A 129,758-nucleotide genomic window follows, 5' to 3' on the forward strand; every position below is an offset into this window, starting at 1 on the left:
AAAGGGTTCTTCGGCTGTCCCTATAGGAGAACCCTTTTTGGTTCCAGGTAGAACCCTTTTGGGTTCTATGTAGAACCCCATGTGGAAAGGGTTTTATACTAAACAAAAATGTGAACGCAACATGTAAAGTATTGGTCCCATGTTTCACAAGCTGAAATAAAAGATCCCAGAAATGTTCCATACGCACAAAAAGCTTATTTCTCAAAAAGGTTGTGCACAAATTTGTTTACATTCCTGTTAGTGAACATTTCTCCTTTGCCAAGATAATCCATTTACCTGACAGGTGGGGCATATCAAGAAGCTGATTAAACAGCATGATCATTACACAGGCGCACCTTGTGCTGGGGACAATAAAAGGCCACTCTAAAATGTGCAGTTTTGTCAAACAACACAATGCCAAAGATGTCTCAAGTTTTGAGGGAGCGTGCAATTGGCATGCTGACTGCAGGAATGTCCACCAGAGCTGTTGCTAGAGAATGTAATGTTCATTTCTCTACCATAAGCCGCCTCCAATGTCGTTTTAGAGAATTTGGCAGTACGTCCAACCGGCCTCACAACTGCAGACCACGTGTAACTACGCCAGCCCATGACCTCCACATCCGGCTTCTTCATCTGCGGGATCGTCTGAGACCAGCCATCCGGACAGCTGATGAAACTGAGGAGTATTTCTGTCTGTAATAAAAACCTTTTGTGGGGAAAAACTCATTCTGATTGGCTGGGCCTGGCTCCCCAGTGGGTGGGCCTGGCTCCCAAGTGAGTGGGCCTATGCCCTCCCAGGCCAACCCGTGGCTTCGCCCCAGTCATGTGAAATCCATAGATTAGGACCTAATTCATTTATTTCAATTCACTGATTTCCTTATATGAACTCTAACTCAATAAAATCGTTGAAATTATTGCATGTTGCGTTTATATTTTTGTTCAATATACATTAATCCCAAAAGGGTTCTACCTGGAACTAAAAAGGGTTATTCAAAGGGTTCTGTGATGCGTGTGATAGAAGTCAGGCGCAGGAGAGTAATACCCATCCAAAAAGTTTATTCCGTCGATAAACAGTTGCGCAAGCATGCGACAACTCAGGCACAGGGGAAATATCTACCCTGGCAACAACAAGGTAAGGGTAGCTCAACCGAGCTACACACAGCTCACTACAAACAGTCACCCACACAGACAAGGAAGCAGAGGGAACACTTATACAATGACTAATTGGGGATAAGAACCAGGTGTGTGTGATTAATTAGAGAAGACAAGTGGAGTGATGATAAATGGATCGGCAGCAGCTAGTAAGCCGGTGACGACCAACGCCGAAACCTGCCCGAACAAGGAGGGGAGGCAGCCTCGGCGGAAGTCCTGACAGGTTCTCATATGGGGACAGCTGAAGAACCCTTTTAGGTTCTAGATAGTACCTTTTTCTAAAACCTGGGAATTTTAGTAAGTTTACTAGAATCTTGCAGCACTAATCCTTCTCTCCAACTGTCATGTGATACTCATCTATCTATCTATCTATCTATCTATCTATCTGTCCTCTGTGGTCTTTGTATTGGAGGGAACTGCTGTACCTGTTTGCTACGTATGTTTGTACTATGATCTGACCCACTGCCATACTCTTACTATTAGTACATATTCAAATACAAACCGTTTGTCGATTGAAAATAAGTAAGGGGATGTATGGAAATACTGAAAACTGCTTTTCATGAATAACATTCCAATCAATATAAATAGATATATTTCAATCCAATGTACATTGTCTTTAATGAGTGTTAGTATTAATTTGATTTTGCTCAGGGAAGCTGTATTGGTATTAACTCATTTACACCTTTATGAAGCATTACCTATTAGGGATATTACGTAAAAGCATTTATGTTGTTATATCTTATCTAATGCCATAAAGACTGTCATCAGTGTCCACAAATAGAGGTGAGATCACACTGTAGGCTATGTCTTGTTGTTTATGAATCTACCTATTGATCATGTACTTCTGTAGAGGACTTTGTGTATGGCAAGCTCCATGTAGAAGTTAGCCATAGGCACAGATCTAGCATCAGCTTACCAAAATCATAACCATGAGGTGAGAACGCAAAACTGACCTTGGATCAGCATCTTGAGAAAATGTCATGCCCTTATGTGTTGGAAAACTAAAGCCTTGTTCACATTGGCAGTTTGAAGTGACTACTCGAATCTGTTCTTTTTTCCTGCAGTCTGAACAGCCAGAAATCACATGGAATCAGATATTTCAAGCCACATTTCAAACCACCTCCATAGTGTAAGAGTGTCTACGCTGTAAGTCTGTAAGTCGCTCTGGTTAAGAGCGTCTGCTAAATGACTAAAATGTAAATGTAAATGTAAGAATGCTTTAAGTGTTCTTAAACTATGATTTAGAACATTCAAAACAACTGGGGAACATCCATGGCAGGCATTGCTGTCACTTTAACTTGCTACATAACTACTGAGTGATAGAAAGTACGAGCACCACCACCAATCAGCCTACACCACACCACACACACACATTGTTACTATGACAACTAGCGTAGCCATGTCAGCAAATGACTTCTGTCTGAACACACACAAATCTGATTTGGTAACTTGCTGTGGACAGTCAATATTCCAAAACGGATTTGAAAACAAAATTGGTTTGAGCATTAAGGCCTGCGGTGTGAACAAGGCTTAAAAGGCCCCTATTCAGAGTCAACTTGTCACAAATAGGTTTGACGCTAAACCTTCCTTTAAATTGGATCTTCTGTGTAGCACAGCACACAACCTTCTTCCCACAAACGCCACATTGTTCATGGTGTTCAGTTCCCCCTCACATTGAGCTAATGAGGCAGGCTTGATAGGCCTGTAATGCTCCATTCTGTGGCAGCACGAAAGGCATTAAGACATTACGAGCATCCACAGGATGTGAATGAAGGGAATCAACATCAAGTCACTTCAAGCATGAGTCTACTAACAGACTCCAATATCTCTCCTCTCTTTCCCAACTGGAGACCTTGGAAGGGAATTGGGTAATAGGCCTATTACATCACCGGTGTTCATTTAGAGCTCACATGACCCTTCATTGGATCCTAGTGTTAGATTCACGGTTGTTCTTCTCGTGTTTATTTTTAGCGGCCATTTTGATTGATTTAATTAGGTGACTCTTTGTGACTCCGTCATTTCGTGCGACAAGACTATGTTTAAATCATCAGGGTTGGTTGCATGGTTCTGCTGCTTCCTTTGCTAGTTGTCACTCACGACTTGTGGAGATGTCTTTGTTACGCAATAATGGTCCACTGAACATACTTCCTGTTCTGTTCATCAGCCATGAATTTGAACAATTCTCCCCCCTCACCACCGATAGTGTCATCCATGATAAAGCTGAGCTTGTTCTCCAGTGATTTTCCTCCCCCTGTAATTGAGACAGAAATTACAGGATTGTGTGTTCCATGTGGCCAAGGACTTAGCTGTTAGTTAGCTAGCTACTGTGTGACAGCACCTCTGCACTATCTATGTTGAACGATTGGTCTGGGTCTGTCAGTCATAACAATTGAGGATAACATGACCGACAAAACAGTGAATGGCAGTCCTCTTAGGAACACATTTAATCATTAACCTTTTCCATGTAGGTTTTTAATTTGAATTTCACACAGCTTCATTAGATTTTTTATCATGAACTTTCAATCATTATTTACTTTAACCATGGTCCATGGCTATCACCATAACATGCTTTGCACTGTATATTTTTTATTTATTTCTTAACAGCTTCACGCTAACGATTTTGGTATGCTTCAACAATAGAGAAGAGAGCTCTTCCCAACGATGCAGAGTAAAAAAAGTATAAAACAAATAATAATGATATAAAATAATACAAATAAAAATAGTAACACAAAAGGAATAAAATACACAAGAATGAAGCTATATACAGGCAGTACCAGTACCATATCACTGTGCAGGGGTACGAGGTATTTGAGGCAGATACACTATATATACACAAGTATGTGGACACCCCTTCAAATTAGTGAATTCGGCTATTTCAGCCACACCCGTTGCAGACAGGTGTATAAAATCGAGAACACCGCCATGCAATCTCCATAGACAAACGTATGTGTGTGTATGTGAATGTGTGTGGTTTTGTGTGAGTGTCAGTGTAGTGTGTGTGAGTGTATATATAGTGTATATACTGTATAGTCTTGTGAGTGTGCATAGCGTCAGTGCAAGATAGGGTCAATGCAGATAGAATGGGTAACCATTTAATTAACTATTTAGAAGTCTTATTGCTATTTAGCAGTCTTCTGACTTGGGGGTAGAAGCTGTCTCGGAGCCTGTTGGTCTGAGAGCCAATGCTCCGGTACCGTTTGCCGGACGGCAGCAGAGTGAACAGTCTATGGCTTGGGTGGCTGAAGTCATTGGCAATGTTTCGGGCCTTCCTCTGACACCGCCTGATATAGAGGTCCTGGATGGCAGGGAGCTCGGCCCCAGTGATGTACTGGTTCGTCCACACCACCCTCTGTAGCACTTTGTGGTCGAGGGCGGTGCCAAGTCTCTCATCGCCGTCGGTGATCAGGCCTAACACATTACATTTACATTTACGTCATTTAGCAGACGCTCTTATCCAGAGCGACTTACAAATTGGACACTGTCGTGTCATCAGCAAACTTGATGGTGTTGGAGTCGTATGTGGCCACACAGTCGTGGGAAAACAGGCAGTAGTCGTGGGTGAACAGGGAGGAAAGAGTATCCATCCACTTGATGTTTTTTCTCTCTCAATATAGGTATTGATGTCTGCCATCGTCTTGGTAACAGCCAGTGCTACTTTAATGTAATGTTATTCCGGGAAGATAATATTAGGCTACAGGCCTTATTTTGGCTAATCTCTGAAAATTATATTGGGGCACATGAAAGTGAGAATATGCTGGCTTGGTAAACCATTTACGCCAATGATGAGGGTACTGTGTGTGAATGAGATTTTACATTTTAGTCATTTAGCAGACGCTCTTATCCAGAGCGACTTACAGTTAGTGAGTGCATACATTTTTCATACTGGACCCCCGTGGGAATTGAACCCATAACCCTGGCGTTGCAAGCGCCATGCTCTACCAACTGAGCTACACGGGGCCCAGATAGAGAATGAATGAGAGTAGCTCCATCATCTGGCGACGAATATGTAGTTAGGACCAGCCAACAAGAGCGTACAGGTCACAGTGGTGGGTAGTATATGGGGCTTTGGTGACAAAACGGATGGCACTGTGATAGACTACATCCAATTTGCTGAGTAGAGTGTTGGAGGCTATTTGGTAGGTAGTCAGTTTAACGAGGGCATGTTTGGCAGCATGAGTGAAGGAGGCTTTGTTGCGAAATAGGAAGCCGATTCTAGATTTAACTTTGGATTGGAGATGCTTAATGTGAGTCTGGAAGGATAGTTTACAGTCTAACCAGGCACCTAGGTATTTGTAGTTGTCCACATACTCTAGGTCAGACCCGCCGAGAGTAGTGATTCTAGTCGGGTGGGCGGGTGCCAGCAGTGTTCGATTGAAGAGCATACATTTAGTTTTACTAGTGTTTAAGAGCAGTTGGAGGCTACGGAAGGAGTGTTGTATGGCATTGAAGCTCATTTGGAGGTTTGTTAACACAGTGTCCAATGAAGGGCCAGATGTATACAAAATGGTGTCGTCTGCGTAGAGGTGGATCTGAGAGTCACCAGCAGCAAGAGCGACATCATTGATATACACAGAGAAAAAGAGTCGGCCCGAGAACCCTGTGGCACCCCCATAGAGACTGCCATAGGTCCAGACAACAGGCCCTCCGATTTGATACATTGAACTCTATCTGAGAAGTAGTTGAACAAGGCGAGGCAGTCATTTGAGAAACCAAGGCTATTTAGTCTGCCAATAAGAATGTGGTTGTTGACAGAGTCGACAGCCTTGGCCAGGTCGATGAAGACGGCTGCACAGTACTGTCTTTTATCGATCGCGGTTATAATATCGTTTAGGACCTTGAGCGTGGCTGAGGTGCACCCATGACCAGCTCGGAAACCCGATTGCATATCGGAGAAGGTACAGTGGGATTCGAAATGGTCGGTGATCTGTTTGTTAACTTGGCTTTCAAAAACTTTCGAAGGGCAGGGCAGGATGGATATAGGTCTGTAACAGTTTGGATCTAGAGTGTCACCCCCTTTGAAGAGGGGGATGACAGCGGCAGCTTTCCAATCTCTGGGGATTTCAGACGTTACGAAAGAGAGGTTGAACAGGCTAGTAATAGGGGTTGCGACAATTTCGGCTGCTAATTTTAGAAAGAAAGGGTCCAGATTGTCTAGCCCAGATGATTTGTAGGGGTCCAGATTTTGCAGCTCTTTCAGAACATCAGCTGTCTGAATTTGTGTGAAGGAGAAGCGGGGGGGGGGGGGGGGGGGGGGGGCATGGGCAAGTTGCAAAGGGGTGCAGAGCTGGTGGCCGGGGTAGTGGTAGCCAGGTGGAAAGAATGGCCAGCCGTAGCAAAATGCTTGTTGAAATTCTCGATTATTGTAGATTTATCGGTGGTGATAGTGTTTCCTAGCCTCAGTGCAGTGGGCAGCTGGGAGGAGGTGCTCTTATTATCCATGGACTTTACAGTGTCCCAAAACTTTTTGGAGTTAGTGCTACAGGATGCAAATTTCTGTTTGAAAAAGCTAGCCTTTGCTTTCCTAACTGCTTGTGTATATTGGTTCTTAACTTCCCTGAAAAGTTGCATATCGCAGGGGCTATTCGATGCTAATGCAGTACGCCACAGGATGTTTTTGTGCTGGTCAAGGGAAGTCAAGTCTGAGGAGAACCAGGGGCTATATCTGTTCTTAGTTCTGAATTTTTTGAATGGGGCATGCTTATTTAAGATTGAGAGGAAAGCACTTTTAAAGAACAACCAGGCATCCTCTACTGACGGAATGAGATCGATATCCATCCAGGATACCTGGGCCATGTCAATTAGGAAGGCCTGCTCGCTAAAGTGTTTTAGAGAGCGTTTGACAGTGATGAGGGGTGGTCGTATGACCGCGGACCCGTTACGGATGCAGGCAATAAGGCAGTGATCGCTGAGATCCTGGTTGAAGACAGCGGAGGTGTATTTAGAGGGTAAATTAGTCAGGATGATGTCTATGAGGGTGCCCATGTATACGGATTTAGGGTTGTACCTGGTAGGTTCCTTGATAATTTGTGTGAGATTGAGGGCATCTAGTTTGGATTGTAGGATGGCCGGGGTGTTAAGCATATCCCAGTTTAGGTCACCAAGCAGTACGAACTCTGAGGATAGATGGGGGGCAATCAATTCACATATGGTGTCCAGGGCACAGCTGGGGGCTGAGGGGGGTCTGTAGCAAGCGGGAACAGTGAGAGACTAATTTCTGGAAAGGTGGATTTTTAGAAGTAGGAGCTCAAACTGTTTGGGCACAGACCTGGATAGTATGATAGAGCTCTGCAGGCTATCTCTACAGTAGATTGCAACTCCACCCCCATTGGCAGTTTTATCTAGATCGAAAATGTTGTAGTTGGGGATGGACATTTCTGAATTTTTGGTGGCTTCCTATGCAATAAAATGCAAATTAATTACTTTAAAATCATACAATGTGATTTTCTGGATTTTTGTTTTAGATTCCGTCTCTCACAGTTGAAGTGTACCTATGATAAAAAATTACAGACCTCTACATGCTTTGTAAGTAGGAAAACCTGCAAAATCGGCAGTGTATCAAATACTTGTTCTCCCCACTGTAGTAGAAGGATGAAAAGTGTGATAGGGGAGATATATACAAAAAAAGACAAAAAAATAAAAAACAGGCTATTTACACGGACACACAACAGAGTACACGACCGCACTGCTACGCCATCTTGGATCAGGTAGTCTATTTCAGCCACAGCTGTTGCTGACAGGTGTATAAAATTAAGCACACAGTCATGCAATCTCCATAGACAAATATTGACAGTAGAATGGCCTGTACTGAAAAGCTTAGTGACTTTCAACGTGGCACAGTCACAGGATGCCACCTTTCCAACAAGTCGGTATGTCAAATTTCTGCCCTGCTAGAGCTGCCCTGATCAACTGTAAGTTCTGTTATTGTGAAGTGGAAACGTCTAGAAGCAACAACGGCTCAGCCGCGGTGGTAGGCCACACAAGCTCACAGAAGGGGATCACCGAATGCTGAAGCGCGTAAAAATCGTTTGTGATCGGTTGCTGTTCGTCGGGAGCTCCATGAAATTGGTTTCCATGGCCGAGCAGCCGCACACAAGCCTAAGATCACCATGTGCAATACCAAGCGTCAGCTGTAGTGGTGTAAATCTCTGGAGCAGTGGAAACGCGTTCTCTGGAGTGATGAATCACGCTTCACCATCTGGCAGTCCGACGGACGAATCTGGGTTTGGTGGATGCCAGGAGAATGTTACCTGCCCCAATGCATAGTGTCAACTGCAGGAGGAATAATGGTCTGGGGCTGTTTTTCATGGTTCGGGCTAGGCCCCTTAGTTCCAGTGAAGGGAAATCTTAACGCTACAGCATACAATGACATTCTAGACGATTCTGTGCTTCCAACTTTGTGGCAACAGTTTGGGGAAGGCCCTTTCCTGTTTCAGCATGACAATGCCCCATGCACAAAGCGAGGTCCATACAGAAATGGTTTGTCGAGATCGGTGTGGAAGAACTTGACTGGCCTGCACAGAGCCCTGACCTCAACCCCATCGCACACCTTTGGGATGAATTGGAACGCCGACTGCGAGCCAGGCCAAATCGCCCAACATCAGTGACTGACCTCACTAATGCAATGTTCCGGCCTCCCGAGTGGCGTAGTGGTCTAAGGCACTGGACAGAGGAAGATTGGGGAAAAAAATTATGGACAGACTAATCGAAGTTTGAGGTGTTCAGATCACAAAGAATAACATTTGTGAGATGCAGACCAAATGAAAAGATGCTGGAGGAGTGCTTGATGCCATCTGTCAAGCATGGTGGAGGCAATGTGAGGGTCTGGGGGTGCTTTGGTGGTGGTAAAGTGGGAGATTTGTACAGGGTAAAGGGGATCTTGAAGAAGGAAGGCTATCACTCCATTTTGCAACGCCATGCCATACCCTGTGGATGGTGCTTGATTGGAGCCAATTTCCTCCTACAACAGGACAGTGACCCAAAGCACAGCTCCAAACTATGCAAGAACTATTTAAGGAAGAAGCAGTCAGCTGGTATTCTGTCTATAATGGAGTGGCCAGCACAGTCACCGGATCTCAACCCTATTGAGCTGTTGTGGGAGCAGCTTGACCGTATGGTACGTAAGAAGTGCCCATCAAGCCAATCCAACTTGTGGGAGGTGCTTCAGGAAGCATGGGGTGAAATCTCTTCAGATTACCTCAACAAATTGACAACTAGAATGCCAAAGGTCTGAAAGGCTGTAATTGCTACAAATGGAGGATTCTTTGACGAAAGCAAAGTTTGAAGGACACAATTATTATTTCAATTAAAAATCATTATTTCTAACCTTGTCAATGACTACATTCCCTATTCATTTTGCTATATTTCCTATTCAAACTAATTTAATGTATGTTTTCATGGAAAACAAGGACATTTCTAAGTGACCCCAAACTTTTGAACGGTAGTGTATATTTCTAATAAATTAGAAGTATACTAAAATTCTAATTCAGTGTAAATGTTGTATGTTTGATGTAGTTGACCAACAACGTCATTGTATTATTAGTATACTAGCATGATCAATTAAATGGTATTTGAATTAGAATTCCTCTATTTTCTTTACAAATAAAGTGTATTTATAATCTTTTTCAAGTATACTTTTACAAATAGACTTCTACTCATTAACCACATTGGCTATTGTAATTATGTAAAGGTTAACTTGATTGACCACGCATCCTCTCAGCCAATGTTACAACAGGCTACTTACAAAGCACTTGTTGTGGGAGCAGCACTTTAGATGTAAAATTGTTGATAACTGTGCACCAGTAGCATTTCACACTTTAGTTGTTCACATTACAGTGATAAATTAACAATGAAAAACATTTGCAATGTGTAACAGGTAATTAAAAGTACAACATTATTACATTGGAAAACATCAAAAAATGTGAATAAGCTAAATATGAGGAAAAGCATCCGTACTTGAGTAAAAGTAAAAATTAAAAGTAAATCAAATTCCTTATATTAAGCATATCATAGCATACAGTGGTGTGAAAAAGTGTTTGCCCCCTTCCTGATTTGTTATTTGTTTGCATGTGTGTCACACTTAAATGTTTCAGATCATCAAACAAATTTAAATATTAGTCAAAGATAATAATAATAATATGCCATTTAGCAGACGCTTTTATCCAAAGCAAAGATAACAAGTAAACACAAAATGCAGTTTTGAAATAAAGGTTGTTATTATTAAAGGAAAACAAAATCCAAACCTACATGGCCCTGTGTGAAAAAGTGTTTGCCCCCCCTGTTATAACACAACTCAACTGTGGTTTATCACACCTGAGTTCAATTCCTCTAGCCACACCCAGGCCTGATTACTGCCACACCTGTTCTCAATCAAGGAATCACTTAAATAGGACCTGCCTGACAAAGTGAAGTAGACCAAAAGATCCTCAAAAGCTAGACATCATGCCGAGATCCAAAGAAATTCAGGAACAAATGAGAAAGAAAGTAATTGAGATCCATCAGTCTGGAAAAGGATATAAAGCCATTTCTAAAGCTTTGGGACTCCAGTGAACCACAGTGAGAGCCATTATCCACAAATGGCGAAAACATGGAACAGTGGTGAACCTTCCCAGGAGTGGCCGTCCGACCAAAATTACCCCAAGAGCGCAGCGACGACTCATCCAAGAGGTCACAAAAGACCCCACAACAACATCCAAAGAGCTGCAGGCCTCACTTGCCTCAGTTAAGGTCAGTGTTTATGACTCCACCATAAGAAAGAGACTGGGCAAAAATGGCCTGCATGGCAGAGTTCCAAGACGAAAACCACTGCTGAGCAAAAGTAACATTAAGGCTTGTCTCATTTTTGCCAGAAAACATCTTGATGATCCCCAAGACCTTTGGGAAAATACTCTGTGGACTGACGAGACAAAAGTTGAACTTTTTGGAAGGTGTGTGTCCCATTACATCTGGCGTAATAGTAACACCGCATTTCAGAAAAAGAACATCATACCAACAGTAAAATATGGTGGTGGTAGTGTGAAGGTCTGGGCCTGTTTTGCTGCTTCAGGACCTGGAAGACTTGCTGTGATAAATGGAACCATGAATTCTGCTGTCTACCAAAAAATCCTGAAGGAGAATGTCCGGCCATCTGTTCGTGACCTCAAGCTGAAGCGAACTTGGGTTCTGCAGCAGGACAATGATCCAAAACACACCAGCAAGTCCACCTCTGAATGGCTGAAGAAAAACAAAATGAAGACTTTGGAGTGGCCTAGTCAAAGTCCTGACCTGAATCCTATTGAGATGCTGTGGCATGACCTTAAAAAGGCAGTTCATGCTCAAAAACCCTCCAATGTGGCTGAATTACAACAATTCTGCAAAGATGAGTGGGCCAAAATTCCTCCACAGCACTGTAAAAGACTCATTGCAAGTTATCGCAAATGCTTGATTGCAGTTGTTGCTGCTAAGGGTGGCCCAACCAGTTATTAGGTTGTAGGGGGCAATCACTTTTTCACACAGGGCCATGTGGGTTTGGATTTTTAGCAGAAGCTCATATCCAAAGCGACTTACAGTTAGTGAGTGCATACATTTTCCATACTGCCTAATAACGGGCTTGTTTGACAAGGGAAATTCGTGGTGTTTCTTGGTCACATTTATCTTGTGTTATGTGTTAAATGATGCAAAATGCACAAATTTTCACTTACTATGTCGGGGTGTTTTTAGTGGAAAATGTTGGCCCATCTCCAGTCACTTTTACTCAGGCCCAGACACACGGCAATTTCTGCCTATGCCTCTGACGGACAGACAGGGGCACACACTCCAACATAATTTACAAACGCAGTATTTGTGTTTAGTGAGTCCGCCAGATCAGAGGCAGTAGCGATGACAACGCGTTATATTGATAGGTACGTGAATTGGACCATATTGCTGTCCTACCTGAGCATTTGAAATGAAACAAGTACTTTTTGTTTCAGGGAAAATGAATGGGAGTAAAAAGTACAGATACCCCAAAAAACTGCTTCAGTAAGTCTTTGAAGTGTTATATTTTTTGGGGACGTTGGTGAAGCTCACTACCATGTATTTTCAATCTGAAATGTGCCTGAGTTTGGCATAGAGTCAGTAATGGCAGTAAAGGTAATACCTCTGAGTCTGGTTCCTTGAGGGGAATTTCAAAGCCACTCTCAGGCCTGTAGTGAGACAGCTGCTGTTTACAAACACATTTAGTCTTTATAAATAGTTTACAGATACATAGAAACTCAGACCAAGCAGTTTGAGGATAGTAACAACACAAATCCTTTTAAAACAGCATCCACTAATTGCCATAGCATGAACATGAGCGGTCAGTACTTCAATGCAGTTGTAAATGAACTGGTAAAAATGACTAGACTTACTCTATGACAGCACATGTATAGTTCACTGAGATGTTTGCCAAATAAAGTGTGTTGAATATATTGCGGTAAGTACCAGGAGATACAAATCATTTACGTGACTAAGTCCCCTATCATGGCACTTTACACATTCCCATCCACTCGGATGTAACCCGATAAAGACAGCCTGACATCTTGAATCACTGCACACATTTATAGCAGCAGACACCCCCCCCCATACCCCACCATGGCAGTCGGTCATCAACTTTCCTGATCCACCTTAACAGCTGTAGTCTGAGGCACACAGGCCCCCCTCAGTCAACACATAGTCAGAGAAAGGAGAGGGCCGTGAAAACTAGGGCACAGCAAAACTGACCCCTTTCCCTCAAACCAGAGGCACAGATCCAACAGAGAGACAGAGAGACAGAGAGTGAGAGGGTATAGGCTGGGGAAGAGAGAGACAGAGAGTGAGAGGGTATAGGCTGGGGAAGAGAGAGACAGAGAGTGAGAGGGTATAGGCTGGGGAAGAGAGACATTTGTGGAAGGCTGTGTGGCTGTTAAGGAGTGAAGCCCGCGAAAATCCACCATCGACATCCCCACAAGTCCGAAGTCCCCACAAGTTTGACGTCCCTTCAAGTCTGAGCCAAGTGAGGACCTCGGTGCTACCCATTTCTTCTTCTTTGGACATCTTCTTGTCAGTGTTTCCACGTACAAACTGCACCATGCACAAGCGTACGAAGGTGAAGATCACGTTCTTTGTGATCCTGGTGGGCATGGCGTCCATGTTTACGGCGGTGGTGACGGACCATTGGGCCGTGCTCAGCCCGCAGGTGGAGCAAGTGAACGCGACGTGTGAGGCGGCCCACTTTGGCCTCTGGAGGCTGTGTAAGAAGGTCATCTACATCAGTGAGGCGGACTACAATGGAAAGGGTTGTGGCCCCATCAGCCTACCTGGAGGTAAGACAAGATACAGGGAGATGGCTTATAGCTTGGACCTGAAAATCTGCACTGTCTGTGCCTATCCTAACCCTGAACCTTTCTATCCTATGTCTGAAGCTACCTAATGTTAACTAATGTAACACAGACCAATGTGGCACTTTAAAACATTGTATGTGTCTATAACTATTGTTAAAACAGATATACACTAACTGCTGATCAAGAAATATGTGATTTGATTTACATATAAAAGGTCATTTCTGATTTAACCGACTTCTGCAGCGTTTTCTTTCAATGTGATCTCCACGACTGTGGTAACATTGCCTTTAAATGGTGCATAGCCAAAAAGGGCCGATCGGATTGAATGACAACTAATGCTTTGATCCCGCTACACTAACTTGTGATGACTCTAACTTGTGAGTCAATATCACATTGAGTGAGAAAGAAACGCATAGACAGGAAGGGGACTAATTGAGTGAAAAGCAATACACAACACATTGTAGCTTTAGTAATGGTCTGATACAAAGCAGAATGAAGGAAACACACTTTCTGATAATTTATGCTATGTTCAGCCTTGCGTTTCTTGAAGTCTTTCTGACTGCTCCGCCATTTTAAAAGCTTCAATCAGCAAAGGTCCCTTGCGTGAACACACACACCCTTAGGACAATCTTGGCTGGATTCAAGTGAAGCAAATGTGCCCACCTCATACAGTAGATAGCTCTGCTATGGGCTTCTGGGAATTCCATATGTCGACTGGTGCAGGCACTTTCATGAACAGATGCAAATGTCTGGTTGGGACTCATTTTGTAAACATTCTTGGCTGACCCCTCCTAGCTATAAAGAATCAAGGGATTTACGATGTTAAGCTTGGGGCATTCCCGAACCAACAGCACAGTAGTGTGTTTAATGTAAGGGTCACTGTTGGCCAGGCTACTTAGAGATACCCAAACTTGCAATGTCTTATTAGATACATGGTGTTATGTACCATCAGACGTAGGCCTATCATGGATACATTTGGTGGTCAATGTGGGTGAGATACTCTTGGTATCTCTCCAAGTAGGGCTGGCTTTGACATTTTTGAATGATAACTCATTGGCGGAACTACAGACAACTCGCACTCCTTAACTCTGATCACAAATGAAAAAACCTAAATTTATTTTCAAATAGTCTTTATGGGAAAAACTCAATGAATATCATGTTGCTAAAACTCCTAGTGGCATTACGTGTGAGAAGCAATGCAGTGGATTGGTGCCAAGATTAATATAACCTTTTGTAGGATGTGCAATGCCAGACGCCAGGGTTTCATTTGGTATCTATATCTCTATTTGGGAATGAATAGCAATATTTATTATAGCCCCACATCTTAATGAGAGAAATACCAACCACTAGGACAGTTCATGCCACTCTGTCGTCTTTAGGATGATGGCACTGTCGAAGTGACCCTCCATGTGCTTTGCCATCTGAGTTGGATTTTTAAAAAAAATATATATATATATATTTTAGCTGGTAGTCTACAAAGATTGAATTCTGTGAGCCGAAATGGGGAACTCTGTATATATGTACATAAATGTTGCTTCCCACTTGTTGATCACCTTATTTGCCTTCCCAAATAATCATAACAGATGGTTAGAAAATAATAATGACTGTAAAACAGGATGTTGATATAATTGATTTCATATGAATACTTTCCAGAACAGCAAACATATAATCTAGGTTAGGGATGTGGCGAAATGATCAGCCGAAGCCAATATTGTCACACCCTGACTCAGAGGACGCTTATATGTTGAGTCAGGGTGTGTATATTCTATGTTGTGTTGTTCTATGTTATAGGTTCTAGTATGGGTATTTCTATGTTGGCCGGTGTGGTCCCCAATCAGAGGCAGCTGTCGCTCGTTGTCTCTGATTGGGGACCATACTTAGGCAGCCTATTGGCACTAGTGGGTTGTGGGATCTTGTTCCGTGTTAGGTATGTTGTTTGTGTACCTTGGACTTCACGTTTCGTTTGTTGTTTTGTCGTTGTGTATTCGGTTAAAATAAACATGTATGCATATCACGCTGCGCCTTGGTCTGACCCGTCTATGAACGAACGTGACAGAAGATCCCACCAAACAAGGACCAAGCAGCGTGCCCAGGAAGAGCGAATAGCCATGTCACAGGTGGGCAAATGGTGGTCTTGGGAGGAGATATTTGCGGGGAAAGGGCCATGGGCGAAGGTAGATGCCCAGGCAGGAGAGGTGAAACGGCGCCAACCGTGCCGACGACGGAGACCCGAGAGACAACCCCAATAAAATGTTGGGGGGGGGCACACGGGGTGGATGACGAGGCTACAGGAGGCTAAAAAGGATGAGAGGAAAGTGTAGAGGCACGGCGAGAGGAGCTGGTTAGGCAGCAGAAGGAGCAGGAACAGCCTGTTCCTGCCCCTCGCACCAAGACAGTGGTGCGCGTCGCCAGCCCGGTCCGGCCTGTTCCTGCCCCTCGCACCAAGTTGTGGTGCGCGTCGCCAGCCCGGCCTGTTCCTGCCCCTCGCACCAAGCTAGTGGTGCGTGTGTCCAGTCCGGCACGGCCCGTGCCTCTTCCACCGGTGCCTCCACCGGTCAGCTGCTCTACTCCGGAGCCAGAGCAGTCCGCTCCACCGGTGCCCAGTCCAGCTCTGGTCAGCTGCTCCATTCTGGGGCCAGAGCAATCCGCTTCACCGGGGTCCAGTCCAGCTCCGGTCAGCGGCTCCACTCCGGAGCCAGAGCAGTCCACTCCACCGGTGCCTGATCCAGCTCCGGTCAGCTGCTCCACTCCGGAGCCAGAGTAGTCCGCTCCACCGGGGTCCAGTCCAGATCCGGTCAGCGGCTCCACTCCGGAGCCAGAGCAGTCCGCTCCACCGGTGCCTGATCCAGCTCCGGTCAGCGGCTCCACTCCGGAGCCAGAGCAGTCCACTCCACCGGTGCCCAGTCCAGCTCCGGTCAGCGGCTCCAGTCCGGAGCCTGAGCAGTCCGCTCCACCGGTGCCCGGTCCAGCTCCGGTCAGCGGCTCCAGTCCAGACCCAGACATCAGCCCCTCTCCAGGTTCGGGGTCTCCCATACCAGGGTCCAGACAGGGCTTGGAGTATAGTGGGAGGAAGGAGAGGGGAAGCAACGCGCCGAGGTCTAGACCAGACCAGGGGCGCAACAGGGAGGCGAAGAGTGAGAGGTCGTCACGCCCTGAGCCGGATCCGCCTCCGAGGCGGAATGCCCACCCGGCCCCTACCCTGTTATGTGTATGTTGTGTGGTCAGAGTCCGCACCTTTGGGGGGGGGGGGGGGGGGGGGGGGGGTACTGTCACGCCCTGACTCAGAGGACGCTTATATGTTGAGTCAGGGTGTGTATATTCTATGTTGTGTTGTTCTATGTTATAGGTTCTAGTATGGGTATTTCTATGTTGGCCGGTGTGGTTCCCAATCAGAGGCAGCTGTCGCTCGTTGTCTCTGATTGGGGACCATACTTAGGCAGCCTATTGGCACTAGTGGGTTGTGGGATCTTGTTCCGTGTTAGGTATGTTGTTTGTGTACCTTGGACTTCACGTTTCGTTTGTTGTTTTGTCATTGTGTATTCGGTTCAAATAAACATGTATGCATATCACGCTGCGCCTTGGTCTGACCCGTCTATGAACGAACGTGACAAATATAGCAACTATTACAGGAACAAAGATATTGGTGGGATTTTCTGTTGTGCGCAGCACTATGCAGCCGGCCAATGGAGGATAAATATAGGTTGTGTAAATACCCAGCTGTCCTGGGGTAAGAGCCGTGAGGGAGTCAAGTGTGTGCACACCTTCAGAGCCCAACTGAGTGACAAGGCCACCTGCACAAGCCAGGCATAGCCCATCAACCCCTAACCCCCGCCCTGGCGCTGCCCCGCTACCCACCGTCCAAAATCATTTCTCATCCCCTGGGGGTGGGCTACAAGGGTCCTGGGGTGGGCTAGTGAAAGCCCTGGCATTTAGGCAACCAGAACTTCAACCACATACCAGTGATGGGAGGGGCACTCCGGCTGTGGAAGTGCCAATGATGACTTGCTCCCAATGTTGCATGTTGGTCTTTCTGGTTTTGCTTTTCTGTATAGAACGATCTCGATGGGTAGACTATTTAATGGTTATTTATATTTCCTTATTTCGATTTTAGACGTGAGCTTAAATGTGTGTATTTAACGTGTGTCTCGTATTCATCCTAGCTGGCACCATCGGATACAAGCTAGAGTCGTCTGGGGGGATTTTTCAGGGTGGGTTATTTTCACCTACATTTCGACACATGCTGCTAGCTATAGCCTATGCATCAGGCAAAGAGAATGAATACATGGGGCTCAGAGAAATGCCTGACTTAGCACCTTATGTTGATGAAATGGTTGTTAATAGACAGGCAGACAAACTCACTGTGAAGCACCTCAGTACAACACGAGAGTGAAGGCTTATTTTGATCTCCTCACTTTCTTAAAGACAGATTAAGGATTGTTTAGTAGTGCGTAGTGTTTCTGTTTTGAGCAGGTCAGCTGATTGAGACGCTGTTGACTTGCCAGTTGAGTTCCATTGGGTGCTATTACTTATCGTCTCCTTGAGATGTTGACGTCGACAAAGTGGCTCCTAGTTAGCGTGCAGTTTGGACTCCTCCACTCCCACTGAAATATATATACCCTGTTCGTGTGGAGAGGCCTTGGGTGTCACTGGGGTGTTACACAGTGGGACCACCCTGGCATTACTGTTACAGGAGTGGGTCACAGTTCCGGAGCGACCCACTAGGTGTCATCCTCCGACAACCTTAGGCACCTCCTCACTCACAGTCGGGACTAATTATCTGCCTATTGGTGTCACCTGTGGCTATCTGATTCACCTGTGTATTTATACCCTCACTTCCCTGTGTTCCCCTGCTCATTTTCTCTGCTAGTTCCTTGATGTCAAGCAGTATGTATCAGTGTCGGATCACGTGACGGAGTTACAGGTACTCGAGAAGTGTTCTCCCTGTGTCACTGTTTTTCCAGTCACGAGTTAGTATTTCGTATTGTTTGTTGTCAGCCTGTTTTTTTTTAGACCTCATTTGTTTTCGTGTATAGTCCGTTGTTTTGTATCCTGGCTTTTGGACCACCAGTAAAGATCCTTGTTTCACCATCCTTGCCTACTGCCTACTGCCTATCCTGCACCGCACCTGGGTCACACCTCACACCAACCCTTACACATTACTAATCTACTCACTGATAGACAGAGCATTGTCTTGACATGTGCGAGTGATAAGGTTCCAGGGTGGAATTAATACAACACAAAGGGAGCCATGGCATCTAGTCGTGTGGGGCTATATTCATGGATATGGATAGACACGAGGGGGAGCCTTACAAGCCCTTATAGAGACCTGGGTTTGAATTCCAAGCACATATACTGTAAGCCAGTTTCTGGAAGGCCTGAGTCTCTTCTACCCATCATTAGAGAGACTTTATGAGTGTCCTCCAATGCCACTAGAGAGCACAAAGGCACAGACCGTGTGTGTGTGTGTGTGTGTGAGTGAACGTGCATGTGTGCTTGCCTGCCTGTGTTCATAGTGTTTGTGTATTTGTGCCAACCTGACTGACTGCCTTCATATTGTGTGTGTGTGTGTCTCTAAAGGTGAGGATGGGAGTGCGTAATGAGGACATCAAAAGCTAATGAGGCGAGCGATGCCTCCGCATATTTTGGCATAATCCCTGGATTTAGTGTTTCAATTAACAAACACAGAAGGACAATGACACAGCCCCAATGCCTGTCCAAGTGTCTCACTTTAGATAATGCAGCGTGGGCTATCTCTCCTCTCAGCGCAAAGAAAGGGCACTTGGTCATCAGCATGATGACAAGAATTACTTCTGGTCCATTATAGTTATTAACACAGGAGTTTGTGGTGCGGAGAGATACTACCGAAGCTAGAGCTAAGGCTTTTGTTTAAGGGGTGAAGGACTCAAAATGGCTGGGTTGAGCTGAGGTGACTCAGCAATTGACCTTTTAAGGACCGAATCTACATTTACATTTTAGTCATTTAGCAGACGCTCTTATCCAGAGCGACTTACAGTTAGTGCATTCATTATTTTTTTCATACCCCCTGTGGGAATCGAACCCACAACCCATGCTCAATCAACTGAGCTACATCCCTGCCGGCCATTCCCTCCCCTACCCTGGACGATGCTGGGCCAATTGCGCGCCGCCCCATGGGTCTCCCGGTCGCGGCCGGCTACGACAGAGCCTGGATTCGAACCAGGATCTCTAGTGGCACAGCTAGCACTGTGATGCAGTGCCTTAGACCACTGCGCTACTCGGGAAGACCACTACTCTGACTCTATAAACTAGCGCTCTATCTCTAAACCAAAACTTTGAATTCTGTGGCTAGCCACCTCCTTTTCATTCCCCTGCCCGCCTTACACAATAGAGAAAGAGTAGAAAAGCCAGTTGCTAAGTAACCACCTCTGGGTTTTCCCTTGATGGCCAGTCTCTGTCCTCATTCATAAAAACATCCTCTATGTGTGACAGTCAAAACTTCATGGTCCTTTACCTTACCAAAACTAAGGTTTTTCCCAGCGGGCAATATTGGTTGCAATTATGTTTTTATGACATCATTGTCAGGTTGTATACTAGTTGTATAAGGATGTTTTGTGAACATCTTTTAAGTAACCAGAAAAATACATCTTTATCTGGTTGAAATCTGGTGATCTGACTAGATAACAAACAAAATATGACATATTTCCCTTTAGGTTTTTATCCTGTCCTGAAAAAGACATCTTTACCTGGTTGTAACACAGACCAGTTGGTTGTAATCTGGTTATATGATGTCTTCAACAAGAAAACCAGTTTACACCGAGAGAATTAAGTAATTAAGACATCATGTGCCACATTTGGGCTGCTGGGTTCTACTCAATAGAGTGCTTTGCTGGTGGCATGTATGGGCGCCAAATCCAGCTAATTGAACCTACACATACTTTGTGTATCTTTCTTTATTAGCCTTCTCTGAGTAATGCATCCAAACTGGCAACCCCACCCACCTCTAACTCTATATTCCTGGGTGTCCTGGGAGAAGGGGAATTATCTCCAGCCCATGTCTATGTGTGGATATGAGGAACGCTGGAGCCGATGTGATAACATGCTTAGCTCACATAATTCTACATGAAAGCCTGTCACTTACTCCCCCGTGGTCGGCCCAGAACATTAGATGCCACGTATGAGGCAGAGCAGGCCTCTCCGGTGACAGAACAAAGTTGAGCGACTCTGAAGTTTCCCCTAAAATCTGAGAGACGAGAGACACAGTGGTCCCGCCGCCGCCGTGTACAAATATAATGTAGTTTCCCTGGCGAATGGATGTTTTGACGTTCTGGTTTAGCATCAAAGCGTAGGGCGATACTCCTAGCCCTCTGCAATCGCTGTTATCGTATTCTACGGGTCAGCTTTTACTTGTGCTTAGCACGGATACCCAGGGGTTAGCACCTTGTCTGGGACAAGCAAAGTGAATGGGATGCCCCACAGGTTGCGCGTGCGTTTCAAATTAGGGGAAGCTAAAAAAGAAATCACACAAAAAATTGCCTTTCTTTATAATAAAGTATTGCATGCATCTATCTATTTGCAGACTAATGTAAGATAGCCTTATATTCCTAATGTGATGAGTAGATTGGGTTGTCATAAATTAGGCTAATAATATAACTGATTCACTGTGCGCAAAAAAATACCCTTCTGCTTTTCTTTTCCTTTCTTTGCAAACATCCAGAGCTCAGCCCCAGCTAGATGGACATTTTTATGAGGATCCGAAAAAATCTGAGAAAAAATGTGGCCATTTATAAACATATTTCATGCAATTCTACAACACTTTAGTCTCCATAGCTGGAGACAATAGCATAATCTTTAATGCCACAAAAATGACAGGGTAGGCTACTCTGACAAACTGAGATGAATAAAAACGACCTTGAACGAAACCATCGTTGGCTGGCCCTCACTACATATTCGTCGCCAAATCCACTGGCTCCAGGTCATCTATAAATCCCTTCTAGGCAAATCCCCGCCTTATTTTAGCTCATTGGTCACCATAGCAACACCCACCCGTAGTATGCGTTCCAGCAGGTATATCTCACTGGTCATCCCCAAAGCCAACACCTCCTTCGGTCTGCTGCAAATGACTGGAACGAACTGCAAAAATCTCTGAAGCTGGAGACACTTATCTCCCTCACTATCTTTAAGCATCAGTTGTCAGAGCAGTTTACCGATCACTGCACCTGTACACAGCCCATCTGTAATTAGCCCACCCACCTCATCCCCATATTGTTATATACATTGTTATTTATTTTGCTCATTTGCACCCCAGTATCTCTATTTGCACATCATCTTCTACACATCTATCACTCCAGTGTTAATACTAAATTATAATTGTAATTATTTTGCACTATGGCCTATTTATTGCCTTACCTCCATAACTTACTACATTTGCACACACTGTATATAGATTTTCTATTGTGTTATTGACTGTACGTTTTGTTTATTCCATATGTAACTCTGTTGTTGTTTTTTCCGCACTGCTTTGCTTTATCTTGGCCAGGTCGCAATTGTAAATGAGAACTTGTTCTCAACTGGCTTACCTGGTTAAATAAAGGTCAATATATATATATATATATATATATATATATATATATATATATATATTCTTGTACTATGAAAAGGGGAGACACATGCTATGACGTTCAACTAGCCTGGAGGAGGAAATTATTGTCCTAAACTTTCCAGGAGCAGGGACCGAAAGAATAAGACAGTGAATATGCGCACTCACCGGGGATATGGCCGATGCTCTCCGCTATAGTGGCAATAAAATAGGCTACTGTTCGCTCAATAGCATTTTGATAGCCTAACTTCACTGACAGCCGCAAATCAACAATCAGCTATTTGATATGCTGCGCAGGCTGCCCAAATTGCGCGCTTCCTAGCTGTAGGTTATGCCCTGGCCTTGTGATTTAAAACAATCCACAGCTATTTTTTAAAAGAACCGAATCATCCTCTGTGGCTAAATGATGTTCTCTGGTGTAGTGTTTTGAAGGAATGTATTTATTTTTGTATACAAAGGAGTAATTATATAATTTTAGCAAGTTCAATTACATTTACTTCCTATTGGATGCGCCGCCTATGGACGCCCCACATAACCTATGCTAACAAAAAAACAGACACTGTCAATCAACATTGTGCAGAGAGATAAGGGTTTTATGTCAACTCAGGCAAACCATCAGATGAAAGTGGCGCGACTATATGTTTATCCGTGTGGATTAACAACTGTTACACCGGAACCACAGAATGCTTATTCATCGGTACCGTATAAAAGTAGTTCAAAGCTAGTCCAGGGAAAAAGCATCAAAATCCTTTTATCTGTTTTTAGAAGTTAGCGTCTTTACATTTGTGGAAGACTCGTGAAACAGTTTTTGGTAAACACATTACTCTATTATGCTACTGTATTTCCGAAGTGTTGTTGCATCTATTATAAAGTAAATATAGCTATTTTCACAATGGTTTAGTAACTTCTGTTCAGTGTATTGACGAGAAACTGCACATTGCCTGAAGTGCTACGATCTGAACCTTCAGCTAACTGTGTGTTTTCATGTCTCCCACAGTGGAGAACTGCACCTACTTCAAACACTTCACTCCAGGGGATGAGTCTGAGATTTTTGAAGTCAAAACCCAGAAAGGTAAGGTTTATTTTGTGCCTCCTCCATCCTAACAAACACACCATGATTCTGTTTGGTAACTTTCATTTACACTGAGTGTACAAAACAGTAGGAACACCTTCCTAATATTGCGTTGCACCCCCTTCACCCTCAAAACAGCCTCAATTCGTCGGGGCATGGACTCTACTAGGTATCGAAAGCGTTTCACAGGGATGCTGGCCCATGGTGACTCCAATGCTTCCCACAGTTGTGTCAAGTTGGCTGGATGTCCTTTGGGTGATGGACCATTCTTGATACACACGGGAAACTGTTGAGTGTGAAAAACCCAGCAGCATTGCAGTTCTTGACACATTCAAATCAGTGCGCCTGGCACCTACTACCATACCCCGTTCAAATGGCACACATACACAATCTATGTCTCACTTGTCTCACTAAAAATCCTTCTTTAACCTGTCTCCTCCCCTTCATCTGCATTCTCCATAGACAAACATTGGCAGTAGAATGGTCGTACTGAAGAGCTCAGTGACTTTCAACGTGGCACCGTCATAGATTGCCACCTTTCCAACAAGTCAGTTCATAAAATTTCTGTCCTGCTAGAGCGGCCCCGGTCAACTGTAAGTACTGTTATTGTGAAGTGGAAATGTCTAGGAGCAACAACTGCTCAGCCTCGAAGTGGTAGGCCACACAAGCTCACAGAACGGGACCGCCGAGCGCTGAAGCGCGTAGTGCGTAAAAATCGTCTCTCCTCGGTTTGAACGCTCACTACCGAGGTCCAAACTGCCTCTGGAAGCAACGTCAACACAAGAACTGTTCGTCGGGAGCTTCATGAAATGGGTTGCCATGGCCGAGCAGCCACACACAAGCCTAAGATCACCATGCGCAATGCCAATTGTCGGCTGGAGTGGTGTAAAGCTCGCCGCCATTGGACTCTGGAGCAGTGGAAACGCGTTCTCTGGCATGATGAATCACGCTTCACCACTTAGCAGTCTGACAGACGAATCTGGGTTTGGTAGATGCCAGGAGAACACTACCTACCCCAATGCATAGTGCCAACTGTAAAGTTTGGTGGAGGAGGAATACTGGTCTGGGGCTGTTTTTCATGGTTCGGCTAGGCCCCTTAGTTCCAGTGAAGGGAAATTGTAAGGCTACAGCATGACAATGACATTCTAGACGATTCTGTGCTTCCAACTTTGTGGCAACAGTTTACAGAAGGCCCTTTCCTGTTTCAGTATGACAATACCCCCTGTTCACAAAGCAAGGTCCATACAGAACCCCATCGAACACCTTTGGGATGAATTGGAACGCCGACTGCGAACCAGGCCTAATTGCCCAACATCAGTGCCCGACCTCACTAATGCTCTTGTGGCTGAATGGAAGCAAGTCCCCGCAGCAATGTTCCAACATCTAGTGGAAAGCCTTCCCAGAAGAGTGGAGGCTGTTCTAGCAGCAAAGGGGGGACCAACTCCATATTAATGCCCATGATTTTGGAATGAGATGAGCCAGTGTCCACATACTATTGGTCATGTAGTGTATCTTCAAGAACAGAAGAAGTGTATTCTTTGATGTCCTTCTGACAGAATGTTTCATAAGAGAAGATTCAAAGGGAAGAGTTATAAAAAGAAATAGGTAACTCGGGATATGAAACATGGGTGGGGAATAATACAAATCTAATTGGATACATCTCAACTCAAACAGTCCATGTTAGGCTCTGTAGCTCAATTGGTAGAGCATGGTGCTTGTAACACCAGGGTAGTGGGTTCGATCCCCGGGACCACCCATACGTAAAAATGTATGCACACATGACTGTAAGTCGCTTTGGATAAAAGCGTCTGCTAAATGGCATATTATTATTATTAATATTATTATTATTGTTATTAGGCACAAGGCAGGGCTGCCCTTTGCCTCCTTCTAAGTTTCATGGACAAATGCTAACAAAAACAAACGCACAAAGAACCAGACATACCCCTTCATTCTAAGCTTTGCACACATAACCAATGGTGCTTTGGACATTCTTAGAATTTGTCCATCAGCCTTGAATTAATTTCAACACAACCAGAAACATTTAAGTATATAGAGTTTTCCCAGGATATTAAGGGTTGCGGCCAAGTCAACTGAGTAGATATAAGCTCCGGCAGGTAGCGTCTACAGAACTCCATGTGACAGAGCTAATCCCTGTCACCGCCCATTCCCTTCTCTCCTGGATATTTTCCTTCTCCCATCTCCCCACTAGCCCCCTTGGTGACCCTGCCTGTGCACATGCTTGGCCCATTAGACACATGTACGCTCACATATGACAGGGCTTTAATGTGATGCACATAAGGGCGCCAAGCACAGGCAGGGCCTTGTCAGACACAGGGTGTAAATCAGAATAGATTTACATTTACACACACACACACACACACACACACACACACACACACACACACACACACACACACACACACACACACACACACACACACATATCTATGTCTTTCTATACTTGTGAGGACTTTTTGGGGACGAACAATTGATTCCCATTCAAAATCCAATTTTCCCTAACTTCTAAACTAACCTTAAACCTAACCTCAACCCTAACCCCTAACCTTAAACATAACCCCAACTCCTAACCCTATCCCCTAATTCTAACCCTAAACCTAAGCCTAAAATAGCCTTTTTTACAAGTGAGGACCGGCAAAATGTCCTCACTTCTCTGACTTTTAGTTGGTTTACTATTCTTGTGAGGACTTGGTACTTTAGTATAGTAAAACATGTACACACACACACACACACACACACACACACACACACACACACACACACACACACACACACACACACACACACACACACACACACACTTTAAACCCCCTATGCTCCTTTGAGACCCCTCTTTCAAAGTCACTGAGATCTCTTCTTCTAGCCATGGTAGCCAAAATAATGGGCAACTGGACATTTTTATACATGACCCCTAAGCATGATGGGATGTTTTAATGGCTTAATTAACTCAGGAACCACACCTGTGTGGAAGCACCTGCTTTCAATTCACGTTATATCATTCATTTACACAAGTGTTTCCTTTATTTTGGCATTTACCTGTATATTGGTTTATACTGTATATCTTCAAGAACAAAATAACTGTATTCTTTGATGTCCTTTTGACAGAATGTTTCCTAAGACAAGATTCAAAGGGAGAGTCATAAAAACAAATAAGCAACCTGGGATATGAAACATGTGTGGTGAATAGTACAAGCCAAATTGGATACAGCTCAACTCGATGCTAAGCGCAAGGCAGAGCTTCCCATTGTCTACTTCTAAGTTTTATGGACAAACGCTAACAAAGACCAAAGAGCCAGACATACCAATTCATTCTAAGCTTTGCACACATAACCAATGGTGCCTTGGGGCTGGATTCAATCTGCATTGCCAAAGTTCAGCGGTATAGCGCGATTGAAATGTAAAAGTAATTTCCGATTGAGCCGACATATGGAGTCTTAACTGTCAATGCAGTCTCCGCTGACGCGGGAGGATTGCCTTTACATTTCTAACCCGCTGTAGCGCAGCTCTTCAGCGCTACGGATTGAATGGGGCCCTTGGTCTTTGTTAGCATTTGTCCATCAGCCTTGGTTTCAACACAAGCAGAAAGATTGAAGTATATGGAGTTTTCCCAGCATACCAAGGGATGTGGCCAAGTCAACTGAATGGATAGCCAGCTAGCACATTTAGTTCCTTGGAAGTTGTGCGAACAAAGCCATACGTTTCATGACCGGTAGAACTGATTTTTTTTTAAATGTTCTGAGAACAGTATGAAAAATGTATGCACTCACTAACTGTAAGTCGCTCTGGATAAGAGTGTCTGCTAAATGACTAAAATGTAAATGTAAATGTAACAGAAGTGAAACCTATGATTTTCTGTTCTCTATCCATGGAATTAGTCCACTGCGTCACTAGGACGGAGCTAGCTTGCCATGTTTTTTTTTTACTCAGATGTTTACAAAGCTGTTCATTTTAGTCTATTCAGACCCCATTTCAAAGGAAACAAGCACTCATTAACATCAGATGTGGCCAATTAGTGGGCGCGGACAACACACTTGAACACACTTAGCAAGATAGAGGCTAGAGACAGTTTTGCTGACGCTGAGAACAAAATGTATATGTTTTAAAAAATATATTCTTAGAACGTTCTTTGAACTAGTGTTGTCATGATAACAGTATCGCGATACTACGATACCAGATTTTCCATGGCAAAAAATAAAACAAGAAGCAGACTCAACTCTATGGTCCTTTTAATACCTAAGTTTGTTAAATATTGTGTGCTATAGCTTGGAAAATAAACAAATGTGACTCTGGGTGACAATATAAGGCTTCTTGTTTCCAACATTAGGACGGTTTCCCTCAAGAAATTGAGTCTGCTTCATAATTTGTTTCTTTTTCTTCCTTAGTTCCGAGTATCGCGATACTGGTATTGTGACAACACTACTTTTCTTGTGGTTTTTATGGAACATTTTCTTAATGTTCTGAGAACATTACTTTAAATAGAACCATGAGGAAACCTGCAGAAAACGTTATGCTGAAGTGCTGAAATTCCCACGGAAGAACAATGTTTCTTAACGTTCTCTGAACGTTCATGAGAACATGACTTTAAATAGAACCATGAGCAAACCTGCAGAAAACGTTATGCTGAAGTGCTGAAATTCCCACCAAAAAACATATATTTCTCAGAATGTTATGTGATAGCTGGGTATACGATCCGGCAGGTAGCTTCAATGGAACTCCATGTGACAGAGCTAATCCCGCTCAAGCCCATTCCCTTCTCTCTTGGATATTTTCCTTCCCCCATCTCTCCACTAGCACCCTCTGTGACCCTGCCAGTACTGTGCACGTTTGGCCCATTCAACGTATGTACTCTCAAATATGACAGGACTGCTAAGCACATGCAGGGCCTTGTCAGACCCAATCAGTAGGGTGTAAATCAGAATATATTTACACACACACACACACACACACACACACTTGTTTTTATAGTTTATGATGCCAGTCAGTTTATAACATGGTTTATGTGGACCCACCTTTCCCATGGTCCTATCAATGAAATGAACACGTCACATTTTTTTATTTTGTATGTAGAAGATACATCTGACTTCAGATTTGTTCATTGGATCATATTGAAATAATATACCTGTAAATTCACAGGCTTGTAAGGACATATGGTTAATAAGGACACTCGTTCATATAGTGGTTTATAAGGACATTGTGTATATGAGTACATATAAGGAGAGATGTAATGTATATTTGCTCAAATGAGCAATAGGAAGCAGCATAATGTCTCAGAGTAATTGCCTCTTGTGCCTCTGAACGATCATTGCTGGTGTGAGACTGGCTACTGTCAATCTGTGATGTAATATTTTCAATATTTTCTGTAAAGAAACGTAAAAACAGTTTGCATAGATCAGGAGATACGAGCATGTCACTGTTTTGACGTCCAGGTGACCATGACAAAACCTTTTGACGTTCCGAGGACGTCCTAACGACTCATTTTTGTTTGCAGGGGTCACTGGGGAGGTGATTTCTCACAGTCAAAGTCCTGCAATATGATGTTAATATTTGTGTAAACTCTTCCGAATTGTAATCTGTGGGTGTCACTGAGTAGGCTGATGCTCCATTTCATGGGTGCACACACTATAGGTAAAGCTATATAAATGTTCAATACGTACAATAGGCTGAATAGTGAGGTGATGTCACACAGTTAAAGAGCCACTGAACACACCGATTGGCACGTCTGTTTTTCTGTTGCTCATTAGAACATTTTGATTTCAGTCTTAGAGGTGTGTTTCCTGACCGATTCCGCATTTGGTTAATGATGTTTGTCCGCCATGAGACACTGTAGACGCGGAAGCCTATTTCACTTCCTCAAAATCCCCAGAATGAATCTAAGATAACTCAAGAAATCTGTAATTAATTTTGACGTTTTTGCCGCGGATGTTTTAGTTGTGCAATTTTACACCTAACTAAGGTGTTTGGTGCAGTATTTCTCAAGTAAAAAAATGCATGACCTGTTGTCTTATGTAAACAAAGTCGGTGTGCTGGGCAGGTCTGTCTAACTTTCTATGCTATTGGATAGAGAGCAATCACTGCATCTGTTCACCCCATGTTAGTGGGCAAATGGACATCATCAAATCAAAACCCAACCTTAATTTACCCGTTGTGACGCACGGATGTTTCAAACTCCGTTTTAGACCTTTATTATCCTATCTACACTTTGCAGTACATTTTGACACTAGAATAACTGTTTATGACTCAAATCCATGCCACATAGGCTGTTTTCAAAGGGATTCGTTGCTTTTTTAAGGCAGTCGCTCTTTAAAGTCCCGCAATAAGCATAGTTTGAGGACTAACTACATGGTGTTTGTTGAATTACATGAGTGTCTAAAACACGGTTTATGATGAAATACACAAACCTGTTTAAAGCAACAAGCAGAGTGTGGGTGCAGCAGGTCGGGAGAGAGGTGCACATTTCAGAGGGAGAAGGATGCAGTGTATTGTGGGATGAGCAGTGGGCTCTCTCTTATTGCAGGACTTTGACTGTGAGAAATCCCCTTCCCAGTCAGTCTATTGTGTGTATTGGAAATTCATATTGCAATGTACAGCCTTACCTAGTATCATAGCTCTTATTGCAGGACTTTGACTGTGAGAAATCACCTGCCCAGTCAATCTATTGTGCGTATTGAACATTCGTAATGGACTGTAAAGTCCTGCAATAATACACTGCTCAAAAAAATAAAGGGAACACTTAAACAACACAATGTAACTCCAAGTCAATCACACTTCTGTGAAATCAAACTGTCCACTTAGGAAGCAACACTGATTGAGAATAAATGTCACATGCTGTTGTGCAAATGGAATAGACAACAGGTGGAAATTATAGGCAATTAGCAAGACACCCCCAATAAAGGAGTGGTTCTGCAGGTGGTGACCACAGACCACTTCTCAGTTCCTATGCTTCCTGGCTGATGTTTTGGTCACTTTTGAATGCTGGTGGTGCTTTCACTCTAGTGGTAGCATGAGACGGAGTCTACAACCCACACAAGTGGCTCAGGTAGTGCAGCTCATCCAGGATGGCACATCAATGCGAGCTGTGGCAAGAAGGTTTGCTGTGTCTGTCAGCGTAGTGTCCAGAGCATGGAGGCGCTACCAGGAGACAGGCCAGTACATCAGGAGACGTGGAGGAGGCCGTAGGAGGGCAACAAACCAGCAGCAGGACCGCTACCTCTGCCTTTGTGCAAGGAGGAGCAGGAGGAGCACTGCCAGAGCCCTGCAAAATGACCTCCAGCAGGCCACAAATGTGCATGTGTCTGCTCAAACGGTCAGAAACAGACTCCATGAGGGTGGTATGAGGGCCCGATGTCCACAGGTGGGGGTTGTGCTTACAGCCCAACACCGTGCAGGATGTTTGGCATTTGCCAGAGAACACCAAGATTGGCAAATTCACCACTGGCACCCTGTGCTCTTCACAGATGAAAGCAGGTTCACACTGAGCACAGGTGACAGACGTGACAGAGTCTGGAGACGCCGTGGAGAACGTTCTGCTGCCTGCAACATCCTCCAGCATGACCGGTTTGGCGGTGGGTCAGTCATGGTGTGGGGTGGCATTTCTTTGGGGGGCCACACAGCCCTCCATGTGCTCGCCAGAGGTAGCCTGACTGCCATTAGGTACCGAGATGAGATCCTCAGACCCCTTGTGAGACCATATGCTAGTGCGGTTGGCCCTGGGTTCCTCCTAATGCAAGACAATGCTAGACCTCATGTGGCTGGAGTGTGTCAGCAGTTCCTGCAAGAGGAAGGCATTGATGCTATGGACTGGCCCGCCCGTTTCCCAGACCTGAATCCAATTGAGCACATCTGGGACATCATGTCTCGCTCCATCCACCAACAGACTGTCCAGGAGTTGGCGGATGCTTTAGTCCAGGTCTGGGAGGAGATCCCTCAGGAGACCATCCGCCACCTCATCAGGAGCATGCCCAGGCATTGTAGGGAGGTCATACAGGCACGTGGAGGCCACACACACTACTGAGCCTCATTTTCACTTGTTTTAAGGACATTACATCAAAGTTGGATTGGCCTGTAGTGTGGTTTTCCACTTTAATTTTGAGTGTGACTCCAAATCCAGACCTCCATGGGTTGATACATTTGATTTCCATTGATAATTTTTGTGTGATTTTGTTGTCAGCACATTCAACTATGTAAAGAAAAAAGTATTTCATAAGATTATTTCATTCATTCAGATCTAGGATGTGTTATTTTAGTGTTCCCTTTATTTTTTTGAGCAGTGTAGCTATGACGCTAATATTTGTTTAAACTCTATGGAATTGTAATCTATGGGTGTCACTGAGTAGGCTGATACCCCATTTCATGGTTGCACACACTACAGGTAAGGCTGTACATTCCAATATTAATATTTAATACACAATAGGTTGACTGTGGAGGTAATTTTTCACAGTCAAAGTCCTACAATAAAAGCTCTGACACTAATATTTGTGTAAACTCATCATATATTTACACACACACACACACACACACAAATGCTAATGAGTAGTCCCAGAGACAGAAATATCCCTTACTTGAAATGTAGCACTGACCCATTCCAAATGCCCATTGGTATTCTTCACTCCTCAATAAACCAATGGTTACCATTTATATGGAACATGGCCATAGAGCTACGATCCAGTGCTGTCAGTACGACTCGCCACAGGCAGATCCAGCCGAGCAACGTACACAGAGCTAAACTGGAAGTGCCACTGGAATAACAATCACTAAAGCACCAATAGAGCGCAAAAGAGATCTTTCAGCCCATACTTGAGACATTAAACCACTGATCCAGCCTACTCTGAAACCACTCACCCCTCTCTTTGGGGTTGCAAGGGCAAGAGAGCTAGCACTCCATGCAGGATATAGCATGATTCCAGAACTACTCAAGGGGTGAGAGCCAGCATTGGCCCATCCTCCCCCAGCATGAGATGAAGGGGAGCCCCTGAGGAGAGGCTCTTCCCTGGGCACCGATTCTAGGCGAGCAGGTGTCAGATCAAAGCCTAGCTCCTCCATCCACATCACAACACCAACATAACTGGAATGGCTAGTTAAAGCAGCTTGGAATAACAAGTCACTCTTCCCTACCACAGATTTCTCTGTACCAGTAAACAACACAGTAATGCCAAGCTTAGTTCTCTCCTTTGGTTGAATAAAGGTGGCTGCCTTCCTGCAAGAGGAACTTTTTCACTGGGTAACATGTCTCTCATTTCACACGACAATTTTTACTTAAAGCGCAGTGTCATTTAAAATGTAGCCTAGTTATTCCATTCTGTTAGTTAGTTTGATTGATTTAGGTAGTTTGTTAGTTTGACGTATGGCAGATTCCACCAACCAAGTGAAATTCTGTCTTCCTTATCACGCTTCACACTCCTGTTTAGAGAGAGCTGATAAAAAATGTGTATCTTTAATTGTCCATTCTGTGACTGTACACCACCTCATGTACGGTACAATGAGGTGACAAACTAAATTGGTCTGCACACGACAACTATTTCCTCAGGCAGAAATTAAAGCCTAATTACAAAATCCACATAAGCGTTTGCACATCCAGTTATGCCAAGCGCTGCAATGTAATGAAATATAATTTATATAATTCAGCTGGAGACATAAGGACTCATGTTGCTCTGGAATAAAACAATCTTTCTTGGTAAGCCTCCTATCGGCTTATGGCTGATTTATATACAAATACCCAACAATGTACCCCCAAAACCCACCATAATGACTATTGCTTACCTTTTCACCTTTTCATGTACTGTAATGTAAAAATAGAACAAATTAGAGTATTGAAAAGCTAAAGTTAATATATGCAGATCCAGTTTAGAGAGTTATTTGGTGTTACAGGAGGAAAGGAGCACTCTACAAGTCTACAGCATGTGCAATTGCTTAAAATAGAAGTTGCCCTTAACCACAGATCTAGGATCAGATTAGCCTTCCCTCAATCCTAACCTAAACCCAGGACCATCCATATGTCAAATGTATGCACGCATGACTGTAAGTCGCTTTGGATAAAAGCGTCTGCTAAATGGCATACTATATTTTATATACAGTGGGGAAAAAAAGTATTTAGTCATCCACCAATTGTGCAAGTTCTCCCACTTAAAAAGATGAGAGAGGCCTGTAATTTTCATCATAGGTACACGTCAACTTTGACAGACAAAATGAGGAAAAAAAATCCAGAAGATCACATTGTAGGATTTTTAATGAATTGATTTGCAAATTATGGTGGAAAATAAGTATTTGGTCACCTACAAACAAGCAAGATTTCTGGCTCTCACAGACCTGTAACTTCTTCTTTAAGAGGCTCCTCTGTCCTCCAGTCGTTACCTGTATTAATGGCACCTGTTTGAACTTGTTATCAGTATAAAAGACACCTGTCCACAACCTCAAACAGTCACACTCCAAACTCCACTATGGCCAAGACCAAAGAGCTGTCAAATGACACCAGGAACAAAATTGTAGACCTGCACCACGCTGGGAAGACAGAATCTGCAATAGGTAAGCAGCTTGGTTTGAAGAAATCAACTGTGGGAGCAAATATTAGGAAATGGAAGACATACAAGACCACTGATAATCTCCCTCGATCTGGGGCTCCACGCAAAATCTCACCCCGTGGGGTCAAAATGATCACAAGAACGGTGAGCAAAAATCCCAGAACCACACGGGGGGACCTAGTGAATGACCTGCAGAGAGCTGGGACCAAAGTAACAAAGCCTACCATCAGTAACACACTACGCCGCCAGGGACTCAAATCCTGCAATGCAAGACGTGTCCCCCTGCTTAAGCCAGTACATGTCCAGGCCCGTCTGAAGTTTGCTAGAGTACATCCAGAAGAGGATTGGGAGAATGTCATATGGTCAGATGAAACCAAAATATAACTTTTTGGTAAAAACTCAACTCGTCGTGTTTGGAGGACATAGAATGCTGAGTTGCATCCAAAGAACACCATACCTACTGTGAAGCATGGGGGTGGAAACATCATGCTTTGGGGCTGTTTTTCTGCAAAGGGACCAGGACGACTGATCCGTGTAAAGGAAAGAATGAATGGGGCCATGTATCGTGAGATTTTGAGTGAAAACCTCCTTCCATCAGCAAGGGTATTGAAGATGAAACGTGGCTGGGTCTTTCAGCATGACAATGATCCCAAACACACCGCCCGGGCAACGAAGGAGTGGCTTCGTAAGAAGCATTTCAAGGTCCTGGAGTGGCCTAGCCAGTCTCCAGATCTCAACCCCATAGAAAATCTTTGGAGGGAGTTGAAAGTCCGTGTTGCCCAGCGACAGCCCCAAAACATCACTGCTCTAGAGGAGATCTGCATGGAGGAATGGGCCAAAATACCAGCAACAGTGTGTGAAAACCTTGTGAAGACTTACAGAAAACGTTTGACCTGTGTCATTGCCAACAAAGGGTATATAACAAAGTATTGAGAAACTTTTGTTATTGACCAAATACTTATTTTCCACCATAATATGCAAATAAATTCATTAAAAATCCTACAATGTGATTTTCTGGATTTTTTTTCCTGATTTTGTCTGTCATATTTGACGTGTACCTATGATGAAAATTACAGGCCTCTCTCATCTTTTTAAGTGGGAGAACTTGCACAATTGGTGGCTGACTAAATACTTTTTTTCCCCACTGTATATATATATTATATTCATAGGTCAGGGGTCATGTTGAAGTAACCTCTATTTGCTCTCTTTTCAGAGTACAATATCTCGGCAGCGGCCATCGCCATCTTCAGCCTGGCCTTTATGATCCTGGGCACCTTGTGTCTCCTGTGCTCCTTCAAGAAGGGGAATGACTACATCCTCAAACCTGCCGGAATGTTCTTCGCTTTCGCAGGTAAGACCAGACAAGCAGATAACACATTACCTTTGTAATATTTTGGTTGTACTGTTATCAATGGGTTAAGGGAACAGATACAGTACTAAAATCGTAATATAGTATAACAAATTAAAAACAAATAATATCTGATTCACCTGCTTACCTGTGATTGGAGGTCATGATCGTTAACCCATCCTCCTCTCTCCCTCGCCGCCCAATCGCAGGCCTGTGCGCCATCATCTCAGTGGAGGTGATGCGTCAGTCGGTGAAGCGGATGATCGAGAGCGAGGACACCATCTGGATCGACTACTCCTATGCCTGGTCCTTCGCCTGCGCCTGCGCTGGCTTCTGCCTCCTCTTCCTCAGTGGCCTCGGCCTCCTCCTGCTCTCCATGCCCCGCATGCCCCAAAACCCCTGGGAGTCCTGCATGGACGCTGAACACGAAGTGGAGTAATAGACGGAGAGGGAAGAGAGGAGGAAGAGAGTGACACTTTCTTTAAAAGCAATAAGATCACGATCAAGATCAACTTCGTGCCGTTATATAGTAGAACCAGAGGGTTCTTTCACACAGTGCTTGGGAGCAGTCGAGGTCGTCGACCCCCCCCCATCCCCCATCCCCCCATCCATCCATCCATCAAACGGATTTATTGCTGATAAAAGGCTGTGCGTGATGAAGTTGTGCACATAAAAATAACTTTTGTGGTTCAATTCCAATGTACCGAATGAAAAATACCGTCATTGTACCGGCATTTCCTGTTTCCATCTGCCCAGTCGTGATATTTTCAAGTGTCAGGTAATTCATCAGCATGAAATGGTTGGATGGAAGCCTGGTTAATTATACATTTTGCCATGTTATTTAATGGCATAAATAGTAATGGATTGACATTTGACCTATGAATTCACCTTTTCTGCACTCTGTGTTTTGTATGATAATTCTGTACATAACGCAATCAATTTGTAACTGAGATGGTTCTTCTGTTATTTTCAGTGCATCAAGCACTTGCAATGAATTTATGTCAAATGTATTCAGGCAGATTTCAAGATAACCCAGGAAATTGTTAGAATCAGATGCCAAATGATTACTTAATGATTAAGTATTTAATATTATTACAACTCCTTAAAAAATATATATTCACAGCATACATAACACTAATTGTGATGTAAAGAAGTGATATCAAAATGATCCGTTTGATTTCTAGAATTTCGGTCATGCTAGATTTATAGTGACAATTATTTATTTTCAGTATTCAAATGGACTTACTTTTATAAGAATAATACATGGACGCCACAGCAAATTAGAGAGGTTGAAGCTACAACTAATGCTGTCTGGTGGGTTTAGTGTGCATACCATGCCGAATGATAAACATCAACAGTCTCTGAACCAGAATGATAAACATCAACAGTCTCTGAACCAGAATGATAAACATCAACAGTCTCTGAACCAGAATGATAAACATCAACAGTCTCTGAACCAGAATGATAAACATCAACAGTCTCTGAACCAGAATAGTAAACACCAACAGTCTCTGAACCAGAATGCTAAACACCAACAGTCTCTGAACCATTGATTGCTTGGGTTGCCATGTTGGAAAAGGTTCAGTTCTAGCAGGTGCACACCAAACACTAACCCCCCCCCCCCCCCCCCCAGCTTTTTAGAGCTGAACACATGGCAGCCCAATTTCTTGGACTATTTGATCCCATTCAATTTAGGAGCACTCTATTTTTAATCAAGGTTAGGTATCAATTTCTTCTCTTTCTTATTTTAGTTAGTGTCTGATGCATTTAATTTAAAACTCTCAAGGTACTCAGTAGCCAACACTTTCAGGGGCTTTCAGTTCAAATGATTAGGGAAAAACTCAGAACCTTAATATGTACCATCTAGATCCAGTATATGGCTTTAATATATATTTTATCCTAATGTCCAGTCTTCAGCCAAACTAAACTGGACTGCTCTCCCTGGCTTGCTACCATTCATCTTTGGCTTCTATGAACAGGCAGGAAATAGGTGTACTGTAAAAACCCAGTGGGTACATTCTTTTTGTTATGGATGATACTGCTTTTGTATTTACTCAGTGGAAGTGTTAAACTAGGATTCTTTTTGATACAGAAATGTACATTACTAATGTCTCAAAACAAGCTTGTTGATAAAGGTATTGGCAGTTTGGTACTTAAACGCTACATAAGACTTCATGAATGTAGCAGATAAAAACTTGCTTAGCCATCTTATCTGTCCTTGTCTGTTAGAACTAGCTTTTTGTATGCAATGATGAATTACAGTACAGTGGTTGTCTTTAGTGGTGTGTACATGTTATGATAACCACAAAACCATACATTTCTAATGAAAATAAAAACACTGATATCTAGCTTTGATGAAAGCCAGCTTCCTGCATCTATTTCATCCTTCTCTCCTGTATACAAGACACCTGGGTCATGTTCATTTAGGCACCAAACGGAAGAAACGGGATGGACTACCTGGATTTGCACAATAAGAAAAGCTAATTTTGTTTACTGTTGCAAAAAGGTGTCCTTTGCGTGTCCCAATGAACACAAACCTGTTTTGAGAATAAAGCCTTGCAGCATGGTCATAGAGGGGAATATCCAGAAAACTCGGGTCTCGAACAGTGAGTGTGTCGATAGAGCGAAGCCATGTTAACTGGTAATTTCCCAGGGGATGATGAAAGGAGTCGTCTGTGGAGGCATCCCCTCACTAGGTGTGTGTATGTGTGTGGGGCGGATGAAAGAAGGAATCTGTGGAAGCGTCCCCTCACTGTGTGTGTGTGTGTGTGTGTGTAGGGGGGGTGATGAAAGGAGTCGTCTGTGGAGGCATCCCCTCACTAGGTGTGTGTGTGTGTGTGTGGGGGGGGGGGGGGGGATTGATGAAAGAAGGAGTCTGTGGAAGCGTCCCCTCACTGTGTGTGTAGGGGGGTGATGAAAGATGAGCAAGAGCACCCTCCCTGTCCTTTGACACATCAGAGAGTCCAGCCTTTTGATCCGGATCTTTTCAGTCTACGCTCCCTTGATGGGTTAATTTAGATTCCAAACTCACAGCCGGGGTTAGTTTGGTGGCAGAGAGAGAGTAACTGCATGATGGAGAATGGATCAGAAACATTGAGAGAGAAAAAAACGTCAGAGCTGCCTCGGTTGATTCTAAGCCAATAGTAACATCAAATGCCAAAGACGCAAGTCTATTGGCCTTGGGTCTTGAGTTGAGCGTCTTGAGTGCAAACTGTTGGGGTACTGTACACCACTAGGGTAGGGGTTCTATGCACCTGTGGAGAAAATGGTTGAGACTGCTAGGGATAAACCGGTCCTAAGACAGATACAGTGTGTTGGGGGTAAGTGTTCCTCAGGGGCCACATTACTTCTGAGTGAGATAATGACAAGTTCTATAACTTCAATGGCAAACACAAGACACCCAGCGACTTAATGAGAGTAAAGTAAATTGCGTAACCCTTCGGTCCCTTTGGGGACATTGAGCCACATGGTGTGCACTTCATTTCCACACAGGGAAATCACTCAGAGCAATAAACCTCTCCCTCATCCAATCCAACAATTGAAGTATGTCTCTGCAATAAAAACAAGAGAGTAACTGATTCAATAAAAACACTTTAATAGAGAAACAAATTTTAAAAAACAAAACAAAAAGAAAATAAAACCTTTGAAACAAAGTCTAAATCCTTTATCATAACCACCACCAATTGAATTGAAAAGAGTGAAATGGAAATATTCATCATTATGTAGCCCACTCGTGTGGATCCAGTGGAGGGTAACAGTTAACAGGTGTGCCATTGATTTACTGTAAGAGGGGAATAAACAGAGGAGACTGGAGACAAGATGGATGACAACAGGAGATGTGGTTTTACAAAAGGCTGAACACAGTGCTCTCTACTGGCTGGGCAAAAGGCTGCTCCCACAACAAAACCGTCCGTTCAAGTTAGGGTTGTTTTAGTTGTTTTACGAAGGCAACGTGAGGAACTTTCGGAAGCCATTTACACAATGATATGTGACTGGGTCTGGGTGGAGGCTAACTGACATTCAAACTCTGTTGACAACAAACAAATTAAAAGCTCCCGTCTCGATGCAAAGTCAGTCAGTTCACGAGTCATGACACGGCACAAAATTGAGATTTCGATAGTGACTAAGCAATAATAAAGGTCTGAATAGGCGCGGTATGGACAGAAACACAGACCTACTATTACTTACTCTTGGACAAGATTATTAAGAACAAACACTTAGAATGGCTCAATCTCTTATGGTTTGGATTTCACGCAAATACAGATCTGAGACTGCAGAAATTGTGAGGAATAAGTATTGCACAATTTAGAGATTAACCAACAACTAATTTGTGGAAAACTGATTCAAATTTGATATCCACTTCTTTGCAAAGATATGTGCCCCGTAAGTCTGGGAGCAACTTTCACCCAGCAAAATAATTTGGAGGAAAAACAACTCTTACATGAGCATTACATAATTCATTGACATGTTAATAAAATATCATACTTTTTTGTTTATAATGTCACAAGTCATTGTACACATCAAATAATATGCCAAAATGTTACTTTGTAGGGATAGAACAAAAAACATGATATTTGTATTGTTGTTGCACAAATCAATACAAACTTTTTGATAAAACTGGGGATATAAACAAGCCAGGTCATCTTGGCATGCACAGAATTAATGTACAGTTTTACGTGAAAAATAATTGTCGAACCACAAAGCACAGCTGAAATGAAAATATATTTTAAACTGATTTCGCGAAAAAAAACTTCAACAAGGACAAATAATTCCTGCAACATTGATTTTAAAAATAAGTATTCTACAGTAAAATAACATGTTTTATATGCCTGCAACAAAAAAACGTAAAAGCAGCCAGACACCATCTTATAAAAATGAATTTAAAAAGTTATATTACTATAAGATGCTGTGACTGCCAACACGGTCCATGTCAATTTCTGTGAGTTGATTTTGTGAATTTGCATAATTAAAAAGGGCATACCTCTTCTTTTAAACAGCTTCTACAAAATTGAGGCACTCCCTAAACCTTGTTTGTAAATACCTAGAAAATGCATATTTACAAGTATGTTTTTTTTGTGATGAATCAAAAATTCACAACCTCTTGAATCTGGACCTTGGAAAGTTAACAATGACCAAAAATTCGAATGAACTGATGTCCCCGTAAATGTTTTTAATGATAGTTTCAACTATGTTTAAGGGATGTTTTTAATTCCGACTAGATTTGCTTCTTGAATAGGTGACAGCATGTTTGACTCAAAAAAAAATAGTAATAATAATCTGATTGACGGGCTCATACATTAAAATGAATGACAAAATAGTTACATAAATGTACCAGTTAGAATCGAAGGGTCTTTTATTACAATATAGTGAAACAAACCATTAACATATTTTTATTTTATTTATTTTAGATTGGGGAGAAAAGGCTGCAACACAAATGAATCATGAAAAGTTGAGATAAAATGGTTTCCAGTAAATGTGACAACTGTGGCTTTTACACTAAAAATAAATCTACCAAGTCAATCAAAATCAGTCACAAATGTGCATTTGATAATCATTGTCAATAATTTATGATAATTTTATCCTACTGGAAATTTATTTTTGGAGTGTGCACACTATACAAATGTATAAAGATTGGACAGCTTGATGAAGGTTGTTAGCTAATTCTTTTACAAAAATGCAAATAGATTTCACTCACAAGATATGTGTATGTCACCCTAAAAACTAAATACCTCAATGATTGGAATGCATGTCAGAAAAGTCATACAAACGGCTGAACATTTTTTTTTATTTTGTGGTTAAAATAACCCACACTGATTGCATTTATTTGTTAACAAAACATTTTGAGATGTCAAAATAAAAGCAGATTTTTTTTCTGTCTACATTTCCTGGGAAATTGCCTGGGCAAACAGACAGAATGAGTTACCTCAGTCATCTAAGCAACTATTTAATCAGAGCAAGAGGTTGGTAGCTAAAAGTGATGTCCACTGATGACACAAAGAGTACATGGAATATCGGTGAAAAAGAATGTGGGAAACTCAGATGATAAGACCGAACCAAAAAGTTACTGATGGTTCTGGTCTAAACCAGACGGTTTTCTTTCGGGCCGAAGTCCTACATAAGTCCAAAAATAGTCTAGGGTTGCAAAATTCCCAAAATTCCCAGGTTTTTCGGGAATCCTGGTTGAAGAATTCCAACTCGGACGATTCCCTCGTTGCTTACTCCCTTGCTGATTCCAGAAAACATCCAACCGGGATTTCAGAAAAACCAGGGAATGTTGGGAAAGTTTGTGACAAGATCTTTCTCAAGCCTTTCTAAATGACCTTAAAGCTCTGAAGTGGGTCAAAGAAAAGCAAGGAGAAAATCGACATAAACCCAACATCTTCTAAATCTTCACTCACTCAACATAAAAAAAATATTTTCAACTTAGCCGTGATCCCTCTCTAAACCATGCCTTAGTTATGCCTTTTCAATAGACTTCACATTACCCATCCACTCACATATGCACTTTGTCTCAAGTTTCACCACATACCATTTTTTGTATATGCAGTTTTGCTTGACTGATTAGATGTTTGGTCGACGTGATTTGACATGTAACACGTTGGAATTTAACCCCATCACGCAATAAACCTACTGCAAAGACAGTGGTTAACAGACTAAAGGGAAAGCCATTCGCCCAACAGGAGGACAACTATCTTTGGGCCTCAGATGAAACTGCAGAGGAAGCATACCATGGTTCTTTCTGAAACTAGTTTTTCCAAGTTGGAATCAGACAACAGTAGACCTCACTTCGATGTGGCCCTTCATGCTTATCATTATCTATCCTATATTTTAGAGGGCCAGTGAAATGGGGGTTTACATGCAACCAACACATTTGTATAAATTTATCATAAAGTAATTTTAAAGTAATTGTTTTTTTCTGAACGGTGTGTGTTTGTGTGTGCATTATTTTATGCATGTAAGAATCCCATTTACTGCACTAATCTGTCACTGAAGATGATTTTCAGGTGAGAATGTCTAAGATTAAGGATCAAAAGCAAACCAAATGAAGTCTAATGTAAATGCTAACATGATACAGGAATTTAGATACATGTCTGTGGCATACAACTCAGTCATTTATTTTCTTCATATGTACAGATTAGAGGAAAATGTATCTACTTCTATACAATGTTCCATATATTTTATATGAAATTAGTTGACCACTTAGCTTTTTCCCTGTTACTATGATGAAAATCAAGACATAGAAAGTCCACTCAAAATTAAAAAACGAATGAAAACAAAAAAAACTTCAACATAAAGTGGCCAACATAACCAACTCCAATAAGGGAAAACAGACAGGCAGCCAAGTGGTCAACCAAATCTTGTAATTAATTGTAAATAATTTTTTTTGACTTTTCTTTGCATTACGTACATATACAAGTGTACATAATATAAGTATATATTCATATATACATAATGTGTATGTATATATACCAGTAATGCAATCCATTATATATACTTATGTTTTACATATTTTTTTTATTTTTTTTTGTCAGATATGTGAAACAGAAGAAAGATTTGACTGTTACAAATAAAAGTTTAAAACCAAACAAAAAGCGGAAAACAAAAACTATCAATAGAAACGATTTGTAAAAGCACTTGTACCGTTTTTTTTTCTTATTTTTCACAAAAGTTTTGCTATTATTTGCTTTTTTTTTATTTATATTTTACATGTTTTTTTTTATTTTATATTTTTCTAGGGGGTATTTCTAAGGGGTGAAACTCATTTAAAATAGGAATAGTATCCGTTGCTACCGTTTGAACTTCCTATGCTGAGCTCTTGGAGTAGGGAAAGTGGGTCGCTGTGCTTTTTGACCTGTTCGGGGCGAGCTCTGGGTTTGGGTGGGGCGCGGAGGGCACTGGCGTAGGACATGGTGGGGGGTTTTCCAGGGTTTTGGGGGCCCCCCGGGCCCTGGCCGGGCTCTGGGGGGCCCTGCTGCTGCTGCTGCTTGCTGTTGGGCATGAGAGGGGGGAACTGTCCGAGGTGCTGGAGGGAGTGGGCGGGAGGCTGGGCCACAGCTACTGCTGCTTCAGCCTTCATCTGCTCCTCTGCTGCCTGCCGCAGGGCCTTGGAAGCTACTGGAGAGAGGGAGGAGAAGGAGGAAGGAGAGTGAGGAAGAAGGATGAGGATGAGGGGAAAGAGGAGGAAGAAGGACAAGAGGGAGAAGGAAGGGAAAGAGGAGAAATTAGGGTTGAGAGAATACTTTCAACTTCCAAAATATACAATACATTGGGGGTTACTTGTCAATGTCAGGAGAACAAATGGACACTTAGGAAGAAAACTGACACTTTTGTTTTTGTCACGCTTGCATTGTTGGAATCATTGACAATGACAGCCACACGACAGGCATTTCAACTTGCGGATTCGTCAACCTTACAGTGGCCAACAAGCCAACAGCCTTCAAATTGTATTCACCAGGTCAATCCCTGATGACAACCGTCAGAAATTGAACACCTGACCGGCTCCCACCTGAGTGTCACCGGTCACTACTCTGCCACTGCTAGAGTTATCACAGGCACTGCCAAGTACAATTTGAGTGCAGTAGGCTACACTTGAACCATTATATATTTTTATTTTAAAATGCAGTGATCTGCACTGTACCTCGCTCAGGTACATAGTCAATAAAATACGGAATAATTAGCGTAACAGTTTGATAATGGTTTAAAAAGTCATTTGTGGTGCTTCTGATGCGTACCTAGGAGGTCCCGGTGTTGGTGTTGAACGAGTGTGCTGGCTCCGTTGCATGGAATGTTCTGGAACGGGCCGGGGCCACCCCCGTTACCGGGCCACAGCTCGGGCGGGGGGTAGCCGTAGGGGTGTTGGTGGGGGTGAGGGTGTTGGTGTGTGTGGGGTTGCTCCTGGGGGTCTGCCGGGCAGGGCTGTGGCTGCTGCGGGACCAAGGCGGCGGCGTTGGCGGGGGATCCCTCGTCTGGGTAGCTGGAGGAGATCCGCCGCTGGTAGAGGGGCCGCCCGGGACCCCTGGGTTCATACTGAGAGAGGGAGACAGAGGGAGAGAGAGAAAAAAAATCAAAATCACCCATGGTACATTGAGAGATCATCCCCATTCCTTTCCTCACAGTGCCATGTCATAGCTGTAGGAATCACAACACGCTCCTCTTATTTGTCAACTAGTAACAGCAGGTGTGAGTGAATCCATTCCACAAAATTCTAATTTCACAACTCATTCACTCTTCTGCCAGAGCGCCTATTACACGTCCCGGGGGGGGGGGGGGGGGGGTGTTCGGGGGCATACACCCCCATCCCCCCCTCTGACACATTTTTTTTTTAAGAACGACTGAAACGATCAGCTCTGGTGATTTTCCAAAAGGACATTCTTCCCATTTGTTTTTATTAAGCCATGGGAATATGCAAAATGTTTAGAATTACAGTAAATTAGCTTTAAAACTGCAAAATGTGCTTGCAGCCTCATGGCATAATGTGTTGAATAGCATGAGATTAGCTATAAAACTGCACATTTTCCTCTCTTCCCAATGTGTAGAACTGTGCAGTGTTGAGACTTGACTAGGTGAGGAGTGAGGTGGTGTGCTGTCTCTCCAGGTCTGACTAGCGCGCTGTCTCCAGGACGGTGCACTGTGTTTTGTGCTCAGGCAGGTTTGACTATTAAAAGCAGCACAAAGAGCTAAATAACCTTTAGAACGGTGTTGTACCTGGACAAATTATCTTAAGTATGTTTGGTAGAAATACTATGTACATTTTGTATATATACACACACACCTGTATATATTTTTTGCAGTGCCACAGCTAAATGAATGCAGCGAAAACACTGGAGAGTCCTAACACGTCAACTGGATAAACAGTGGGCGAATATCCTTTTCAGACCGGATATTGGCATCCGAATAGAGCAATGTCTTCCAATAACGTTAATTTCCTGTTAAAATCCAATAAAGGAAAATGAGGTCAACTGCGCTGCCACGTTATCGAACAGGCTAGACAATAACACAAAGTAAGATGGAGAGGGCTGCTTATTCACTCTGTGGTCTGACCAGCTGGGTAGGACCAAAGGTCTGGGTCATGTTCATTAGATCACACAACAGAAAATGTTTTAAAACGTTTTCCACTGGGAAATGAAAATGAGTGTTGGACAAGTCCATGTAGCCCCTGCCCGTTTGTAAGTTTTCTTCCGTTTTTGTGCCTAATGAACAACCCTGCACACACACTGTAGTTCTCCAGGACCAGGGTCGCCCAAACCCTGGACCACACATTTTTACATTTTAGTCATTTAGCAGACGCTCTTATCCAGAGCGACTTACAGTTAGTGAGTACATACATATTTGTATTAATTTTTCATAATGGCCCCCGCGGGAATCGAACCCACAACCCTGGCGTTGCAAACACCATGCTCTACCAACATCCCTGCCGGCCATTCCCTCCCCTACCCTGGACGACGCTGGGCCAATTGTGCGCCGCCCCATGGGTCTCCCGGTCACGGCCGGCTACGACAGAGCCTGGATTCGAACCAGGATCTCTAGTGGCACAGCTAGCACTGCGATGCAGTGCCTTAGACCACTGCGCCACACCTTCACCCATAGGAATCCTTAATGATATGCCCTAGCTTCTCCTGTCCTCATAGTCACCTGGCTTTAACTTTCTACTCAGACAAAGTTAGCAATGTTGAGGCAACGGTTAGGAAATTATTTTCCCAGCGTTAGGCCCCCCCCGAGAGCTTTATAGCAATATGCTGTGCTTTAACTGATTCATTTCTCTCCTTTTCTCACAGTTATTTTTAGGTCAGACAATTACAGAAGGTGAGAAAGTCACAGCTTCCATTTCCTGTGATGTTGTCATGGTGAGAAAAATGTTTTTTGTATGCAAATCTTTAAATATATTTGCATGTACCCGTCCGTGCTAATATGTAGCATTGGAAGTGAGGTGAAAAGACAGTTTACTTTAACATGAAACGGTGACAGACAGGGCACACTAGTATAATAGTCACAGCAATTCTATTCTTCACACACATGGATGGAGCATGGTCCTTACCTCTTCTACATTGTGAAGGGCGGTGGCACCTGCTGTTCTGGGGGAGAGGGGGTGGTAGGGCTCCTGGCTTGGGCCTTGACCCTGCTGCTGCTGCTGTTGTTGGTGCTGCTGGTGCTGGTGGTGGAGCTGCATGAGGTGGACCTGCTCCTGTCTACTGGGGTGGGCCATGACGGGCAGCCCGTAGGGGAAGCCCTGGCCCTGGGCCAGCATGTGGGTCTGGGCCACGCCAGCTCCGCCGTGAGGCCACTGGGCCTCCTGGAGGAGGTACTTGACCTGCGGGGGCGGGGTGGTGGAGTGGCCCAGCTGGTGGGGGTAGGCGTTGGGGTTGTAGAGCGGGTTCCCCGGGTGCTGCTGGAGACCCGGGTTATTGAGGAGCTCCAGCTCGTGGCTGGTGGGGTCTCGGCCGGGATAGGGGCCAGGTTGGAAGGGGCCGGTGTGGTTGGAGGTTGCGGCCGAGGGGGAGGAAGGGTCGCCCGGGGAGCGGGACTGGACCTGGCGATACTGGAGCAGGCGGGACTGGGGAGGGGGCTGCATCTCAGCCGGGTCCCTGGGATCGGGCTGATCCTGGGGGGGCATCTCTCGCAGGAGGCCTGGGAACCTACGGAGGAGAGAAGACGGATACGTACCCTTAATATCCAAAGGCAATCAAATCAGTAGAAAAAGAGGGAGTGTGAGCGGTATAGAGAGAGGAAAAGCAGCCAGAGATCGAGCGCGTAGGAGAACAAGACAATGGGAAAGCCGTTCTCGGCCCTGAAGGTTACCTGGTGAAAGGCGGTCCGCCAGCCTCGTCCTCCATGCCGGCACTCATCCTCCAGTTGGCCCGTGCCAGCAGCTGAGGGGGGAAGCGGGCTAGGCCGGGCTGGGCCAGATGGGCCAGCTGCTGGGGCAGAGGGAAGGCCACACCGCCCTGGAGGAAGGGCCCGGGCTCACCCCACTGGCCCAGCCGCGCCTGCTGGCTCAGGGCCTCCAGAGCTAGAGGGTCTGTTGTAGGTAAAGGAAAAGAGGGAGACGAGAGAGCAAGATTGTACGATTATTATGGTTGGGTACAAAACAACTTTCAAAATACAGAAAGTGTCACATCATATGATACAAAAAGCATCATACTGTGACACTTGCTGTATATCTTGAAAACGTAATTGCTGACTGTATCAACAGTGGACTAATGAAACAAATACCAAAAGATAGTTTGAGTGGTATTTTCTCTCAAGTGTTTGCCTAGGTAGTAGAAGCATTGGAAGACTAGGAGTCATCACCAGATTGCTAGAACCTAAGCCTGTCCGAGTGTCTTTAGGTATGCAAATATCGAAGTGGTAGTGACAAGGGGTTGTTTCTGGACCCGGTCAAAGTCTCAGATTAAAAACAAGGCATAGCCTACTGTCGCTACCTTACAGCCCAACCAAGGTGTGTGAAACAAAGAGCAAACTGGAACTACAAAATATGTTTATAGGCTCTTTTGGAGAATAATTTCAATAAAAGGTGTTTTATTATTAAAAACATATGTCTGCGTAATTAAACCCAGATGAATGCTGTAGTGTCACAATGTCTTGTGTTTTATTAATAAAGAAACACCTTTTATTCAACTTTCCCTTTCCTCAAAAAAAACTTGGAAGTTTGTCTAAGGTCGGTAGCTGTTTCGTTTTTCTGAAATATTTCGCAAACTGTACTGAAATTCAGCCACTCGAAGGCAAAGTACAAATAAACGGTTTTATTCTTACCCTGATGCAAGCCTTCATGCATTGCATTTTATCAACAGGAACACCCTTTACTGAAATTCCCCTTTCAGAGAGTGGTTGAATACATTTTTATTTTTTAAGTCTCAGTCGACAGTGTAGCACTATTTCAATATTTGTATTGTTGTACTCAATTAGTGGATAATCTGTGAGTTGTTTTCAGAAAGCCATTTCAAATAAAGAATTTCAGTCGAACGCTATTTTCTCTGGATTAACCGTGACTTGAACCCTTCAAAGTTCAAAAACGTTGTTTCCCTATAGCTAATTACCTGACCTTTTGCATAATTATGTGAAAGTGATACCTGCCTCAACTTCAAACAAAAAGTGAGGTGCAACACTGATTACTGGATCTCCCACAACAACAGGAGGCACTCACTAAAGAGCCCAGAACCATCAGTTAATGCAAACGTGACCTCAGACTGTTGCATGTCAAAGATACAGACCACACACCCACTACTACTACCAACTCTCAGGGATTCTGAAGAAAAGGACGTTGAAAAGAAGTGACTAATAATAACTGTGCCCCAATAATATCTGTGCCCTACAGCCTCTCGGCCCAAGCCATATAAAAACAGACTAGGAAGAGATTGCAGAGATGCAGCAAAAGCTATACATGTATACAGTAAATATATCAAGAGGATATATACACAGGTACAACACAGCAGTGAAATAACTCCAGGTCTTCATTCCACTGGACAAGTCATCTCATCAATGTCTCGTCCCGTTGGAAAGAGGCAATTCCTTCTATGTACACAGGCCTTTATTTGTCACTGAATGTCAAGAAATGTTTCTGGCCAAGAAATGTATTTCCTTGGACAAACTATAGAGTGACCACCACCTCATTCTATTGAACCAGTGTCTCCTTCACAAGAAAGATGAGGCTGATCTGTGTTCAGTTTGGACTATTTGCTGCTTGGATTGTTGGTTCCTGGGGTTGGTTAAGTAACAAAATGTATCCTCTATGAGAAGACTATTGATTATTGGGAGTTCTTTCACCCTAACTGCCCATATGGCAACCTCAGTGCCACGTGCCGTGATGTATGCGACCTCAACATAATTCCGTCAAACTACCATGTCCTCTGTCTTGAGATAAGAGAAGGTTCTGTCCTGCAGTCTGGCGCTCGGTCTCTGCCTCAAGAGCTTTTACATACATGGCTGTCTGCCCATGCTTCTTCCTGAGACCTTCAGGGGGCTGTCCAGGGTGAAGAAACGTATAATTCATCACTTCTATCCAACACCTTTACTGACCTGACTAACCTGGAGGAACTGTCTATTAATAACTACAGTCTTTCGGTGATGGCACCGGACACATTGGGAGGGATCCCTCTTCTGAAGCAACTCACAGTCAACACCTGTACACAGGAGCTCTCTGATTTGCTATGTAGGATTGTCAATATGTCACAGTCATTGACGAGCCTAGACTTTACATCAGACGGGATAGTCATTTTGAGACACCAGAACTGCTTTGAAACAAAAAGGAGCTGTTCTTGAGCTTCCTTATTTCTACCTTCTTCAAGAGGTGTTTTTTACATTCCCTAATGCACGTCGTTTAGAAAAAGGAGCATTCCAATTCTTTGAAAACATCTCATCTCTGTATTTGCCCCCTATCGATGAGGTACAGACACAGCTTCTGCAGGCTGGTATCAGCAGATTAGGTTATTTTCCCTTTGACGAGAAAAGCATTTCCTTCGAGTCAGTTTGTGAGACGGTATTCAAACTCTCAATCACACAACTTGAATTAGATCACTGTAAATTCGGGAACTATACCACATCTGCAGTCAGATACTGCTTAGGTATAAAGCCGATCATTCTTGTTGGCTTTGGATTTCATGCCAGCATAAACTTGAGCTTGATACATTATTTGAAGAATGTCACCGACATGAGTTTCCCTTTTTGACAAAGCTGAGCTTGGTGTCTCAGAGCAGTTCTGTTGTTTCCCACATCTGGAGCAGCTGGATTTAGCACTCAATCAAATCACCACTATTGTCGACTTTACATTTAATGGACATGGTCAATTGAGGTTCCTAGACCTAAATCGTAACAGATTACCAAGCATGTTTTCTATGGCCTGCGAAGCTTGGAAGATAACCCAGTAGTTTATTTTTATTTCACCTTTATTTAACCAGGTAAGCCAGTTGAGAACAAGTTCTCATTTACAACTGCGACATGGCCAAGATAAAGCAAAGCAGTGCGATAAAAACAACACAGTGTTACATATGGGGTAAACAAAACGTACAGTCAATAACACAGTAGAAAATCTATATACAGTGTGTGCAAATGTAGTAAGTTATGGAGGTAAGGCAATAAATAGGCCATAGTGCAATTTAGTATTAACACTGGAGTGATAGATGTGCAGGAGATGATGTGCAAATAGAGATACTGGGGTGCAAATGAGCAAAATAAATAACAATATGGGGATGAGGTGGTTGGGTAGGCTAATTACAGATGGGCTGTGTACAGGTGCAGTGATCGGTAAGCTGCTCAGACAACTGATGCTTAAAGATAGTGAGGGAGATAAGTGTCTCCAGCTTCAGAGATTTTTGCAGTTCGATCCAGTCATTTGCAGCAGAGAACTGGAAGGAATGGCAGCCAAAGGAGGTGTTGGCTTTGGGGATGACCAGTGAGATATACCTGCTGGAACGCATACTATGGGTGGGTGTTGCTATGGTGACCAATGAGCTAAGATAAGGCAGGGATTTGCCTAGAAGTGATTTATAGATGACCTGGAGCCAGTGGGTTTGGCGACGAATATGTAGTGAGGGCCAGCCAACGAGAGCGTACAGGTCACAATGGTGGGTAGTATATGGGGCTTTGGAGACAAAACGGATGGCACTGTGATAGACTACATCCAATTTGCTGAGTAGAGTGTTGGAAGCTATTTTGTAAATGACATTGCCGAAGTCAAGGATCGGTAGGATAGTCAGTTTTACGAGGGCATGTTTAGCAGCATGAGTGAAGGAGGCTTTGTTGCGAAGTAGGAAGCTGATTCTAGATTTAACTTTGGATTGGAGATACTTAATGTGAGTCTGGACGGAGAGTTTACGGTCTAACCAGACACCTAGGTATTGTAGTTGTCCACATATTTTAAGTCAGACACGCCGAGAGTAGTGATTCTAGTCGGGCGGGCGGGTGCAAGCAGCGTTCGATTGAAGAGCATGCATTTAGTTTTACTAGTGTTTAAGAGCAGTTGGAGGCCACGGAAGGAGTGTTGTATGGCACTGAAGCTTGTTTGGAGGTTTGTTAACACAGTGTCCAATGAAGGGCCAGGGGCCTCATGTATCAATCTTGCGTACGCACGAAAACACGGCGTACGCCAGCTTTCACGTTCACGGTCAGATGTACTAACAGTGAAATTAACGTAAGAATGTGCGTTCTTCCACGTAAACTTCAGGCCTGGCGTACGTACATTTTTGTGATGTTTGTCCGTTGGCGACTCATAGAGGCAATAAAGTGAAGTGGCAAACATTACACTACGAACTGTTCTATCGCACCTGCCAGATATTGCTTATAATTTGTAATTGATAAATGATTTGCCATATTATTGTCACACGAGTCTTATTAGAATATTCTATTAATTATGCAATTAAGTAAGAACATATATAAAGGATGTGAAAATTGATACAACCCGTCTAGCAATGGCAGCTTTGGCTTTATTAGAAGACATTTTCAATGGACAAATCCGGAGAGAACGAGTTTTTAGGGACCACGGTGATTTTCTGGCCCACGACGATGACTGGCTCATCAGCCGTTTCAGATTTCCAAGGGCTATACTCTTGGAGCTCTGCGCTGAGTTGGGTCCGAATTTGGAAAGAGAGACAGTGAGGAGCCACGCATTACCCGTTCCTTTACAGGTGCTTACTACACTTGGTTTCCTAGCAACCGGTTCTTTCCAAAGAGAACTGGCAGACCGCTCAGGAATAAGCCAGTCGTGTTTGAGCCGTGCAATGCCACCTGTATGGGACGGCATCATCCGCTTGTCTACCAGGTATATAACGTTCCCATACGATGCAGGTGACCAGCCAAACATCAAAGCGCAATTTGCAGCGATAGCCGGTTTTCCTAATGTAATCGGAGCGATCGACTGCACACATATTGCTATAAAGGCGCCATCTGAAGACGAATTTGCATATGTGAATCGGAAACATTTCCATTCAATAAATGTGCAGATTATATGTGATGCACAAATGCGTCTAACAAATATTGTGGCAAGGTGGCCTGGGTCAACCCATGATTCATATATCCTTACAAACAGCATGGTTGGGATGAGACTCCAAGCTGGCAGGGTGCGCGATGGGTGGCTACTTGGTAAGTTATGCATTTAAATGTATGGTTCTATCTAAAAGTAAAATGTTTGTGTCTGTAATTATTATTACTGCCCATCAGGAGACAGTGGTTATCCACTAAAGACATGGCTGTTAACCCCCCTCACCAACCCACAAACTGACCGAGAGCGCAGATACAATGATGCCCATTCCCGCACTCGGTCAGTTGTGGAGCGGGCGATTGGGCAGCTGAAATGTCGGTGGCGCTGCCTTGACAGGACCGGGGGGATGCTGTTATACCGCCCTGACAAGGTTTGCCGCATCATACTGGCCTGTGGAGTGCCGCACAATGTCGCGCACAGGCATGGCATACCCCTTGGTGAGGTGGGGGCACCGCCAGATGACCCTGACCCAGGACCAGTATATGTGCAGCACAATCAACAAGCCATTCAGGCCCGTCAACGTGTAATTGCGACAATATAAATGGTACTCAGACACAAAGTTCATTTTTTGACCAATTCTTTTAATGAATGGCTTATTTCTGTGAGTGCGTCAGTGACATTTTTAAGGTGACTGTTCATTTCTTCAATGGCCCTAACAATTTGTTGTTGTGACTCCAGAACAGCATGCGTCAAGACACGGCCAGATGGACGGGCTTCAGCACTGGGGGGAACATTAGAGACACGGGAGACGCTGGACTGAATGGGCTCTGGCTGCTCAGGTGGTGCGGACTCTGAGTGCGTGCCAGTGGACGTTCCTGCGGTTCCTAAGTCCAATTAAACACAGGCACATCTTAACAGTAATTTGAGTCTGTTCCTTATTAATGGGTACACGCATTTGCAATAAAAGCAGTGGATACGTGAAATCTCTGGTGTACCTTTTGCTATATTGCATGCATTTTAAAATTAAACGGTGGCTGGCTATGTATATCAAAGTTAAGGAAATAAATCTGAGTCACCTTGCTGGCAGTCCTGTAGTATATCCGAGTCTCCTACATCAGCGGATACGATTCCAGAGATTAACGTGTCTCCTACAATAGAGGCAACTCTCTGATCAAAGGGTGCAAGTTCATCGGTCCCTGTACCACCGCCTGTTCTGCCCACACTTTGTCGGTGCGCAGCAGTTCTCCGCTTAACTTCCACCTTTATGTCTGACCATTTCTTCTTCAGTTCATTTACGGTGCGACTCTCAGATCCCACCGCGTTGACGGCATCAGACAAACTCGCCCACTCTTTTTTCTTTCTTTTGTTATTAATTCCAGAGGACAGATTTCCAAATAAAATATTTTTTCTTGTTTCTACCTCTGATAGTAGCACCTCTAATTCGTTTTCAGTGAAATTTCGTTTCTTGCTTGCTTTAGCCATGTTCTTGCAGGTTTCTTTTGCCAAATTGGACTAATTACCATATTTAAATTGATTTAATTGAGGGAGGAGACAGGGTGTGGTGTGGTGCTCGTGCATGTGCGCTCAATTTCGCGTTGATTGGGATGTACAAAGAGAATGTATGTGGAATGCTGCGTACGCAGAGATTCATACATCAGATTTTTTTGGTGCGTACGCACATTTATGGCTTTGTCCGTACGCAATGTTTTAGTATGAATTCAACGCAAGTCTTTGTACATGAGGCCCCAGATGTATGCAAAATGGTGTCGTCTGCGTAGAGGTGGATCTGAGAGTCACCAGCAGCAAGAGCGACATCATTGATATACACAGAGAATAGAGTCGGCCCGAGAATTGAACCCTGTGGCACCCCCATAGAGACTGCCATCGAAGCTCATGCATTAATCCACCTCACTTCCCTAAAGAGTGTAGATTTAGGAAACGTTCTCCCTCCAACCAGTGAGTCAGAGAATAGTGTAAATCTGACGCACATATGTGGAATCTTCCGTTAGGGGTTGATGCATATGACAATTTTCACATTGCGGTACAACCTGACCATTATCATTGGCAGCGGCAGCACCCCAAAACCAGGCTTGTCCCTTCAATTCCGTGCGCCAACCGTGTCGTTCCAAGACTGCTGGAGGCCGTTCTTCCAGTCTGTCGTCAGCCTCACGGCCAAGACAGAGTGCCTCCTGTGTGGGTCTCACTTCGCCGCAAAGTACTTCCCCTCCCTGCAGGAGTTTGACTTCCTTTCAAAGCTCTATGCCAAGTTTATGGACATGACTGACCTGAACAGGCTTGTGCACTTGAGGTATCTGAAGCTGGAAGAATTGGACCTTTACCTGGAGCCAGGGCTGGCCATCATGTTCCACAACCTGATCAGGCTGGAGAGCCTGAACCTTATCGACTGTGGAATCCTAAGTCTAGAGGAGGACCTGAGCAGAAACCTGCACTCCCCTCAGGCAGCGCGAATCGATGAGGTGTTCACCGTGATGGAGAGCTTCCCAGAACCCCTGACCAGCCTGAGGTACATGCTATTCGCAGATCCTCACCTGTACTGCAGCTGTGACAATGCTTGGCTAATCACCTGGGCCCAGAGACAAAAACAAGTCCAGGTCATCTTGTTTCAGGCCGGAGAAGCGGAGCTGACATGCTAAAATGCTAACGGTATCCAGAACTTCGGCAGGTACTTGGAGGCCAACTGTACCCTGGACCTGAGATTTGTCCTGTTCCTCTGCACATCTCTGGGCCTGCTCCTCTTCATGATGGTGGTCCTGCTCCATCAGCTGGCCAGGGACTAGCTGCTGGCCCTTTTTCACATAGCCCGAGGCTGGCGCGAGGAAGCAGTGCGGAGGCCCAACCCCAGGTACCGCTATGATGCCTTTGTGTCGTACAGCGGAAAAGACGAGCGCTGGGTGGTGGAACAGCTGCTGCCCAACCTGGAACAGAGGGGGCCTCCCTTCCTACGTCTCTGTCTGCACAGCAGGGACTTCCAGCAAGGGAAGGACACCGTGGATAACATCACAGCGAGCCTCTACGTCACTTCCTGCGCAGTAACTGGTGGACACTGGAGCTGAGACTGGCCACTCTCTGTCTGCTGCTGGAGCACAGGGACATCCTCATCCTGGTCTTCCTGGAGGACATCCCACATAGGCAGCTGTCTGCCCACCACTGTCTGGCCAGAATGGTCAAGACCAGGACCTACCTGGACTGGCACCGGGACATGGCCCTGCAGCCTGCCTTCTGGGACCGTCTGTGGACCAAACTGGCTGCTCCTGAACCACAGCCCAGACTGTAATGCAACACACAGATATACATTTCCACCTGTATACCTACCTGTATCATTACAAGAGTATTCAATATTTACAGATATTTAGCTCCTTGAGTTTTTTTTATCATTCAACATTTACAGATTCTTGTTTGATATTTTGTTGTTATTATTGTTCCCTTGCTTTGAATAAACCTCCCGGTTAGAGGGGACAAAAAAAATAAAAGTTGCACTCGTAGAATTTGAACTATGGTAGAACTCACCCATCCCGTCTCCCAGGCCTCCTTCCTGGATGTCCTCCCCGAAGCTGTTAACCCGGCTGGGCTGCGACAGGGCCGGGTGGTGCCCCCCCTGGTGGCCCATCTGGGACCTCATGGAGTTCCCCATCTCCTCTGGCCCCTCCTCCTCTGTCTCCAGCACACCCCTGTGGGAGGCCATGGCCCCGCCGAAGAAGGAGGGGTTGTGGCTGCCACTGGCGTAGGCTGGGGAGAGCTGGGCCGAGTGATGCTGGTTAGGCTGGCCCATGGCCGGGATCCCGCCTGGGTGCTGGGGCGGCACCCTAAAGGGGAGCCTGGACACGCCGGGGTACTGTGGGGGGAAGGCCCGGCCCACGGGGTGGGGGGCAAAGGCCGGGTTGGGGGGTGCCAAGTGGTAGTTGAGGGTTCTTTGGCTTGAGTTGTCCTTGCGGTGGAGCATGGCATTGGGGAAACCCAGTCCGTCTGTCTGAGAGTCCAGAACCCGGCCACCGCCCGGATCACACTCTCCCTGGAGGAGGTGAAGACAAACAGTGTGAACAGGGCTACAATCACATTGCTCATTTAGTCATGTAGCAATTCTACAGAATTAATTAAACTATAACTTATTCAGATACGTAATTCATTTATCCATGTATCAATTCTAAATAGTTCATTAACTATAGATGGGTTAGCTGACAATGTCACGAAAACTATGCACACGCTTCATTGGGGCAGAAGTCTGTGTATTGTTGTGATTCTGGATGGCCAGATAGATAGAAACAATGACAAGAAACTGCCATGTGGGGAATCGTAGGTGGCTTGTTTCAGCTAGTTTTATCTTGTTCTTGATAGCATGTGTTGTTTTGTGTTTTGACTGATGTCACGTCTATGCTAATATGGCTAAAATTCGCTAGCTCGCTAACCAACAACTAACGATGTATGAGAGAAAACAAGTGCTCATTGTGCAAATGTATTTATGTTTTCAATAAACATTGGAGACTAAATACAGTTTACTTGTCAACAATCAAGCCAACCCAGTCTGTTTTGCCCCATAGTTGCACACACACGTCGGTTTTGTTGCTAAACAACCAACCCCCATCTATATCAATACTTATTTGTGTAAATGTGTGAGCAAAGCAAAACTCCTTTTTGAAATCATGTATTATTTGAATTATTGATCAATAAATAGGCTTTAATGGAGACTTTTTCTCATTGTGTTAATGCACCAACAGCGTGACTACAGAGCGAGTCAACAACAACGTACCTGTTTATCCTTCATCTCCGAGGCCTTCCTCTCTGGTGTCTGCAGCCGGCTCTGCTCGGACTTTGGACACCCGTCCATTTTACCTGAGGGGTTCAAAAATGCAGGTACCTTTTCAGCTACTGTGCTAAGACACAGTTTCTACCCATTTCCACAATCAAGTACTACAACTTATTTGCTACACACCGTTTCTGATGGAATCAGCCTGAAGCTCCTTGTCAGGACTGGTCTGCTGGCCCATGCCCAAGGGGGAGGGGTGTGTTACTCCGCCGTAGGGGATGGGCGAGCCCCGGTTCTGGGCCTGCAGCAGGTTCAGGTTATAGGCCATGGCCGCCTGGTGGCTCATGATGCGTGGGTCCATGGCAAAGCGGTTTTGGTAGCCGGGCCATGGCAACTGGATGGGGACAGACTGGACACCACATCAATACGAGTCAATATAAAATCAATGCACACACATCAATATATGTCAAATACAATATGCCTAGTCAGAGCATAGTGGATAGGGTTGACAGGAAGTAGGTTAGCTAATTCCAGTGGTTATATCGTAGTTCATTCAAAAATGTGGATTACAGCGCATTGTCCCTGTTTAATAAATTATAAAAATATCGGTAGACCCCAAAAAGTGCAAGTCTAGGTAACAGGTCATTCCTAAAAGAGTGATGTAGGTACCTAGGCAAATTTAGATAAAGGGTCTACGAAATTCTATTTTTCTCATGGACGTTCTAGTAAAATGCTTTAAGACACTTTACAACTGACAAGTTCCGACAAGAAAATACATATGCATGAGATACTGCGTTGAAAAGTGAATGTAGCTTGCCTTGATGCTTCGCACTGAATTACCATGTTAGATATTTTCAAATATAATATAGCCTAGACTAGTGTTCCCCCCTGATGTGCAGACTGTCTATGTGAAAAGCACAGTGGCTGATGCAGGTCGGAGGAAACAGACAGTGTATTAAAATATTTATCTGGTTATGAAAGGGAGAGCAGGTTGATGTTGGACTGCCACCCGTCAGGTCGGCTGGTGAGTGAAACATATCCCTTTATTTCAGTGGATGCAAATTGACTGACAACAGTGCGCAGAAATACATCATACAATGAACATTTAGAAAAAGGCAATTTTGAACAAAGCACATCCATCCATAATTTCCTCAAGAGGTAAAAAAAAAAAGGCATTGGTATGTGAAGGAATGGAGGCTCTCCAATTGTTTGCATGGTCATAGAATAAACTAATTTCTATATATTTGCATCTTCAAAAGAATGCTTACAAAAAAAGTACGCTAACAAATCCTCCTCAAATATTAAGAAAAATGGCCCTGAAAATAGTTAAATAATCCTGTTTGTTTCCCAAAATGATGAAATATTAGTGCAGCAAAGAACTGAAAAAAGGATGGCATCTATCTAACGAGAACATAATTTTCCAAACAGCCTTCCCCTCCGTGTGCCGACACAGCCATTTACCGTGTCAAATCATCCTCCTGATTAAAAACGCTAATTCTATCAGCCAAGTGCCATTATGGTTTAATGGGGAAATAAACAGCATAGATTGGTTTAGATGGAGAGTTAACTTTCTTTCCATTACTGTACGAGGAATAACAAGTGTGAAATCTTACACCGCGGGCCGAATTGAAAATATTCAGACTAACAGAAGTCATTATTCTCAATTAAAGTGATGTTCTTTGTCTTGTTTTCCAAGAAAGATGAGAGTAATGGAGACAGAGAGGGCCCAAACACAAAAGGAACATTTCGCAATCAAGCTTATGGGGATTTTGGCACTATTAGCGATCGTTACGCGCTGCTGAGTTTTCGTTAACAACTCGGCATAACACCACAGCCCAACTGACACGTCTGAATTAAATGCAGTATTGCATAAGGGGTCCCTGTTTTTTCCTCAACTGATTCATCATATTACACCCAAAAAGTATTATTGTTTTCTTTTAAACTCAAACAGTGCATTTAGACCAAGAACAAACACCAACAGAAGGATTTGTGTAAGTGAGTGAGTGTGTGTGTGTGTGTGCTAGTATACATATGCATAAGACTGTACGGTACACTGTAGGTTCTGCACACACATTTGACTCTTTCCTCAACACCGTCCAACTGACTCAAAGCAGTAGACTTCCAACAATTCATTCAAGCCAAAACCCACACATTGAGTCTTTCCTCAACAATAAACTACAATTCCCAGTAGCAGTATACTTACGGGCAGTGGCATGGACATGACCATGTTGCCCCCGTAGACGGCGGGCACGTAGAGGATGCTGGCGCCCGTGTGGGGGTCTATCCTCTGCACGGGACTGGGGGACTTGCCCATGCTGCCAGGTGTGCCCCCCAGGGGCGGCGAGAACGCCCGGATGGGGTTGCCCATCAACACTGCAGGGTTGGGTTGAACTGGAGAGGGTTGGGGGAGGAAGAGAAGAGAAGATAGCAAGTTAATATCTGCTAATAATGTGCAACTCCTAGAAGTAGAAGAGAATAGTAGAACAAAATATAAAAGTTAATATTTGCTAATGATTTGCTACTCCAAAAAGTGATATTCATTACAGCAGTGGCTAGTCTTGTAGCTAATCCTGAAGGATTTTATTATCTAGACCTAATCATTGTTTTGGTCTGTGTTATTTGTGCCTATGCAGATCAAGCCAATTTCCCCATGAGATAACGTTATTGTATTTCAAAACAATTGGTACTTCTTTGGCAATAAGATGTCTAAACTTTATATCGTATTATATTATTTTTCACAACAACAATTGCACCATGTTGGTCTTCAAGTGTAGACAGCTCCTATGATGATCTAGCTAGAAATAGATGTTTGTTTGTGCAGAATTCCTTGTCCCCCAGTCGAGGAGAAAGAACAGTTAACCTGCCTTCACGTCTTCCCAGACTACACCATATTATGACTTCATGCTGTGTTCTTATACTGCCACAGCAGCCTTGGGTCTAAAGCTCTGCAGTTGATGAGGGAGAGGGAGGGTGGGGGGACAGGATGGTGACGGAGAGTTCAGTTCTGTTGCGTGATGATGTTGACGATGACGGCAGTTATTACTGTGTTGATAGCAATAATAACATGTTATATGATGGTACTCCTGATACACCTCACTGTCCTCATCTTCACTCTTGCTCTCTGTCTAAAGTCATGGCACAATATACCTCCTTTCCCCTTCTATCCATCTCTCCCCTGTCCCCCTTGTGTTTTCTCCATACGGGGTGACTAGATTCATGGTGACAGCGCTCCTACACAGTAGGGTACATAATGATCCACGGTACAGCTCTCTAATTCTGAATCTTCACATCCCAGTGAAACATGAACCATTGAGAAGTGAACCCAGTCAATGGAAAATAAATAAATATGGTGTCCTTCCTGTATTATGACTAACAAAATAGGTATGTTTTGTAGAAGAGGGAAACACATTGAGTATGTTTGTGGAGAGATGGAAGTTTAAGACTGGGACAGTGCTTCACCTTCAAACTACATACAGCTAGAGTGTAGTGTTATTGACTTGCAGTTTGCATTGGCAATGTTTACCTTACACTACCAGTGGTAACTAACAGTGTTTAACCTTAGACAAACAGTTACCACTGTTAGTGTGTGTGTGTGTGTGTGTGTGTGTGTATGTGTTGTTTGTATTGGGATGTGTGTGGACCCCAGAAAGAGTATCCCAAAGGGGATGCAAATAGACAAGTCAACACTTAGATAATGGAGGGAAGAGAAGCAATGGACACTCACCAAATCCTTCAGGTGGGAAGTGCTCCGTGTGGTTTGCATGTTGCCCTTTCCCCTGGAAGAGAAGGAGAGAGGGAGGCATCCTTTAGAAAGCGCTGGAGCGAGAGAAGTCCATAGAAAAAGAGGGGGAGGGAAGGAGGGAGCAAGTGGAGGAGTGCGAGGCTCCCTATGTGAAGCGGCGGGCAGGCAGCGGTAACCGTAACATCCTCGTGGCCCACATATGTCACAATGGCTACACGGTTAACGCTTCCAGAACGCTTTAATTAGCCAACGCTGTTGAATCTAAATGGCAACAACAGTCTTAGAGGATAATGCATTCTGCTGCAGCTCTTGAAGAATATAAAATCCACTGTGTGGATTCATGAGGGAGGCAGCTATAGAACTCTAGGGCCAGGAGTTACACCTAATGCGACCTGACTAGAGAAAACGCCGGGGCGCTTTGCAATATCTTCTATACAAAAATGTAACTGATAGAACGAATAAGCAATGGGTCGAAACATTTTAAACATAATGCATTTGAGTTCTTAGCGAAAGTAGGCTTTCATGTGGCCAAGTCATGTGGGCAGAAATACTACTGGCCCTAAGATATCAAAACGCTGTAGGTTTCCTTACATTATTACTATATTAAAAGGAACGCATACATTATGCACGTTCTTCATTAGTTTCTCTGCTAATGAAACTGACACTGACTGGAGTAAGCAAACACACACACACACACACACAATACCCCATTTAGCTGACACTTTTATCCAAAGCAAATTAGACACACTCACACACCAATACATCTGCATAAAACAAGCAGGACCTTAATTCTCTCTCTCCATCTCTACTCTTCCATATACAGAGAATAAAGAGGCAATTCTGTGCCCCCAGGTTCCATTTTAACGCCCTCACAACATTGGGCCGTATCTATTTTCAGACAACAAAGTCTAACATTGACATTGATTGTTACGTGACCGACAACATGGAAGTTCTCGATCCAATTGACTTTAGGTGGCTTGTAACCGGTTGTATTATTGATGCACGGAGGAATGTACACAATAATCTACTTTAGCGTGTTTTAGCGTAGCCGAGCTGAGGCACGCAATCCCCCTAGAAGGTGGTGTTAACTGATAACACCTGACGTGAATTCCCTTGGGTGACGCGCCTCATGATGGGTTAGATGGCTGGTTTGGTTTCCCTTTATCGGTTTAGACACTCAGGTTATGCTTCTTGTAGCTGTGTTAAACTATTACAAGTGTGAGGTTAAAACAGGGAACTGTGGTTCAAACGAAGGGAAATAAACTGTAGTCAGGGACAGGGGTCAATTAGATGACAAGCCAGCCTATTCTTGGTGGTCCTCTGTAGCTCAGCTGGTAGAGCACGGCGCTTGTAACGCCAAGGTAGTGGGTTCGATCGCCGGGACCACCCATACACAAAAATGTATGCACGCATGACTGTAAGTCGCTTTGGATAAAAGCGTCTGCTAAATGGCATATTATTTATTTATTCAGCATATGATTTGAAATTAGTTGAGACCAATGATGTACAGTCTGGACCTATGATTGAGACCCCTCAATAGCGAATGTAGTAACTATTAGCCTAAAAGGTTAGAGAGTTGTCATTACGACTGATATTACAAGGCATAAGGGCTGGGTTATTTGTTAGGAGTTCAGTGACAACTACCTACAGCACACAAGAAATAAAAACGACCTTGGAAAATCCATCATAACATATGGAGGGCAAATGACTATGAACTTAAAAAGCAGTCGCTACCAAGTCGATATCGTACCTAATAGCATAGGTTGTCTTTGCATAATGCGTCTTGTCTTGCGACAAACAGGATATTCATAGATGTTTAAATAAAATATTTTCAGGGATGAGATATTGTAGTCGATAGATGTACTAGATCTAGATGTACCATATAAAAAATAAAAGATATATATATAAATAACAAAAAAACTAACAAAAACAATATATATATGAGCGATGTAATGTGTGTTAGGACTAGCAAAAACGGAAGTCAATAGTAAACCCTATCTTTTTAGATGTTACGTCTGTAGGAATATGAGGTGACTGTATCAAAGCCTCTCAATGTCACTCCTGCTAAGGCAACCTCTGTCACAGGTACAATACAGTTGCTAATGATAGCTCCATTGCATCTGCCAGGCATAGATTCTTCTAGGTCTATGCCAGGCCAGATGACCAGTACCACACAGCCAGAGAGGGAGATAGAGACGGAGCTGGAGGAGGACACCTTCAGACCAGGGGACGCCGGGTGATGGCAGCAGCATTTCCTGCTTGGCAGCCATATTGGGCCAGTGACATTGGGAGCTCGGAACGAGTCCACGCAAAGTGACAGCAATGTCAGATGTACCTGGAGGATGAATACTTGAGCAAGATGGGGCTCACACACACACACACACACACGGTTATCTGTCTGCTCATACAAGATGGCAAACGAACTTCGAAGACGTCCGACTGGGCACATGTTTCTCTGTATTACAGCAGTCTCTAGAATATGCTTTTATCAGAGGCCTTTCAACATATTGACATACAATAGATTATAGCAAGAAAACATACAGACATGCTTTGAGTGTCAACTGTAGCAGACGAGAGCTGAATATCCCAGTAAGGATTTGTGTGTGTGTGTGTGTGTGTGTGTGTGTGTGTGTGTGTGTGTCACCTGTGAGTATGTTTGTGCGCCTAGCTGTAAGTTGCCATTTGAGTATGTGTACTGTGTATACAAGAGTGTATGTATATGTGTTTGTGCATGTCATACCTGGCAGTAGGGGCTGGGCGATATGGCCAAAATACATCACAGTATTATTCTAATTTTTGACATTATGACGGTATTGGACGTTTCTGAATAATAAATGTTCTAGTGTATGGCAACAAATGAATTCCAAGTGGTTTTATTAGGCTCTCTCTTTTCCGATTGCTTTATACTGTTCAACCAAACCATCCCAAAATAATAGGCCAAAACTGACAGTGAAGTAGTCTTATTTGTATAACTTTTTAAAAGATTCAAACTCTGGTACTCGACCAATGGTTTTCCATTTGCATAGTTATTTGTTCAATTCCAGCATTTATCAATTTCTTAATTTCCTGCATTAATTTCCTCTATTTAGTCCCCCCACGTATTCTCGTCTTCAACTGCAGTTCTTACTTTCACCACTAGGGGCAGTCGGACGATTTCGTGGGGTCTGTACTCCCAAACTTGTTGACTGTTGTGCTTGCAAGTTAACTAGCAGTTCTCAGCTGTTAGCAGTTACAGGCGATAAAAACGGACGAATGCCATTATTTTTACGAGTCATTACTGAATAATTTCACGTTAGAAATCCAACATTAAAATAGCGTTATAGACTGTAGGGTAAAAATCCAAACCGGTCCACGAATGAATACCGGTATATTGTTTTTTATGGTTTACTGCCCAGACAATGGACCTTGCTACTGACCTTTCTGTATGGAGTAGTATTTTGAAAAGAGTAAAAGCCTGTAATCAACCCAATTTGTGTGTGTGTGCTCTTATGTGTGTTACCGTGTGTGTACACCCACGCAAGTGCGCACGACTGTGTGCACGTGCGTGTGATGTGGATATCCACCTCATTGGACCCAGTGGGGGATACAGGGGCTTGGCAGCTGTGGTGATTTAGTTAACCTTTACGCCAGTAGCGAGGACAGCAGAAAAACTGATTACATTTTCACAGGGGGAGACAATAAAAAAGACACTTGTGCAAACTCAAGTGGTTATTCTCTCCTTGTCGTTTCAAACCCACTTTCGAAAAGAAAACATGGTTTTGCGATAGTAATAAAAACTACCTAGAGGACTTACTTGAGAGGAAACTACTCTTGATGCAACCACAAAAAGTACAAAATGTTCTACCAATTACGTTGTATTTAATTGAAAATAAGATTCATTCCTTGAGCCCTAAAACCACTGAATATGTGAATTGTGAGTGTACTGTTGTACTACTACCAAGACTTAAAAACACTGATAGCCCGAGCCATGCATCCCTCTCATTAGGGCTATGACGGTCATGGAATTTTGGATGAAGGTTATTGGTCAGCCAAATGATTACATTCACATCCCCCCCACAAAAAAACGATATATATATATATATATCAAATGTATTTATAGAGCCTTTTTACAACAGCAGTTGTCACAGAAACGGAGCCTAAAACCCCAGAGAGCAAGCAATGCAGATGTAGAGGCACGGTGGCTAGAAAAACTCCCTAGAAAGGCAGGAACCTAAGAAGAAACCAAGAGAGGAATCAGGCTCTGAGGGGTGGCCAGTCCTATCCCCGCCCTCCTTTTATTTTGGTTATATATTTTTTTAGACTGACATTTTCTCCTCCGCTCTTGACTGCATGTGCTGCTGCAGGAAGGGGGCGTTGCCTAGGCAAAAAAAGACTTGTTTGCTACAACACCTTGATTGTTTCAAGTTTCATCATGTTGTAGAGTCCATGTTACAGCAGAAACGGACTCAAATGCACGAATGCCCGGCCGTCCTGTCTTCAATCAGCTGTTTGTTCCACACAAAAAAATATTTTACGGTTATGATGGTTATTTTATTTTCATGACGTCTTCATCCATAACCGTCGGTTCCACTGTTATAAGGTAACTGTGCCAGCCTCATCTTTCATCACCGTTCGCTTAATATACACAGTGTACAAAACATTAGGAACACCATCCCAATATTGAGTTGCACCCCCTTTTGCCATCAGAACAGCCTCAATTCATCGGGGCATGGACTCTACAAGGTGTCGAAAGCATTCCACAGGGACGCTGGCCCATGTTGACTCCAATGCTTCCCACAGTTGTGTCAAGCTGGCTGGATGTCCTTTGGGTGGTGGACCATTTTGATACACACAGGAAACTGTTGAGCGTGAAAAACCCAGCAGCGTTACAGTTCGTGACACACAAACCGGTGCAATCAAGACCTCAATGCACAGTCCCTCCAGCCTTCAGTATCCTAGTACACCTCCCATAGCCCCAGACCCAAGCTGCTCTGCCACCCCTACCCCAGTCTTAACCCACTTACCTTCGGGGGAGACTGCTGCTGCTGCTGCTGTTGCTGATGGGACCCAGGCTGCTTGGTGGCCGTGTGTCCCTGGGGGTGTGGGTGTTGGTGATGATGTTGATGTTGATGGGGGTGCTGGGCCGGCTGGGGCCGCAAGGCGCGGGGGATGAACTCGGGCGCCAGCGGGTTGAGCACGTATGTCTTCTTAAGCTCAAGGGCCTCCAGCTGGGCCTTGATCTGCTCAAAGGTGATGCCGTGCAGGCTGGCGTTCTCGTGGCAGATGGAGATGAACTTCTCCCAGAACTTTCTGTTAGAGGGGAGGAGAGGGGGTGATGTGAGTGGCATGGACATATATGGCCGTGTTCTCATAACATACACTTTATCTTGACTCTCAAGCACTCGGTTGCACATTCGCTCACATGCTGACTTAACAGTCATCTTTATTTCAAGAAAGGCACAGTGCACACACACACACACCTTCAGATTCTGAAGTCACGCCGATCACATCATTACGCTCTTTTTGTTTACAAAGCCCTGCTCAACAAACTTCCGACTTACCTAACATCACTGTTGAGATTTAAAATGACAAGTTATCAAAACCGTTCACAGGGTTGGTTAACTCTGGAGACTCTTTTAGGTAAATCAGCCTTTCATTTCCTTGCACCTTACATGTGGAATGATCTACAATACGCTTAAAAAATTGGAGGAATTGGTGCCTCTGGGGTATTTCAGGCTGTTGTTAGGGTGCCTTTTTACTGAAGAATGTCTGTTTTTTTATGATTGTGTTTTGCTTTTCGTGTATAATAATGTATTTTAATGTGTATATGAATGTGTAGTTTAATGTGTTTATTGTATTTTGATGTGTCTTGGGGTGATATACAGGGCTCATCTAGAAAAGACTGTCAAAATAAAAGGTTAAATAAAATAAAAAGTCAAATCTTGCACAGAATCTTCATGTGAAAGGCTCCTACTTTCATTATTTGATTATTAAACCACCCACTACTGTAGATATGACTCCAAATCATGTACTGTAGCATGAATGAATAAATCATGGTCCATTTAAAAGGCCTATTGTAGGCAGCAACACCAAAGCAAAATAAATGTCTTTAGTGGGGTTGGCATGTTCATAACAGCTCAGTTCTGACAAGTAGACTGTGTGTGTGTGTGTGTGTGTGTGTGTGTGTGTGTGTCTATGATTTGCATGTTTGTGTGTGTATGAGTGTATGCATGTGTATGGAAACACAACACAGCTTGCATAATGTCCGGGTGAACAAAAATGTATGGTAATTATTTAGATTTGCATATTAACTACGGAACCTGCGACCGAGGGAAAATAAGCTGTCAGCCCTTTAAGGAACAGAGACAGGCCCCTATTCACAACTGTCCCCTCTGTGGCATTACATCATCAAAATGAGACAGGTCCCTATTCACAAGAGTCCCGTCCATCATCACAATGCGACAGCTACAGGTGCTTTAAAATGACAGCATACTCATCGCAAATCCAACGAGAAATATTCAAAGAAGGGGTCAGAGTTTGTGACTTGAAAATGACTGCATCAAGAGTAGACGTCTCTATGAAAAAGCATCAGCCAGATGCAAGCTTGCGAGATTCACTCTAATCCCTAACTTCGGGTCAGTGCCCATTTCAACAATTTAGGGAGTAAATTGAAAAATACTTATAGAATATGAATGGTATTGAATGTACATTTCTATGAATCCCTAGCTTTACTCTGAAAGCAAATGCAAGGCTTTTGTGCTGGTATCAAATTGAGGGCACCCCACAATTATGGCTGGTGTGGTACAGTGCTCTTGTCTCACAGAGCTATGACTCCAGTGACAATGTGCATCTTCCTTCCTTATAGTAGCTGGATGGGAGGTAGATGTTTGTATGTGTTATATAACTGATCTGCAGTGACTTGTGAAGGCTATTTTTGTTAATCAGGTGTCAATAAGGCGGTCTGAGTGCATCCCCCCCCGTTAAACCACCCCCACCCCATTGCTATCCCTTCTCCTCCGATTACCCACGTTTAAGGCATCGCTTCAATGACCCACATCAAGCCCACATGGGCAGCATGGACGGAGACTACATCACAATCTGTTCATTCGGAATTTGAAGTCCAAATAGATGGAGAATTGTACACAATCAGTAAAACAAATGTGAATTGGTAACTTCACTGCCCTTACGCTCAGTTTATTGTTTATTCGATGTGCATTTATCAAGCGTGGACTGTATTCCACACATCAGTCACAAAAGACAATGTGGATCACGTCAGCAATAACAGAAGCGTCTAAAAAGATCAAGAGAGATCATGATATACTTGGTGACATCTTTCACTGTGGAGGGGTATGTGTAAATAGAACTGCTATGGCCTCTCTCTGTAGTCGGGCTGCTTAACCTTTGTGGCTACCCGCTGGTTTATCTGACAGGCACAGCAGAGTGGTGTGTGTGTGTGTGTGTGTGTGTGTGTGTGTGTGTGTGTGTGTGTGTGTGTCCGTCCAGCGCCGTGTTCTTACCAACATGGGGGGTGTGACATATCGAAAATGAGTCAACATCCCAATCATCTCTCCCTCTCTCTTTCATACTCCTCCTTCCCACCCTCCATGTGCGTGTTTGAGTGCGAGTGTGTATGCAAGTCATGCGCGTATGTACTGTGCAGCCTACTCTATGGTGTCACGACCAGCCCACTTGTCTGTTCTTCTTAAAAAGGTGACAGTTTGATGTTGGGGGTGCCCCCCTCTCCAGGCATTAAGACAGTCCATCTAAACAGAGCATCTTCCTCGTTAGCTCCATTGATTTTCCGTCGGTTACATTGTTATAAGGTTTTCTAAACAACTGCCGCAGCCGGATGCCACAATTGGCTGACGCTCAACAGTTGCCATGGCGACGAGAGAGAGGGACTGCAGCTGGGGCTCAGCGAGCGCCGTGGGGGTGTTGTTTGTGTGCGTTTGTGTGTTTGCAGTGGGGAATGGGGTAGCAGAATATGTGCCCCAGCCCTAAAGATGTTTTGAGTATGGGAGAAATATTTGGACGTAATCAACACAGAACTAGGCAAAGTGTCGGTTTTGGCTTAATTCCATTCAGGGAAGAAATTAGAAGTCCTTAGATTACAAATAGCTGCACCAAATTCAATACCCCCCCTCATATTTCAGTTCCATTGGAGAAAAACTAATTTCCTAAAATATGGTTTCTGAGAGTAATGCTCCCTTGCCCCACCCCTCCTACAATATGAGAACATTATCAAAACAAACACCCCAGAAACAGAGCACATTGCTCATGTCAATGGCTCTGTCAAGGCCTGGCGCTATGATGTCATCCTAAGCTGACACTCCACGGGCGTGCATTGGAGAGGGCTTGGGGAGGGTGTGTGAATGTGTGTGTGTATGTGGTAGGGGTAGAGCGGGCCTGCCTGGCAGGGAGACATGCCCCCACTGTGCTACTTCTTCCTGCACAGCTGGCACACTGACTGTGCCCCTTCCCCACCCTCTCTCACACACACACACACACACACACACACACACACACACACACACACACTGCAACATATTTACAGTGAGCCTTCAGAACATGTAATGGAACGTGAAAACAGCAAGATTTCAAACCCAGTCAAGTGCAATACTTCGATGACTAGGACGCGACCAGGGGAAACTCCAGGCCCTGTTTGAATACTATAAAAACACACCCATCCTTCCACCATCCCTTGGAGTAATCACTGCTCTAACACAAATTGATAGGTGTAAGCAACAGCTCTACCGTATAGCTTTCACCAATCCAGCCATGTCAGAGCAGGGATTTCTTCAAGGAAGGGAGCAGGGAAGGATTCATTTCAGTATTCTAACAGGGCCCTAACCCATAAGAACACGTCCTGGTTGGTTTTTTCATACCTGCAGCGGCCCACCGAGCAGAGCGCTATGGGGTCTCCCACCACGGCCACCAGGGACTGGGCGCGAGTGATGGCCGTGTTGAGCAGCTTGTAGTTGGACAGGAAGCCGTAGTCCAGGTCCTCCGTCGAGTCCTCCACCATCTGCTCCTTGCGCTTGATGGCCGTCTGTTTGTGCTTGCACGTGTGTCGCGTGCGTACAGTGCTCAGGAAGAGCACCCGGAACTGCTTCCCTGAAGAGGTTTGAGAGGTACATACAAGGTCAGTTTAGACTTTCGTTTTCAGCCAATGAGCAGCTAGTGAGTAGAATGGCAAAGGTTATTAGGTAATGAATTGCATTCATACAATGCTTTTTCATTAGGTCACTAAGCGCTACTGGTCATATTCAGCGTGCTTTCGTGGATATGAATCTCATCGAAACATAATGACTAATTCATTACATTATAATAATTATATGATCCAAGTACCTCGACCCAGCGCTGACATCATTCATGACCCAAAATACGATCCAATTACTGCAGAAATGATTCATGATAAAGCATATGCGTTTGGCAATCCAGAAAAACAAAACACTAGTCACACTCTCTCAAACTCCAGGTAGTGTGTGTGTACTGTACACCAACACCACATTGAGAAACACAGAGACAGCTGTGTGTTGTGAGATCCGTCCTGATCGCTGCATCTTCTCCTTAATGAGAGAGTTAATGAGCTGGAAGCAGCAGCGTATGGCTGTGTGAGAGTGTGTTGCCAGTGGGAGCGTTAGCCTCGTCCCGGAGACGAGAGGAGCTGCTAGCTGGGTGATGAGAGACAGACTGTGTTAGGAGAGAGGATGTGAAGTGCTGCTGCCAACTCCCCCGGCCCACATCTCACACACTATCACTGAAAGACTGAGAGTCACACTTTAAAATCGCTGCCGTCTTAGAATGTCAAAACAGAATTTAAATTGGAGAAAAAAAAGTTCCACAGTAAAAGTCCCGCAAATGCTTCATCAGTGTATGAGTAGTATGATTTGATCTTCACTATTCCATTGTGATTGCGGTATTGAAATTGTTATTCTATTTGATAGCAAATATGGGCCAAATGTCTGGCTGTGCCATGGGTTACAGTGGAACGTAGTGTCATAAGTTAATTTAAATAATCATTGTTTATTTATTGATCCATTGTAAGGCAATGGATCAATAAATATTCAAAAAGTATTCTTCTCACCTTGGACGTTGAGCACCCTCTCGACGCTGACCTCGTGCATCCTCTTCTTTCGGAGCTCGGCGCGAATGCGGAATACCTGGTCGGCGTAGGGCGATACCACGCCGATGCTGCCCTCGTCCAGCTTGCCCCACGCCACCGGCCACTTCTTACGCATCTCCTCCACCCGCTCCACGATCTCAAACACCTCGAGTAACACAGGAAGGAGAGACTGGTTACAAGTGCCAGTGTTTCTCATAGATCATGTCCAAAAACTGGCATCTTCTCTGGGGTGACATTTCCCCTAGGTACAGATCTAGGATCAGCTTCCCCTCCCCAATACTAGCCTTAACCATAAGTGGGGGAAATGCAAAACTGACCCAAGATCAGCGGCTAGGGGCAATTTCACCCTACTCCTCACTGACTACAAGGTGGCACGCTTTTTCATGGACCTTCGAGCTGGATAGAAACATTTGTCCTGGAAGGCAGGGTGTCCGTGTTGCCTCCAAACAAAAACCTTTTCATCCTCCATAGGTGTCAATTGAAACATTACAAGCTCAACGCAGGGGACATCAGTACATTTTAATCAACTTGTTGCCACTTTTTATGAGTCGTCAAAGTACTTAACCAGGGCCTAAAACCCCCAAAGAGTAAGCAGAACTAAAGAGACGGTGGAAATGACTGCTGCACAAGGGGCCTTTTCAGCCAATGACGGGAAAAAACTAGGAGAATCCAGCGCAGACGTCACATCAGCAGACATACAACAGGACACACACACTTAATCAAGGCAACCTAAACCTATGAGATTATGCTAATGTCCCGAGCCATTTGACACAGGTGCGGTATCGTCAAAGGGAGGTAGGGTAATTCCTGTGGCGTCTATGACAGGTTGGCGCAGCGCTGTGATGGGAGCAGATCCAATTTAATTGGGCAGCTTCTGTCAAGCTTCTGTCAGCTGGGTTCATGGGTCAACTTGGCGAGTTTCCCCTCAGATCTAGGAGAGGCACCTCTGACTGTCAAACTCAGTCCCTGGAGTGCCTGGTTTAAATGCTGGCCTTTCACAAGGAATTAGCGTTTAGTGCCGGGTATTTTCCAAATACATGTCTGGTTGTGAAGCTCAGTAAATAATATGAGGCACAAGTAATACATTACAGTAATGTTGGCTGCATGGGGTGTGTTTTGTCTGTGTGTGCATTTCAACTCGATTCCTTTGAATGATTCACCATTTAAATTTCACCATGAACGCACTAATTCAATCAACATTCAATTCACCATGAACGCACTAATTCAATTCAATCAATACAGTCCTAAGTCAGTGGTGTACAGGGAACTAAATGGTTTATACCTCGGCGTTGTTGTAGTAGGCCGTGCTGTTTTTCTCCTGGACGTCCTCGCCGCGCGCTGTGAAGAAGGTCAGCGGGTAGAAGTCCTTGTGAGACGGCTGCTTCCCGCTGGCCATCAGTTTCCCGTCGTAGAACAGCTCTGACGTGTAGCTGAAGGTAGGGAGGGTGGGAGACTTAACATCAGTGGGTCTTCACAAATGTCACAGTTGCAACAGGCGTCAGCTGAGAAAGGCATGGTTGCATGGGCGTGCATTGAATACGGATACGGTTGCGTGCATTGCGGCTATTCTTCGACAATTGTGCCATCTGTTTGGATAGTTTTCCATTCCATACGGTCCTCGCCGTTCCTAATGACTTTCGAGATTCTTGTAAAGAAATCTGCATTCACAATGTTCTCCAAATGTAAATGTGTGTGAGTGAAAAGCATTTGAACATCTCAACTATATAAAATACAAAAACCACTTTAAAGTGGAGTAACCACTTCAAAACACATTGCGTGGTTACTGCTTTCATAAGCCACCACTTAAAACTTTCAGCATCCCCATCTGAGAATTGTTTAACACTGTGGTCATGGGACTCCGAGTGTACATTGGGCTTTTATGTATGTCAATAGCCAAGAGGGACTGTCAACTCAGTCAAGTCTTCTGCCTGCATAAAACCTCCCATTTGTAAACGATGTTGCAGAGGCGGGGTCAAATTCTATTTATTTAACAAATCAATATCGATATAATATCGTTAAAAATATTGCGATATGTAACGATCAATTCCCCCCCCCCCCTTCACTATTGCTGAGTGTTTATTCATGATGCGCTGACTGCACTCACCACCTCCTCCCCATCCTTCCCCTCCCACCCCCTCTTGGCGGCGTGATAGAGTTCACACCTACCTGATGATAGCTTCGTGGGAGCGGTAGTTTTCACAGAGCAGGATGCGGCAGGGGAACTCGGCTGGGTAGTGCTCGTACAGCCGGTCCAACAGCGACACATGCAGGTTCCGCTCTCGAGAAAACTCGCTGTACACAAACGGACTGAGCTGGAGGGAGGGAACGGGGAAAAGAGAGAGATGGAGGTAGAGAAGTGAAAATATGTAAAAATGTATGCACACATGACTAAGTCGCTTTGGATAAAAGCGACTGCTAAATGGCATATTATTATTATTATTATTATTAAGTGAGGGCAACCCTTAAACATTTGAGTAAAATGCATCTTGAGTAACATACTCAATTTATTTTTCGTTTGTTTCATTTCAATTCAACAGGGATGTGCAGGTGACGATATAGCCTGACTGGAGTTTTGTATTTTCTGTATTTGTAGTCAATAAAACTGGAACTGTAAATGTTTAGTGGCAATATCTAATCTACTTTTGGTTTCAGATAATGTCCATTTGGCTTATGGAACAGACCGTCTTGCCGTACTCAAAAGACAACTTCCTCGACAGCTCATGTCACGTAGTCTGTGTACATAACAATGCTCCAAATCAATGAGTTCCCTTCCAACCAAATCTAAATAAAATCAAATGTACCTGTGTCTCCAAAACCAAAGATGCCAGTATCTTATCATCAGTCGCTACATTTTTGCAGAGATGTGGCGCCATTAGCGTGATTTGTCAAGTTTCAAGTTTTATTAGTCGTATGTACAGGATACACATGGTATATAAACACTGTCCAACTAAATGCTTACTTGCAGGTTCCTTCGACAATGCCACAATAAGAAATAATAAAATAGTTAAAGTTAGCATAACACGTTGAGGTGCTCCGAAAAAAAAAACATCCTCAACAGCACCTTTGATTAAGATACGCTAAAGACACACAAACCCCCCCATTAGCAATTACCTCTAATCTGACACAGGCTAAACTACAGTGAGGGAAAAAAGTATTTGATCCCCTGCTGATTTTGTACGTTTGCCCACTGACAAAGAAATGATCAGTCTATAATTTCAATGGTAGGTTTATTTGAACAGTGAGAGACAGAATAACAACAAAATAATCCAGAGAAACGCATGTCAAAAATGTTATAAATTGATTTGCATTTAAATGAGGGAAATAAGTATTTGACCCCCTCTCAATCAGAAAGATTTCTGGCTCCCAGGTGTCTTTTATACAGGTAATGAGCTGAGATTAGGAGCACACTCTTAAAGGGAGTGCTCCTAATCTCATTTTGTTACCTGTATAAAAAGACACCAGTCCACAGAAGCAATCAATCAATCATATTCCAAACTCTCCACCATGGCCAAGACCAAAGAGCTCTCCAAGGATGTCAGGGACAAGATTGTAGACCTACACAAGGCTGGAATGGGCTACAAGACCATCGCCAAGCAGCTTGGTGAGAAGGTGACAACAGTTGGTGCGATTATTCGCAAATGGAAGAAACACAAAATAACTGTCAATCTCCCTTGGCCTGGGGCTCCATGCAAGATCTCACCTTGTAGAGTTGCAATGATCATGAGAACGGTGAGGAATCAGCCCAGAACTACACGGGAGGATCTTGTCAATGATCTCAAGGCAGCTGGGACCATAGTCACCAAGAAAACAATTGGTAACACGCTACGCCATGAAGGACTGAAATCCTGCAGCGCCCGCAAGGTCCCCTTGCTCAAGAAAGCACATATACAGGCCCGTCTGAAGTTTGCCAATGAACATCTGAATGATTCAGAGGAGAACTGGGTGAAAGTGTTGTGGTCAGATGAGACCAAAATCGAGCTCTTTGGCATCAACTCAACTCGCCGTGTTTGGAGGAGGAGGAATGCTGCCTATGACCCCAAGAACACCATCCTCACCGTCAAACATGGAGGTGGAAACATTATGCTTTGGGGGTGTTTTTCTGCTAAGGGGACAGGACAACTTCACCGCATCAAAGGGACGATGGACGGGGCCATGTACCGTCAAATCTTGGGTGAGAACCTCCTTCCCTCAGCCAGGGCATTGAAAATGGGTCGTGGATGGGTATTCTAGCATGACAATGACCCAAAACACATGGCCAAGGCAACAAAGGAGTGGCTCAAGAAGAAGCACATTAAGGTCCTGGAGTGGCCTAGCCAGTCTCCAGACCTTAATCCCATAGAAAATCTGTGGAGGGAGCTGAAGGTTAGAGTTGCCAAACGTCAGCCTCGAAACCTTAATGACTTGGAGAAGATCTGCAAAGAGGAGTGGGACAAAATCCCTCCTGAGATGTGTGCAAACCTGGTGGCCAACTACAAGAAACGTCTGACCTCTATGATTGCCTACAAGGGTTTTGCCACCAAGTAAAGTCATGTTTTGCAGAGGGGTCAAATACGCATTAAAATGCAAATCAATTTATAACAGTTTTGACATGCGTTTTCTTGATGTTTTTGTTGTTATTCTGTCTCTCACTGTTCAAATAAACCTACCATTAAAATTATAGACTGATCATTTTTTTGTCAGTGGGCAAACGTACAAAATCAGCAGGGGATCAAATACTATTTTCCCCTCACTGTAGATTGTTTTGTGTTTGTGGTAATTTAGCTCCAGGTTGAACCTCCCAGTCTCTCAGGGGAAAAGTTCTGCCAGGCTTTTAAAGAGGCACACACAGTGAATAGAAGACCTGAAGTCAATAGAAGCCGAGGACCTTCATACACTATTCTCAGCCTACTTCGTTCAGCCGAGAGACAAAACAACATCCCATAATGAACAGTGATAACAGACAGAATAGGAGAGGGGCAAAGAAATCCTCCTTGGCAACAGACACGCAGCGTACAGACAAAGTGCAACAGATTAAGATGTAGAGGGAGAGAGAAAGAGAGAGAGAGAGGTAGACAGAAAGAGAGCGAGACAGAGAGAGAGCACAAGAGAGAAAGAAAGCGACAGAGGAGAGGCAGGAGAGGAGAATTGAGCATTTTTCGAGGCATTGTTCCTTCTGAGAGAGGTCGCAAGAAGGAGTAGAGAAAGAATTAAAACCGTTATGGCATGGTTAAACTCCCGCCAGGTGTATTTATCTACTGCCCACTCTTAATCCTTTCCTGTCGCACTCAATAAACACAATGTTCAGAACACAAAAAGAAACGGAAATAAGAGGAGTGTTCCACAAAGCTTGACTGACAGGGGGAGTTTACTTTAGTTTGCCTCGTCTGACTGGACTATGAAAGGTAAACATGCTCTCTCTGCCAAGTTCTTTCTTTCCTCAGTCTGTTTCACTCACGGCCAATGTGAAGTTAGCCACAGGCTAACGACGGAGTCCAAAGCACATGGAAATGTAAAGGACTTGGGGGATACACTGGTTTTTATTTGCTAGCTTGGCAAAGGACTACAGAACTCGGAGTTCATTTGCATGAGAGAATATGAGTAATGCCCAAGTTTTTCCACTACATGACCTGACCAAGAAAAACTCAAGGCCCTAAAAAGGAGTAACAGTGAGTTCGTTTCAAAAGGTCAGAGTTTGTTTAAACCAATGACATCATCCTAAACCGCAGTTTTACCTGCATGTGGTCCCCAGCCAGCACGATGCGGGTGCTTTTGCTGGCAAGCGCGAAAGGCATGATGGTCTCACACTCCATGGCCTGGGCTGCCTCGTCCAATAGGATGTGAGAGAAGAGCCCTGCGGAGACACAAGAACACAATAAACCATTTCAGTCACAGCACCGTTAGAGGACCCATTAATTACCATGAGGTGAGGATTCATTAGGCTCCTTGAAACAAATGGTGCACGGGTCATTGCAAGCTAGCAAGGTCAAGACATCAGCAATGCATTGGTCTGTGGTGCTTATGGTGGATGCTATTAGTAATACACAATGACACTTGTAACATCACAACCTCATTGGATAATGATTGATTTGATATTGTGTGGTACAGATCTGCTATGTATACTTTTCCAGTTTGGTCCTTTTGGATCGGGGTCCAACGTTCCGATGTGTTGGTCTTAGTCGTTACTAGCGCATTGTCCTTTCAATATTAAAATTGACAAACATGAACTCTCTAACCCCAAATAAACTATGACGAACGCTCTCATTTACTCTTCGTTCTGTAAACTTGTAGGCTTTACTTTCGATGCGCTTATTGTTCCAGCTCTTATTTTGTGTCTTGCCTGTCTGGTTTTGTGATTGCATCAACTAAACAAAAAAAACACATTGGAGCAAAAATGTTTATCTTCTGCCCCCTCTCTATCCATCTTCAACAGTAGCCGTTTGAAAGGGTTTGAGCGGTGGTATCCCTGATTTAAAATACTCAAAACCCTGCTCAGCCCATGAGGAGAAGGTTATGTACAGACAGTTAGTTTCTCGTTTCTTGTCCGTCTGGCTTTGCGATTGAGTCGACAGCAAAAACAAACAAATACACAGAAGAAAAAAAGATAAATGCGGGCTTTTCTTCTGCCCCATCTCTTTCTCTCCCTCAACTTCAGACAGCAGCCCCTATACACACTAAAGCTGGTATTGCAGACGTTTGAAAGGGATCGAGCGCTGTCGGCACATGAGGATGAAACGGCATAGTAGAGGACTGTCGGAGCAGAGCAGGCAGGGAGAGGTGGAAGAAACAACCACCATACAGCCGGGTCCAAACGCCTCACCATTTCCACAGGACAAGTGGAGACATACAGTATGATGGTGGAGAAACGGATCAATCGAGGCCGTTGGAGGGTTTTCGTGGATTTTTCTTGAACTTTTGGTACTAGCATACTTCAGAATTTTTAAAAAACGGACAGGAGTGGAATGCATTCATGTTCTGTATAGTCCAAGGTCATATTACAATATTTATCTTTACAACAAAATCTTTTGCAAAATGCACGACAAAGTTTGTATTCATGTTGAGCGTTGGAACTGCTGTTGCACTTGAGCAAGAGACAAAATATAAAGCACATTCTACCATCTATTGTAGTAGGGTTATTTGCATATAGCACCCTGTATGTCAGTTAAGAGACTACAAAGACACCAAAGTACCATAACTTCACCTCCCATTGTCATATGAGTCATTATTAACAACATGCACTATAGGTGACCTCTAACCCCAGCCAAAGGTGAAGCTAGCACTACCGCTCCCTGCTGCTCCACCCTCATAAATATGTAATGCAGCGCATAACGCATAGGAATGATGTACAATGATAATTACATATGGGTCTGTAGTGTACCTCGAGGCTTGCCGTAAAAGAGGGAAGTAAGGCAGGTTCTGTTCTGTTTATGAGCGGGGGCAGGTGGATATGAAGGGGGGGGGGGGGGGGCTATAAATGCCTTTCGGGGCCGTCCAGAAACCAGGGGCCAAATTGCATTTCCATACCCGCTATCCATCATATGACTAACGATGGCCGTGGAATTTGGCCTGAACTGGGGGATTAAGGAGCGCACTGGGGGGGTGCGGTGGTGTTAGGAGGTAGACTATTTAGGAGTCAAATGTAGTTCTAGGAGACAAATGTAATTCTCTCGGTCATCTCACACATACACAGACAAACCACAGGCTGCCAAAAGCCTGGCCCATAGAGAAGAGGAGATGGAAAAGCCAAAACAAAAAAAGATAAGAGCCAAAGCAACCTGTTCGACATGTGTACAGGATTTGTGATTTGTCATCACTACAAAGGTGTGTGAGGGGCTCCCAATTGCCTCATTTGTCGGCGGTTTTAATCAACGGCGAGCGTGGGAGATAGATGAAACGCAAGGGGGGGGGGAGGGGCCTAATAATGTAAAGCGCATTGGAAACAGGCAGATGGTGTTCCTAAGCAACAGACAAAGCCCTCCGCTGACACATTAGAGACGGTTATTAGCTCGCTGCTGACAAATTGGTTTTTGTTTCCACCGTCTTTTTTACTCCTTAAAATGACTTCTTTCCTCTCTCTGCCATGCAGTCTCCTGGCGTTACGGGGAAGGCGTGGCGGCTGATCAAAAGACGCGTTGGGGCGGGTTTGAGATGTGTGATGTAGCTACATCTCGGTAGGTGGGTGTTGGGATCGTTTAACGGCCCTGTTGTCATTCTGTTGACTTTATGAGCTTGTTAAAACTGCTTGTTAAATGCATAACATTTGCATGTAGCCTAAGCAGTCTTAACAAGCAGTTTGCAGTTGCACCGCTCACTTGGGTTCATTTAAAGGCTTTTATAGTATGTTCCTAGCTATACAGCTCCTTGTATCAAATAGTTATAGCACCAGTGTATGCTATGTTTGCTATGTGCTACATTAGCTGTGTGTTCCATGTTGATTAATGTGGCTATACAGCTCAATGTATCAAGTCATTGTAGCACCAGTATATGCTACCTTATCTATGTGTTACGTTAGCGGTGTATGCTATGTTATCTGCGTATGCTAGGTTATCTGTGTATTCCTATTATGTTAGCAGTTAGCAATCCAAGCACCAGTACAGTATATGCTACTACATTAGCCATATGTGCTACGTTAAGCAGTTAGCAAACCAAGCACCTGTGTATGCTACGTAAGCTGTGTATGCTACATGAGTGGATATGCTATGTCAGCGGTTAGCCACTCACCTGGCTCCAGGTCCAGCTGGCAGAGGTACTGGGAGGTGCTGAGGGTGACCACCACCACGCGGTGCCGGAGGATGTCCTCCCTCTCGGGCATCTGGAAAGTGTACTGTGTGTTAGAGATCAAACAGTACTGCTGCACCAACGGGTGGACAGTCTTCACCCAGCGGTTCCTGAAGTATACCCTGGGGGTAGAGAGAGAGAGGACACAGTGGGATGGTTAATTCCAGACAAACTGGGCTGACAAATCAACAGCAACAGATACATATTAACATAGAGAAGTATCCATTTACTGGTTTTAATACGATGGGATTATTTATTTTACATTTCTATTACTCTACTTGCAATTGACAAGTAGACACACAAATCAGCAACATCGACTTTTTATACTTTTAGCATTTTGCAACTGTCCTGACATTTTCATATCACTCCATTGGTTGTATCGTCTCATTCCTTATGGGGTTTTGTGCCTCGACAGGATTTAGCTGACCTAAAGAACTGTCTGTGTATCGCCTTAAGCATGTACACGTATGGCCTTCTCACTTGGCTAAGCACACAAAGCCCCGGGAGAAATTGGCTGATCGCCCAATTACATGGCGATTACAATGGGATTCCCAAACACAGCCCTTGGTATCAGGCCATCAGTCAAGTGTAACAAGTCATTTGTTCCCCCTGCAGGGCCTTCACTGCCACATAGAGTCTGGCTAGAAGTCAGGGATACATTTTTATTTTGTTGGGGGGCTGGATTACAGTTACTGTGATTAGAAGTCACTGAAGCAGTAGTCGAGGGAAGGAGATGGAGTGTAGGGGAGAAAGGGAGGAATATAGGCGTCTGCATGTCACAGCTGCTGTGTTGTGGGGCCAGGACACATCTCCTCAGAAAGATTGAGGTCTGCCAAGCTCACAGCCATAAGGCAACCGCTGTTCCGTTCCACTGCACCTCTAACCTCAATGATGTGGATGGATCAATCTGATCATTGGTTTTGACTGCGATTCCATGCGACTATGAGTGGATTTGGGTTTGTTGATGTCTCAGGCAGCAGTGAGAACTGAATGCCCGAAAGCACACTGTTCACAAGAGGTGGGGATTGATTTCAGGCGGCAGACATGTTCCTTTAAAGATGTGTAAGCAATGAACTCTCAAGGTTGGGTACTGGTACAGCAAAAAATGATGAATATCTTGGAATAAAGCAAGTATTGCATTGTATTGTTTCTTATGAGGGTCTCAGTGTTCTGAAGAGGTGCTGCCCTTGTAGAGCGTTTGTAGACCCTTACCTGAGAGGTCTTGCATGCGCGTTGCCAGCTTCTACATATGGATGAAGGTAGTCCTTTATGTACAGGTCAGCCGCACTGTTGGAATGGGTGCAAATGAGGACCCTGCAGAAAAAAAATAGGGGACAAATGTGTCAGGACTTAAGAAGAAAAACGGCAGGCCTTAATAATAAAGACAAGTAGGTATGTCAGAGAATCATTGACTAGAAGTGACATAACACCTACTGTTTCTACTTTGAGGCAATACTGACAATTCTAGGACATTCATTTAAGTGAATATGTTAACACATCCCTTAAACAGCGTTGCAGGAACGTTGTGCACTTGACCGAGGACTGCATGTTCCTATTTCTCAGAAAGTTAACATGATGAACAACTGTCTATAGGGGTCAATCACCCTCCTTGTATCTGCTTTTAAAACATCCATAATTCATTCCCACCATATAATATTTAACATATTCAGTTGGAAAGTTTCAGATGAATATTGCATTCCTACACATTTTTCAGAACATATTTTTTTATTATGTATGAAAGCTTTATAAAATAAAACATCTTATGTTCAAGGCCAAATGCCACAATGTATTCTCTTATTTTTGTATAAAAACGCAGGAAACATTGTCGTTTCCTATTTTTACACCAGCCAATATCATTTCCTGTCAGCGTCTCGCCGTACTAACAAGAGAATGAGCAAAAAGTGGAAGAGCGGGAACCTTCTGGGCATTTCGCATTCTATTACAAGGCATTCTGTTGGAACAGACTCCACAGGCCGTTGTAATGACAATTCAGTTGAACACAACATGGTTCACTTGAATGGAGATTGCAGAGTAACATGGTCTTCGATTTGTCATTCAATCATCCAAACACAATCAACCAAACAATCGCTGCCTCAATCCCAATCTACGGACATTTGCATAACCCACACACATCCTCCAATTGCCTTCAGTGACACATTCTGATTGGAAGATACACCCAACTTGACAATGTCACCCTGAGTGTTTTCTTAACTAAATGTCAACTCCAAGGCTGCCGGTAGCCCCAGCAGCAGCAGTAACCTTGCCCTTTCGCCCTTTGCCCTTTTAGAGCGACCCATCTGGCCGTAGCGGTGTTGGCGTGTGGTGCCCGCCTCACCTGCTGTCGTCCTGCCTGAGGATGTGCTTGACGGCCTGTGCCAGGGTGAAGGTCTTGCCCGTGCCGTAGGGCCCGATGATGAGCACAGGGGGCAGGGGGATGGTGAGAGGCGTGGTGATGGCCAGGATGGCCTCCTTCTGCTTGGCGTTTAGACGCGGGTCCAGCTGCTCGTCCCACTGCCTGCAGGGTGGGAGAGAGAGAGGGGATGAGATAGGGGAGGAAGGAGGGGGATGAGATTCCCATTGAAACTAAGTCGATTAGTTTGCTGGCTGGCTCACAAGCAGCATCGCTCATGGGATCCCTAACAAGGAGGGGACATAGATCATATTTACACACCAAACCCCACTTCCACACCCTCTTAAGTGTGATAAACCGTGGGCCAGTCTCCCAGGCTACTAGCATCCCGGGCCTCATTAGAAAGCACTGGCCCAGTGGAGCTGAACAGCCGCCCAGTCGATCATATACAGGCCCAGCCATGCTAAAGGCAGCTGTAAGCACCGTGATGGGGCTGTGAATAGGTAGGGCAGAAGGATGGGTTCAGAGGTCAGTGGAGATGAATGGAGAGCCAGGTCAGGGTTTAAACTGAGCTGGGAGGCCCACACACAGAGTAATGAGGTCTGAAGAGGGGTGAGGACTCTCGAGGCCTTGGTATGGCTGGCTGGTGAGGCTGATCAAAAGCATTATGTATGGGTGGTGAAACAGACAGACACAGGGTGCACAGCTGGTCTGAGAAACCCAGACACAGGAGACAAGTGCATTGGCGCTGGCCAAATAGCTTATTCATGACCAATCAACATGGCAGTCAATAGTCCCCATGCAGTCAGGCAAGGCAGGGGCTTTGTTCGGCCTACATAACTAGTGACAAGCAATATAACCTACTTATTCTAACAGGCAACACTTTCCATATTATTTCAAACCCATTTTTAATACCACTTATTCTCATACAATTATCTTAATGACGTGAAGCACATATGGACCAATAGTATTTACGGACTTTATCCAAAGCTGGTTACTGCCATATGGAGCTAGTTTAGGGGGTGATTGTCCTAATAAACATTGTCAAAAGTTACAGCGAATTAAAACTTTAATCAAAGCCTATACAGTGTCAATCATATTCAGGAAACCAGATTAATTAATTATTTGGAAGCAAAGGATTAGTCTTGACAGTTGACTCTTGGGTTCTTGTCAATAAAGATTAATCTGTGGCGTTCCAACATTTCTCTGACTTTAGACGAGATATCTAAAGTCGGGAGAACTGACAGCTTTTCAAAATGGCCGCCTAGTCAGCGAGGGCAGCTAGTCTCGGTCACCTTTCTCAACTTCATTCCGGTGTGAACGTATTAGCGAAGCTAATTTACCATGCATGTTTTAGGGAGACTTCTGTATTTAACCTAAAGGAGTATGCAAGCTAGAATAACATTTTACACACACACACACGTAGGTTATTGCATAATCTTTATTGAAAAATGTCCTCCGCCAAAATTCATGGCAAAACCTCACATGGATCGATGGGGGTGAGTAAGGGGACTGTTGGGCAGATTCTGATTAACAATGGCTGTCCTGAATCTGTTTGCACAGCATGGACAAATTCAAATCTGGACCTCGAAGCCAGTTCCACTTCTGATTTTCATTATTATCCTCAAGAACTGATTTAGACCTGGGACACCAGGTGGTTGCAATTCATTATCAGGTAGAACAGAAAACCAGCAGACCTCCAGGCTCAGATGTGAATACCCCTGGTCTGGGGGGGGGTTGGATAGTACCTGTTGGGGCTACGGGAATGGTGTGTGTGTGTGTGTGTGTGTGTACCTGTTGGGGCTCCAGGGGATGGTGGGAGTAAGGCTGGCGTCTGGGAACAGGATGCCATTGTCTTTGATGCGGTCCAGAGCATAGTGCATCTCACACAGGGGCAGGCGGTTCAACTGGAACTGCAGCTCCACCTGGGTCAGAGGGGAACACAGGAGTGGTCACTCATGGACGATCAGAAGACAGAGGTGGTCTTGGTCAGTCATCAGACGGTCAGGAGCAGTCAGGGAGTCAGATGTTGTGGTCACTCATTTAGGTCACTCAAACCAAGTGTTTTGAGTGACTAAATAAAGATCCAGTTTAGAGGAGAGGAGAGGCTGGAAACAAGTGGCTCTGAACAACTGCACTCTGACATATTAATCAATGGCCTATCATCAATAAATGCAATGCTAAGAATTCAACGTGTCAGTCTCCCTCATTCCTTTTCATGGACGGGGCAACCATTTACAGTGAGGGAAAAAAGTATTTGATCCCCTGCTGATTTTGTACGTTTGCCCACTGACAAAGAAATGATCAGTCTATAATTGTAATGGTATGTTTATTTGAACAGTGAGAGACAGAATAACAACAAAAAAATCCAGAAAAACGCATGTCAAAAATGTTATAAATTGATTTGCATTTTAATGAGGGAAATAACTATTTGACCCCCTCTCAATCAGAAAGATTTCTGGCTCCCAGGTGTCTTTTATACAGGTAACGAGCTGAGATTAGGAGCACACTCTTAAAGGGAGTGCTCCTAATCTCAGTTTGTTACCTGTACAAAAGACACCTGTCCACAGAAGCAATCAATCAATCAGATTCCAAACTCTCCACCATGGCCAAGACCAAAGAGCTCTCCAAGGATGTCAGGGACAAGATTGTAGACCTACACAAGGCTGGAATGGGCTACAAGACCAACGCCAAGCAGCTTGGTGAGAAGGTGACAACAGTTGGTGTGATTATTCGCAAATGGAAGAAACACAAAAGAACTGTCAATCTCCCTCGGCCTGGGGCTCCATGCAAGATCTCACCTCGTGGACTTGCAATGATCATGAGAACGGTGAGGAATCAGCCCAGAACTACACAGGAGGATCTTGTCAATGATGTAAAGGCAGCTGGGACCATAGTCACCAAGAAAACAATTGGTAACACACTACGCCGTGAAGGACTGAAATCCTGCAGCGCCCGCAAGGTCCCCCTGCTCAAGAAAGCACATATACAGGGCCGTCTGAAGTCTGCCAATGAACATCTGAATGATTCAGAGGAGAACTGGGTGAAAGTGTTGTGGTCAGATGAGACCAAAATCGAGCTCTTTGGCATCAACTCAACTCGCCGTGTTTGGAGGAGGAGGAATGCTGCCTATGACCCCAAGAACACCATCCCCACCGTCAAACATGGAGGTGGAAACATTATGCTTTGGGGGTGTTTTTCTGCTAAGGGGACAGGACAACTTCACTGCATCAAAGGGACGATAGACGGGGCCATGTACCGTCAAATCTTGGGTGAGAACCTCTTTCCCTCAACCAGGGCATTGACAATGGGTCATGGATGGGTATTCCAGCATGACAATGACCCAAAACACACGGCCAAGGCAACAAAGGAGTGGCTCAAGAAGAAGCACATTAAGATCCTGGAGTGGCCTAGCCAGTCTCCAGACCTTAATCCCATAGAAAATCTGTGGAGGGAGCTGAAGGTTCGAGTTGCCAAACATCAGCCTCGAAACCTTAATGACTTGGAGAAGATCTGCAAAGAGGAGTGGAACAAAATCCCTCCTGAGATGTGTGCAAACCTGGTGGCCAACTACAAGAAACGTCTGACCTCTGTGATTGCCAACAAGGGTTTTGCCACCAAGTACTAAGTCATGTTTTGCAGAGGGGTCAAATACGTATTTCCCTCATTAAAATGCAAATCAATTCATAATTTTTTTTAAGTACGTTTTTCTGGATTTTTTTGTTGTTATTCTGTCTCTCACTGTTCAAATAAACCTACCATTAAAATTATAGACTGATCATGTCTTTGTCAGTGGGCAAACGTACAAAATCAGCAGGGGATCAAATACTTTTTTCCCCTCACTGTATAGGGCCCTATAAAATCCTGTTTCTTTCAGTTTTTCTCTCCAGGTTTTCGCTCTCAAAATCACTTTTTTTATATATAAAAACAACTAAATTGGATCTTTGAAGTCCACAACAATACTTAAATCACATCAAAATACCACTTGAGGTCAGGAAAACAATTGCGAAATTTAGATTTTTGGGGTGTAGTCACCCTTTAATTCCAGTGTGTACCTTGGAAAAGGCTGTTGTTTAGAAATGTTTTTGTAGTGCACATGTGATGGTAGAGTTTGCAAAACAAATAACCACTGGATTGGTGCAAATAACCATGATATCGTTCTGTCAGGTAGGCATAGGCTACTTTGTATAACTAACATTTAATTGAGAAGGTTCTTGGGAAAGCCTTTCCATCTACCAGAATACTTTTTATTACCATCATCGCTAACAGCTACATATAGCAGTAGATACACCGCACACACAGACGTGGAATTCTCATTGCCTCTTCAGAGAGTTGCAGGAAATACGATTCACTGATGCATTCTGTTCATGTCTGATGATAAACTTGGGCAAATCAACTAAATGTATTGAAAGTTAGTTCATTTCCTACTAAGTTCAATACGTTTTTGAATATTGTTTAATTCCATTTTAATGTCTGGATTCTGTGATTCCGTCCGTGTTCTCCGCATTGCAGATTTTATACGGCCCTAGTGTAGTTACCCTTTAATTCTATTGCACACCTAGAAAGAGGCTGGAGATGTTTTTGAGGCGCACATGTAATGGCAGAATTTGCTAAACAAATACCCACTGGATGAATGCAAATAATCATGATATCATTCTGCCAGTTAAGCATAGGCTACTTTGTACTTAACATTTAATTGAGAAGGCTTTTGTGAAAGCCTTTACGTCTAACAGAAGATTTTTCATTAGCATCATCGCTAACAGCTACATATAGTGGAAGCTGCGCTCAATGCAACATTCAAGTTCCAAATTGTTTTTATATTGTTGAATTCCGTTTTATTGTCTGGATTCCATCCCTACATTTGTTCCTTATATGGGGTCAGTCTGCTTGGCACTGGCAATCAAGGCTCTTCGTTGATAACTAGGGAGGCTAGGGGGCACATTCTCCCCCTGACAAACTTCTGTTTAATTTCATAATAGCATGGGTTTCCACCGGGTGGCTAGATAGCTAGCTTTAATTCCCCCATCGCCACGGGCCCTGTCCTAATCACTTAGCCAGACATGAGCTGCTAACAGGTACAGAGGCCAGCAGTAAAGTGTGGAGAAAGAGGAATAAAGAAGGAAACCAAAAAAGAGAGGGAGGAGAGAGCAAGAGAGAGAGCAAGAGAGTGACAGAGAGAAAGAGAGAGAAAGGAAGTGAGAGAAAGGGGGATGGAAGAGAAAAAAATTACAATAAAAACATTGAGGGGAGAGAGAAATTCAAAATGGCAAGATAATGACAGAAAGACCAAGAGATAGAAAGACACGTGCAACCAAGCGGCACTCTCCAAAACATGATGGACAGATTATATTCCCAGCAACAGGCTTGTTTGGATAATTGCTCATGCCCGGGCCTCACTTTCCCCACCAGCCAATCATTCACACCGGCGAGAAAGATCAGCCTTCAGCCGCCACTGGGCAAAGTAATCTGGATCTCTCGCCGCGCTGGCAGAGTGCAATTTTCCCTGGAGAGCCAGCCTTACCGTCGACGGCGCTAACCTTTGTGAAGTGGTAATCGATACGGGGACCTTTCACCCTGAGAGTTAGCTTTCGCTAAAGCATCAGACGTTGGAGAGGTAGAGGTGAGGCTTTCATTAATGATTTCTTAGCTCTCAATTGGTAGAGGACACAATGGAATGGGAGATTGGCCCTGGGCTGAAAGAAGGATGGGGTGGTGGGCCTTTTGGGGGTTGAAACCATTCACCTGAATCATAGAATAGTTTCTATGCCACCTCCTCTGACAGTGGTGACATGGGACATAAACAAGCTTCTCGAGGCTGACGCCATGTCAAGGAAGACTCAAAAGCATAGACCTCCCCCGTGGTGTGATTATGTGTTGTATTGAACTACACATAATGGCACTGACGCCATACTGGACTTTGGATCCTTTCATCCAATAACCTACCCACAAAAATAAATAGAAAAACACCTAGTGGCAGCTGCCATTTTTTAAATCTCAGATGAAAAATTAATTATCGATTCTAACCAATCAACTCCTCTGTAGCCACTTGTTGCTAGGTCAATCACACAGTGTTATCCAATTACGTATTTGGTCCGTACCTGCAGTTCCCTATCAGGTATCAACCCCAGCTCCTCGCAGCAGTCCTTGCATATCCGCAGGAAGATGTAGTCCTTGGTCTTCTCTTCGATGCAGGCCTCGTAGACCCGCTCCTTGACCCCCGGGGGTTGGCTGCACCACTCCTGGCGTGCCAGGGGCAGCAGCAAGACTGAGTTCACCTTGGTCATGACTAGGCGGCCCGCCAGCGTGTCCTCCGACAGTGTCTCCGTCAGCTTGAAGCGGGCGAAGAGCTGCCCGTTCTGGGCGTACTTGGCGCCACCCGAGATGCCCGTCAGCATGAAGCTGGTGACCAGCTGGAGGTTGACTTTGATGTTGAACCTGGTGGGAGAGGAGAGTTAACGTCATTAGCCAGAAATGAGGCTAGGAATGGGAGCCTTAGCATTGTTAGAAAATGCTAATGTGACTGATGAGAGGGGAGACATGCAGAGTGGGCCTAAGCGAAGTTAGCCAGAAATGGACATTAGCATTGTTATCCAATGCTGAGGCGACTTTGATGTTGAACTTGGGAGGGGAGAGAGTTGGACGGTAGCAAAGTTAGCTAGCAATGACATGGGACTGGACTGGAGTCGTCGCGTCAAGATATGCACCATGTTTTACTGGAATAAGGTTGAATCAATGTAACCTCTTTACTTCCAGTAATGTGACCTTTTCACATTCATTTAAATGCAAACAGTAGTTGTTATCCACAGAGGGCCTAACTTTGCCATGTGGTTTACAAGGCAAACTTTTTGCCCGGAGGCATTCACATAGACAGCTGTTAGTGGTAGAAACATGTTTGTGTTGGGTAGACAGATCTTTGTTTGGCATGAAAATCTACCAATTCATCACTATTTCAGCAGAGTGGCAAAACTGACTTGGACCATATGTTTGTCAGCTTTGGGAGTCCCTTAGGTAAGCTAGGGACCTTAATTAGACAGAATTGCAGATTGATTGTTGAATGATCATTTGTTTGGGGAGAAAGAGGACACTGGAGTTGGGCCAAGTAGTCATGGGTTGTTCATGGACAGCCAAAATAATTTTCTCTGAGTTCAACATCTCTTATCAAGACAGCAATACTGTGAGGGTATTTGACAGGGACATTAGACTATATTATAGTATTATTGATACAATATTCATATTTGTATTATATAGCCTATTATTGTGTATTATTAATTACAGTGCATTTGGAAAGTATTCAGACCCCTTGACTTTTTCAACATTTTGTATTCTAAAATAGATTAAATACATTTTTTTCCCTCCATCTACACACAATACCCCGTAATGACAAAGCGAAAACAGGTTTTTAGACATTTTAGAAAATATATTAAAAATAAACTGAAATACCTTATTTACATAAGTATTCAGACCCTTTGTTGAGACTCGAAATTGAGCTCAGGTGCATCCGGTTTCCACCTGTGCTAAATTCAATTGATTGGACATGATTTCGAAAGGCACAAACCTGTCTATATAAGGTCCCACAGTTGACAGTGGATGTCAGAGAAAAAAACTGCCATGAGGTCGAAGGAATTGTCCGTAGAGCATAGATCTGAGGAAGGGTACCAGAAAATGTATGCAGCATTGAAGGTCCCCAAGAACACAGTGGCCTCCATCATTCTTAAATGGAAAAAACAAGACTCTTCCTAGAGCTGGCCGCCCGGCCAAACTGAGCAATTGGGGGAGAAGGGCCGTGGTCAGGGAGGTGACCAAGAAGAACCCGATGGTCACTCTAACAGAGCTCCAGAGTTCCTCTGTAAAGATGGGAGAACCTTCCAGATGGACAACCATCTCTGCAGCACTACACCAATCAGGTCTTTATGGTAGAGTGCCCAGACGGAAGCCACTCCTCAGTAAAAGGCACATGACAGCCCGCTTGGAGTTTGCCAAAAAGGCACCTAAAGGACTCTATGACCATGAGAAAACAAGATTCTCTGGTCTGATGAAACCAAGATTGAACTCTTTGGCCTGAATGCCAAGCGTCACGTCTGGAGGAAACCTGGCACCATCCCTACGGTGAAGCATTGGGGTGGCAGCATCATGCTGTGGGGATGTTTTTCAGCGGCAGGGACTGGGAGACTAGTCAGGATCGAGGGAAAGATGAACAGAGCAAAGTACAGAGATATCGTTGATGAAAACCTGCTCCAGAGCGCTCAGGACCTCAGACTGGGGCGAAGGTTCACCTTCCAACAGGACAACGACCCTAAGCACACAGCAGTGGCTTCGGGACAAGTCTCTGAATGTCCTTGAGTGGCCCAGCCAGAGCCTGGACTTGAACCCGATCTAACATCTCTGGAAAGACCTGAAAATAGCTGTGCAGCGACACTCCCCATCCAACCTGACAGAGCTTGAGAGGATCTGCAGAGAGGAATGGGAGAAACTCCCCAAATACAGGTGTGCCAAGCTTGTAGCGTCATACCCAAGAAGACTCGATGCTGTAATCGCTGCCAAAGGTGCTTCAACAAAGTACTGAGTAAAGGGTCTGAATACTTATGTAAATGTGATTTTTCAGTTTTTTTATTTTGTATAAATTTGCTAACATTTCTAAAAACCTGTTTTTGCTTTGTCATTATGGGGTATTGTGTGTAGATAATAAATGTTTGAATAAGGCTAATGTAACAAAATGGAGAAAAAGTCAAGGGGTCTGAATTTTTCCAAATGCACGGTATATTGTAAAGTATTATATAGTCTGTATTGAATCAAATGAGCATGTATGCAAAGCCAGAAATTCACAGGTCCTGGATCAGATTATTCTGATGAACAGAGTCACCCCACGAAGCCATACTTCCCGGACACAGATTAAGCCCTGTCCTGGACATAAAAACACTAAAATGGAGAATCTCCATAGAACATGCTTCTTGTCCAGGACTCAGCTTAATCTGTTTCCGGGAAACCGGCCCTCAATGGTAAATTTGATGATTGAGAAGAATCCATCGTTCCTCAGCCCCAGGCAAATGACAATAACAGTGATGAGGGGGACCAGTGAAGAAGTGGGGGAGGGGGAGGGCAACCCTGGTTACTTCCACTCGGTTGACTGAGCGAAGGCTTGGGGGCCTTTGATTCGGTCTTAATCAGGGTTGGATTGCTGTAATAACCTGGTAACCTTCTCACCTTCCACTGAGGAGAGTAGCAGGTGCCGAATTACAGGGGGGGTTTGTGGGAGGCGCCTCCTTTTATACACAATAAATTACTTCTGTTCTAAAACACATTTCCTGCTCTGGGGAAATCTCTGGGGATGCCGAGGAGATATGCATTATTAAAAAGGGCTTTATCTGTGTGCCTGGCCACGTGTGTACTGTACACACACACACACACAGGCAACTTTTACTGTGGAAGATCGACTCTGACACCTTGTGGTGGGCCACAGTCTCACAGACCTCCACTCAATCCAGACTGTTGCTCCATATTGTCTACACACTATATAAAACATTACACTAAATGTCTATTCGCGGGTATCAAGAGGTGTGACTGACTAAACCTCAATAAAAGGACCACTAAAGGACCAACCCATCCGAGAAAATACAGAATCAAAATCAGTACACACTCATTACAATTAAGCACTATTTAAAAAGTGTATTTTTAGCAATAAAATCCATTGTCAGTGGTTGAAGGTTTTCAGAATAGGACTGATTGGAAACAAAAGACTTCAACAACAGAGGCTCTCACTCACTTGCTGACTTCTTTGTACTGGGCGATCTCCTCGATGTAGAGCAGGTCGTGCAGGCGGGCCTGGTAGTTGTCCCGGGTCAGGGTCTTGTCCAGCACCGACTGGGTGAAGAGCTGGTCGGCCGACAGGGGGATCTGGTATCGGGCCAGCAGGCTGCGGTCCAGGTCCACCGTCTCGTTGGGGCTGAACTCCACGATGGCCTTGCAGGACGGGTCCCAGCGCTTGGCCGTCATCAGGAGCTGCTGCCTGGCTTGCATCAGGTGCTCCAGGTCTGGAGAGGGGAGGGTTTATTGTGAAAACCACACCTTCCAACATTAATATTGACATTTGAGCATGAGGGTTATAGGGAAATATTGGCCTGCGCTTGACTGGTTCTGATGGCTCAGTTGGTAAGACCAGGGTTGTGGGTTTGATTCCCGCATGGGCCATATATACATTTTACTGTAAGTCACAGGGGATTTGGGGAATCTGCAGGTTTTCTTACTCATAGAGACCTATATTATCCTGATATTGTTATTCCAATCCTATATAATCTTATCAATAGCTTTCATGCTCTTGTCTGTAAACATAGTAATGGCTAACAGTGTTCTTATGAATGTTCTGAAGTTTTGATTCCACAAGTATTATTTTATTTCAAATCCTCTTCCAGCTTAGGAAAATTCTGCTCACGCAGATCCACCTGGCCCAAATCATGGGAAATACTGGCCTGCTACTAAAGCTGAGGACTGGCCAGTACAGATTTCTTTTTTTTTTTTTTTACATAACCAAAGGATAAGAAGAACATTGGACATTGTATTTGCACGTCTGAAATCGTAAAAGTAGTCTAACGTAAGTCTGCCGATATAGAAGACTGCCCTGTCACTCAGGTTGATGCTACACATTGGTGGTGGATAGGGTGAGTTTAGTTACCTCCAATACATTGCTAAGCACTTTGAGGCCTTGTAAGAAATGTCACAAATGCAACCCATTATCAATATAACTCAACTTCTCTTTTCCTAATAATTTTAGTTTTGCTTATATTTTATATGTTAGAAACTTGGGACTACTGAGGGTGGGAGGTTCTTTTGGGGGTTGTATGTTATCATTGAAACTAAACTAAACTAAAAAACAACCTTCTATGGAGGCAGCGTCCACCATGATGCGCTGCATAAGCACGGGCTCCGAGCCAAAGTCGAAGACGATGGTCTGGCGGAAGGTGCCGAAGATCTCGGTGCTGAAGCCCACCGCCACCGTGTAGATGCAGTGGTCCATGCCGTTGTTGGCCGCCAGCGCCTCCTCGCCCGCCGTCCACTCCTGGCAGCCCTCTGCCTCCGCCTGCAGCCGCTGGGCACCGGCATCGCCAACCGACACGCCCGTGATGGAAAAGTGGGGTCGGTGGGCATCGTAGAGCAGGGCGATGCGGTACAGCTTCCTCACAGGCTGAGGGGGAGGGGAAGAAAGTGTGAGAGTGGGCAATCAGAGATGAAGGGCAGCTGAAGTGCTACTTTGCTTCACATGTGGGTGCTCTTTGGAAGCATTGTCAGTCAGTAAGTTACAGTATAAGAGTATATCAATGGGTATATGAAAAAGTTGGCTTTGAGAGTATATGTTCAGACCCACACGCACGTGGTCGCCTGCAGTGGTGCTGGGAATGGGGGGAAAAAAATACTACTTCAGTCAATGATACAAATGACTCCCACACACGACTTCTGCAAAATTATTTTATCTGTGTTATGAGAATGTCTTGATAAAGGTCGGCATGACCAAACCGCTGGCAAAATCTAAATGCGGAGGTTGCCTGTGTGTGGGAGCAGTCTTTATCAAAGTTGGCCTTTTGAGTTGCTTTCAATGATATGGCCATGTATGGCCTATGGATAACAGCCAGATGTTGATTTCAAATCAAAATCTACTTGTGTGGGGCTTTTGGAAATATATATATATTTTTAAACCATTGTTTAAGTCCCAAACGGCACTCTATTCCCTATATATTATTATTATTATTATTATATAGCGCACTACCTTTGACCAAAAACCCTATGGGCCCTGGTCAAAAGTAGTGCACTATATAGGGAATAGGGTGCCATTTGGGGAGCTGACATTGAGTGAGACATAGCCCCTGTTACCTTGCAGAACAGGGAGAAGGTCCAGGAGTGAGCTGATTTCTTGGTGGTGACAGTTACAGACAGCTTGGAGCTGTGTTCCACGTTGACGCCATCCAAATAGTCACTCAACTATGGCAGGAACAGAACACAAGACCATTCATGCCAAGTTAAGGAGAGTTTAACAAAATGAAGTCTTGCTTAAACGAGGACATAACAGCTTAATACAATTTACATTAGAAGGGCAGTTTATTTGAGATAAGTAAACACAAATGAGAGGGTCAACGAGTCTAAAAATCAACACATGCTGAGAGTACAGCAGTGCATCTACCACCTGACTCAGCCTCAAGGGATCTGTTCCAATACAAGCATCCTCCCTTCCTTGAAGTACTAATCCCTGATCTGACGTGGCTGGATTGGTGAAAGCTATGTGATTGGTGAAAGCTATGTGATTGGTGAAAGCTATGTGATTGGTGAAAGCTATGTGATTGGTGAACGCTATGTGATTGGTGAACGCTATGTGATTGGTGAACGCTATGTGATTGGTGAAAGCTATGTGATTGAAACATTGTTTCCACCTCTCAATCTGTGTTAGATCAGTGACTACTTCAAGGAAGAGAGGAGGGAAGCGTGTGTTTTAATGTATAAGAACAAGACCCTAGCGCCCAGCCTCTCTGCCTATCCTCCACTAGTTAAATCAGTGATTACTTCTAGTAAGGGAGGGTGTATTTTTACAACATTCTAACAGGGCCATAGATAAGTGACTAGACTAGGGTTAACTCACCACTTTCTCAGGGGAGAGAGAGTTCATCCACTTCTCGATGAGCGCCTCCATGTAGTTCTCGGTGAAGTGTTTGCTCTCCTGCTGCTGCTTGAGGCGGATGAGGCGCGAGGCGTAGCGCTTCTGCCACTCCATCAGCTCCTCCTGGGAGTGGGCCGACGTGCACTGGGCACCGTAGCGGCACAGGCCCTGCTCCAGGAACCTGGAGGGGGAGGACAACAGGACATTCCACCAGGTGGCCTCAACTTGTTCAAATGTTTTCAATTTCCAATAGTGTCCGGGAAACCAACCCCCAAGGGCCTAAAGCTAAAGGGCCTCACCCTCTGAACCAACACTGAAAAACTGGGTCAGTTACTTAGCTTGGTGACAGTGATAATAAATGTTTAGTTGCTTGTAAAGCAAGCCCATGTTTGCAGCAGGTGGACATAATACAAGTACAATAACAATGACTTTAATTGTAGGCCACTCAATGTCCAAACATGACAAAAGTGATTACATACAACATGCCAATTCCTTGTTAAACTAGTCTTCCAATATGTTATATGAACTATGGTCTTATGCCACTGTTATAACAGTCAGCAACGTACAATAACATTACCTTTTACACAGCGTGTACTCCTCACTGCTGGTAACTCCTCTAGGCGGGGGGCGAAACTGCCATCCATCCCTCACTTCTGACCACAAAGACATCATTGTATCAACAAAACATCCCACTCACCATTCCTACAGTAAATAACCTCCTACATACAGTATGGACTTTGAGTCAAACTTTTGAGACTTGTGTCAAAGTGAAAATGAAATCCAATTCTAAAGGCTTCGTCTTTCGATATTCAGCGACCAGGCCTTAAATGAGAGCTTTCCTTTTTGAAGCGAATCTGAGCATTGAGCCTAACTGAAGTTATGAATCCAAGCATTGACATACAGTACCAGTCAAAGGTTTGGACACAACCACTCATTCCAGGGTTTTTCTTTATTTTTACAATACAATAATAGTGAAGACATCAAAACTATGAAATACCACATATGGAATCATGTAGTAACCCAGAAAGTGTTAAACAAATCAAAATATATATTTTAGATTCTTCAAAGCAGCCACCCTTTGCCTCGATGACAGCTTTGCACACTCTTGGCTTTCTCTCAACCAGCTTCATGAGGAATGTTTTTTGCAACAGTCTTGAAGTAGTTCCCACATATGCTGAGCACTTGTTGGCTGCTTTTCCTTCACCTCTGCGGTCCAACTCATCCCAAACCATCTCAATTGGGTTGAGGTCGTGTGATTATGGAGGCCAGGTCATCTGATACAGCACTCCATCACTCTCCTTGGTCAAATAGCCCTTATACAGCCTGGAGGTTTGTTTTGGGTCATTGTCCTGTTGAAAAACAAATGATAGTCCCACTAAGCGGAAACCAGATGGGATGGCGTATAGCTGCAGAATGCCGTTGTAGCCATGCTGGTTAAGTGTGCCTTGAATTCTAAATAAATCACCAACAGTGTCACCAGCAAAGCACCCCCACACCGTCACACCTCCTCCATGCTTCACGCTGGGAACCACACATGCGGAGATCATCCGTTCACCTACTCTGCGTCTCACAAAGACACGGCGGGTGGAACCAAAAATCTCAAAATCAGACCAAAGGACAGATTTCCACTGGTCTAATGTCCATTGCTCATGTTTCTTGGCCCAAGCAAGTCTCTTCTTCTTATTGGTGTCCTTTAGTAGTGGTTTCTTTGCAGCAATTCGACCATGAAGGCCTGATTCACGCAGTCTCCTCTGAACAGTTGATGTTGAGATGTGTCTGTTACTTGAACTCTGTGAAGCATTTATTTGGGCTGCAATCTGAGGTGCAGTTAACTCTAATGAACTTATCCTCTGCAGCAGAGGTAACTCTGGGTCTTCCTTTCCTGTTTCATCATAGCGCCTGATGGTTTTTGCGACTGCACTTGAAGAAACGTTCAAAGTTCTTGACATTTTCCGTATTGACTGACCTTCATATCTTAAAGTAATGATGGACTGTTGTTTCTCTTTGCTTATTTGAGTTGTTCTTGCCATAATATGGACTTGGTCTTTTAGCAAATAGGGCTATCTTATGTATACCCCCCCTACCTTGTCACAACACAACTGATTGGCTCAAATGCATTAAGAAGGAAAGAAATTCCACAAATTAACTTTTAACAAGGCACACCTGTTAATTGAAATGCATTCCAGGTGACTACCTCATGAAGCTGGTTGAGAGAATGCCAATAGTGTGCAAAGCTGTCATCAAGGCAAAGGGTGGCTACTTTGAAGAATCTCAAAAACACTTTTTTGGATACTACATGATTCCATGTGTTATTTCATAGTTTTGATGTCTTCACTATTATTCTACAATGTAGAAAATAGTCAAAATAAAGAAAAACCCTGGAATGAGTAGGTGTCCAAACGTTTGACTGCTACGGTATATAAATGCATCCAAATATATTTTTTTGCACGAGGATGACTTGCTCACCTTCCTGGTTGTCGTCTGTATATTCTGTGGCCATCTCGCTACGAACGGCCTGAGAGGGAGAGATAGAGAGAAAGGGAGAGAGATGTATTGTATTCATAAGCCAATAACGTTTAATGTCTTTTCACACAATTAGTTGAACTCTTGAGGACTGCAACAGGTGATAACCCTGCAGTGTCATTCACTTTTAAATATGATCAATACTCATAGCCCAACATAAGGCAAGACCACCTCACACACACTTACCTCAATTTCTGAGAGAAGCATTTTTAATCTAGTTAAGTCCTTTGTGACGATGCCGTTCTGAGGAAGAAGAGAAGGTACAGGAAATACATTACAACACAAACAATATCAGCAAGAATATCCAAAAGGTTTTAGACTATATCAATTAAAGAGACTTGGCACATAGTCACTGGCCAATTCAAAATATTCTTCCATACATAAATTCTCTGAATAACACATTTGTTTATCCCAAAAACAGTTATATTTACAGGGTGGTGGTGCCGCTTATGATTCTAATACTTTATGCAGTAGCAAGGTTGTTGCTCCCTGGATCTAATCAACTTGAGAACAATAAACTGATTTCATATCTATGCTTTTTGGTTGCCAGATTAGACACCAGAGTGTTCAGGCTTCGCGTTTCACTGTTGGGAGTTTAATCTGCTGTTGGGAGTTTAATCTGCTGTTGGGAGTTTAATCTGCTGTTGGGAGTTTAATTAAGGCACAGTATCCTCGTGTGATAATCAAGCTTGTTTCCTGACACCAGAATGCTGTCCATTCATTCAACTATATTAACTAGACTTATGTCATGATAGAGGGGCATTACACACTTTCAAAAATCACAAAATAAAATGGTCACTTTGGCGCTGCCTGCTAATCTGAAAAGCTATTGATATTTTAGGAAATACTTTTTTTCAAGTCAATATGTAACACTAATATTTTGCTATTTTTTGACATTTGCCCTCATGTAAAGTGGCTAGAAAATAATATAGCTACAAACCCTTAAAAAGCATATGGATGCAACAGTCAACATGAACACTGTGCTGAGAGAACCTGCTTCATAAAAAACCGAGGACATTTCCTGGAAAAGTCAAAAGGAACGAAATGTTCCAGCTGCTACCAGAGCTAAATGGCTGTGTTTGTCTCCATAGATCAGTTATAGGAGTAGGAGGAGGAGGAGGAGGGAGGAGGAAAAAGGAGCAAAATGGAAGAGAAGGAAAAATAACAGAGGGAGAAAGAGGAGGAGGTGATGAAGTAGGATGGTGAAAAAGATGGTGGTGTTGGGCGAGAGGCAGAGTAAACAGTGGAGTAAGGCCGGGAGCCAGTCTTACCAGAGGCTCCCCAAACAGGGACTTGGAGAGGAGACCGGACACTTCGTGCAGGCTGCCGTCCAGCAGCATGCAGCGCAGGCTGGCCTGAAACGACCCGTCTCCCTTGGCCAGCTCCTCGGCCAGGACTGCAATAAACACACACAGGACGACAATTCAACGTTACTGTGCATGATCGCGCTGCACTACGTTGCATGGAACGTGTGCTCACTCCCATCACATCGCACTGAACTGAATTCTCTCCACCCAAGTCATGTGACATGGGCATAGCTGCTGAACAGAAGCAGGCATGGTGTGGTAAAGTCCTGCTACACAGGGCTATGACCGCCAATGTTATTCTAACCGCTTGTCTTGACATGGGCATAGCTAGCTACTGAAGCAGGCATGGCATGGAAAAGTCCCGCTTCACGCGGCTACGACCGCAAATATTATGCTAACCACTTGTCTTGTAAGTTTTCACTGACTTGAGCCTGAACCTTAGCTCTGACCTTTACCCAAAACGTTGACCCGTTTCTAACCCTAACATTTGTTTAGCATATCAACACGCCTGGAATGATTTTAATAGCAATGAAATGCCAAATCAATTCTCTGAGATGATGAAGCTAATTGCCAAAAAAAAGACGTAAATTGCTTGTGGTTGCAGTCTGTTGAGTAGGACTGTGTTATACTTATGGAGTTGGATAGAGGGCATCTTTGCCGCAATGGCTCTGGGCAAGTGCCATTGAGGGCTATATCCATTTTAAATAGTGACAAAAAAATTAAAAAGGTTACATATCGGGATATGACCATATATCGTATCAGTTTAACAATAACGCAATATTATTTTTGCGATAGTTGGCTGTATCTGCACCAAAACTCAAGTATTTTTCCTTCATAGCTTGTTCTCAATCTTTTTAAATAGGGAGCAAATTTGTTTTGAGCTGTTTTATTTCCCTAATGGATCAAAACTCGTTTTCTCATGCTCTCTCGTCTCTCTGCAGCAGACATATGGTGGGCTTCCCGAGTGGCGCAGCGCCAGAGGCGTCACTACAGACCCGGGTTCGATCCCGGGATGTATCACAACCGGCCTCGTGATCGGGAGTCCCATAGGGCGGCGCACAATTGGCCCAGCATCGTCCGGGTTAGGGGAGGGTTTGGCCGGGGGGGCTTTACAAGTAGGCCGTCATTGTAAATAATAATTTTTTTCTTAACTGACTTGCCTAGTTAAATAACGGTTAAATAAAATAAAAAAAGCAATATGTTTGGACCATCGAATCGCAAAAAAGTATAGTATTTGAATAGCAATACATAGAGAATCAAGAGAATCGCAATACGTGTCGTATCGGCACCTAAGTATTGTAATAACATCGTATCGTGAGGTCCCTGGCAACTCCCATTTTTAAGTAGTCAATGTCATCTTTCTCTACAAGTTTTAAAATGGTGAAAGCCCTCCATGGCGCTGCCATGGATTTATGGCAAGTGCATCCTCTATCCAACTCTATAGTTGGTATATGACTGTGTAACCTGGGGATGGGACTTCAATACAATGGGTTATGTCTTCACTATGATAAGTACTCAACCAACCCCCCCCCCCCCCCCCCCCAAAAAAATGCAACTCACCATGTTTGCAGTCTTCATCTGCTTGATCATAGTTTTTCTGGTGGTAGAAAGAAAACAAATAGACAAAGTCAAAGCAGTAGAATGGCTGTCCTCGTAAAGGAGGGTTTTATAGGACAGAGGTCCTTGACTGAGTTTTAGATAAGTGCCCAGACAGGATATCTTTGCTACTCAGCGCGGAGTCACTCGCAATATAATTATAGTACTTAAGTAGTCTCTATAATCGTGAGGCTTAAGTAGTGGGGTATAATTGTAGTGCTAGAAGGAGATAACAGCACAGTGCAGTTTGCAGCAGAGAAATGAAAGGAGGCAAGACCTTTCTCATTTTATCTGCTTCTCAGAAAACAAATCTAAGTCAAGATGGCCTTAAGACACTTGACTCGAACACACTTAACAAATTCAAACATGCTGGTTAAGTCATAATGCGGAGGAATTTGAGCAAAGAGTACTTTGTTACAATGAGTAAGCTACTGGCTCTTCTTACCCTACTTAGATGACTGCTTATGCAAAACAGGCCACAATTTAGTTTCTATGTGTTTGTATCAGTGAACTCGTGTGTGTGTGGGCATGCGTGCACAAGTGCCATTTTTGTGTGGGTAGAGATCAGGGGGCCATATGCCCACTGAGGGAGTGGGTACGGGTGTGGGCCGAAAGGTGTGCCTCCCGGGTCAGTCTCACGCCTCACCAGCTGTAGCAGGGCGGCTATCCTGTAGAGCAGGGCGCGGCTGCGGAGGGGGGTAACCGTGTCGTTGGGGGGGTTGGACGCGGAGGATCCAGGGCTGGGAGGGGCCGGGGGGCCGATGGCCAGCAGCGCTTCTGTGCAGTGGCTCACCGCCGCCTCGTACTCCCGCCTGGCTAACGATCCGCTGGCTTCTTCACATGACTTCTCTGCTCTCCTGTCTGCCATGACTCAGCGACAGAATGTCTGGAGAGAGAGGGAGGAGCGAGAGAGAGAGAGAGAGAGAGAGAGAGAGAGAAAGGGGGTTTAAGTTGCCCCTAGACACTGATTGTGTGTCAGTTTAGCATTTTCCCCACTAATGGTAAAGGTTAGGATTGGGGGAGAGGAAGCTGATTCTAGATCTGTTCCTAGTGGAAACTTCACCCCGGAGTGAGAGACAGGGGGAGAAGGGGGGGGGGCAATGCTATTTCTGTGATGGGGTACTTGGGGTAGTAGGCTGGTAGGTCTATTTGTAGACACTTGCTTTGACGAGTTGAAATATATTGGAATACATCTGTGTTTAGCTCCTCACAGAGCTAAAAATAAGTAGTCATGTGTGGCACTACAAACCTAAGTTAGTCCTACTGGCTCTTAAGCCGGGTGTACACTAGGCTTGGGCGGTATACTGTATTTGGAAATAGCCACGGGATGGTTTTTCAATACCGTTCAACTTTTTTTTGTTTGTTTTTTTACATTTGAATATTTGTAGCTACTTTTTAAGTAAATACCTGCAGTCAACTTGTGCAATACGTTAGGAGATAAAGAAGATCGCATTCTTCATTTCACCTGCCACAATTTTTCATTATGAAGCTTACCGGTAGTCCCCAGTCACATGGTGTTTGTTTACAAGCACACAATGATGAGAGACCAGAGCCTTGTGAGTCAATATGTTGTGCAGCATGCGGCAGGTGATGTAGTTACAATATGGAATTCACAACTAAATGTTTGCCAGGTAGATATCTTATAACTATTAAGTTAACTGTGCTAAATGCTCTGTAGTTGTGCATTTGGTTTGCTAATTTAGTGGTTAGCGTCTTCCAAAATCATGCTTCTCTCGGTAAGAGCAGAGACTCCCCTCCTGGATCAAGAGCCTTGCCGTCTAATATTTGTTTTGTGCGTGCAGCAAACTGAGTAGCATTTTTTAGTTACTTTTATAAAAGATGAGCTGAGATGTCTGTCCTACAAATAGTTTAGGACAAAGACTGTATAAAATGTTAGCAACGCGCTCGTTAGCATTTAGTTAGCATTCTCTATGGGATTTTACATGTACTTGTTTGTATTGCTAACCTTCGGATTACAGAGGCTCAGTGGGGTTTGAAAATAGCGTCCCTTGTGTTCAGTGCCGGTATTACCAAATATCCCGGGATGGCACAAGGTCGGTATGAAGGTATGACAATCTTTAGCTGTCCCAGACAAGTTTTTTTGAGAGTCAAAATCTCCTTGGGGAGTTTGGCTGTCACCGACGCTCGTTTAATGTGAGGAGTTAGAGATGCAATCTGAGGGCTACCGATCCTGTCTTTGAGCAGTCCCAGACGTCCCGATATTTTCAAACGTGATTTTAAAATCGGCACAAAATCTGCAATGCTCTTGTAGTGATGTGCAACGCCAAATGTTGAACGGTGATCAGCAATAGCCAATAAGAACTCACCAGAGAAGTAGCCAGTGAGATGACGTTGTTTCGCATAAACCAGAATGTGTTCACACTCGAGCAGGAGTGATGACTACTAGTCTGCATTTGTACTTGACTTCTACCAAAGTGTCAAATCGTTACAGTTCTGAAGTTCACAATCAATTATATTTAATTCAAAATGTTGGCTAGATATTTCAACTCCGCATGGCAAGCGTGAATGTCTGACTGAAAATGTTTGCGGCTACGTTAACATTGTAATCACATTATTGTTTTCGCGAGACGGCGTGTTATCGAGAATCCTCACGACCAACTGAAGAATCTTGTATAGCGTGACCCCCGTCTGCGTCACATCGTTTAGTGTGCGCACCATAACGTTTGCAAGACAACAAAGTACAGGAAAGATGGTTGTTTAATGTCAGAGGCTCAGCGAGGTTAGGATTCTCAAAGTGGTGTAGGGTACACCCGGCATTACACAGGTGGTGCCCAATATTTACAATGCCACAGCATTCCTAACCATGTATTCATAATTTCATAGTGGCAACAATTTTGTAAGTGATTAAAAGTTGGTTGGGTACTAGGCCAGGGGTTTTCAAATATAGTAGTCAAATATTTTTACTATTCCACAGCTAGCACACCTGATTCAACTTGTTAACTAATCATTGAGCCTGTGAATAGGGGAATCAGGTGAGCTGGTTCAGGGCTAGGACCCATCTGGGGGTCCCTGAGGAGAGGTTTGAAAACCAGTGTACTGGGCTAAAAAGCAACTGATATGGTCAGAGAAAGAGAGCTACGTGGGGTTCCTTAAAGCAAGAACCACATCCTCTTTTGATGTCATCACAACTGTGCTGAGGCCGAGCAGTAGTTCATACCTAATTTCCTCTGAGGTAGTAGGTCTATATATAGGCTTACTTGTTTACCAAGGCATTTCAATATATTTGACTCAACAATAAAAGCACCAAGTCATATGTCAAGCTTGTTTTAGGCAGGTTTTTCATAGAAACATGTAGGCCCCAAAAAGGCCCCACAGCCAACGCCACTTGAGTCAACTGAAGTTATCCATTGGCGGAGTCAAACCACAATTGAATGGTTAACAAAGGAAGGACCCATCAACGGCACTTAATCAATAGAAACGGCACTTAATCAATAGAAAAAATTGTGCGCACCTGCGGCATGTGTACTACTGTATGCTGCCTACAGGTGACACTGGAGTATTTCTGCACCTAATACGCCTAGGCTATATGCACACAGGCAACAGGGGCATTGAGTGGACTACACTTTCCACGCAAAAATGTACCCTAAATCAATTAGAAAATAACCTGTGTGTATAACCTGCATGCTATGCTGTCTACCGGTGACACTGGAGTATTTCTGAACCTAATAGGCCTATATGCACAACTACAGGCAACAGGGCAGTTGAGTTCACTACTAGACACTTGCGGCTGTTAAAACTTGTGGTGGTGTCTGTCCTCTGCAGAGAGTGTGGTGTCCTCTAGCGTTAATCACAGCACAGAGCTGAGCCTGGCATCCAGGGATTCAAGGGATACAGTGTCACTAATAGAAACACGCTACCCTGCCGCAACAGAGTGCAATAAGAAATAGCTGGAGGGGAGAAGGGGGCGACTATCTGATGGCAACAATGTTTTCAAGCACATTAGGCACAGCCAGACATTGGGAGGAACATGGAGGCCTAAATTTAAACCTGACATGCAGTGCCTGTGGAGAGTGGTCATCCCTGTTTGAGATAGCCTCTGCTTTGACTAAAAACAGAGAAGGCCTCCGGGCCCGAGGAGCAACTTGTATAACAAAGGCCCTATTTCTCCTCATCAGGGTTTGATATGGTTCTTTCATAGTGAAACAACATACTACGCCACAGCAGTTATATCTAAGAACAGTAGCCTTTTATACACCACCTATAATTTAGCAGAAGTAGGGCTAGTCTTTGTTTATGACCGTCACTGACTGAGTCAGCTCTCAGTGTAGGGTGTCCAATCAAAAACGCCTATTTTGACCAAAGGGATAATCAGTTCAAATGTTATTGGAGTTTTAACCCTTGTATCCTAGGGTGACTAAATCAATGGAGGCCAGAAGAAAACAAAAGTGATAATTTTTTTTGCATTGCATCAGCTAGGCTGGATGCTGTGCGAGAATTAAGGCAAACTGACAGGCTCACCGTTGAACTCATCATCTTTCTTCTCGAATTCAGAGGACATAAAACTAAAGGGGCAAGATAGATATCGAATTTGAGACATGACATGTAGCATTTTAAGACTTTTTGGATATGTTAATGATATGTTCGAGAAAGACCAACTGAAAATTTCAGAACATGAAGAATCATATTTGTCTTGGTAAAATGTATTTTATAACATAAGGAAGCACGTTTTCACCCACTCTGGGAAAAGTGGGTGGACACCCCACTCAGTGTCTTATGTTTCCACAGAGTGAATCACACATATTTCAATTCCCTCATGATGACCAAGATGAGTGTATGAGCTAGGTTACATAGTTAGGCTACATTTTAGTCATCATGCCATAGTACTAGCCTAAACCAACACAAAGGCCATCCCCCAGAATGTGTGTAACATTATCTTTTAAGGAATACCTCAGATCAGGCCAAGGTTCAGAGGCAGGTTACCAGAGCATTCAAAGCATGTTAGGAAATGCTACTGTAGTGGAAATATCACTCACAGCACGTTGGAATGCCTAATGCAAATACAGTGTTTGATTACCAAAATGGCCAACACTTTGTTTGGCATCTTAAGTCTATTAGCTTTAACTTTTTTTACTATTATGGATTGGTCAATAGACAAGAAATTGAGACAACCAAGGACATGACATTAGAATACTATGGGCAGTTTGTAAGAGCAAAATTACAACCATGTGGCTTGCAAGTAATGGCATGACGAATATTCTACTGTAAAATGAAACGCATCATTTCAAATAAACAAAGATTTTAACAAGGTAAAGGTAGTATCATCAGCAGTAGCTTCCTACCACCACCTTGGATATGTTGGCTATGTTAGCTAGCTATTTACTACATCTCTATGATTTAGCTAACTTAGTGTTTACCTAACGGCAAGTTTGATCAAAACACATTGCCCTGTTCGGCATGATCGCTCCAAAAAAGGGCACTCCTATAGACTAATAAAAATATAAACAGTCTATTTTGAGATTCCAGGTCAGTTAATAATAGATGTACCATGTCTGTTGGCGAGCCACTAACGTTAGCTAGTTACTTGTCCATCATCGGTATTAGGTAAAATAACACGGTAGAAGCACCGCTAGCTGTGACTGGCTTCGAGTTCGCTCGCTTATTTGTTGGGACCATAGTGCAATGGTCGTGTAGCGCGATCTAGCTAGTTAGCTCACATTATTAACTTGTATCAAGGCATTCAGCTATCTATTGCGACATATTTGTGTGCAACGACACGGCTAAATATATGAGGAATTTGAACCATGGAAATGTCTTACTTCTAACGTTAAAAACAAATAAATGAGATTGCCAAATAATTTTGCTAGCTTGGAGGGCTAGCAATCATTTTGTGATAGACTGAAGACTCACTGAGCGATAGTAGCCAATACAATTGCATTGGCACATAATTTACAATGTTACGAGAATAAACATAAAATAATCCCATAATTATTGTCGTCGATTTCATCATGAGTGTATATAGTTAGAAAATTGTGCTGTCAACATCACAGTTTGCACGTCAGCCAAAGTAGGCCCTTTACTTTGGTTTTGGCACCAAGCTAGCTCGCCAACGTTAGCGATCTGGCTAGCAAGCTGGCCAAAACGTAAGCAGAACGGATACACAACTAGCGAGCTATCGTTAGCGATATGGTCCGGGCCTGTAATTTTGGCTCGGTTTTTAGACGTATAGAAGTGACATGACATTATATTGTGGTGTCTGCATGAATTTTACACCTTCATTATTCTCAGAACGTGTTACAGACTGGAGTCAAGTCGGTGTCCTTGCCTCTGAAAAAGACAACTGAAAGGACTGAAAATGGGAAGTCTACACTTACCTAGCTTTACTTTCTACGCCATCTTGGATCCACTTGTCAGCCCATCGCAAAGGATACTGGGATGTAGCTCCTCTGAAGGTTGAGGGGATTTGGGTCTTTTTGGTGTAGGTTGGGCTTTGACCATTGTGAACTTCTAACCAAGTCATATACCAGTCTTTATAGCTAGTCATTATACCAGTTTTCATATATTTCCCTAGATAATTGCACAAACCGGTTTCCAGTGTTCTCCTAGCTGAGCACTGTAAATTATATAACAGTATTGCATAAACAAAACATTGTGTAGTATTTTGTCCACCTCATATAGGCTACTGTGTGGACAATTTTCAGAGATATTTTGATGTATAGAGAATTTGGATAATTAAAACAATATAAAGGTACTACATTATTTGTATTTTATGTCTACATAATATCCGATTGCCTTTACTTTTGTATAACTGCTATATTTCTATTTTCATATGGATATAACTACACAGTAAGGTAGAAACTGTCAACATCTTGCATAAGCTCACCAAATAAGTATTGATTTAGTGTCCGCTGTGCTTGGAGTAACATTTACAGTTATCACTAGATGGCTACAGAGGATCCACAACCTATCAAACCAACAACAAAAAGCTGTATCTGTCAGGTTTGCATTTCACAGCTTTTAAATAAGTATTCTTAACTTGATCTGACAACAGATAAATACAACTCTGTACTAATCAAATTTTCTGTTACAATACTCAACAAAATACTTTCCATTATGCCAGGTGAGAATAGTTTGTTTACATTGCGAAGTAGACATAAAAAATAAGAAGTCAAGTACTTACACCAAATGTTTTAATACAGCAAGTTGCACGCAAATGCTCTAATACTAAATCCCTTATAACGGTTACATGAAAAAGAGAGTTGGAACAGGAGGGAAAACATTTACAGTGTATGCCCCTCTGTGGTCTAGGTTCTAGAACAAAGCACATGCCCAAATTGTGGTAGATAAAATTGGGACACCACTCTAAACAGTGTAATTTGTATTCCATCGGTGGGACGAGAGATAGTAACAATATATGGCCGTAAGACTTGTTCATTGTAAATGCTTCAACGTTGCTGACCATAAGAAACAAAAGGGTACTAGGTGTGATGTTGTTATTCCAAAAATTGGGGTGGTTGACATTGGAATAACGGTTCATTCATCAATTCAGAAAAACTCAAAGTAAAGGAAAAAAAAAAAGAAAACAAAGCACTCGGTCCTCATCACTGCAGGTTGTGGATCATCTCCTCTTTGGCGATGAGATGTGTGGTTTTGTTGACCAGGGACATGAGGGAGTTCAGTTTGTGGGACCAGTCGTTGAGCAGGTCGTTGGGGTCCTTCGGTCTCTGGAAGTTGATGATGCCGGCTAGCCTGTCCACCTTGGCGTAGATGGTCTTGTTCACCACCAGGTTGGAGAGGAACTCCTCAGACTCCTGCAAGAGATGTTAGAGATGTTAGAACTTGTGTCTTCAAAGACCATCAATAACTAATCACACATTTCATTTAGGGTACTATAGTACTTCTATAGATCACTCCAAAATATCTGTTTTTAACACTTCAAAATCAAGTTGAGAATATGGTTTGAGCTCAACTGTAGACCACTTTTAAAGGTAGACTCAGCGAAAATTACGTTGCCACGAGGAGCACCGCAGATATTGCAATTTGCGAGATGCAAGACTTCGCTCTCACACAGTCACACACACACACTATCTGTGCATGTGCATGGGTTCACTTCACACAGTTACAGCGTGGTAGCAACGGGACCAAAATAGTGAAGAAGTTTAGCCTTGCACTTCAACGCTCTTAGTTATTGCTGAAATTGACACACTATGCTGTTTACTTTGTACATTACGTCATATCTCTGAGTCTACCTTTGATTTGACCTTTAATGTATGAAAATGTCTAGTATTTTGTATTTTTTAGGATCCCCATTACCTACTGCTAAAGCAGCAGCTACTCTTCCTGGGGTCCAGACAAAACATAAAACATGACATAATACATAACATTAGTAGACAAGTACAGCACAGGGACAGAACTACATACAATAAAAATACACGCTTTCATCCATTCCTTTGCTCTACTGTTACAATTGCTTTGTCTAAGCAGGTTCTGACATCCTAATCTCACAGCACCGAAGTTTCAACCTTATTTTGGAGGGAAAACTATCCCTTTAAGGCTGCATTCATTAGGGTTGAGGAACAGTAAGAATTCCATTCCCTGCCAAAAATGTAACAGATGTAAAGAGTAGATTGGGGGTGCTTACATCGATGGAGAGGTCCAGGAGTCCAGCCATCCTCTTCATTGTGATCCTTGTGTAATATTTGGCCATAATTCTTATATTCTAAGGAGAGATTAAGAAAAACACAAAAATAAGCAACATAACATAGTTGGATTCAAAAATACCAATTATGTGAAATTATTCTAGATGTGAAAGGGACATTTCCAGATCATTTTCAGCAACCATGTTCCAACGAAAGACAGCTTTGTGATCCCACCAGACCCTTTGCTAAAATGAACTATCCCACTAAAGTAAATCTGTGATATTTTATCTATAGATATTCCATGAAAGCAGTTCCATAAACTACTTACGTGCTCCACCACTCTATTCTTGAGGTCCTTCCACCTCTTCTCGCCCTCCTCTGAGCAGTTGAATACGTCGGTGGCCGGGCTGTCGGGGGAGCCCTCCCTCAGCTCCTTCCCATAATCCTCCACCAGGGAGGCCCAACGCATCAGCTCCATGGTGGTGAACTGCTTCAGGAGGTCCCTGGAGGGAGAGGTAAGAGAGAAACCATGATGAGAGATTAACCACGGCAACCGGTGCCACCCCACAATATGTAGTTGAGGCATCAGAGTTTAGCCTAGGTTTCACCGTACCACAATTGTCAAGCATATGCAGTTGGGAGCTTAGTAGGTTTCACCATTGGGAATTGGCTAGGTTATATGGTACCTTGGTGAATATATAGTTAATTACTGTGTTACAGAATTGGATGATGTGCTAGGGTGATGAGGAATATTGTGAAACAGTATTGAATACTAAGATTTTTACGAATTAATCATCTCGAGGTTACATTCTTCTGATGAGGAATATTTTGGCATTGCTGATGAGAAATAACGTGTTATACCATTGAAGATTTTAAGGAATGAACCATCGACGCTAGATTACATTCTTGGTATTTGAGGGGAGAAATGAAAGCACATGAATTACATTTACATTTTACATTTTAGTCATTTAGCAGACGCTCTTATCCAGAGCGACTTACAGTTAGTGAGTGCATACATTTTTTTTCTTCATACTGGCCCCCCTTGGGAATATAATGTGATTGAATGTCTTACTTGTATTTGGGGATTTCTTCCAATTTCTTGTCTTCGTTGATTCTGTGCACCAGGTCGGACTGCTCATTGTCATAAGGAGCCAGTATCACGTACAGCACAACACTTTTCAGGGCCTGGAACAAGAAAGAACATTCGAGTTATATTGTTATGCATTTTAAAATGTGCAATCTGTAACATCTTAGTCCCCTGTGAAGGCAGACCCAATCTTAGTTCCATTTACGCCAATCAGTGTGCAGTACACTCGCTAAGACCCTCCCACCAGCTCCTGCTGCCAGAGCAATATTTTTCCAGAAACAAAATCTACAGCTTGTGCCTTTAAAAGGCATCAAATCATATCAAAAGACTATCATCCTGAAGCCTAAAACAGTCTTCCGAGACCAGTGTTTACCTGTTGCCATTTGGAGCCATCCTCCAGAATGCAGGGGGTATCGTAGATGGCACGGTAGTGTTTGCAGATGGACAAGTAAGATCCCTCGTGCTGGTCTACTTGGATCATCAGATTGTAATACTTCAGCTTAGACTCCTAAGGAAAAAGAATGACGTAAATGGTTAATAATATTGCAGCTTGGTTCTTAAATGCTATGATTGTTCATCGGGACCAACGTAGACAGCCAAAACAAAACAGTAATTTTTTCTAAACAGCCAAAAAGAAAACCAGATTTCAATATTTTGTCAGGAAACGAAAGTGAACGTTCTGATTGGAACATTAAATGTTTAGGTAGTTCCTCCTCCCCAATAGACAAAACCATGGTTGCGTCCCAAATGGCACCCTATTCCCTACATAACACACCCAGAGCCCTATGGGCCCTTGTGAAAAGCAGTGCACTATATAGGAAATAGGGGGCCATTTGGGAGGGAGTCCATATCATAACACCCAGCCTGAATAAACTCTTTGGCTTTGCTCGCTTCTCTCACCTCAGTGCCGTCCTCTGTAAAGAACTTGGTGTTGATCTTCTTGCTGATGATCTGGGTGCGGATGTAGTCCTTGACGGCGATGCACAGCCTCATTTGCTCCAGGATGAACTCCACCTTCTCTTTCTTCTCCATGGAGCCGTAAGTCTCCACCTGTAGGGTGAAAGTGCATGTTGTCAGAGGCAGAATGTTATACTCTAGCCCTGGGTCGTGTTCATTAGGGCACGTCGTAGCAAAACGTTACTCATTCGGCAAGTTCAGATAATACCACTCCATTTTGTGCCTACTGAACACGGCCCAGCTGTGCTACATCACAGCCTGGACCGGGAGAATAATGGTTTGTGAACAACTGTTGTAGTGGTTCTGCACTCAATAAGGACATACTGATGGAGGGCATAACACTTCATAGACACTAGATTTTATTTAGAATAATTATGGTGTCTCAGACAACTTTCACTGAAATGATTAAAGGGAAATGTCACCGTTTTTTAACTTCATATTCATCATCTCCAGCACCACCCCAACATCAACCTATGTGAAAATGGTGCGTTTCTAGGGGTGTAACGATCCATCTACTACATCGATGTATCGATTTATATTCCTATGATCCAACTACATCGATCTGTGCTCGGCGAGTTGGCCTTTTGGACAACATATATCAATCTAACATCGTTTTAAAATGTAATAAATCGATTGTATCGATACTAGGAAATAACCCCTTGGATTTAAGCACGTCAGACTTTATATGGATGTTTTTTCTTAGCACTTTTAATGATAAAGGCTTTAAACATTACTCGATTCAGTCTGCCTATCCGTGACAGCAGCAGCGCAAAGGCGCAAAGACAACAAAACATAGCATGGCGGACGACAGAGGAGAAGCCGACGAGCGAGAAATTATCAAGCCACCATTGCGGTCCTTACAAGAAACAGGAATCTAGGAAACTTCACCTGCACTGTCCAGTATCCAGGTATTTATTTCAGTCACACTGGTTGAATTTTTGGCTAAAAGGTTACTGAATCGATTTCAAGTCACTGAATCGTTTCGGATCGTATCGTTCTAAATTAACCAATATCGTCCTTGAATCATATCGACAACCACGAATCGTGATACAAATCGAATCGTTGTTAAAACGAATCGTTACACCCCTATGCGTTTCTATGTTTTGTAGTAGGAAGATAAGTGTTTCCAATGACATCATCCACCAATTAGTAGGCAATGTCTACTCATAATTGGTTCAAATCACACAATGCACACCGATGATGTCATTGGAAGCACTTATCTTCTATCTTTTTTACTACAAAACATAGAAACATGCCATTTTCACATACAGTTGAAGTCAGAAGTTTACATACACCTTAGTCAAATACATTTAAACTCAGTTTTTCACAATTCCTGACATTTAATCCTAGTAAAAATTCCCTGTCTTAGGTCAGTTAGGATCACCACTTTATTTTAAGAATGTGAAATGTCAGAATAATAGTAGAGAATTATTTCTTTCAGCTTTTATTTCTTTCATCACATTCCCAGTGGATCAGAAGTTTACATACACTCAATTAGTATTTGGTATCATTGCCTTTAAATTATTTAACTCGGGTCAAACATTTCAGGTAGCCTGCCACAAGCTTCCCACAATAAGTTGGGTGAATTTTGGCCCATTCCTCCCGACACAGCTTGTGTAACTGAGTCAGGCTTGTAGGCCTCCTTGTTCGCACACGCTTTTTCAGTTCTGCCCACACATTTTCTATAGGATTGAGGTCAGGGCTTTGTGATGGCCTCTCCAATACCTTGACTTTGCTGACCTTAAGCCATTTTGCCACAACTTTGGAAGTATGCTTGGGGTCATTGTCCATTTGGAAGACCCATTTGCGACCAAGCTTTAACATCCTGACTGATGTCTTGAGATGTTGCTTTAATATATCCACATAATTTTCCTTCCTCATGATGCCATCTATTTTGTGAAGGGCACCAGTCCCTCCTGCAGCAAAGCACCCCCACAGCATTATGCTGCCACCCCCGTGCTTCACAGTTGGGATGGTGTTCTTCGGCTTGCAAGGCACCCCCTTTCTCCTCCAAACATAACGATGGTCATTATGGCCAAACAGTTCTATTTATGTTTCATCAGACCAGAGGACATTTCTCCAAAAAGTACGATTTTTGTCCCCATGTGCCGTTGCAAACAGTAGTCTGGCTTTTTTATGGCGGTTTTGGAGCAGTGGCTTCTTCCTTGCTGAGCGGCCTTTCAGGTTATGTCGATATAGGACTCGTTTTACTGTGGATATAGATACTTTTGTACCCGTTTCCTCCAGCATCTTCACAAGGTCCTTTGCTGTTGCTCTGGGATTGATTTGCACTTTTCACACATCAATTGGCCTATCAGAAGCTTCTAAAGCCATGATATCATTTTCTGGAATTTTCCAAGCTGTTTAAAGGCACAGTCAACTTAGTGTATGTAAACTTCTGACCCACTGGAATTGTGATACAGTGAATTATAAGTGAAATAATCTGTCTGTAAACAATTGTTGGAAAAATTACTTGTGTCATGCACAAAGTAGATGTCCTAACCGACTTGCCAAAACTATAGTTTGTTAACAAGAAATTTGTGGAGTGGTTGAAAAACAAGTTTTAATGATGTTGATGTTGGGGTGGTGCTGGAGATGATGAATATGAAGTTGAATTTTTTTTTTAAATATCCTTTTATTTGATGTCAAGGGGATTTGGCCGCCAGTTTGAGTTCTGCACTTGTGTCTAACGATTCAGTCCAGTAAGTCAAATAGCTTTATGTAACATGGATGGTTGAAACCGCTTACCTCCAGTCTATAAGAAATTGTGAAAGCTGCCAAGGAATGCCAGCGAAAGCCCTATTACTCTTACCTGCAGCTCTTGGAGGATTGCTGCGGCCTCTTTGACCTCGCCATGCTGCTCCTTGATGTTTGCCAATGTTTTGGTCAGCCTGGCCCGCTCAATCTCCACATAGATCTGAGTGAGGGAAACAAAGCCATTAGCGCATTTGAATTGCATGGAGACATTACTTAGGCCCACAAGAGTACAAAAAATGTTTTAGGCTATCTGAATATGCATGATTGGTGGTATCATCTTAATGTCATTTTAGGATGATCCCAGTAAGGCTAATCAGAGAAGTTCATGACACCATGTACCTTGCCAGCGGTCACTGTGCGTAGTGTGTCAATGAGTCTCAGCTTAATGGTCAAGTCGGTCACGGTATCTACATACTTGTAACATTCTTGCACCATCTTAGCAACAGCCTGAGTAGAGAGAAACAAAGCAAAAGAGAAGGTTCAATATCAAAAGATCTAACATCAGTCAACACTTTACTGAAGAAAACTTTGTTTTGATGGCAAAGCACCTTAACCTACTGGTGCACACCTGGGGTGTGTTCACGATAAACCAAACAGAACGAAACTGGACCTACATTAATTTGTCCAGTAGAAACTTTTATTGCGTTGCACTAATGAATACACCCCTGCCTCAATGTTTTCCCTTCCCTTAGTACCCATTCAAAGAAGGAGCCCCAAGTCTCACCCCTTTGAGCTGACTCCTCCTTTTAGAGAGCAGCATGATGTTTTCATTCAGGGCATCCATGTCCTTCGCTTCATAGCACATTTGCACAATGGCCACCAGGATTCTGGAGGTTGACACCATGTCAGAAGCCTGTGTGGATGGATAAAAAGACGACAATGTTACTCACAAAGATAGCTATGTGATTAGTCAGAGGAGTATGATCACCGTTTAATCTAAATGAGTGTGATGTTTAATTAGAAATTAATGAATTCACGCTCACCGTTCTTGTTTGCTTCTCCAGCGACAAGAGGCTTTCAACGGCCTCCTGCAGCCTCCCTTCCTAGAAGAGCAGAGGAGATACATCTTACAGTCAGGACAAATGACAGACAATTCTTACAAAGATCAATTTAATGACCACACATGATGAAATTGCGAGATGGATGACCAAAAATACTATTGAAAACTGTATCATCCATAATGTCATTGATGATCAGTCTGGTTTGGGAAAGCCAAAGATGTCAACAACAACACATCTGTCAGCTTTGACGATTAAAACTTCACTAGCTAGCTAGCTAGCTAGCTATAACGTTAGCATATTTCTAACTAAAGTAAAGGGGTCTTTGAAAAACAATAACTGTGGTACCTACGTTAGCTAACTATAGTAGTTGGTTGATAGTCTAAAATCCGACTGAAAAGACCAACCAGCTAGCTAGCATAACACAACACCAAGAGCGAAGCTACTGTACTACAGTCTGTAGCCTAGGTAGCTAGAGACGCTCCCTGACAAAAACAATTACAGTAGCCACATAACTAACTAATCAAGATGTATACCTTACAAGTAAACCGACTCAATGTGTGTGATACTTTGTTATAATACAGTCGCAATGTTGCCTATTATTACAAACAGCACTTTATTTGCTAACAAGTTTCCGTTAGCTAACTAGCGATGTTGCTAACATTCGTGTTGAAGCACAATGACTCAGCCAGCGCTGGCCTCATTCATACTCAACTTACTTTTGCCATTTTGGCACACTCCGGTAGACGTGTATCTACAGTTGAACTGTAGTCAACCTCCATCTTCACAAGCTTGCCATCTGATCTTTCTGATCGCTCCACCTCTGCAGACATGTTTTCCGACATCGTAAGTTGAATACTACCGCGAACTTACAAGTGAAATGTCTGCTAAGTGCTAACTGCTGATAGTCCGCTGCTGTTGTGTCAAAACTACAGGAAGTGAAGGAAAACCGGCCAATCACAATGAACTGCAAAGGCCACCTAGGCTGCCAGAAGGACCCAGAGAAGGACCCTACAAAATATTAGTTATTTGTGTCAGGCGTTTTGACAGTCAAACTTTAGTTATTCACACAGCATCCATCGCTCTCAATTTAACCTTTCCAGCTGTCCTCACTGATCTTTTTTCCTCACTGATCTTTTTTCCATTAATAGGTTGTTGATGGGGGAAAACTGTATTCAGAGTGACACGTTATAATTTCCAGAATTATTTTCTAGGTTATTCTGGTATCTTTTTTTAAGGATTAAAATAGTGGGCCACTAACAAAAAGACCCCTGTCTCTGTGAAGGAGGTGTGTTAAGTAAAGTGAATGTAAACCCAAATATGTTACAAATTGTCTAATTGACGATGATGATGATGATGATGGTGTAGTCTGGAGGCCATCCTTCCAAATCTCATCTGTTTGCTCAACCATCAAAGTTTCAAGACAGTTGTGCTCTATTGGTAATAGGGTTCCATTTCAGACACAGACAGTCCTGTTTTAAAAAAACATTGAGGGAGAGATAGTGAGGAATGTGTTTTCTTTGCAAATGGCTTAAACCCATGGTGGAATGAGAACATTTCCCCACCTGCCCAGGGAAAACCTCTCTATGCACTTTGAGATTATTCAGTATATTGAAAAGCGCTTTACAAATGTCATGAATTATTATTATTATTATTATAATAATTATTAAACAAACTGGATAGAGAACCATGCCTCAGGAAGCCTATCATATTGAGGTACGATTCTGAAAAATACTGCCCACTTTTACACTATTGACACAATGTTGTGAATAATTCACACTAAATTCATATATTCATTAAGTTTCTTTCCTGAGCTTGAAATGTGAACACCACTTATAGTGCCTTCAGTAAGTATTCATACCCCTTGTCTTATTCCACATTTTGTTGTGTTACAGCCTGAATTAAAAATGGATTACAAATTTTTTTTTATTCACCCAATACCCCATAATCACAAAGTGAAAACATGTACAAGCTTCCTTTTTTTCACTCTGTCATTTAGGTTAGTATTGTATAGTAACTACAATGTTGTTGATCCCTGAGCGGTTTCCTTCCTCTCCGGCAACTGAGTTAGGAAGGACGCCTGTATCTTTGTAGTGACTGGGTGTATTGATACACCATCCAAAGTGTAATTAATAACTTCACCATGCTCAAAGAGATGTTCAACGTCTGCTTTTTAATTTTTTCCCATCTACCAATAGGTGCCCTTCTTTGCGAGGCATTGGAAAACCTCCCTGGTCTTTGTGGTTGAATCTGTGTTTGAAATTCACTGCTCAACTGAGGGATCTTACAGATAATTGTGTGTGTGAGGTACAGAGATGAGGTAGTCATTCAAAAATATGTTAAACACTATTATTGCACACAGAGTGAGTCCATGCAATTTATTATGTGACTTGCTCGTTCCACCATTGGGGTGCCAGGACAGAGAAAAGCTTTGACTGGGCTGAGCGGGAGCTGACCCCCATAGGGGTGGGAGTGCCAAGAGACCAGAGGTGACAGAATGGAGTGCTCGGGTTGAGGTGTAGGGTTTGAGCATAGCCTGAAAGTAGGGAGGGGCAGTTCCCCTTGCTGCTCCGTAGGCAAGCAAAGGGGTCTTAAAGGGGATGCAAGCTTCTACTGGAAGCCAGTGGAGTATGCGGAGGAGCGGGGTGACATGGGAGAACTTGGGAAGGTTGAACACCAGGCGAGCTGGATAAGTTGCAGGGGTTTGATGGTAAAAGTGGGGAGCCCAGCCAAGAGAGAGTTGCAGTAGTCCAGACGGGAGATGATAAGTGCCTGGATTAGGACCTTGGATTTGAATGGTGAACATAGAATTTAGCAGTATGTTGCTGCTGACACATAGGCTGAAACGATTAATTAAGGGGTATTGACTCCAGTTTACCAGCAGATGTCACTAGGACATGACCGTTCATTATTTGGTTTCATTCACACAGTTCATTGCTTTGAAAGATTTCCCCAACACAGTCTAAACCTCAACAGCTTGAACATTAAACATGGCCTGTATCAGGTCAGAGAGGAGACCAAGTATGAAATAATGAAAATAATAATGAAAATGTTGTCTGAATAAAACAGGGCTGGAGAGGCATCCAAATATTTGCAGGATCCAAAAGCACTCATTCAAGTAATGTAGGGCAAATATCAACAGTACCGATCAAGCCTCCATCGATAACAACCTTGTCATCTTAATGATGAAGTTGTGTCTCCAGTAAACTGCATGAGAATTCATTTGAGACTGCCTGAGAATTATTTTGATCACTTTTATAAGCATAGAGGTTTAAAGTTATATGGAGAACGAGAAATCCATTCTGAGTGTGACCATGCAAATCATAATGAGGACATTTTAATTTTACCATCCTGAATCCACCCTTTGTTACCCTGTACTGAAATGACCTGAGATCCATTGACAGACTGAAGATGAAACCACATCCAGCACTCTCATCAAACACACGGCTGAGAGCTTGAGTCCGACCCATGCCCATTGTCCACTGCTGAAAAGTGGGCCACAGGTGTTGCGTAACATGACTTCATTTGAGGATGTGCTGTTCTGAGCTGGAGCTTTATGTAGCCATGGTCCTACATACAGGGCTATTGTGTGCGTTGAGACGGTCATATATCTAACATAGAGCCTAATCCCCTTTCTAATCAAAAACAGACGTTATTCAAATGTTGGAGTTACATCATTATTGTAATGTTGGTCAAACTACAGGCTAGATCACATGAAAAGCTATTGGATGTGTCCCAAATGGCATCCTGTCCCCTATATAGTGAATTACTTTTGACCAGGGCCCATAGGGAATGGGGCGCCATTTGAGATGCAGCCTTTGTTCTTGTCCATTGAACCAAATTGGCACAAAGGCCTATAGACATTGGACCTGGGAATAAAATCCTAAAAGATTAAACCATATAACCAAGTCATATTTCCTGACACATGCAACTGGTTCATTTATTCCACTTCTAATTGCTTGATCAGTTTGCCCCCTCTATTTTGTTGGAAAATTGCCTATAAAATGCATACTTTTGATGTGTTTTATTATTATTGGTAATTCTGTCACCATAGGTTGTTGGAGAATAGCCTTTAGGCTAAGTACATTATTTGTATCTGTTATTATTATTTATTTATTTCCAATTAGACCATTGGTTTCTAAGAAATGCATGTTGTCAGAATTTCTTTTTTTTTGTAGGCCTACATCTCTGTCATAAGGCCTATAACACTGTAATGGCCAAGTCAGGCCAAATAGCTATGAACAGGCAGTCTATGGGATGATGGACACAGAGTCATCATAAACCGTTATTTAGGCCTAGGTCAAATAACACAGACTACTCAGGCTGCATAGTCGAGTCATGTTGCCTAGTCTTTTGACGGGGTTTCATGCACTTTCTAGGGAAGATAATGCTTGAATAGAACCAGAGACAATGCAAGGGAGAGTGAACTCTGATGTGCTTGCTTTCACGCTCCTTGTTTCCTTCCCGCGTGGTTTGTACTGGCTGCATGTTTCCGTGGCAGCAACAAAGTAGCTCGTCGTCGCACTGAGTGAGAAACGACAGTCAAAGGAAGAGCTCGTAGCATTTGCTTGAATTTTTTCACATCCTAAGAGTGGACACCGCAACATAAAGCTAGGCCGATGTAAAGAAGACTCGTATGTGTAGGAACACAGAAGAGTGAGGAAGAGCACATTTTAGCCTAGTAGCCTACGCAAGGACGGACCTGACCCTCGCTTTTTTAGATAAACCTCGATGTTTTTGTTTGCTATGGTTTGAGAAAGCTGCAGTTTAAACAATTTGACCGTTTTGATACCGCCCACTTCTGAAAGCAACATCTGCTTGGCAGATTTTCAATCGAATCACATGTATTTCGCTGAGGGCATATCCTAGTTAAGTACAGTTGTATGCTTTTTTTTTTTACCCACGTCCTGTCCGGAATAAAAATAAGAGAGGATAGTTTTTTAACGCTGGTCGTGAGAAATTCATAGTGAAGATTCCATTCGTTCCGATGAGACAAGACAACTCACGGTGGTCATCTGTTTTCAAGGCAATCCACATGCATTGCCAAATTCAGCGTTTTTATTAGCTAAAGCTTTGGTGGTCATAACTTGTTAGACAGGTTACATTGTAAAAAAGAAGAGACTTATTAAAGAAGATGTTACTCAAGGAGTACAGGATATGCATGCCACTGACTGTTGAGGAGGTAAGTGTATACGAACAATTCTGTAACATTGTAGCATGTAGTTATCTATTATTGCCATTGTTTGATGATGTTTCATATTTATTTTGACTTAAAAAATTAGATATTGTCAAACAACATGCAACTTGACTGTCAGCTAACTTTCTTGTGCGAGAAGAGGACCATATAGGAAGGGCGGGGTGGAGGTAACATTTTATAAATATAGATGTTTTTTCTTACAGTAAGCCTGCCTAACCTATCCACCCAAAGCCTCTATTGTCAGTCTATTTGAAAGTAAATGCCATGTCCATATGTAATAGGTGCCATGTGTGATGAACACACACACACACACACACACACACACACACCAGATCTGCTTATTAGACTACACCTGAGAAAAACGATAGACTGTAAGTAAGTTCATCACTCATAATCTGCCATGAACATATAAACACCCACTTATGTTTTCAGCAAGCTAAAGGCAATTGACTCAAGCTTGATATTAAATAGTATATGAGTCTAGAGGAGGTCACTAGGCTACTGTTATTTCGCAATGGCTTTGAGACTGTACCAATAGATGGGGCTGTTGTAACTACCGTTTATAGCGTATAGCCTAGTAGAGTATGGTGAATTAAAATCAATAAATCAATAATGATGACACTGTAATATTGCACCATAACCATAATCGAATAGGTCACTCTTATGAACATTCTTAATAATAGGTTGCTATAATTTGTGGACTACTTTGTAGGCCTAATGCTGTTTTAGGTTGCTCTAGAATAATTCTGCTCCTCCTCGAGCACTGTTGGGTGCACAATGCTCATCTTTATGCAAAGGAATGAGCAGCACCTCCCCTAAGAATCTGTTTAGTTACACTTAATTCTCAGGCAGTCATCTCTGCATGCTTGTAGGTCTCGGTGAAAAGGGGGAATCATTCTTCTCTGATCAGTCAATGTGTCAGGCTGTCCTCCATCTCACACTGTTGCCTTGATAATATAGTTCTAGGCCTGCATAGCTGTCATGCCTGTGATGTCTTCAATGTAAATTGTTGTCACTCATGTTGATTGCATTTCTACAGTTCTCCTGCCTTTGGCCGTGCCACATTGTCCTTTAGAAATGCATGAGTGTTGATTGGTTTTCTTAGAACACTGCTATTCCAGAAATGCTAATGAGTCTAAAGGCCTATTTATTGCCAATGTCACAGTCATGCCTTTTTAATTCTACACAACACAAGCCTCCGGTCTTCTTAGAATTACAACCCAATGGAACTCAGGCCTCATTTAAAACATGTACTTTCCATAAACTCCCTCAACATTTAATAACGAGTGTCAGCCAAAACACTTTATGTGGTATCAGCAGTGTCATAACAGAAGGACAGGTTCATAGGTTCATTTACTGAGGGCTCAGTTTCTCTGTTTGGCATTAAACAACACTTTGTCTTCCAGCGTGGGTTCAAATCAGCAACCAGTCAGTCATTTCAACAGTCACTTTGACCTAGAGTATGGTCAAAGTGAAGACAGTGACTGAATAGTTTTATCGTTGTGAGTCTGGGAAGAGATTAAAATGATACATTTGTGTGTTTTCTCTTCAATTATCTATTTATCACATCAGACACTAATAGCTTGCTGACTAACATGCAAAATAGCGTCACTGAAGGCACTCAAGGCATGAAGGCGTTGCTATGGAACAGCACTACCGTAAGATGTAAGGAAGTCACATATTTTTTAAAAATTGCTTCTGAACTTTGTGTGTGTGACTCGAACTAACCTGTAGTGTACTATGGTATGTAAGGGCAGAGAGAATATAAAGAGAGCGCTATCTTTGTCTCCTGAAGTGTCCTTGTCATAGAGTCAACACATGTGAAGGAGTCATTGGAAGGGCACATAACGTTATCAACCATGACAGTTGCCACCCATTGTCACTACCATTCAGTTCTCACCTTGACTTGTCGTCGAGAAGATTGCTTTCTTTCCTTCTCTCATTCAATCACATTGCGCTTATCATGACTGTGTGCGTTGAGTTGGGAGTCGTCCATGTCTCTGATAACATGAAGGGCTGCTTCCTGACCGGGGGAGGGGTGTATTCGCTTGAGGAGGAAGTGTCCTCAGGCCAGATATCTTCTCTGGCCAAGTCTGTTTTGTCTGAAAACCCCAGGGCCACTGGCTTAATGAAGTGTGTGTGTATATGTGTGTGTGTGTGGTAATGGGGACATATGAGGTCACCCCCCTCTTTGCATTGTCTCTTTCTGGGAAGTGATTGGCCTGGCTCCGGCCTCTAGTGACATGTTACCTCAGCATAGTGCAGTAATGTAGATGGTGATACTAGAAATGTGTCAATTTATTATTGTGGAATTTTACACCTTGTTTTTACAGCATGTTTCTATTCACGAAAGCATGTACGTTCATGTGTTACTACTGTGGGTTGTTTGGATAACGTATAAGAAAAGTTCTGTGAACCCCAACTCCTATCATATCCTCCACTGTCTATCTTCACTTGACAAAGTCACCTAGTTCCACCCACACCAATCAGATCCTGTCATCCTTAGGCACATATCTTGGATCAGCTTACCCACCCCAAATCCTAACCTTAACCATTAGGGAGGAAATGCAAAATTGACCTTGGCTCAGATTCTAGGCCGTTAAACGTCATGCTATGCCATTTCCCATAGTCATTTATCAGGCACCACACCTGTTTATTCCATTCAGAGGATGGAACAGTGATTCATTTCAGAGGACACAGACAGTAATGAACTATCTCTCAAGATGTCACTCCTCCCATCTAGTTCCTACAGGTCTGTTGGCATTGAAAAAGGTGATGATTCAACATTCTTACCTAGGGCAACACACCTGATTTCCACTATTACTCAATACTTACTAATGTTGCAGATATATGATACTAATGGGTGTATGACCTTAGGCATTTAGGCAAAATTCACTATAAGGTGTCTCTAAGAGCTTATCCAGGATCAGCTTACTCCAACCCGGTAAACTTTAATCATCAGGAAATAAGATTAACTGACCTCAGAGCAGTGTTTAGGGCCAATTGCCACCTACACCAGAAACCTGTTTTCTTTACCCTAAACAGTGATTCAGGATCATGGACATCCTTAAAAAGACATGTTATGCATCCCAAATGGCACCCTATATAGTGCACTACTTTTGACCAGAGCCCTATGGGTATAGGGAATAGGGTGCCATTTGTGATGCATCCACAGTGATTCATTCAAACACACCTTGTGACCTCATAGCAGCCTGTTTCCTTTCCTGTTGTGAAGGTTTTAAAATAGCTGAGATGCAGTTTTCTCTATCCCTTTCGAATATATAATTAAATAAGTATTTGCCGTGCTTGAAATTTCTCTGCTTTCCAGCTTCGGCAATAACTGGAGGGATTATAGCGCTGGTCTGACGTAAAAGTTTATAATCCTCACTAATGCTAATGTTGTGGATGGTATTAATTGCAAAAAATAGAATCCAATTCCTTTTTCTGGTTTTGGGACATAAGCTCTTATTCAGGACCATCTGTGTGAGTAGATGTGAATAAAGCCCAAAGGTGCAATAACTATTTTTACCCCCTTTATCACCGAGCCATCTCACTCTCTGGCAGAGAAGGGGATTTGAGGTAGTGGAGAATATGTGTTTAATTTTAATATGGATGGCTGCTAGCCATCACAGGGAATGTACTCTCTAGAAGTGGATCATAGAAGCTAATTTGTTTTCGTGTATATTATGTTAGTTGATGAAGGATGATGTGATATTCCCAAAATATTGATGTAGAAAGCATCTGTGCCTATCAAAAGTCAATTAGCAAAGTTAATTGTAACGTTGATGAAATTCTCTTGTGACCTTTTGAGAGGTCCTCTATCTTTCTGCTTTAGTGGCACGCACGCACACACACACACACACACACACACACACACACACACACACACACACACACACACACACACACACACACACACACACACACACACACACACACACACACACACACACACACACACACACACACACACACACAATCACTCACTCCGTCAGTGTTGTGGGTAGGGCTGTGTGATCAACCATCATCCATGTGTGTTAGCTTGTCTTCTGACGATTTATCATTAGCAGTCATTTATGCAAAGTGATTTACAGTTCACACATTCAGTAAATATGTAGCCAATGTGGGAATCAAACCTCATAACTGGTGTTGCTAGCACTATGGTCCAACCATCAGGGCCAACAGAACCAATAAATTCCCGCTACGGTATGGCCTAATGAACATAACCCTGGCTTCATTTGAACTAACATCCCCTGAAATTAGCAGGGGGATTTCAGCTGGCTCTCATTCGGTGTGTCAAACGCTGCTCTCCGTGCCCCATCTGCTGTCTACGTTGAGTTAATCAGCCACTCCTTTATCTGCCGTCTGAATTGGGATTTAGCCTCCCTCTCAGCAAGCTGCTGCTTTTGCCTGATTGCTGTCTTGTTCCAGCCTGGCATAGAATACTACTCCCCTGGGCATTGCCAATCAGCCCTGTGCTGATAACTAGCCACCACAGTTGTAGTAATGTGAAACAGGTGGCATGTGTTCCATTGGTGCAATGTTACTGAACATTACAAATTAAAAAGGAGTGTATTCTAGGCATACAGTATTTTTATACAGTTACCTCAAGGGACTACTTTCTCCAACGAGGCCCATGGGGTTTTTAATGGCTGGAAAGTAGTTCCGTGGCCTCAAGTTGCCTCATCATGATGCGTCTCCCTCCTCCCTCCACATCACGTTTCTGTAAAGACTTTGTTAAACTTCCTTTAAAGGCTCTTTAAGTCGATGGCGTGCCATTGTTAGGTCCTCTAGCCGTTTTCCATGACGGCGGGAGTTAATTTAATAATAATGATAGAAACAGACATGAGAGAGAGAGAGAGACATAGATAAGGAGACAATGGCAGACAGACAGAGAGAGACAGAGAGAGACAGCGAGAGGCAGACAGAGAGAGAGAGGATCATATTGAAATGGAAGTCAGTCTCTTTCATGGCTGTCGTCAGTTTACGGCACAAACTTGAAAAAGACGATTCCTGTGGGTGTTTACTGTCAGGGTGAGATGAGAATAGCGATATTGCGAACATCACAAGGTATTGTCAAGCATGTTCAGAAGTGTAAGAACCAAATAACCTCGCTACTCAAAAGAGGTTGTCTGTCTTTCTCACTGCTTTTTTGGGTGTGTCCTAAGGCTGTGTGTATCAAGCGTCTCAGAGAAGGAAAACTGGTGGTCATCTCCATGTAAAAGGACCCATGAGCACCAACACGTTTATAGGAGCATATCATATTTGGTGTCAAATGAAAGCTACGAGTCTATATTTTGGGGAAATAAAGGTATAGATACATTTTTCAACAATTTTTCATTCTGAAAATTTGGAATAACCAAAGGCTTTGATTTCTGGTCACACAGATGGAAAAGGGGTCTTAAAAAATGTCTACTAGAAAAAGTGTTAAGGTATTATACTGAACAAAAATATAAACGCAACATGCAACAATGAAGGAAATCAGTCAATTGAAATAAATTAATTAGGCCCTAATCTATGGTTTTCACATGACTGGGCAGGGGCGCAGCCATGGGTGGGCATAGGCCCACCCACTTGGGAGCCAGGTCCACCCACTGGGGAGCCAGGCCCAGCCAATTAGAATGAGTTTTTCTGCACAAAATGACTTTATTACAGACAGAAATACTCCTCAGATTCCGCAGCCGGATGTGGAGGTCCTGGGCTGGCGTGGTTACACGTGGTCTGTGGTTGTGAGGCCAGTTGGATGTACTGCCAAATTCTCTAAAACGACGTTGGAGGCGGCTTATAGTAGAGAAATTAACATTAAATTATCTGGCAACAGCTCTGTTGGACAGTCCTGCAGTCAGCATGCCAATTGCATGCTCCCTCAAAACTTGAGACATCTGTGGCATTGTGTTGTGTGACAAGTGCACATTATAGAGTGGCCTTTTATTGTCCCCAGCACAAGGTGCACCTGTGTAATGATCATACTGTTTAATCAGCTTCTTGATATGCCACACCTGTCAGGTGGATGGATTATCTTGGCAAAGGAGAAATGCTCACTAACAGGGATGTAAACAAATTTGTGCACAACATTTGAGAGAAATAAGCTTTTTGTGCGTATGGAACATTTCTGGGATATTTTATTTCAGCTCTTGTTGCGTTTATATTTTTGGTCAGTATAGAAATACATCAAAACTCAATAATGTTGAAGTAAAGGCCCCTGCCAACTAATATAACATTTCTATTTAATTTTGCAGAAATTGTTTGCCTTCTGTAAGTTTAAGAAATATTGCCTTGTGTCTTGTCATTCTGTTACCAAAAACCCACATATCTGTAAAATATTTTCTAATTTCTCTCCCTCATGAGGAGGGAGGATTATGAAAGTTCACAGAAGTAACAAGCAAAGGTAGACCTACCCATTAGTTACAGTGTTTGTACTGATAACAATTTTGTTTATGAATTATAAAGTGTTTAAAACGCATCACTCCAAATCGGTAACAGTGACCAAAAAATCTTTAACTGGATGACTGCAATTGAATTAGCCACAATGGGAAATCATAGTATTCACAAGTTGCAGTAGAGTACAGCACAGACCAGTACAGTATAGTACATTAGAGTACAGTACAGTAGAGTACAGTACAGTAGAGCACAGTGGAGTACAGTACAGTAGAGTACAGTAGAGCACAGTAAGTTTAAGTAAAGAAAATAAAAGTAGAGTATAGTTCAGTAGAGTACAGTTCAGTAGAGCACACATGAGTAGGGTACAGTATAATGAAATATATACTAGTCTACTCTACTGGACTGTACTCTACTTTTCTTTACAGATCTTTGAATCTGTGCTCTACTGTACTAAACTATACTTTTCTTTACTGAACTATACTCTACTCTACTTTTCTGTACTGTACTGTCATATCATAGCGGACACCCCATTCTTTCTGCAGACATCTTTGAATTCATTCAAAGTAGATATTTAACAGAGTTTTTGGGAAACGTGGTCACATAAAAAACCGAGGGAGATTTTATGTGTTTTAGTGACATTTTCAGTGGCAATTGTTAAAAGTAGACTTCTGCATATACAGTACCAGTCAAAAGTTTGGACACACCTACTCATTCAAGGGTTTTCTTAATCTTTACTATTTTACACATTGTAGAATAATAGTGAAGACATCACAACTATGAAATAACACATATGGAATCATGTAGTAACCAAAAAAGTGTTAAACAAATCAACATTTCCTTCTTAATGCGTTTGAGCCAATCAGTTGTGTTGTGACAAGGTAGGGGTGTTATACAGAAGATAGCCCTATTTGGTAAAAGACCAAGTCCATATTATGGCAAGAACATAATATGCAAAGAGAAAGAACAGTCCATCATTACTTGAAGGTCAGTCAATACAGAACATTTCAAGAACTTTTAACGTTTCTTCAAGTGCAGTCGCAAAAACCATCAACACTGTGATGAAACTGGCTCTCATGAGGACCGCCACAGCAATGGAAGACCCAGAGTTACCTCTGCTGCAGAGGATAAGTTCATTAGAGTTACCAGCCTCAGAAATTGCAGCCCAAATAAATGCTTCACAGAGTTCAAGTCACAGACACATCTTAACATCAACTGTTCAGAGGAGACTGTGTGAATCAGGCCTTCATGGTCAGATTGCTGCAAAGAAACCACTACTAAAGGACACCAATAAGAAGAAGAGACTTGCTTGGGCCAAGAAACACGAGCAATTGACATTAGACCGATGGAAATGTGTCCTTTGGTCTGGAGTCCAAATTTGAGATTTTTGGTTCCAACCGCCGTGGCTTTGTGAGACGCGGTGTGGGTGAACACCGCGGAGGAGGAGGTGTTATGGTGTGGGGGTGCTTTGCTTGTGACACTGTCTGTGATTTATTTAGAATTCATGGCACACTTAACCAGCATGGCTAGCACAGCATTCTGTAGTGATATGCCATCCCATCTGGTTTGGGCTTAGTGGGACTAATTTGTTTTTCAACAGGACAATGACCCAACACACCTCCAGGCTGTGTAAGGGCTATTTTACCAAGAAGGAGAGTGATGGAATGCTGCATCAGATGACCTGGCCTCCACAATCCCCCGACCTCAACCCAATTGAGATGGTTTGGGATGAGTCGGACCGCAGAGTGAAGGAAAAGCAGCCAACAAGTGCTCAGCATTTGTGGGAACTCCTTCAAGACTGTTGGAAAAGCATTCCAGGTGAAGCTGGTTGAGAGAATGCCAAGAGTGTGCAAAGGTGTCATCAAGGCACAGGGTGGCTATTTGAAGAATCTCAAATATAAAATATATTTTGATTTGTTTAACACTTTTTTGGTTACTACATGATTCGATATGTGTTATTTCATAGTTTTGTTGTCTCCACTATTATTCTAGAATGTAGAACCTTAGTAAAAAATAAAGAAAAACCCTGGAACGAGTAGGTGTGTCCAAACTTTTGACAGGTACTGTAAGTGTATGTTTTGTTCAACTTTGCAATCAATGTTTCTTCCTTGGCATACATTTTAAAGTGAAAAGGTGAGTCTCAGCGTCACTCTGTTACCATGGAATTGCCCTGATTTAAGATCAGTTTGGCCTTTTAGATCACAATGAATAAGATTACATGGACAGGGGGGACCTGATCCTAGATCAGCCCTCCTACTCTGAGACACTTGATACATACAGCGTCTGGTTTTAAATTGTCCATTAACAGTTAATTGTGGATATTCAATGTTGTGTTGATGATTAGGAAATGTACCTAACATTTTCCATGGCTGGATCGGTGCAAGACACAGTTGCGATCTGGTGTACATGACAGTGTTGTGATTTGATAAGATGCCATTTGTTTCTATTTGTTGCTCCAGCAGAAGTACCATCATGGCTTTTGCTAGACCATTATCCACAGATGAGGCTTCCTCTCATTTCCTCGATGGTATGCGTGTGCGTGCGTGTGTGTGTGTGTGTGTGTAGCCTACGGAAGGCTATTCCATAACGCCTCTGCAACATGAGATCGTCACGCGATGGACAGAATCCATTTTAATTAACTGGAGAGCGAACACACACACACACACTATCACGTATGTATGCAGTCTGTACACATGTCAATGCACAAGTGGCCATACTATAACATAGCAGACACACTACACACACATGCGCGCACACACACACACATACACACATTCTCACAGATGCACGTTCTTGTGGTTTCCATACTAGGCCCATTCATCCTACAGTAGCTGTGGTCTGTCTTTAGCGTTTCCATTACAGGTCTCTCTTTCACTCCCACAGCCTTTCGTGTCAGACTTTCATTTAAAAATGACTTTGTTATCAACCCCAATACAAATATCATTCACATTCATAATTCAGCACTCTTGTATTGACTAAAGACAATCAAGCAGTCAACCTGTCACGGATTCTGCCGAGACTGCTCCTCCTCCTGGTTCGGGCAGGCTTCGGCGTTCGCCGTCCCCGGAGTACTAGCTGCCACCGCTCTATGTTTCTTGGTGTGATTGCTTTCGTCTGTCTTTTACACCTGTGTCCAGTTGTGTGTTGATTACTTGTCCTATAAGTTCCTTGTTTTGCTTAGGCTAGATTGTGTGTTGTTTTTTGCCTGTCCGTTGTGCTGCGTGTTTTGTTCCTGTTTTCGTGTCATTTTGTTTTACGCACAGTTTGCGTATTTTCTCGCCTCTGTTTATTGTTGAGGCCGTTCTCTGTATTTTGCCATTTGGATTACTTCAGTAAACTTTGTTGGACTAGCTTCGGTGTCCTGCGCCTGACTTCCACACACCATACACCTCAGCCCTTGACACAACCAAGTTGTTATTTTACTGTACCTTTAATCACAGTACACTTTGACTAACCATTTGATTTCCTTGAAATATTAAAAGGGTCATATCATGCTCAATTTCATTATTTGTGCACCACGCTGAATTTTAACCACATCTTTCCATTATAAATTATTGAGAAGAGTCTATAGGGGAGCTGGGAACTGAACAAGTAAACACACACACACACACACACACACACACACACAGACAGAGAGAGACATTGATTTGGGATTGAAATTAATAGAAAATGAGAAGACAATACACACTGTATAAACATGTCCTCATTCTGAGAAATATTGGCTCCAGCAGGTAGCCTTTGGCAGTGTAATAACAGTCGGGCTAAGCCACATCTTCAAAGAGTGTTTTGGACAGGAGGGATGGGCCCTTTGGCTTGATGAGTTCATTTGGAGCTTCTGTTTCACCATTGTTGTCTCTCTGTTCTCTCGTTTTCATTCTTGTTCTCTGTCTGTCTGTCTGTCTGTCTCTTCTCGCTCATTTCTAATTTTTTACCCTGTCTTTCTCTGCTTTTCTTTTAAGGCTGACCCCAATTAGTTGATTGGTCGATTGTTTGGTCGATAGGCTGTTGGTCGACAAACATTTTTGGGGGCACATGAGACACCTGTCTGATTCGCGCCCATCTCAGTGAACTAATCCATCGCGGAGGCCGAGACTAATCCGCGGGGATGGCACAGTCCAAGAAGAAAGGGA

General features: G+C 43.4%; 3 protein-coding genes and 2 pseudogenes across 5 annotated transcripts; 3 read left to right on the forward strand and 2 right to left on the reverse strand.

The window, feature by feature from the left end:
* Positions 1 to 13,192: 13,192 nt before the first annotated feature.
* On the forward strand, positions 13,193 to 35,411 carry LOC311131211 (voltage-dependent calcium channel gamma-1 subunit-like; the record flags this gene model as incomplete). Its single annotated transcript, XM_084164063.1, has 4 exons — positions 13,193 to 13,427; positions 23,018 to 23,092; positions 34,838 to 34,975; positions 35,182 to 35,411. 4 exons carry the CDS (start codon positions 13,193 to 13,195, stop codon positions 35,409 to 35,411), a joined length of 678 nt encoding a protein of 225 aa, XP_084020189.1.
* Positions 35,412 to 38,547: 3,136 nt separating this feature from the next.
* Positions 38,548 to 106,062, reverse strand: LOC311130472 (putative helicase with zinc finger domain). The gene is made up of 31 exons (XM_084163210.1): positions 105,990 to 106,062; positions 100,304 to 100,543; positions 99,622 to 99,658; positions 98,026 to 98,150; positions 96,941 to 96,997; positions 96,698 to 96,746; positions 94,809 to 94,884; positions 94,214 to 94,412; positions 93,454 to 93,561; positions 92,464 to 92,770; positions 91,355 to 91,622; positions 87,693 to 88,029; positions 83,389 to 83,519; positions 81,580 to 81,759; positions 80,457 to 80,558; positions 79,188 to 79,366; positions 76,202 to 76,320; positions 72,657 to 72,802; positions 71,773 to 71,920; positions 70,452 to 70,635; positions 69,250 to 69,478; positions 65,389 to 65,674; positions 60,368 to 60,419; positions 58,847 to 59,034; positions 56,830 to 57,052; positions 56,647 to 56,729; positions 55,410 to 55,911; positions 46,769 to 46,988; positions 46,008 to 46,605; positions 43,705 to 43,999; positions 38,548 to 43,087 (listed from the first exon to the last, which is right to left on the reverse strand). Exons 2-31 carry the CDS (start codon positions 100,523 to 100,525, stop codon positions 42,732 to 42,734), a joined length of 6,006 nt encoding a protein of 2,001 aa, XP_084019336.1. The 5' UTR covers positions 100,526 to 100,543; positions 105,990 to 106,062; the 3' UTR covers positions 38,548 to 42,731.
* On the forward strand, positions 47,795 to 50,377 carry LOC311130474 (annotated as a pseudogene). The gene has a single exon. The product of its transcript is annotated as an uncharacterized misc_RNA (transcript).
* On the forward strand, positions 53,536 to 55,403 carry LOC311130473 (toll-like receptor 13; annotated as a pseudogene). Its single transcript has one exon. The product of its transcript is annotated as a toll-like receptor 13 (transcript).
* Positions 106,063 to 106,788: 726 nt separating the features above from the next.
* Positions 106,789 to 114,993, reverse strand: LOC311130537 (26S proteasome non-ATPase regulatory subunit 12). Its single transcript, XM_084163298.1, has 11 exons — positions 114,773 to 114,993; positions 114,039 to 114,098; positions 113,780 to 113,908; positions 113,395 to 113,502; positions 113,111 to 113,215; positions 110,242 to 110,391; positions 109,715 to 109,849; positions 109,327 to 109,439; positions 108,583 to 108,757; positions 108,257 to 108,334; positions 106,789 to 107,426 (listed from the first exon to the last, which is right to left on the reverse strand). Exons 1-11 carry the CDS (start codon positions 114,896 to 114,898, stop codon positions 107,217 to 107,219), a joined length of 1,389 nt encoding a protein of 462 aa, XP_084019424.1. The 5' UTR covers positions 114,899 to 114,993; the 3' UTR covers positions 106,789 to 107,216.
* Positions 114,994 to 129,758: the final 14,765 nt, after the last annotated feature.

Source organism: Coregonus lavaretus, assembly GCF_964263955.1.
Source record: "Coregonus lavaretus genome assembly, chromosome: 6".
NCBI lineage: Eukaryota > Metazoa > Chordata > Actinopteri > Salmoniformes > Salmonidae > Coregonus > Coregonus lavaretus.

Excerpts from the sequence above, each read along its gene's own strand:
- LOC311130537 (XM_084163298.1), bottom strand. The coding sequence starts at position 114,898 with ATGTCGGAAAACATGTCTGCAGAGGTGGAGCGATCAGAAAGATCAGAT. Across the intron at positions 109,440-109,714 it reads ATGGCTCCAAATGGCAACAG|GCCCTGAAAAGTGTTGTGCT; the intron begins GTAAACACTGGT and ends TTCTTGTTCCAG. Across the intron at positions 107,427-108,256 it reads TCCTGGACCTCTCCATCGAT|GAGTCTGAGGAGTTCCTCTC; the intron begins GTAAGCACCCCC and ends CATCTCTTGCAG.
- LOC311130472 (XM_084163210.1), bottom strand. The coding sequence starts at position 100,525 with ATGGCAGACAGGAGAGCAGAGAAGTCATGTGAAGAAGCCAGCGGATCG. Across the intron at positions 99,659-100,303 it reads TAGCCGCCCTGCTACAGCTG|AAAAACTATGATCAAGCAGA; the intron begins GTGAGGCGTGAG and ends TTCTACCACCAG. Across the intron at positions 72,803-76,201 it reads TGGCTGGGGACCACATGCAG|CTCAGTCCGTTTGTGTACAG; the intron begins GTAAAACTGCGG and ends CCCTCCCTCCAG.